Below are 144,179 nucleotides of genomic sequence, written 5' to 3' on the forward strand. Positions count from 1 at the left end.
GTGGAGGGTGCCCCTGGATGCAGGGGGGTGGAGGTGCTGGGAGACATGAGTGGGGGCCTGGTGGAGGGTGCCCCTGAATGTTGGGGGGTGGGGGTGCAGGGAGACATGAGTGGGGGCCTGGTGGAGGGTGCCCCTGACTGTTGGGGGTGGGGATGCTGGGAGACATGAGTGGGGGCCTGGTGGAGGGTGCCCCTGGATGCTGGGGGGTGGGGGTGCAAGGAGACATGAGTTGGACATGAATGGGGGCCTGGTGGAGGGTGCCCCTGGATGCTGGTGGGTGGGGGTGCAAGGAGACATGAGTTGGACATGAGTGGGGGCCTGGTGGAGGGTGCCCCTGGATGCAGGGGGGTGGGGGTGCTGGGAGACATGAGTGGGGGCCTGGTGGAGGGTGCCCCTGACTGGTAGGGGGTGGGTGTGCTGGGAGACATGAGTGGGGGCCTGATGGAGGGTGCCCCTGACTGGTGGGGGTTGGGGGTGCTGGGGGACATGAGTGGGGGCCTGGTGGAGGGTGCCCCTGGATGCAGGGGGGTGGGGGTGCAGGGAGACATTAGTGGGGGCCTGGTGGAGGGTGCCCCTGGATGCTGGTGGGTGGGGGTGCAAGGAGACATGAGTTGGACATGAGTGGGGCCTGGTGGAGTGCGCCCCTGGATGCAGGGGGGTGGGGGTGCAGGGAGAAATGAGTGGGGGCCTGGTGGAGGGTGCCCCTGGATGCTGGGGCGTGGGGGTGCAAGGAGACATGAGTTGGACATGAGTGGGGGCCTGGTGGAGGGTGCCCCTGACTGGTAGGTGGTGGGGGTGCAGGGAGACATGAGTGAGGACCTGGTGGAGGGTGCCCCTGACTGGTGGAGGGTGGGGGTGCTGGGAGACATGAGTGGGGGCCTGGTGGAGGGTGCCCCTGGATGCAGGGGAGTGGGGGTGCAGGGAGACATGAATGGGGGCCTGGTGGAGGGTGCGCCTGGATGCTGGGGGGTGGGGGTGCAAGGAGACATGAGTTGGACATGAATGGGGGCCTGGTGGAGGGTGCCCCTGACAGGTGGGGAGTGGGGGTGCAGGGACACATGAGTGGGGGTATGGTGGAGGGTGCCCCTGACTGGTGGGGGGTGGGGGGTGCTGGGAGACATGAGTGGGGGCCTGGTGGAGGGTGCCCCTGACTGGTACGGGGTGGGGGTGCTGGGAGACATGAGTGGGGGCCTGGTGGAGGGTGCCCCTGACTGGTGGGGGGTGGGTGTGCTGGGAGAAATGAGTGGGGGCCAGGTGCAGGGTGCCCCTGACTGGTGGGGGTTGGGGGTGCTGGGAGACATGAGTGGGGGCCTGTTGGAGGGTGCCCCTGGATGCAGGGGGGTGGGGGTGCTGGGAGACATGAGTGGGGGCCTGGTGGAGGGTGCCCCTGACTTTTGGGGTGTGGGGGTGCAGGGAGACATGAGTGGGGGCCTGGTGGAGGGTGCCCCTGGATTCAGGGGGGTGGGGGTGTTGGGAGACATGAGGGGGGCCTGGTGGAGGGTGCCCCTGACTGGTGGGGGGTGAGGGTGCAGGTAGGCATGAGTGGGGGCCTGGTGGAGGGTGCCCCTGGATGCTGGGGTGTGGGGGTGCTGGGAGACATGAGTGGGGGCCTGGTGGAGGGTGCCCCACAGTGCTGGGGGGTGGGGGTGCAGGGAGACATGAGTGGGGACCTCGTGGAGGGTGCCCCTGACTGGTGGGGGTGTGGGTGCTGGGAGACATGAGTTGGGGCCTGGTGGAGTGTGCCCCTGGATGCAGGGGGGTGGAGGTGCTGGGAGACATGAGTGGGGGCCTGGTGGAGGGTGCCCCTGGATGCAGGGGGGTGGAGGTGCTGGGAGACATGAGTGGGGGCCTGGTGGAGGGTGCCCCTGAATGTTGGGGGGTGGGGGTGCAGGGAGACATGAGTGGGGGCCTGGTGGAGGGTGCCCCTGACTGTTGGGGGTGGGGATGCTGGGAGACATGAGTGGGGGCCTGGTGGAGGGTGCCCCTGGATGCTGGGGGGTGGGGGTGCAAGGAGACATGAGTTGGACATGAATGGGGGCCTGGTGGAGGGTGCCCCTGACTGGTGGGGGGTGGGGGTGCAGGGAGACATGAGTGGGGGCCTGGTGGAGGGTGCCCCTGACTGGTGGGGGGTGGGGATGCTGGGAGACATGAGTGGGGGCCTGGTGGAGGGTGCCCCTGACTGGTAGGGGGTGGGGTGCTGGGAGACATGAGTGGGGGCCTGGTGGAGGGTGCCCCTGACTGGTGGGGGGTGGGAGTGCAGGGAGACATGAGTGGGGGCCTGGTGGAGTGTGCCCCTGGATGCTGGGGGTGGGGGTGCTGGGAGACATGAGTGGGGGCCTGGTGGAGGGTGCCCCACAGTGCTGGGGGGTGGGGGTGCAGGGAGACATGAGTGGGGGCCTGGTGGAGGGTGCCCCTGACTGGTGGGGGTGTGGGTGCTGGGAGACATGAGTGGGGGCCTGGTGGAGGGTGCCCCTTGATGCAGGGGGGTGGGGGTGCTGGGAGACATGAGCGGGGGCCTGGTGGAGGGTGCCCCTGACTTGTGGGGGGTGGGGGTGCTGGGAGACATGAGTGGGGGCCTGGTGGAGGGTGCCCCTGGATGCTGGTGGTTGGGGGTGCAAGGAGACATGAGTTGGACATGAGTGGGGGCCTGGTGGAGGGTGCCCCTGGATGCAGGGGGTGGGGGTGCTGGGAGACATGAGTGGGGGCCTGGTGGAGGGTGCCCCTGACTGGTAGGGGGTGGGGGTGCTGGGAGACATGAGTGGGGGCCTGGTGGAGGGTGCCCCTGACTGGTGGGGGTTGGGGGTGCTGGGGGACATGAGTGGGGGCCTGGTGGAGGGTGCCCCTGGATGCAGGGGGGTGGGGGTGCAGGGAGACATGAGTGGGGGCCTGGTGGAGGGTGCCCCTGGATGCTGGTGGGTGGGGGTGCAAGGAGACATGAGTTGGACATGAGTGGGGCCTGGTGGAGTGTGCCCCTGGATGCAGGGGGGTGGGGGTGCAGGGAGAAATGAGTGGGGGCCTGGTGGAGGGTGCCCCTGGATGCTGGGGCGTGGGGGTGCAAGGAGACATGAGTTGGACATGAGTGGGGGCCTGGTGGAGGGTGCCCCTGACTGGTAGGGGGTGGGGGTGCAGGGAGACATGAGTGGGGGCCTGGTGGAGGGTGCCCCTGACTGGTGGAGGGTGGGGTTGCTGGGAGACATGAGTGGGGGCCTGGTGGAGGGTGCCCCTGGATGCAGGGGAGTGGGGGTGCAGGGAGACATGAATGGGGGCCTGGTGGAGGGTGCACCTGGATGCTGGGGGGTGGGGGTGCAAGGAGACATGAGTTGGACATGAATGGGGGCCTGGTGGAGGGTGCCCTTGACTGGTGGGGGGTGGGGGTGCAGGGAGACATGAGTGGGGGTATGGTGGAGGGTGCCCGTGACTGGTAGGGGGTGGGGGTGCTGGGAGACAAGAGTGGGGGCCTGGTGGAGGGTGCCCCTGACTGGTGGGGGGTGGGTGTGCTGCGAGACATGAGTGGGGGCCTGGTGCAGGGTGCCCCTGACTGGTGGGGGTTGGGGGTGCTGGGAGACATGAGTGGGGGCCTGTTGGAGGGTGCCCCTGGATGCAGGGGGGTGGGGGTGCTGGGAGACATGAGTGGGGGCCTGGTGGAGGGTGCCCCTGACTTTTGGGGTGTGGGGGTGCAGGGAGACATGAGTGGGGGCCTGGTGGAGGGTGCCCCTGGATTCAGGGGGGTGGGGGTGTTAGGAGACATGAGGGGGGCCTGGTGGAGGGTGCCCCTGACTGGTGGGGGGTGAGGGTGCAGGTAGGCATGAGTGGGGGCCTGGTGGAGGGTGCCCCTGAATGTTGGGGGGTGGGGGTGCAGGGAGACATGAGTGGGGGCCTGGTGGAGGGTGCCCCTGACTGTTGGGGGGTGTGGGTGCTGGGAGACATGAGTGGGGGCCTGGTGGAGGATGCCCCTGACTGGTGGGGGGTGGGGGTGCAGGGAGACATGAGTGGGGGCCTGGTGGAGGGTGCCCCTGGATGCAGGGGGGTGGGGGTGCTGGGAGACATGAGTGGGGGCCTGGTGGAGGGTGCCCCTGACTGGTAGGGAGTGGGGGTGCTGGGAGACATGAGTGGGGGCCTGTGGAGGGTGCCCCTGACTGGTGAGGTTGGGGGTGCTGGGGGACATGAGTGGGGGCCTGGTGGAGGGTGCCCCTGGATGCAGGGGGGTGGGGGTGCAGGGAGACATGAGTGGGGGCCTGGTGGAGGGTGCCCCTGGATGCTGGTGGGTGGGGGTGCAAGGAGACATGAGTCGGACATGAATGTGGGCCTGGTGGAGGGTGCCCCTGGATTCAGGGGGTGGGGGTGTTGGGAGACATGAGGGGGGCCTGGTGGTGGGTGCCCCTGACTGGTGGGGGGTGAGGGTGCAGGGAGGCATGAGTGGGGGCCTGGTGGAGGTTGCCCCTGGATGCTGGGGGGTGGGGGTGCTGGGAGACATGAGTGGTGCCTGGTGGAGGGTGCCCCACAGTGCTGGGGGGTGGGTGTGCAGGGAGACATGAGTGGGGGCCTCGTGGAGGGTGCCCCTGACTGGTGGGGGTAGTGGGTGCTGGGAGACATGAGTGGGGGCCTGGTGGAGGGTGCCCCTGGATGCAGGGGGGTGGGGGTGCTGGGAGACATGAGTGGGGGCCTGGTGGAGGGTGCCCCTGAATGTTGGGGGGTGGGGGTGCAGGTAGACATGAGTGGGGGCCTGGTGGAGGGTGCCCCTAACTGTTGGGGGGTGGGGGTGCTGGGAGACATGAGTGGGGGCCTGGTGGAGGGTGCCCCTGACTGGTGGGGGGTGGGGGTGCAGGGAGACATGAGTGGGGGCCTGGTGGAAGGTGCCCCTGGATGCAGGGGGGTGGGGGTGCTGGGAGACATGAGTGGGGGCCTGGTGGAGGGTGCCCCTGACTGGTGGGGGGTGGGGGTGCAGGGAGACATGAGTGTGGGGCCTGGTGGAGGGTGCCCCTGACTGGTGGAGGGTGGGGGTGCTGGGAGACATGAGTGGGGGCCTGGTGGAGGGTGCCCCTGGAAGCAGGGGAGTGGGGGTGCAGGGAGACATGAGTGGGGGCCTGGTGGAGGGTGCCCCTGGATGCTGGGGGGAGGGGTGCAAGGAGACATGAGTTGGACATGAATGGGGGCCTGGTGTAGGGTGCCCCTGACTGGTAGGGGGTGGGGTGCTGGGAGACATGAGTGGGGGCCTGGTGGAGGGTGCCCCTGACTGGTGGGGGGTGGGAGTGCAGGGAGACATGAGTGGGGGCCTGTTGGAGTGTGCCCCGGATGCTGGGGGTGGGGGTGCTGGGAGACATGAGTGGGGGCCTGGTGGAGGGTGCCCCACAGTGCTGGGGGGTGGGGGTGCAGGGAGACATGAGTGGGGGCCTGGTGGAGGGTGCCCCTGACTGGTGGGGGGTGTGGGTGCTGGGAGACATGAGTGGGGGCCTGGTGGAGGGTGCCCCTTGATGCAGGGGGGTGGGGGTGCTGGGAGACATGAGCGGGGGCCTGGTGGAGGGTGCCCCTGACTTGTGAGGGGTGGGGGTGCTGCGAGACATGAGTGGGGGCCTGGTGGAGGGTGCCCCTGGATGCTGGTGGGTGGGGGTGCAAGGAGACATGAGTTGGACATGAGTGGGGGCCTGGTGGAGGGTGCCCCTGGATGCAGGGGGTGGGGGTGCTGGGAGACATGAGTGGGGGCCTGGTGGAGGGTGCCCCTGGCTGGTAGGGGGTGGGGGTGCTGGGAGACATGAGTGGGGGCCTGGTGGAGGGTGCCCCTGACTGGTGGGGGTTGGGGGTGCTGGGGGACATGAGTGGGGGCCTGGTGGAGGGTGCCCCTGGATGCAGGGGGGTGGGGGTGCAGGGAGACATGAGTGGGGGCCTTGTGGAGGGTGCCCCTGGATGCTGGTGGGTGGGGGTGCAAGGAGACATGAGTTGGACATGAGTGGGGCCTGGTGGAGTGTGCCCCTGGATGCAGGGGGGTGGGGGTGCAGGGAGAAATGAGTGGGGGCCTGGTGGAGGGTGCCCCTGGATGCTGGGGCGTGGGGGTGCAAGGAGACATGAGTTGCACATGAGTGGGGGCCTGGTGGAGGGTGCCCCTGACTGGTAGGGGGTGGGGGTGCAGGGAGACATGAGTGGGGGCCTGGTGGAGGGTGCCCCTGACTGGTGGAGGGTGGGGGTGCTGGAAGACATGAGTGGGGGCCTGGTGGAGGGTGCCCCTGGATGCAGAGGAGTGGGGGTGCAGGGAGACATGAATGGGGGCCTGGTGGAGGGTGCACCTGGATGCTGGGGGGTGGGGGTGCAAGGAGACATGAGTTGGACATGAATGGGGGCCTGGTGGAGGGTGCCCTTGACTGGTGGGGGGTGCGGGGTGGGGGTGCAGGGAGACATGAGTGGGGGTATGGTGGAGGGTGCCCGTGACTGGTGGGGGGTGGGGGTGCTGGGAGACATGAGTGGGGGCCTGGTGGAGGGTGCCCCTGACTGGTAGGGGGTGGGGGTGCTGGGAGACATGAGTGGGGGCCTTGTGGAGGGTGCCCCTGACTGGTGGGGGGTGGGTGTGCTGGGAGACATGAGTGGGGGCCTGGTGCAGGGTGCCCCTGACTGGTGGGGGTTGGGGGTGCTGGGAGACATGAGTGGGGGCCTGTTGGAGTGTGCCCCTGGATGCAGGGGGGTGGGGGTGCTGGGAGACATGAGTGGGGGCCTGGTGGAGGGTGCCCCTGACTTTTGGGGCGTGGGGGTGCAGGGAGACATTAGTGGGGGCCTGGTGGAGTGGAGGGTGCCCCTGGATTCAGGGGGGTGGGGGTGTTGGGAGACATGAGGGGGGCCTGGTGGAGGGTGCCCCTGACTGGTGGGGGGTGAGGGTGCAGGTAGGCATGAGTGGGGGCCTGGTGGAGGGTGCCCCTGAATGTTGGGGGGTGGGGGTGCAGGGAGACATGAGTGGGGGCCTGGTGGAGGGTGCCCCTGACTGTTGGGGGGGTGTGGGTGCTGGGAGACATGAGTGGGGGCCTGGTGGAGGGTGCCCCTGACTGGTGGGAGGTGGGGGTGCAGGGAGACATGAGTGGGGGCCTGGTGGAGGGTGCCCCTGGATGCAGGGGGGTGGGGGTGCTGGGAGACATGAGTGGGGGCCTGGTGGAGGGTGCCCCTGACTGGTAGGGAGTGGGGGTGCTGGGAGACATGAGTGGGGGCCTGTGGAGGGTGCCCCTGACTGGTGAGGTTGGGGGTGCTGGGGGACATGAGTGGGGGCCTGGTGGAGGGTGCCCCTGGATGCAGGGGGGTGGGGGTGCAGGGAGACATGAGTGGGGGCCTGGTGGAGGGTGCCCCTGGATGCTGGTGGGTGGGGGTGCAAGGAGACATGAGTCGGACATGAATGTGGGCCTGGTGGAGGGTGCCCCTGGATTCAGGGGGTGGGGGTGTTGGGAGACATGAGGGGGGCCTGGTGGTGGGTGCCCCTGACTGGTGGGGGGTGAGGGTGCAGGGAGGCATGAGTGGGGGCCTGGTGGAGGTTTCCCCTGGATGCTGGGGGGTGGGGGTGCTGGGAGACATGAGTGGGGGCCTGGTGGAGGGTGCCCCACAGTGCTGGGGGGTGGGTGTGCAGGGAGACATGAGTGGGGGCCTCGTGGAGGGTGCCCCTGACTGGTGGGGGTAGTGGGTGCTGGGAGACATGAGTGGGGGCCTGGTGGAGGGTGCCCCTGGATGCAGGGGGGGTGGGGGTGCTGGGAGACATGAGTGGGGGCCTGGTGGAGGGTGCCCCTGAATGTTGGGGGGTGGGGGTGCAGGTAGACATGAATGGGGGCCTGGTGGAGGGTGCCCCTAACTGTTGGGGGGTGGGGGTGCTGGGAGACATGAGTGGGGGCCTGGTGGAGGGTGCCCCTGACTGGTTGGGGGGTGGGGGTGCAGGGAGACATGAGTGGGGGCCTGGTGGAAGGTGCCCCTGGATGCATGGGATGGGGGTGCTGGGAGACATGAGTGGGGGCCTGGTGGAGGGTGCCCCTGACTGGTGGGGGTTGGGGGTACTGGGGGACATGAGTGGGGGGCTGGTGGAGGGTGCCCCTGGATGCAGAGGGGTGGGGGTGCAGGGAGACATGAGTGGGGGCCTGCTGGAGGGTGACCCTGGATGCTGGTGGGTGGGGGTGCAAGGAGACATGAGTTGGACATGAGTGGGGGCCTGGTGGAGGGTGCCCCTGGATGCAGGGAGGTGGGGGTGCAGGGAGACATGAGTGGGGGCCTGGTGGAGGGTGCCCCTGACTGGTGGGGGGTGGGGGTGCAGGGAGACATGAGTGGGGGCCTGGTGGAAGGTGCCCCTGGATGCAGGGGGGTGGGGGTGCTGGGAGACATGAGTGGGGGCCTGGTGGAGGGTGCCCCTGACTGGTGGGGGGTGGGGGTGCAGGGTGACATGAGTGTGGGGCCTGGTGGAGGGTGCCCCTGACTGGTGGAGGGTGGGGGTGCTGGGAGACATGAGTGGGGGCCTGGTGGAGGGTGCCCCTGGAAGCAGGGGAGTGGGGGTGCAGGGAGACATGAGTGGGGGCCTGGTGGAGGGTGCCCCTGGATGCTGGGGTGTGGGGGTGCAAGGAGACATGAGTTGGACATGAATGGGGGCCTGGTGGAGGGTGCCCCTGACTGGTGGGGGGTGGGGGTGCAGGGAGACATGAGTGGGGGCCTGGTGGAGGGTGCCCCTGACTGGTGGGGGGTGGGGGTGCTGGGAGACATGAGTGGGAGCCTGGTGCAGGGTGCCCCTGACTGGTGGGGGTTGGGGGTGCTGGGAGACATGAGTGGGGGCCTGGTGGAGGGTGGCCCTGGATGCAGGTGGGTGGGGGTGCAAGGAGACATGAGTTGGACATGAGTGGGGCCTGGTGGAGTGTGCCCCTGGATGCAGGGGGGTGGGGGTGCAGGGAGAAATGAGTGGGGGCCTGGTGGAGGGTGCCCCTGGATGCTGGGGCGTGGGGGTGCAAGGAGACATGAGTTGGACATGAGTGGGGGCCTGGTGGAGGGTGCCCCTGACTGGTAGGGGGTGGGGGTGCAGGGAGACATGAGTGGGGGCCTGGTGGAGGGTGCCCCTGACTGGTGGAGGGTGGGGGTGCTGGGAGACATGAGTGGGGGCCTGGTGGAGGGTGCCCCTGGATGCAGGGGAGTGGGGGTGCAGGGAGACATGAATGGGGGCCTGGTGGAGGGTGCACCTGGATGCTGGGGGGTGGGGGTGCAAGGAGACATGAGTTGGACATGAATGGGGGCCTGGTGGAGGGTGCCCTTGACTGGTGGGGGGTGGGGGTGCAGGGAGACATGAGTGGGGGTATGGTGGAGGGTGCCCGTGACTGGTGGGGGGTGGGGGTGCTGGGAGACATGAGTGGGGGCCTGGTGGAGGGTGCCCCTGACTGGTAGGGGGTGGGGGTGCTGGGAGACATGAGTGGGGGCCTGGTGGAGGGTGCCCCTGACTGGTGGGGGGTGGGTGTGCTGCGAGACATGAGTGGGGGCCTGGTGCAGGGTGCCCCTGACTGGTGGGGGTTGGGGGTGCTGGGAGACATGAGTGGGGGCCTGTTGGAGGGTGCCCCTGGATGCAGGGGGGTGGGGGTGCTGGGAGACATGAGTGGGGGCCTGGTGGAGGGTCCCCCTGACTTTTGGGGTGTGGGGGTGCAGGGAGACATGAGTGGGGGCCTGGTGGAGGGTGCCCCTGGATTCAGGGGGGTGGGGGTGTTAGGAGACATGAGGGGGGCCTGGTGGAGGGTGCCCCTGACTGGTGGGGGGTGAGGGTGCAGGTAGGCATGAGTGGGGGCCTGGTGGAGGGTGCCCCTGAATGTTGGGGGGTGGGGGTGCAGGGAGACATGAGTGGGGGCCTGGTGGAGGGTGCCCCTGACCGTTGGGGGGTGTGGGTGCTGGGAGACATGAGTGGGGGCCTGGTGGAGGGTGCCCCTGACTGGTGGGGGGTGGGGGTGCAGGGAGACATGAGTGGGGGCCTGGTGGAGGGTGCCCCTGGATGCAGGGGGGTGGGGGTGCTGGGAGACATGAGTGGGGGCCTGGTGGAGGGTGCCCCTGACTGGTAGGGAGTGGGGGTGCTGGGAGACATGAGTGGGGGCCTGTGGAGGGTGCCCCTGACTGGTGAGGTTGGGGGTGCTGGGGGACATGATTGGGGGCCTGGTGGAGGGTGCCCCTGGATGCAGGGGGGTGGGGGTGCAGGGAGACATGAGTGGGGGCCTGGTGGAGGGTGCCCCTGGATGCTGGTGGGTGGGGGTGCAAGGAGACATGAGTCGGACATGAATGTGGGCCTGGTGGAGGGTGCCCCTGGATTCAGGGGGTGGGGGTGTTGGGAGACATGAGGGGGGCCTGGTGGTGGGTGCCCCTGACTGGTGGGGGGTGAGGGTGCAGGGAGGCATGAGTGGGGGCCTGGTGGAGGTTGCCCCTGGATGCTGGGGGGTGGGGGTGCTGGGAGACATGAGTGGTGCCTGGTGGAGGGTGCCCCACAGTGCTGGGGGGTGGGTGTGCAGGGAGACATGAGTGGGGGCCTCGTGGAGGGTGCCCCTGACTGGTGGGGGTAGTGGGTGCTGGGAGACATGAGTGGGGGCCTGGTGGAGGGTGCCCCTGGATGCAGGGGGGGTGGGGGTGCTGGGAGACATGAGTGGGGGCCTGGTGGAGGGTGCCCCTGAATGTTGGGGGGTGGGGGTGCAGGTAGACATGAGTGGGGGCCTGGTGGAGGGTGCCCCTAACTGTTGGGGGGTGGGGGTGCTGGGAGACATGAGTGGGGGCCTGGTGGAGGGTGCCCCTGACTGGTTGGGGGGTGGGGGTGCAGGGAGACATGAGTGGGGGCCTGGTGGAAGGTGCCCCTGGATGCAGGGGGGTGGGGGTGCTGGGAGACATGAGTGGGGGCCTGGTGGAGGGTGCCCCTGACTGGTAGGGGGTGGGGGTGCTGGGAGACATGAGTGGGGGCCTGGTGGAGGGTGCCCCTGACTGGTGGGGGTTGGGGGTACTGGGGGACATGAGTGGGGGGCTGGTGGAGGGTGCCCCTGGATGCAGGGGGGTGGGGGTGCAGGGAGACATGAGTGGGGGCCTGCTGGAGGGTGACCCTGGATGCTGGTGGGTGGGGGTGCAAGGAGACATGAGTTGGACATGAGTGGGGGCCTGGTGGAGGGTGCCCCTGGATGCAGGGAGGTGGGGGTGCAGGGAGACATGAGTGGGGGCCTGGTGGAGGGTGCCCCTGACTGGTGGGGGGTGGGGGTGCAGGGAGACATGAGTGGGGGCCTGGTGGAAGGTGCCCCTGGATGCAGGGGGGTGGGGGTGCTGGGAGACATGAGTGGGGGCCTGGTGGAGGGTGCCCCTGACTGGTGGGGGGTGGGGGTGCAGGGAGACATGAGTGTGGGGCCTGGTGGAGGGTGCCCCTGACTGGTGGAGGGTGGGGGTGCTGGGAGACATGAGTGGGGGCCTGGTGGAGGGTGCCCCTGGAAGCAGGGGAGTGGGGGTGCAGGGAGACATGAGTGGGGGCCTGGTGGAGGGTGCCCCTGGATGCTGCGGGGAGGGGTGCAAGGAGACATGAGTTGGACATGAATGGGGGCCTGGTGTAGGGTGCCCCTGACTGGTAGGGGGTGGGGTGCTGGGAGACATGAGTGGGGGCCTGGTGGAGGGTGCCCCTGACTGGTGGGGGGTGGGAGTGCAGGGAGACATGAGTGGGGGCCTGTTGGAGTGTGCCCCTGGATGCTGGGGGTGGGGGTGCTGGGAGACATGAGTGGGGGCCTGGTGGAGGGTGCCCCACAGTGCTGGGGGGTGGGGGTGCAGGGAGACATGAGTGGGGGCCTGGTGGAGGGTGCCCCTGACTGGTGGGGGGTGTGGGTGCTGGGAGACATGAGTGGGGGCCTGGTGGAGGGTGCCCCTTGATGCAGGGGGGTGGGGGTGCTGGGAGACATGAGCGGGGGCCTGGTGGAGGGTGCCCCTGACTTGTGGGGGGTGGGGGTGCTGCGAGACATGAGTGGGGGCCTGGTGGAGGGTGCCCCTGGATGCTGGTGGGTGGGGGTGCAAGGAGACATGAGTTGGACATGAGTGGGGGCCTGGTGGAGGGTGCCCCTGGATGCAGGGGGTGGGGGTGCTGGGAGACATGAGTGGGGGCCTGGTGGAGGGTGCCCCTGACTGGTAGGGGGTGGGGGTGCTGGGAGACATGAGTGGGGGCCTGGTGGAGGGTGCCCCTGACTGGTGGGGGTTGGGGGTGCTGGGGGACATGAGTGGGGGCCTGGTGGAGGGTGCCCCTGGATGCAGGGGGGTGGGGGTGCAGGGAGACATGAGTGGGGGCCTTGTGGAGGGTGCCCCTGGATGCTGGTGGGTGGGGGTGCAAGGAGACATGAGTTGGACATGAGTGGGGCCTGGTGGAGTGTGCCCCTGGATGCAGGGGGGTGGGGGTGCAGGGAGAAATGAGTGGGGGCCTGGTGGAGGGTGCCCCTGGATGCTGGGGCGTGGGGGTGCAAGGAGACATGAGTTGCACATGAGTGGGGGCCTGGTGGAGGGTGCCCCTGACTGGTAGGGGGTGGGGGTGCAGGGAGACATGAGTGGGGGCCTGGTGGAGGGTGCCCCTGACTGGTGGAGGGTGGGGGTGCTGGAAGACATGAGTGGGGGCCTGGTGGAGGGTGCCCCTGGATGCAGAGGAGTGGGGGTGCAGGGAGACATGAATGGGGGCCTGGTGGAGGGTGCACCTGGATGCTGGGGGGTGGGGGTGCAAGGAGACATGAGTTGGACATGAATGGGGGCCTGGTGGAGGGTGCCCTTGACTGGTGGGGGGTGCGGGGTGGGGGTGCAGGGAGACATGAGTGGGGGTATGGTGGAGGGTGCCCGTGACTGGTGGGGGGTGGGGGTGCTGGGAGACATGAGTGGGGGCCTGGTGGAGGGTGCCCCTGACTGGTAGGGGGTGGGGGTGCTGGGAGACATGAGTGGGGGCCTTGTGGAGGGTGCCCCTGACTGGTGGGGGGTGGGTGTGCTGGGAGACATGAGTGGGGGCCTGGTGCAGGGTGCCCCTGACTGGTGGGGGTTGGGGGTGCTGGGAGACATGAGTGGGGGCCTGTTGGAGTGTGCCCCTGGATGCAGGGGGGTGGGGGTGCTGGGAGATATGAGTGGGGGCCTGGTGGAGGGTGCCCCTGACTTTTGGGGCGTGGGGGTGCAGGGAGACATTAGTGGGGGCCTGGTGGAGTGGAGGGTGCCCCTGGATTCAGGGGGGTGTGGGTGTTGGGAGACATGAGGGGGGCCTGGTGGAGGGTGCCCCTGACTGGTGGGGGGTGAGGGTGCAGGTAGGCATGAGTGGGGGCCTGGTGGAGGGTGCCCCTGAATGTTGGGGGGTGGGGGTGCAGGGAGACATGAGTGGGGGCCTGGTGGAGGGTGCCCCTGACTGTTGGGGGGGTGTGGGTGCTGGGAAACATGAGTGGGGGCCTGGTGGAGGGTGCCCCTGACTGGTGGGGGGTGGGGGTGCAGGGAGACATGAGTGGGGGCCTGGTGGAGGGTGCCCCTGGATGCAGGGGGGTGGGGGTGCTGGGAGACATGAGTGGGGGCCTGGTGGAGGGTGCCCCTGACTGGTAGGGAGTGGGGGTGCTGGGAGACATGAGTGGGGGCCTGTGGAGGGTGCCCCTGACTGGTGAGGTTGGGGGTGCTGGGGGACATGAGTGGGGGCCTGGTGGAGGGTGCCCCTGGATGCAGGGGGGTGGGGGTGCAGGGAGACATGAGTGGGGGCCTGGTGGAGGGTGCCCCTGGATGCTGGTGGGTGGGGGTGCAAGGAGACATGAGTCGGACATGAATGTGGGCCTGGTGGAGGGTGCCCCTGGATTCAGGGGGTGGGGGTGTTGGGAGACATGAGGGGGGCCTGGTGGTGGGTGCCCCTGACTGGTGGGGGGTGAGGGTGCAGGGAGGCATGAGTGGGGGCCTGGTGGAGATTGCCCCTGGATGCTGGGGGGTGGGGGTGCTGGGAGACATGAGTGGGGGCCTGGTGGAGGGTGCCCCACAGTGCTGGGGGGTGGGTGTGCAGGGAGACATGAGTGGGGGCCTCGTGGAGGGTGCCCCTGACTGGTGGGGGTAGTGGGTGCTGGGAGACATGAGTGGGGGCCTGGTGGAGGGTGCCCCTGGATGCAGGGGGGGTGGGGGTGCTGGGAGACATGAGTGGGGGCCTGGTGGAGGGTGCCCCTGAATGTTGGGGGGTGGGGGTGCAGGTAGACATGAGTGGGGGCCTGGTGGAGGGTGCCCCTAACTGTTGGGGGGTGGGGGTGCTGGGAGACATGAGTGGGGGCCTGGTGGAGGGTGCCCCTGACTGGTTGGGGGGTGGGGGTGCAGGGAGACATGAGTGGGGGCCTGGTGGAAGGTGCCCCTGGATGCATGGGATGGGGGTGCTGGGAGACATGAGTGGGGGCCTGGTGGAGGGTGCCCCTGACTGGTGGGGGTTGGGGGTACTGGGGGACATGAGTGGGGGGCTGGTGGAGGGTGCCCCTGGATGCAGAGGGGTGGGGGTGCAGGGAGACATGAGTGGGGGCCTGCTGGAGGGTGACCCTGGATGCTGGTGGGTGGGGGTGCAAGGAGACATGAGTTGGACATGAGTGGGGGCCTGGTGGAGGGTGCCCCTGGATGCAGGGAGGTGGGGGTGCAGGGAGACATGAGTGGGGGCCTGGTGGAGGGTGCCCCTGACTGGTGGGGGGTGGGGGTGCAGGGAGACATGAGTGGGGGCCTGGTGGAAGGTGCCCCTGGATGCAGGGGGGTGGGGGTGCTGGGAGACATGAGTGGGGGCCTGGTGGAGGGTGCCCCTGACTGGTGGGGGGTGGGGGTGCAGGGTGACATGAGTGTGGGGCCTGGTGGAGGGTGCCCCTGACTGGTGGAGGGTGGGGGTGCTGGGAGACATGAGTGGGGGCCTGGTGGAGGGTGCCCCTGGAAGCAGGGGAGTGGGGGTGCAGGGAGACATGAGTGGGGGCCTGGTGGAGGGTGCCCCTGGATGCTGGGGGGTGGGGGTGCAAGGAGACATGAGTTGGACATGAATGGGGGCCTGGTGGAGGGTGCCCCTGACTGGTGGGGGGTGGGGGTGGGGGTGCAGGGAGACATGAGTGGGGGCCTGGTGGAGGGTGCCCCTGACTGGTGGGGGGTGGGGGTGCTGGGAGACATGAGTGGGAGCCTGGTGCAGGGTGCCCCTGACTGGTGGGGGTTGGGGGTGCTGGGAGACATGAGTGGGGGCCTGGTGGAGGGTGGCCCTGGATGCAGGGGGGTGGGGGTGCAGGGAGACATGAGTGCGGACCTGGTGGAGGGTGCCCCTGACTGGTGGGGGGTGGGGGTGCTGGGAGACATGAGTCGGGGCCTGGTGGAGGGTGCCCCTCGATGCAGGGGGGTGGGGGTGCAGGGAGACATGAGTGGGGGCCTTGTGGAGGGTGCCCCTGGATGCTGGGGGGTGGGGGTGCATGGAGACATGAGTTGGACATGAGTGGGGGCCTCGTGGAGGGTGCCCCTGACTGGTGGGGGGTGGGGGTGCAGGGAGACATGAGTGGGGGCCTGGTGGAGGGTGCCCCTGGATGCTGGGGGGTGGGGGTGCAGGGAGACATGAGTGGGGGCCTGGTGGAGGGTGCCCCTGGATGCAGGGGGGTGGGGGTGCTGGGACACACGAGTGGGGGCCTGGTGGAGGGTGCCCCTGGATGCAGGGGGGTGGGGGTGCTGGGAGACATGAGTGGGGGCCTGGTGGAGGGTGCCCCTGACTGGTGGGGGGTGAGGGTGCAGGGAGGCATGAGTGGGGGCCTGGTGGAGGGTGCCCCTGGATGCTGGGGGGTGGGGGTGCTGGGAGATATGAGTGGGGGCCTGGTTGAAGGTGCCCCACAGTGCTGGGGGGTGGGGGTGCAGGGAGACATGAATGTGGGCCCGATGGAGGGTGGCCCTGACTGGTGGGGGTGGGGGTGCTGGGAGACATGAGTGGGGGCCTGGTGGAGGGTGCCCCTGGATGCAGTGGGGTGGGGGTGCTGGGAGCCATGAGTGGGGGCCTGGTGGAAGGTGCCCCTGACTGTTGGGGGGTGGGGGTGCAGGGAGACATGAGTGGGGGCCTGGTGGAGGGTGCCCCTGACTGGTGGGGGGTGGGGGTGCACGTAGACATGAGTGGGGGCCTGGTGGAGGGTGCCCCTGGATGCAAGGGGGGGGGTGCAGGGAGACATGAGTGGGGAACCGGTGGAGGGTGCCCCTGGATGCTGGGGGGTGGGGGTGCAAGGAGACATGAGTTGGACATGAATGGGGGCCTGGTGGAGGGTGCCCCTGACTGGTGGGGAGTGGGGGTGCAGGGAGACATGAGTGGGGGCCCTGTGGAGGGTGCCCCTGACTGTTGGGGGGTGGGGTGCTGGGAGACATGAGTGGGGGCCTGGTGGAGGGTGCCCCTGACTGGTAGGGGGTGGGGGTGCTGGGAGACATGAGCAGGGGCATGGTGGAGGGTGCCTCTGACTGGTGGGGGGTGGGGGTGCTGGGAGACATGAGTGGGGGCCTGGTGCAGGGTGCCCCTGACTGGTGGGGGTTGGGGGTGCTGGGAGACATGAGTGGGGGCCTGTTGGAGGGTGCCCCTGGATGCAGGGGGTTGGGGGTGCTGGGAGACATGAGTGGGGGCCTGGTGGAGGGTGCCCCTGACTGTTGGGGGGTGGGGGTGCAGGGAGACATGAGTGGGGGCCTGGTGGAGGGTGCCCCTGGATGCAGGGGGGTGGGGGTGCTGGGAGACATGAGGGGGGCCTGGTGGAGGGTGCCCCTGACTGGTGGGGTGTGAGCGTGCAGGGAGGCATAAGTGGGGGCCTGGTGGAGGGTGCCCCTGGATGCTGGGGGGTGGGGGTGCTGGGAGAAATGAGTGGGGGCCTGGTGGAGGGTGCCCCACAGTGCTGGGGGGTGGGGGTGCAGGGAGACATGAGTGGGGGCCTGGTGGAGGGTGCCCCTGACTGGTGGGGGGTGTGGGTGCTGGGAGACATGAGTGGGGGCCTGGTGGAGGGTGCCCCTGACTGGTGGGGGGTGGGGGTGCAGGGAGACATAAGTGGGGGCCTGGTGGAGGGTGCCCCTGACTGGTGGTGAGTGTGGGTGCTGGGAGACATGAGTGGGGGCCTGGTGGAGGGTGCCCCTGGATGCAGGGGGTTGGGGGTGCTGGGAGACATGAGTGAGGGCCTGGTGGAGGGTGCCCCTGACTGTTGGGGGGTGGGGGTGCAGGGAGACATGAGTGGGGGCCTGGTGGAGGGTGCCCCTGGATGCAGGGGGATGGGGGTGCTGTGAGACATGAGGGGGGCCTGGTGGAGGGTGCCCCTGACTGGTGGGGTGTGAGCGTGCAGGGAGGCATAAGTGGGGGCCTGGTGGAGGGTGCCCCTGGATGCTGGGGGGTGGGGGTGCTGGGAGAAATGAGTGGGGGCCTGGTGGAGGGTGCCCCACAGTGCTGGGGGGTGGGGGTGCAGGGAGACATGAGTGGGGGCCTGGTGGAGGGTGCCCCTGACTGGTGGGGGTTGGGGGTGCTGGGGGACATGAGTGGGGGCCTGGTGGAGGGTGCCCCTGGATGCAGGGGGGTGGGGGTGCAGGGAGACATGAGTGGGGGCCTGGTGGAGTGTGCCCCTGGATGCTGGTGGGTGGGGGTGCAAGGAGACATGAGTTGGACATGAGTGGGGGCCTGGTGGAGGGTGCCCCTGGATGCAGGGGGGTAGGGGTGCAGGGAGTCATGAGTGGGGGCCTGGTGGAGGGTGCCCCTGGATGCTGGGGCGTGGGGGTGCAAGGAGACATGAGTTGGACATGAGTGGGGACCTGGTGGAGGGTGCCCCTGACTGGTGGGGGGTGGGGGTGCAGGGAGACATGAGTGGGGGCCTGGTGGAGGGTGCCCCTGACTGGTGGAGGGTGGGGGTGCTGGGAGACATGAGTGGGGCCTGGTGGAGGGTGCCCCTGGATGCATGGGAGTGGGGGTGCAGGGAGACATGAGTGGGGGCCTGGTGGAGGGTGCCCCTGGATGCTGGGGGGTGGTGGTGCAAGGAGACATGAGTTGGACATGAATGGGGGCCTGGTGGAGGGTGCCCCTGACTGGTGGGGGGTGGGGGTGCAGGGAGACATGAGTGGGGGCCTGGTGGAGGGTGCCCCTGACTGGTGGGGGGTGGGGGTGCTGGGAGACATGAGTGGGGGCCTGGTGGAGGGTGCCCCTGGCTGGTAGGGGGTGGGGGTGCTGGGAGACATGAGTGGGGGCCTGGTGGAGGGTGCCCCTGACTGGTGGGGGGTGGGGGTGCAGGGAGACATGAGTGGGGGCCTGGTGGAGTGTGCCCCTGGATGCAGGGGGGTGGGGGTGCAGGGAGACATGAGTGGGGGCCTGGTGGAGGGTGCCCCTGGATGCTGGGGGTGGGGGTGCAGGGAGACATGAGTGGGGGCCTGGTGGAGGGTGCCCCTGGATGCTGGGGGTGGGGGTGCAAGGAGACATGAGTTGGACATGAGTGGGGGCCTGGTGGAGGGTGCCCCTGACTGGTGGGTGGGTGGGAGGTGCAGGGAGACATGAGTGGGGGCCTGGTGGAGGGTGCCCCTGGATGCTGGGGGGTGGGGGTGCAAGGAGACATGAGTTGGACATGAGTGGGGGCCTGGTGGAGGGTGCCCCTGACTGGTGGGGGGTGGGGGTGCACGGAGACATGAGTGGGGGCCTGGTGGAGGGTGCCCCTGGATGCAGGGGTGTGGGGGTGCTGGGACACATGAGTGGGGGCCTGGTGGAGGGTGCCCCTGGATGCAGGGGGGTGGGGGTGCTGGGAGACATGAGTGGGGGCCTGGTGGAGGGTGCCCCTGACTGGTGGGGGGTGGGGGTGCAGGGAGGCATGAGTGGGGGCCTGGTGGAGGGTGCCTCTGGATGCTGGGGGTGGGGGTGCTGGGAGATATGAGTGGGGGCCTGGTGGAGGGTGCCCCACAGTGCTGGGGGGTGGGGGTGCAGGGAGACATGAGTGTGGGCCCGGTGGAGGGTGGCCCTGACTGGTGGGGGGTGGGGGTCCTGGGAGACATGAGTGGGGGCCTGGTGGAGGATGCCCCTGGATGCAGGGGGGTGGGGGTGCTGGGAGCCAAGAGTGGGGGCCTGGTGGAGGGTGCCCCTGACTGTTGGGGGGTGGGGGTGCAGGGAGACATGAGTGGGGGCCTGGTGGAGGGTGCCCCTGGATGCAGGGGGGTGGGGGTGCTGGGAGACATGAGGGGGGGCCTGGTGGAGGGTGCCCCTGGATGCTGGGGGGTGGGGGTGCTGGGAGACATGAGTGGGGGCCTGGTGGAGGGTGCCCCACAGTGCTGGGGGGTGGGGGTGCAGGGAGACATGAGTGGGGGCCTGGTGGAGGGTGCCCCTGACTGGTGGGAGGTGTGGGTGCTGGGAGACATGAGTCTGGGCCTGGTGGAGGGTACCCCTGGATGCAGGGGGTGGGGGTGCTGGGTGACATGAGTGGGGGCCTGGTGGAGGGTGCCCCTGGATGCAGGGGGGTGGGGGTGCAGGGAGACATGAGTGGGGCCTGGTGGAGGGTGCCCCTGGATGCTGGGGGGTGGGGGTGCAAGGAGACATGAGTTGGACATGAGTGGGAGCCTGGTGGAGGGTGCCCCTGACTGGTGGAGGGTGGGGGTGCAGGGAGACAGGAGTGGGGGCCTGGTGGAGGGTGCCCCTGGATGCAGGGGGGTGGGGGTGCTGGGAGACATGAGTGGGGGCCTGGTGGAGGGTGTCCCTGACTGGTAGGAGGTGGGGGTGCTGGGAGACATGAGTTGGACATGAGTGGGAGCCTGGTGGAGGGTGCCCCTGACTGGTGGAGGGTGGGGGTGCAGGGAGACAGGAGTGGGGGCCTGGTGGAGGGTGCCCCTGGATGCAGGGGGGTGGGGGTGCTGGGAGACATGAGTGGGGGCCTGGTGGAGGGTGTCCCTGACTGGTGGGGGTTGGGGGTGCTGGGAGACATGAGTGGGGGCCTGGTGGAGGGTGCCCCTGGATGCAGGGGGGTGGGGGTGCAGGGAGACATGAGTGGGGGCCTGGTGGAGGGTGCCCCTGGATGCTGGTGGGTGGGGGTGCAAGGAGACATGAGTTGGACATGAGTGGGGGCCTGGTGGATGGTGCCCCTGGATGCAGGGGGGTGGGGTGCAGGGAGACATGAGTGGGGGCCTGGTGGAGGGTGCCCCTGGATGCTGGGGCGTGGGGGTGCAAGGAGACACAAGTTGGACATGAGTGGGGGCCTGGTGGAGGGTGCCCCTGACTGGTGGGGGGTGGGGGTGGGGGTGCAGGGAGACATGAGTGGGGGCCTGGTGGAGTGTGCCCCTGGATGCAGGGGGTTGGGGGTGCTGGGAGACATGAGTGGGGGCCTGGTGAAGGGTGCCCCTGGATGCAGGGGGGTGGGGTGCTGGAGACATGAGTGGGGCCCTGGTGGAGGGTGCCCCTGACTGGTGGGGAGTGGGGGTGCACGGAGGCATGAGTGGGGGCCTGGTGGAGGGTGCCCCTGGATGCTGGGGGGTGGGGGTGCAGGGAGGCATGAGTGGGGGCCTGCTGGAAGGTGCCCCTGGATGCTGGGGGGTCGGGGTGCTGGGAGACATGAGTGGAGGCCTGGTGGAGGGTGCCCCACAGTGCTGGGGGTTGGGGGTGCAGGGAGACATGTGTGGGGGCCTGGTGGAGGGTGCCACTGACTGGTGGGGAGTGGGGGTGCTGGGAGACATGAGTGGGGGCCTGGTGGAGGGTGCCCCTGGATGCAGGGGGTGGGGGTGCTGGGAGACATGAGTGGGGTCCTGGTGGAGGGTGCCCCTGATTGGTGGGGTGTGGGGGTGCTGGGAGACATGAGTGGGGGCCTGGTGGAGGGTGACCCTGGATGCAGGGGGGTGGGGGTGCAGGGAGTCATGAGTGGGGGCATGTTGGAGGGTGCCCCTGGATGCTGGGGGGTGGGGGTGCAAGAAGACATGAGTTGGACATGAGTGGGGGCCTGGTGGAGGGTGCCCCTGACTGGTGGGGGGTGGGGGTGCAGGGAGACATGAGTGGGGGCCTGGTGGAGGGTGCCCCTGGATGCCGGGGGGTGGGGGTGCTGGGAGACATGAGTAGGGTCCTGGGTGAGGGTGCCCCACAGTGCTGTGGGGGGGGTGCAGGGAGACATGAGTGGGGGCCTGGTGGAGGGTGCCCCTGACTGGTGGGGGGTGGGGGTGCTGGAAGACATGAGTGGGGGCCTGGTGGAGGGTGCCCCTGGATGCAGGGGGGTGGGGTGCTGGGAGACACGAGTGGGGGCCTGGTGAAGGGTGCCCCTGACAGGTGGGGGTGGGGGTGCTGGGAGACATGAGTGGGGGCCTGGTGGAGGGTGCCCCTGACTGGTGGGGGTTGGGGGTGCTGGGAGACATGAGTGGGGGCCTGGTGGAGGGTGCCCCTGGATGCAGGGGTATGGGGGTGCAGGGAGACATGAGTGGGGGCCTTGTGGAGGGTGCCCCTGGATGCTGGGGGGTGGGGGTGCTGGGAGACATGCGTTGGTGGGCAGTAGTGCAAGGTGACGTGGGTTGGCTGGGGGCATGGCCATGGTGGATGAGCTGCCTGCGGGACATGTGCAGGGGTGCAGGGTAGTCCCCTGTGGTGTGGGCCGCCTGCAGGGGCCGTGGAGGGTGTAGAGGGAACAGCTGGGAGGACCCACACGGCCAATTCACGTGTGGGACTCCCTGGCACCCCAGAAATACAAGTAGGCTGCTGGATTCGCGTGTGGAATTTGCCGCGCACCCGGAGTACACATACCCTGCTGAAATTGCACGTGGAACTTCACGCACACACTGAAATACATGTACCCTGCTAATTCGCGTGTGAAACTTCCCCCGCACACCGAAATACACATACCCTGCTAATTTGCATGTGAAACTTCCCGCGCACCCCGAAATACACGTACCCAGAGCAATCGCGTGTGGAACTTCCCGCGAACCCCGTAATACACGTACCCTGCAAATTTGCGTGTGAAACTTCCCGCACACCCCGGAATACACGTGCCCAGGCCAATCGCGTGTGGAACTTCCCGCGAACCCCGTAATACACGCACACACTAATTTTCACAAAGCGGGTGTCCGTGTTTGTCGGTACCCCTTTGCACCGCATTTGTCCTAGAGGGCCACTGTATGGACCATTCATCATGGCTGTATATGGGTGCTTTTTGTTAGCGCACATTTTGGCGCACATTTATTTCAGGCGCAGGGACGCTACCGCCTGCTTTCTTGTGGCGTACTTGTTTGGCCCTGTGCGCATCTTTCACCGTGCGCTGGTTTGCGCTATTCGATTCCATGAATATGGGTTGTAGGTGAGTGTGTGGGCGTTCCGCGCACTTGCCTCCTGTACTTTCCCCGTGACGCCCATATTTTCACGCGTTGTTCCCCATTCCGAGTGTTACGCCCCGTGTTACCCCTACTTTTGTGATGTGCGCCACGCTATGTGCGATTTCGCAGTGGCCGTGGCGCACGCAGTTGGATGACCTGTGCGCCAACGTGCGCCGCGCACTTTTTCAGCGCACATCCAATGTTTTTCTCGCACACGGACTTCCATGAATCGATGTGCGCTGGTTTCCCTGCGATTTTCGCAGTTGCACTGCGATTTTCGCACTTTTACTGCGAATCGCACGTTTTGGCACCTCTGCGTGGGAATTTTCGGCGCACATTAATTCCATGAATCGACCAGTTTGTCACTTACGCACATATCTCTCAACAACGCCACACCTATCTACTTGGTCGACAGATTCCATAGACAGACCTCCCTGAGACCCTCCAGAACAGCCTACAAAGATTACTTCTCTATCACCAATTTCAATCACTCCAGAATAGGTGGGAACAGCTTCCCGGTGAAAGCAGCCAAATTATGGAACTCCCTACCTCCCACACTGAGAATTGACCTTCCCTACCAAAACTTCAGGACCAACACCATCCTGTGGCTGAAAGCAAATGCCCACCAAATGCAATAAGCAGCTAGGTCTCGCTGTGAGGAGCACCACCCCTCCACCCTATTGCACTTCCAGACACACTCACCCACTATCACCTAAACATGTTTATACTGCCATATTAGCAAGCTGCCTGCTTCATTTAAATTCTTGCTCTTGTTCTATTTGACTGTAATAGGAATTAACCTGTATATTTTTTTTGTATTTAATACCTGCATGTAAATAGCTACACTGTTGTAACCAAGCTTCGCATATATATGTAACTGCTGTGCCCTATTACCCTAGGGTATGTTTGTGCATTATAAATAATAAAACAAACAAACAACAAACACATAGGTTTACAATAGATAGGCAGATGGGGCAGCAATCACCCAAAGGGTGACAATACATTTCAGAAATATAAGTCAAGCAATTGAATTCACTTATAAGGAGGCAAAATAGAAAACACAGACAAAAAGAACAGTTGGTTTTGCACACAGATAGTGTTTAGGTTAATGTTCCCCCTGCAAAGTTTTGTTTAAAGACAAATGAGCAATCCTACACCAATGTGAGTAATCAGCAGGTTTTCAGGAATGAAATACGATGTTTAGAGTTATAGGCAATCCTCCCTCCCACACAAGAGAGAAAACCTTATTTTGGCAAATGACACTTTGAAATGACAGGTGAAAATGGCTTGGTGAAATACTGCAAAATGCTAAAATGGAGACAACTTCTAAAGAAAGCAACACTAATCAGGTCCTAACATACATGGGCTATCATATGAACCACAATATATACTCCAGATCAGGATGGGATGGAAAAAGCACTTGGAAATGGGCAAAAGACACGTGTACTTGTGGAAACAGAAAAATTGATATGAGGCCGGGAAGCCCAAAGGAAACACACCAACACAGGTTACAAAGGACATACAAAGCGCTTTATTCAAAGTTACAACAATTACCAAAAGTCAATTGACATACGGATAGCTATTCGGCCCTCAGAGTAACAGAACGAACCATCAACGGTAGTTCGCCGTGTTAGTGTGAGAGACCGAACATCGGGATACTTGGGTTTTTATACTTTTTATCCAGCCTTGGCCAACCCCCTCGCAAGTTAACCATTCTCAGAACCAAACCTAGGGTTTGTAGCCAGGTCAATCCTATAATGTATGCATTTTGAGCAGTTCCGCTGATACAGTTGTTCATTTACACATAGGTCAGGGAGAGGACAAGGTCTCAGTTCGCGACCCTAACAAGTGGCCTGCGGACATATTACTTATTCATGTGTGCGGAGGTCACAACGGCTGGAATCCCACTCGAAATGTCATTCGGCCTCCATTTTGTTGTTCAGGGTGACTTCCACACTGCAAGAGTACCTAAAATGGCAGCTTAATCCAAGATGGCGATTTGCACAATACATTAAGGTCAAGACCTTGCCGCGGAATCTATGTACACAATGTTTTTAGACAACTTGGTGTAGGCCAACATACATTAAAACAATGCGATAGGAGGTACAATATTATTTCGATTTCCACAGACCCTCCTTTTGGCCTATGCCAAGTGCTAAACATCATCTCTAATACTTTCGAAAATGACTCCAGGTATTATCATCCATAGGTTCTGCATCATTGTCTGTAATGTCTATAGCCATAAGGTCGTTCATAAGAACCTCTTGCAACATGAATTCTTTAGATGCTGTATCTGGGGTATATATTTTATGCCCTATTGCGCTCACTGCTTGAGCACAACACCCCCCTATCATTCCACATATACTTGGGAGGCATTGAAAACAACAACAAAGGAATAACAGGATCCCTAAAATAACCAGAATGACGGAAAGCACCTTCCAACCCCAAGATCGCAAAGAATCCCAAAACCAAGTACTAAGGTTCCAGTCTCCTACAAGGATATGGACTTCAGAACTGAGAGTATGCAAGTTCTGAATTGCTTTAAAAATTGTTGGTGAGGAGTCTGGTACGAAAACACAACAAGCGGACCCCACTAATTTGCATACTCCACCTCGTTCTGCCAAGATGACATCTAATGCCATCCGATTTTGAAGTGCTACCAATCTTATCGCCTTTTGCTCTAAGGTCATATTGTAGAGTATGTCCGTGGTCCGGTTGATCGTTCTCTCCAATACCCTTGCCAATCCCCTAATGTTCTCTGAGTTTGCTATTTGTCCCCAAAAGGGCACAACTGATTTGGCTATGTCCCCAAATACTTGCCCAGGGGTATCTCCATTGTTGTCTCGCCGTGGGCGAGCCTTAGAAACCTCCAAGGTACTAGCTACAAATACCCCGGGTAACAATATTCCTAAATAACAGGTCCCCTGCCAATCCTTGGGCAACCAGGGAAATGCTAAACTACCACAAACAAAATAAACAGGCCCTCCTACATACAGAGGCCTGTTTTCCCCAGTCAAATTTACAATATTTTTACAAGTTTCAAAATCTCCCATTGGCCTAGTGCCATTTCTCTGTACACAGAAGGGAACCGAGTCAGGACTATAATTTACAGAATAAGAAGGAGGCACGGCGTCTTTATTGCCTATCGGAGCCATTTTAAAGGAAATCAGAGTTTGAAAAGGAAGAGATAGTTTGTCAGACGGCCTAATAGAAGCGACGTTAGGTTTACTTCTATTTGCGAAAAGCGAGCATCCCAGGGGAGTCAATTCACGTATCTCAAAATCATTTAAATTAGTTCCATCAAAGTTCCCTGAGATGCTATCATTCCATCGGCCAAAGAATAGTGCTCTAAGAGAGGCATAGCAAGAAGTCGTTAAAGGTAAAGGATGTATATACCATCCCAGTCCCTTGTTCCCATGTTGCGGTAAGTGAGTACAAATCCAACAATTGCTCTTATTAAAAATGGCATGAGTAGCATTCATCACTATCATCAGAGTGTTATTATAATACTTTTGTCTATGTTGGGAGTCTCTAGGGGACAGAGTGTGAAGGTGTACAGAGGGAGTCAAAACAGTTGGTACGATTTCAGTTGGTAAGAAAGGTTTCAACGGATAGATTTCTTCGAAATACCAAAGTCCTACAGCAGCAGTTGCAAAAATAACAATAATCAAAATCAAAACACAACAGTACGTTTTTGGGGCCCAGGCACATTGTTCATTGTTCGATTTGGTCACCCCCATATCTAAAAGTCCAGTGCGGGGAGCAGCGGTGAAGGTGGCAGGCATCGTAGTTCCTTGATCGACGGCCCCAATGTTCGTTGTTGGCGACACTACGGTCGCGTGATTTCTTAGTCCTTCCCAACCCTAGCCAGCAGAATCCCTTTTTGTTCAACAAAACAAAACAATTTTCCGATCACTTCCCTTTTCCAGATGCACGACACTCGTGCCGTAGTTCTATTTCCGTGGTCGAAGGTTGTACCTAATGGTACCCAAATTTGTCTGGTCCAGAAGCAAAGTATCGTCACTTCCTGAGGGAAGCGACGTGTCGGTGGCGACGGAAGTCGCGGAGCTCGAAACAGTGTTTTCTGGAAGTGATTTATCAAGAGAGTGCGGAGACGAAATGGACTGTTCCCCAAGCTTCACGGGCTCAGAGAAATTCTCCGACGCACTCACAGCGCTGTTTGCTACTCCAAGATCAGAGACTGTAGCATCAGCGAGGGGTTCTGCTTCTTCTGTAGCGTGTGGCGTCGGGTGAGGAAGTTTCTTGACGTGCGACGCGTGAATCCAGTTCTTCTTTCCAGCCACCCGCACTGCTGTCCTGGTGACCAACAAAACTTGGTGGGGTCCCCGCCAGCGAGGCGCGAGACAGGAAGACCTCTCGTAGGCCTTCACGAGGACCCAACTTCCAGGCTGTATATCGTGTCCTGGGCCCGTGAACCGTACAGGTAAAGCAGCATTCACCTGGTGGTAGATGAAATACAGATTTTTAGTTAACTGGTTACAGTAGTCTACAAGCAATACATTCTCCACCTCCCTAAGGGCTTTAGGTTTTGGGAGACCCCAAATATTAGCAGGTCTCCCCATTACTACTTCAAATGGAGAAAGCCCAGTTCTAGTCTGAGGTGTGGTACGCATAGCTAATAACACAATAGGCAAAGCATCTGGCCATTTTAGTTTGGTATCAGCACATGTTTTTGCAAGTTTATTCTTTAAAATACCGTTGTGTCTTTCTACCAACCCATCACTTTGAGGATGTCTAGCTGAATGAAATCGTTTCTCAATACCTAGGGCTGTACAAATTTGCAAAATTACTGCTGCGATAAAGTGAGGACCATTGTCCGACCAGATTATCCTCGGGAGCCCAAATCGAGGAAAGAATTCTTTTACCATAATCTTTGCAGTGGTCATGGCGGTAGCATCTTTGACGGGGAAAGCCTCGACCCATTTACTAAAGGCACAAATAATGACAAGAACATATTTTAGATTATTGCACTGTTCCATTTCAATAAAATCAAAGTGAATGACCTCAAAAGGGACAGAGCGGGGCCCGAAACTTCCCCTTGGAGTCACTGTCCCTTTACCCACATTGTGCTGTAGGCAGATCATGCAGTTCTGGATGTGCCTCTGCAGTTTCCAGAATTTTGTCATTTACCCAAACCTGTTCTAACATTTTCGTGATCTGCTGGGCACACACATGCGTAGGACCGTCATCGTAACCATCGCCAATACATAAGAATCAGGAAGCAACCATTTCCCTTCGGATGTATCCACCCAACACCCTTCGTCATCCAGCTTCCCCATTCCTTCAGCCCACTTTCTAGATTCTTCCATCGTGGCATCAGTCTGAATATCTCGCACAGACCCAATACCTTCATCCATTATGCAAACATCTCTCATTTCCCTCGAGGTATACATGTCCGTGCTAAGGTCTGTGGCCGTTTGTCTGGCTATCGAATCCGCAAAAGCGTTCCCTCTGCCCACATCATCTATGACCTTACGATGTGCTGCACATTTCATGATCGCTAACCGTTTAGGGAGTGAGAGAGCCGAAAGTAATTGCACTATCAAAGGGCCATGCTGAATCTTGGTCCCATGTGAGGTCAGGAACCCTCTTTCCGACCAAAGTTTTCCGAAGTTGTGAGCCACCCCAAATGCATACTGGCTATCGGTATATATATTTACTCTTCGCCCTTGGGAAAGTTCACAAGCTCGGGTCAACGCTATAATCTCTGCGGCCTGCGTGGAGTTATGCGAAATTCTCTTAGTTTCAACAATTTTGCTCAATGTAGTAACTGCATAAGCAGCCGTAGATGTACCATTCGAAAGTTTGAAGCAGGAGCCATCACAAAACAGCTCCCCTTCTGCATTATCCAAAGGAGTATCTATGAGATCTATCCTGCCCTTCATTTCTTGCTTGGTGGTACACAGGCAGTCATGTGATTCTTCGTCACCGCAAACAGTGTTTTGCGGGAAAGGTAAGAGTACAGCCGGATTGAGAACACAACACCTCTTAATTTGAATATGAGGGGCAAACAGAATTAGTTCATACCTTGTTAACCGTGCAGAGGTGAGGTGTTGCGTTTGGGTTTTGTTCAATAGGATATCAACAGAGTGAGGTACCATCAAAATCAAATCATGGCCTAGGACCATTCCCTCACTCTGTCTTATAGACGCGGCAGCAGCAGCAACAGCGCGCAAACATCTTGGCATAGCGCATGCGACAGAATCAAGGGCGGAGGAGTAGTAGCCGCACGGCCTATTCTTCCCTCTGTGTTCCTGTGTTAACACAGTCAAAGCACATCCATCACATTCATGCACAAACAACACAAAGGCCTTGTCATAATTTGGAGTACCCAGAACCGGTGCCGAACATAGCGCGGTTTTGAGAAGCTCAAATGATCGTTGATGTTTCGATTCCCATGGCAGTGGCAGAGAAATGCCCTTCTTCGTCAAAGCCAAAATCGGTTTTACCACTTGTGCGAAATTCCGGATCCACAACCTACAGTAGGACGCCATCCCTATCAGGGCTCTGACTTCCTTCTGTGTATTTGGAACAGACATGCCAGAAATGTGTTTTATTCTTTCAGGTGTCAATCTTCTCCCTTCCTTTGACAGGAGGTAGCCTAGATAGGCAACCTCCTGACAACAATATTGACATTTTTTAAGCAAAGCTTTGTGACCATTTTTAGCTAGATGAAAAAGCAACAGTATAGTGCCTTCTTTGCAGGCCTTCTCAGAATCTGCAGCCAAAAGTAAATTGTCAACATATTGAAGCAGCGTGCAAGTAGGTGGCAATTCAAGGGTGTCGAGCTGCTCCTTTAAAGCTCTACTATAAATACTAGGACTTTCAGTGTACCCTTGAGGTGCCCTTGTAAATGTAAATGAGCGTCCCCCCAAGGTGAAGGCAAACAGATATCTGCTTTCTTTATGTATAGGGATACTAAAGAAGACGTTTTTCAGATCCACAACGCTGAAGTGCGTAGCCGTAGCAGGGATCATTGTCAATATCGTCGTCACATCAGGCACAATTGGAAATTGTGGGGGGACCACTCGGTTAATAGCACGAAGATCGATTATAAACCAGTATGGAATTGCATTGTCGCCTTTATTATATACGGGTAAGATCGGACTGTTACACAAACTACCTATAATTTCTTCGATCACCCCACGGTGTACAAAATCGGAGACAATGCATTTCAGAGCACGTTCGCCTTCAGCTGATATTTTATACTGCGGAATGCGTGGCAGTTTCACCCCATGTTTCAGGACTATTTTAACAGGCTCAATATGTAGTACTCCAACATCATTGTCGTCCACCGCCCATAAACATTCCCGAACAATGCTAAACTCGGGAGGTAAAGGTCGAATCAAGAACTGAGAATTAGGAAGTTGCTGTGGTGAAACCGTTAGCCGCATTCCATCCGAAGAACAATGAATTACTGCGTTCAATTTCTTTAACAAATTCAACCCCGGCAAATTCTCTCCACAGTTTGAAGTGAGAAGAAAAGGGCAATGGTCCGTGAAAGGACCCAAAGAAACGGATACTGGCACAGAAAACGGACAGACAGTTGGTATACAAGAAAACCCTACGGAAACATTTGTTTGCCCTGACAGTGGGATGTTTGGAACCCTGGAATGATCAATGGAGCACTTCTGTGCTCCAGTGTCAATCAAAAACTGGTGTTTCCTATTCCCCACTAATAATTCAACGTAGGGGCCTTTTTGATTAACGGGAATAGGCAAAGGTTCCAAACCCTGCTTCGGGCAATCCTAATAAAATAGAGCCTCATCAGAAGGAAGCTCTTCAGAAAGGTAGGCAGCAGAAGGGTGACCAAATATGTTTCTCGAGTCCATGCTCGAGGTCTGATTTTCCCATGAAAAAGGTTGCTGAGAATCCTGTAAAAGCTGACCTCTGTCAGGGCCCCCTGCTCCAGGGCGGCCCCCTAGGTCGTCTACCCATATCCCCAAACGCACTGCTTGACCTCTGGCGAAGGACATGGCACTGTGCTCGCCAATGACCTTCCTGGCGACAATAAGCACATTGATTAATATTCACAGTACTCAGAGGAGCATTTCCTTTCGGAACATACTGACCTCTAGTCTGTGTCGTGCCTCCTCTGGGGTTTCTAACAATTTGCTGCAATAATACTTTGGTTTTCAAATCACCCTTTCGCTTTTCGATTTTCTCCTTTTCATTATTAACACGGTTCTCATAATACTGAGCCATGTGCAAAACCTAAAATTGAGATTTTGCCTGCCAAGCGCTCTCAGAGGACATAATTTGTGACTGGATATCAGGTAACAATCCACGTACAAATTTGTCCACGAACAACCTCTTCCCTGACTCTGTACCTAAATCCTGCCCATTGAAGTCAGAAAATACCTGCTCGAATCTATTGAAAAATTTGGTGGCGCCTTCAGTTTTCCCTTGGACACAGGCCGTAAGCTTGTCCCAAATAATCCTTTTTTCTGGAATTATAGTTTTTAGTTTAGCGACAATCCTATCAGGTAAAGTAAGTATTACCTGTGGCGATTTCTCACCAGCTGGTCTTTCTCCATCAATTCTAATCAGATTTGCCTACGTATCTCCCAGCCCTGGCACATCGTCTATTGTCCGAACCTGTTTCCATACATCTACGGGTAGGAGCACAGGAAATAACAAGTCAATGTCACTCAAGGTGAACATAGAGGACTGTAAAACGGACTCTATTTCTTTGTAAAACCCCGTCGGGTTTTTCCTAATATCGGGAACTGATTGTCTAATTGTGTTCACTTCCTGTCGTGAAAACGGGACGTGAACGAATTGCGATACATAATGTGCAGGGATATCCACCGCGGGGGCACCAGTCGCCGCGTTGGCGGGGATCTCAACTTTTGGGACAAAGGTCGGAGGAACCTCTCTCATAGGCAACTGAGATATAGGTACCTCCGGCCGCTTACTAAGCAATAGAGCCAGATCGAGCGCTAAGGCAGCTGTAGAAGTGTCGGGCGAAAAAGCCCTTTTACAAATCCCCAATAATTCTTTGGGGCAACTAACCATCTTCCTTACACATTCCTCTTGTAGGTCTTGTAGGTGCTGTACCATCACCTGAATTACTTTTCTTTGCATCTCTACTGTATACTGACTATACTTGTCATACACTTCGTCTGGCGGTATCGATGAATCTGAGATCCATCGAACCGCATCTTTGGTACAAATTCGTACTTCCTCAGGTGCCGCTCTACGGCATGGAAGGAACCGTTTCTGTACATATATTCTATCGTCTTCATCATCCTCATCTCGTGATTTTTCAAAGTCTTTCCTAAACTCAAACAATCTTTCAACATGTCCATATACTTTCTGCTCTGTGTCCCTCGAAAGTGCCAAAGCATTCAGATCTCTCACTCCTTGTGGAAGATCAGAATTTTGTAATCTACCCCACATCACACACAAATGAGTCCCCAAACCTTCGATAAAAACATTTTTCTCGGGAAAACTATTCAAATTAGATAATGTAGAAAAAACATTAGCTTGATCACCTTTCTCCATGCAATGCTTAGCCCATGCAAACAATTCCTGTTTCCTATCTGCAGAAACAGTACTACGAGTCACAATCTTTGACCCTGCACCTGGATCGACTCCAATCAATACGGGGCCACTCGGGAGCGGAGGTATAGGTAAACTTAACAAAGGTGCAGGTGCAGGGGGAAGGGCCGGTGCGATAGGCGGAGGAACGACAACCGAAGGACTAGAAACAATAGGCTGTACAGGGGGAACAGGAATAACAACAGGAACAACAGCAGGAATGGGCAGAGTGCCCAAGACAGGAGCATACGGAGGTGGCGCTGAGGCATCGGGCCTGCGTTCATTTAATAACTTAATAAATTCCTCAGAAACATGGAAATATTTAGAGGGGTAGATTTTCTGGACCCCGAGTGAAAAGGCTCTATCCATATTTTTAACTAATTCTGACCGCTTTTCTTTATCATATAATAATGCTTTTTCAGCGTTTGTTTTATGACAACGTGCATGTTTATCCCTACTTTTAAGCTGCTGCAATGCTTCTTTCTTCCAATTTTGTAACACATCAAAGGCTGCTGGTCTAGCCTTTTTCTTTAACAAGATCGATTCTAAATATTCAATACAGGGGATCTCAAAACCACCATTGATTGGCCACTGAAATTCGGAGGCATGTCTGGTCTGTCTGTGCCAAATGTCATTAAATACGATACTACCAATGCCATACTTACAGTACATAGTACACATGCCGGTGACCCCTCCTGTGGTGCCAGACGGCTAAATTCGAAAGATTGTCGATCGCTGCGGAACAGAGCCCTAAAACAGCTAGACAATTTCCCAGGCATTCCTCAAAAAATTGGTGTTACCTGGTCCAATAATTGTGTCTGCAGATACAATACGCCAAATTCAAATTGTCAGGGTTAAATTAAGAGCCGGGTCACGACTGCACCTGACCAAACCTAAGGAGGACCGTACGGTTTACAAAGGACTTACCTAACAAATTTTACCTTGCGTTTGGTGGTTTCGGCAAATCTGCCCGCCTCAAAATTGGACCCTCGTCAAGATGCCGTGTCAGACCACACGACTATCGTCCAAGGATCGGATCGTGCAGCGCTGCCGAGGTATCGCGTCTCGATCGGTCGGCCCGCAGAATCACACCGTCCGATCCCGGTTCGATAGTCTGCGTCAACCTTCAATGATCCGGCATCAATCTTGAGGGTCCCTATTCGGGCGCCAACTGTGTAAACAGAAAAATTGATATGAGGCCGGGAAGCCCAAAGGAAACACACCAACACAGGTTACAAAGGACATACAAAGCGCTTTATTCAAAGTTACAACAATTACCAAAAGTCAATTGACATACGGATAGCTATTCGGCCCTCAGAGTAACAGAACGAACCATCAACGGTAGTTCGCCGTGTTAGTGTGAGAGACCGAACATCGGGATACTTGGGTTTTTATACTTTTTATCCAGCCTTGGCGGCTTAATCCAAGATGGCGATTTGCACAATACATTAAGGTCAAGACCTTGCCACGGAATCTATGTACACAATGTTTTTAGACAACTTGGCGTAGGCCAACATACATTAAAACAATGCGATAGGAGGTACAATATTATTTCGATTTCCACATACTTTGGCTGAAATTGCAAATTCGCAGCAAACCTTTACTATGCGATATTGAAGAAAGACGTGTCAAATACACTGTTCCGATGTGGATTGTGGGGATAGCTAAGGACGTTAGGTGTCAGTGGGAGTTGAAATTTTGTTTCTATCTTTAAAATTGAGGGAGTTATATAGGTTTTAGTGAGAGGTGTTTTTCGAATACAAAGATGAGAATTTGGACAAGAACTTCAAGAAAGCAACACTAATCAGGTCCTAACATACATGGGCTATCATATGGACCAGATCAGGATGGAATGGAAAAAGCACTTGGAAATGGACAATTGCAAATTTGCAGCAAACTTTTACTATGCAATATTGACGGTTCAAATACACTGTTCCGATGTGGCAAGCATTTATGGCAGCAAGCCAGATAGTTTCAGGATGCTTCCCCCACCACAGTGCTTCACTGGGTTGTGAGGATTAGTGGAGGATTGAGGCCTAGCTTAAAATGGTTCAGCTACTGCTTGGCCTGGTGGTTGGCTTCTGGATCTAGAAGGATGTTGAAGGCTGGATGTTGAATGCTGGATCAAAGTGCTTCGCTGGAATCAGAAGAGAGAGTCTCCTATGTGTTGTCAGATGTCCCTATTTATCCTGTCAAATGACATCACCAAATGGTTATATGGGCTGGCTTATCTAAACTTGCCCCTGTGCACTGGGATTGGATCAGAGCCTCATCTCCGCCTTGCATCCGGGTGATTGGATCAAAGACAGATGATGTCAGGTTTATGGTTTGATTTTCACAATACTTAGAAACCTCCCCTAGCCACTAGTATCAAAATCAAATTTTGTCCTAAATACATAATCATACATTTGTAACCTCTATGAAAATCACATACAAGAATTACATATTTGGTAGAGTATCTGTTCATCAAAATCCCAGAGCTGTGAGATCTTGTTTTGCCTTTCTGCAGCATTTTGTCCATTTCGCCATAAAAACATTTTCCCAAATGTATCCAAATTTCTACAAATATGCGCGTTTACCATAGGAATGTGTGTGCAAAGTTTAACAATTCTAGCATAAACACAGTTCCCATAAAACCACATATATTGTCGTTCCTGTTCAGAATATGCTACACAGTTCCACCAAGTTTTCAAATGTAGGGCCAAAAATTAGATTAACAAATCTACCCGTTTTATATTTTTCACCACTTCTGATAGCGAGTCATAAATCTCTGAAAATGTTAATTACATATTCTTTAGCAGCAAATGGTCAGCCTTTTGGCTGTCTCTGGAAGCAAGGAGCAGACCCCACCTTTGGGATTTCCTTCTGCAAGCCTAGTTTATGACCTCTTCACAAATCCATGCCTGGCCTGTAAAATCTGCTAATGTTCAGTCCCTGGCAGCAGACACAAGTCTGGCATACCCCACAATTATCATGTGTCCGTGAGCATCTGCTGAGAGCAATGCCCTCCCCTTGGGTGGAAACCTGTTTATCAACCCATTGCAGGCCCAGCCAGCCTAGGTTAATTCTTAATTTCTTTACTTGAAATCCAGCATATACAAACTTGTTGCATCAGATAACCTATATAATTTACATTCTTGCTTTAAACCTGTGGGATCAAAACAACTGAGATCTGTGTTCCTTTCAGCAACAGTCATTTTAAATTTGCTAATCCGGCAGACCTTTAGTTTAGACAACCTTAAAGTTTAATCAGGAGAGCCCATTTTTCAGGGGCTGTCACTCACAGGTAGCCCACTGTGGCTGCACAAGGATTTTGTCATTGTCATTCACAGGCAATCCAGTTTTGCTGAGAAGGTGTTTTGCTCTTAACATTTCAGGACCTTGTAAATTCACAGTGCTTCATTAGATTAAATGAATTTTAGTGCCAAGCAAGATTTTGCATGTTGGAGATTGTTATGTGCAGGCATTTTGAAGTTTCAGCAGCAAAGTAAATGTCATTTACAGGCAAATTTCGGACTTTCACTTGCAAAGTGCTGCTTCTCCCTCTTCACCCTATGTTTACTTGTCATGGAGCACACTGGTACTTTTTCTGCAGTGTGTTCTCTGTTCCAAAAAACCTGCACCATGGGTGGCAGGTTGTGCAGCCATCTTTTTGTGTGTTTAAAAACGTGGTTTTGGAGGTTTTGGCACGCACAAGGGTTTTGCTGCTATTTTACTGTTTCTCGCACCATAGATAGCAGAGTGAGGCCGCATAGTATAGCAGAGTGGATCAATATATCCCACAAATTCCCCCTCCCGACTTCGTTTTGACTTCCAGTCGAGTGGGAGTCGGGCGAGTGGGATGTTCTTTTCTGTCCAGGTGGAGAAATTCAGTAGCTTCTCCCGTCAACGATTGAGGCGACACGCTCTCCTCGCCGGTTCGGGTTGAGATGGGATGATACTCCGGATTCCTTGGGTTTTTCCTCCCGGTCCCCGAGTGGTCGTGCTTGGTGATTCTTGGGATTTAGTGCCAATACTAGAAAACAGAACATAACACGGTTCTGAACATTTTCCCACTACTGTACCCACACATATTCAGGGGATCTCAGCAGTGGGAATGACAATTGCATTCCCTAACAATTGACAATATTCCCTGCCTACATTCAGTGACAATTTACCCATTTTCTCAGGTGTAATCAATGAATATTTAATAATTTTTCTAGATGTCCGGACTTTCCCCCTCTGGGTTTCCGGTAAGCTCTTCTATCTGCCGCAGAGTATGCCTGGGGTGGCAACTCTTTAGCTGGTTTATGTGAACCCACTTGTCTTCCCCCTCTGCCAAATTGCCCTTGGGGATGCGGATTATGTAGGCGACCAGTGAGATTCTGTCCACAATTTCAAAAGGATCCCGCCAACTTGGGAGGAATTTGTGCTCTTTGGCTTGGTTCCTTTGTAAATTGTACAAGTAGACCCGGTCTTCTACTTGATATTCCTTTTCAGTTGTCTTAAGGTCATAGTGGGTCTTCATACTTTCTGAAGATCTTTCTAGATTCCGCTGAGCATCCGCGAAAGCATATTGAAGGTGTTTTTCAGATTCTCAACATACTCATGAGTTGTGGAGGCATTTAACAAGGTCTGCTCTTGGGTTCTGATGCTGGGGTAGCACCATCCTTCGTCCAGCCATCAGCTCAAATGGAGACATTTTTGTTGCAGAAGAAGGGGTAGATCTGATGGCCATCAGGACAAGGGGTAATCAAATGTCCCAACCTGGCCCAGAATCTGCCACAAACATTTTTAATATGCTCACAATAGTTTTATTGTACCTCTCAACTCCACCACTAGAGGACTACCAGTAGGACATGTATAGTTTCCTTTTTACTTCAAGTATCTCCCACATCTTTTTCATCACTTCGCTAGTGAAGTGGCTACCTTGGTCTGACTCAATCCTTTGGGGTAGTCCAAGCGCAAGAAGATTGATCTTCAGGGTAGCTGCTATTTCTGCCTTGTAATTTGGGGCCGGGAGACATTCCACCCATTTAGTAAACAAGCATTTACGGTAAACATGTACTTGTTCCCCCTAGAGGAGCAAATCATGGGCCCGATAAAGTTGACTTGCAAATCTGACCAAGGCAGTGTCACCCCCCTCTTTTGGAGAGGAGCACGGTGTGTGAGTGAAGTTGGCTTAAATTGTGCACACACAAGACACCCCTTCAAGTATTGGCCGAGGTCCTGCCCCATGTCTGGCCAGTATGCAATCTCTCGCAAGATTTCTAATGTCGTGTGAAACCCCCAATGACCGGCTGTGGCCGCATCATGGGCGTGACTTAGCATCAGGCTTTGGAATGAGGTAGGGACAACCCACTGGTCATGGCCATATATGGATCTTCCCACCAACAAACTGTCTTGAATTCGGAAAATGTTTGGACATTTCATCAACACTCTGAGGTGCTCTTTCCCAATGCAATCGGTATCCGTCAGGGGGAAGTTCTCAGGGTCCTCAATGTGTTGATAAAACTTACCAATTATTGGATCCCATTTTTGAGCCGTAATCAAATCCCTATCTGGGGTCTCCTACTGCATTGGGCACTTGAGAGTTCATTGTGAGCATTTGTCTGGGACCTAGTGATAGCAGTGACCTGGATTTCCCCCAACAGGGACTCGATCTCAAGTAAATCCCCTTGGATGGCTTCGGTTTTGGCCAGCAAATCAGATAAGTAATTTCCAGTTTTGTTTGGTCCCTCTACTTTAGAATGACCCTTAATCTTTTTCCAGTAGATGGTCATCCCATTCGAGGTGACCAGCTCATCAATATTTTTTTTTTTTTAACAATTTGTTTTATTGACAACATACATATAGGGCTGAACAAAACGGTCCGTTCCACCAGTAAGACACAAAAAATTAAAGAAACAGGTTGACAGTTTTTCCAATTTAACTCCCTTCCCACCACCCTCCTCCCTCCCACCCTAACCCAATGTCAACATACCAAGTTTTGAGAGTTCACGAACAATAATAGCTTTGGGGAGAACGATTGCTTGCCAAGTACCAATTAGACAAGTCACTTGACACAGTGGGTTCAGCTTGTGAATTAAACGGAGGGAAACAATCACAGTCTCAAGGAAGAATGGAGATAGGCATCTCGTGGATGCAACCTAAGATACAGTCTACAAGCGCATAGAAATACAATCCTCGTGGAGAAGAACTGCAGTCCATTCTTGCACAAAGTCCGTCATGGTGTCGTTCGTTATTGCGGTAAGCTTTTCATATATGAAAATCGACCTGAGTTTGCAGAGCCATTCCTCTTTGGACGGGGCCAATACACTTTTCCACTTTTGGGCGAGCGCTAGCCTTCCCGCTCTCAACATGGCCCCAATGACCTTAGGGAACGCATTCAGTTCTGTCTCCAGTTCGGGGGTGCCCAGGAGGATTTCCAATGGCAGTAAGGTCAGGCAGAACCCCTCAATTTCCTTAATCCAGCTAAGTAGTTCCGATCAATAAACCTGAATGACTGGGCATTCCCACCACAAATGAAACCATGTGCCCCGTTGGTGACACCCTCTGGGGCAAAAGGGGGACACGTCCCTAAACATTTTGGACAGGGTGGCCGGGGGGCGGTGCCATGAATGGAGAATTTTGAAGTTATGTTCCATAGCAGCCGTATACAGAGAACCCGTGAAAATGCATTTAAAAATCACTCTCCACGTATGATCATCCAGAGGCATGCCCAGCCTAGTTTCCCAGATCTTTTTGAAAGGTTGTCTACCCTCCAGGTCCGCTGTAATCAAGACGCTATAGAACATAGATAAGGAGCCCCTCCGCGTTGTGCTTTTGGCCAGGATAGTCTCGAAAGGGGTGAGGGGGCGTTTGAGACGATCGGACCAGCGAGGGTGGGTCAAGATCCCCTTCAAGCGTGGGTATTCGAAGACTGAGGGAGGGTTGTTCGCCAATGCTTCGGTCAGTTTGTCATATTCTATAAAACCCTCCTCATGATACAATTGAGAGATTCTCTCCAGGCCCATGTCTGACCAAGATTGGGTATCTCGGAATCCCTTGGAGCCCAGATCAATAGGGGGGCTCCAGAGCGAAGTCAGGGGGGATGGCCAAGAGGATAATTGTTTGTTAGCAGCGTTAGGCTTCCAAACCGCCCAGAGGGCCGCCAAGGTGGGATGAGTTCTGAGATGTGGGGGGAGAACCCTAGGGGGGGGCCCACAAAAGGTCTCTAACTTTTCTCGGGTGGGCATGAATGTCCTCAATATATGTCCAATATGTTCCCATGTCATCCCTCATATGTTCCAACATTACTCGGAGCTGGGCTGCTTTATAGTAAAGCCTGAAGTCCGGGAGACCGAATCCAACTTCTGACTTTGGTAGGGTCAAAGTAGAAGTCTTGACTCTCGTCCTTTTGCCATTCCAGATAAATTGGAGGACCCGGGATTGGAGTACCTCAAAAAAGGCCTTGGGTATCACCACAGGGAGCGCCGCGAAGAGATAAAGGAGGCGGGGCAAAATATTCATCTTCACTGTAACCATGCGCCCCAGCCAAGAGAGTGTAAGGGGAGCCCATCGTTTAAGGTCGCTACTAACCTGAGCCAAGATCCCCGGGAAATTGTATTGCTATAGTTGGGAGAGGTCTCTGGGGATGATGGTGCCCAGGTATCTGGTGGATTCCCGCTCTATTCTTACCCCCAGTATTTCGGTGCTGCCCTCAATCTCATGTTCCCCTGGACCCATGGGCATTACGCTAGACTTGGACGTATTTACCTTCAGCCCCGAGAAGGAGCCAAAGTAGTGTATGAGATCAAATAATCATGGTAGGGAGACCCGGAGGTTGGTTAGGTAGCCCAGGATATCATCTGCGAACAAGAATAGTTTAAAGTCGCAGTCGCCACACCTTATCCCCGTGATCTCTTGGTCTGTCCTGACTGCTATAGCAATGGGTTCCATCGCCAAAGCATATAAAAGAGGAGAGAGGGGATATCCCTGTAGGGTGCCCCTGGAAAGGGAGAACGGCTCTGAGGTGCCTCCGTTGACCAATACTCTCGCTGAGGGGCCGTTGTAAAGTGCTGCGATCCACCCACAGAAGTTGTCTCCCAACCCCATCTTGCGGAGAACTCTGCCCATGTAAGGCCACTCGACACGGTCGAAGGCCTTTTCTGAGTCTAACGAAAGAAGGTAGCCTTCCACCTCCTGTTTTGAAGCTTCATGTATGAGATCGAGGGTTTTCCTAATGTTGTCTGATCCCTGGCGCCCCGAAACAAAACCCACCTGATCGCCATGTACTAGGGAAGGAAGGAGTTTCGCTAATCTATTTGCTAGGAGTTTAGCCAGGATTTTAACATCAGTGTTGAGAAGGGAAATGGGGCGATATGATTGGCAATGGGCGGGATCTTTTCCCTCCTTAGGGAGCACTACAATCAACGCCGACATCATTGTGGGTGGGAGGGAGCCCTGATTCAGTGAGGCGTTGAACATCTTGGCCATGAATGGGGCAAGCGTGTACTGATATGTTTTATAAAACTTGACTGTGTAGCCATCGTCCTCTGGGGCTGTTCCGCTTTTCAGCGAGGATATGGTATCTATTATCTCTTGTGGGGTTATGGGCAGCTCCAATAACTCAGCTTTGTCGGGGTGGAGGCCCGGTATAGGGAGGGAGTCGAGAAAGCTGTCAACCTCGTTCACATCACCCACGTATTCCGAGCTGTACAGCCTTTCATAATATCGCCTAAATTGTTCCTCGATTTTACTATCCCGCACTGTCGAGTCCCCCTCCGGGGTGTGGATGGAATTAAGCCTTCTGCTGTTTCTGAACTCACGGAGCCTCCAAGCCAGTATCCTATCCGCCTTTTCCCCCTTTTCCATATATTTTTGTTTTAAGAAAGGGAGTTTCTTCTCCGTCTGTTCCACAAGGAGGTCTGCTAATTTGGTTCGTAACCTCTGCAATTCGTCCCATTTCCCAGGGAACATCTGTGTTTTTAATTTCCCCCCTGGTTGTATTGCCTCTATCTTCTCCCTTAGTGATTTCTCCTCCCGGGCTCTTTCCCTCTTTTTCCCCGACCCTATCCCAATGAGGGTGCCCCTAATAGTAGCCTTGAATGCCTCCCATACTCCCATGAACCCAACCTCACCGTTATCATTGAGGGAAAAGTAGTCCTCAATGGCCACCAGAAGGGATTGGTGGACCTCTTTGTCCTGCAGAAGAAGGTCATTACACCTCCACCGGGAACCTACTGCTGGGGCAGGGGGGAGACCCAATCTAATTTTTACCATGTCGTGGTCAGTCCAAGGGACAATCTCGACTCCCGAGTCAGTGACCTCCCTCTGAAGCGAAGTCTCAACCAAAATGTAGTCAATACGAGAGAAAGCTGCGTGAGGCCTTGAGTAAAAAGTATAGTCGGGATTCCGACCCTGCTTGCAGGTGCATTTGTCACTCAGGCCCACTTCCCTGTTCACTTCGCGAAAGGCCACAGCAAGTCTCTCGTGAAGGCGCATGTTCGGGCAGGGTTTAGCAGATTTCCTATCCCTCTCGGGGCATAAAACCATATTAAAACCTCCCCCAACCAATAGGGTACCCTCCGAGAATGATATTATTATTTCTTTCATTCCAACCCAGTAGGCATCTTGTGCTTCATTCGGGGCATAAATACCCACCAGTGTAAACAGCCGACCCCTCACCTCCCCCTTAACCATGAGATATCGTCCATCTGGATCTGATTTCAAAGCTTTAAGCACAAAATGGGCCCCGGGGATACCACCAAGGCTACTCCTTGCTTCTTTGCCTGAGAAGATGCCGTGAATACCTGATCAATAGTTTTAGCCCTGAGCTTTGGTTCCTTGCCCCAAACCCAGTGAGTTTCCTGTACAAATAAGAAGTGAAGCTGGAGCCTTGCAAATTCCCGCACCAACAACGACCTCTTTGTAGGCGAGTTGAGCCCCCGCACATTTAGCGATCCCACTGTCAAGTGTTGGAGCAAATCATCCATTAATACACTGATAAAAGCTTGTAGCTCCCCTCGACAAACAGCAACAGTTCCTGCTCCCACAGTGCTTGCTTACCCTATTAGAGGCTCGTGAAAGCCCCGGGGGTGCGTAGTAGACCCCAAAACTTGGCATTCCATAACTGTAACCCCAACATCCCAACCCCCTTACTTTCCCCCTTCCTCCCCCCTCCCCCTTGATCGCCTGGCAGGTCGTTGGTGTCATCCTATCGCCAACCAGGCCACCATTGTCTCCCCCTCCGGGCTCAATAACTCTTGATTAACAACAACTCGAGCCCCCCCCCACCCCCAAGGTTGTCCTTGGGTATAAACAATTGTTTCCCACATCCACTCACGAAGTCGATTGCAGGCTTTTTCATTAATCACCACGGTCCCTTTCATGTGTCCGGGAGCCCCGGGATGCCGGGGCCAGTCTCCTGAATTTCCTTTGGCCTCGAACCCTGCGTCTTTCCCTTGGGGCCCTGGTCCCTTTTGGGCCTGTCGGAGCTCGCTCACCCTCCTGGTCACCCAGCTCCATATTCGGACCGGCCAATAGTTCGCTTGACACTCTCTGGATGTCGTCCTCCGTCACCAGGGCATACTTGTAGCCTTCAAGCTCGAAAGAGAGTGAGAAGGGGTATCCCCACCTGTACCAGACCCCCTTGGACTGGAGCATTTTTGTCAGCGGAGAACATAGTCGGCGCCTTGCCAGTGTAAAAGCTGACAGATCCTGATAGATTGAGATCTGGGCCCCTTCCCACTCCACTGGGCCTATCTTGCGAGCCAATTCGAGAATCTTGCTTTTCTCGGCAAAATAGTGAAAGCGAACAAGAATGGACCTGGGGCCTCTGGAGGATGCGCCCGCTCTGTGGGCCCTGTCGATGGTGGGCACATTCGTGTTGGCCCCTCCGAACAGCAGACCGACCACTGCGCTGACAGCTTTATTGATGTCCGCTTGCGTTTCACCTTCGTGCTCCGGGAAACTTAGAAAGCGCAAGTTACACCGACGTTCCCTGTTCTCTAAGTCATCCAACTTCAAGGAGCATTTCTCTTCCCTCCTTTCGAGCTCCGCCAGGTGCATATCGAATTGGGTCTCGAAGATATCGTTGGAGGCAGTGTTATTCTCGAGCGCAAGAACTCTATCGTCTATTTTGTCAACTTTCTTGTCCAGGGTGTCCAGTCGCAGCGCTATATCTGCCCTGAAGCCTCTGATTTCCTCCAGGAGGGCCGCGATGCCCCTGGTGACAGTGCTGGTGTCCGCCGCATCCTGGTGTGTCTGTGCCGCCATTTCAGGACGTACTTGGGGGCCCGGGGACGGACGGAGAAATCTCTGTAGTGCCTCCTTCCAGCTCATAGGCCCCCCCCGGACATCTCTGACTCGAGGGGTCTGCCTCCAAAAAGCATGTGTTCAAGGGGGCCTCACCGCCGGCTTTCTCCAGGCACAGGGGGACCCAGCTGCGCCGCTCCGGGCCCTCCCCGGACGTTGCAGGGGGCTTGCGTCTGCCCCAGGGAGAGCGGGTCCAGCTACATCCAGGGTGCGCCCTGCCACCACTACTTCCCTCCGGGGAGAAGGGGGAAGGCACCAGCCAGCGTCGCTCGGCCTAGTCACAGGCCGCTCTCTAGCCCGGGCTCCGCGTAGTTTCTTGTGGAGCCGCGGCGCCGAATGGGGGAGGGGTCACTCTCCCTCCAAACTTCAACGGGTCGCGGTTTCGCAGCGGCTCCACTGCGGAAGTTCAAATTTCAGGGTGATGTGCCCACCAACGTTGGCAAGGTGGGGGTATGGGTTGCTCCTCACTCCGCGGGTGCTGGGGGGGCTCAAGACCCTCAAACGGTACCCATCGGAGGAGACGAGCTGAGATGCTTCAGCACATCTCTGCGCCCCCTGGTGGATCCTCATCAATATTTTGTATTAGTTTTCCATCTTTTAGTGGTTAGCACATAGCATGCCTCTGGTTTTCCAATTAACCAGGTGATCCACGAAACCGTTCCGTACATAAGCTGAATCAGGGATTATGACCAGTTTGTGGAGTTGGTGTTGGACAGCAGTGAGGATGGCTTGATGCACAGCCATCAGCTCTGCCACTTGACTACTACGGGGACCAATATTGTACCCAACGGAGGGCTCTGGGGCATCATTCACCCATGCATTCCCAACGCCGGCCACAAGTTCCTTTTCCCCGTTGTTGTCAACATGGTAGGAGCTCCCATCCACATGGACAATGGGCATTCCCTCACACTAGTCTTCTTCATAGTCCTTGTGTGGGGAATTAAGGTATGCCTCCATGTTGGCCTTGATTTTAAGACTTTCGTCCTCGTGACAGTTTCCTCTGGCACAATCATGCAAGTCAGCCAGACCTTTGCGCGAGGGGACTCTTCTTGCTTTGGCCATATCTGACCTCCACAGGAAAGCCTTGCAATGACAGTATCCAGGAAGTAATTCGGGAATTACTCACATTTCCGGCCCGGATTCTGTCACTTTGAAGATATTGCAGAGGCTGGTGTGGAGTCTCCACTATGATGTGTTCCTCCTGGATAAACAGGCGGTCATATTTCAATGCCCACACCATTGCCAGGAGTGCCTTCTCACAGTCGTTGAATTTTTCCTCCACAGAGGATAAAGTCTTACTTGCATAGGAGATGACTTTATTGACCTTGTCATGCTTTTGGTATAATACTGCAGTCAAGCATGTATTTGAGAACCCTGTCTCCAAGACAAACTCCTTGTTTTTGACAGAGTAAGCTAGGCAAGGCGCTTGTGAGAGGCTTCTTTTGAGTTGTCTTACTGCCTCAGCTTGTTCTGGACCCCACTCCCACTTGACCCCCCTTCAACAGATGGATCAGGGGTCTTGTGATCTCTGCGTAATCCTCAATTAACTTTCTACTGTAATTAGTCAGTCCAAGCAGGATCCTTAGCTCCCGCCGATTTGTAGGGTCTTTTAGTTTCTGGAGTGCTTCTACTTTCTTTTCCTGGGGACAGAGACCCTCAGGAGTTATCTCATGCCCCAAGAAATTGAAACAGGTCCTGCACCACTGTGCCTTTTGGAAAGAGAGATTTGCTCCGGCAGCCCTCAACTGTGTCAGAACATAACGGATCTCCGCTATGTGTTCCTTTACAGTTGAGCTTTTGATTAGAAAATCATCTACATAGGCCAGGTTACCCCTTTCACCCAAGTCGGGCTTGGCCTTATGCAACAAGATATTAAATTCATTGCCAGAGTTGATGTATCCGAAGGGAGTCTGGGTCCAAGTGTACTGCTGCCCCCTGAAGGTAAAGGCCAGCTTATATTGGTCCTCCCTACTGACAGGTACAGTCCAGTACCCATTGGTCAGGTCAATGGCAGTGTATACCTTTGACCCCTGGATCTGGGCCAGCCCTTGGTCAATGTAGGGAAGAGGCCAACGGGAAGTGTGGACCCGTTTGTTCAGCTCCCTCAGGTCAGCACAGAGTCTCCACTGGCTGTTTGGTTTCAAAATCCCCATAACCGGATTATTGAAGGTGCTGTGGACTGGACAAATTATCCCACGGGACTCAAGGTTCTTAATTATTTCTGTAAGGGACTCCATTGATGTGAAAGGCAAGCGCTATTGCTTCACAAACACTGGAGTCATGCCAGGGTCCGTAGGAATTTTTGTTGTGTGGATTTTGGTGCGACCACAGTCATATGAGTCCACCGCAAATAGATCTTGAAAATCTAAGAAAACTTGTTTCAACTTTTGCTTTTGCTCCAGAGCCTCACAGGCATCAGCTAGGTTGACTCTCTCTTCAACTATCTGGCACAAGCCCGGGAAGACTTTTGGTTTGGCTATCTCAGCGGCATCCTCCAGCTGGGTGGAGAGGCCCCTGGTTAAAGTACTGACTTGGACTGATGGCTTCAGATGGGGAAGGCAGTCCTGGTGGACTTAAAAGATCACATCATCCCTCCTGAAGTCACAGGTCACCTCTTCCTTACCATAAGGGCAGGAAGAATACACCAGGAAATTCCCCCCATGCCGGGTGAAGATCCTGTCTGGGGTTGTGTGATTGTCGCTATCACTGTCAAAACAGACATTGGGGATTGGTCCTACCAGTTCATTACCTAAATCTATGGAAAGATGTTGGTCATCAACCGCCATTCCAATAATGGTGCCTGCGCCCAGAGTGATATTCCTAAAGTCGCTGTTATCCACCACTATTGGAATGGTGTCGTGTTCTGTATTGAATAGTGGTGTTGGGTTTAAACCCAACCCTTGCTGTTGGAAATGGGCATTGATGTGAACATATGCGTCAGGATTTTTCTGTTTCTGTCCTCTTTTAATTTTTACTTTAAGTGTGAATTGTCGGGTCCATTCTGGGATGGTGACTTCCTCTCCAATCTGAATTTCAACTACATATTGCAGCAATTGAGCTGACCGAAATGCTTTCTCTGGGTCATTAAAGTCCATGGGATTACCCGCTAATCGGGACCAGGCTTAGAAGTTTATTAGGTCCAAACTAATGGCAAAGCGATTGAGAATGTCACTGCCTAAATAAAATGCAGCAGGGACATCTTGTACGACCCAACAATTATGGACTATGCTCTTGTTGCCTATGGAAATTTTGAGCATACACCTGCTAGGCAGGAGATGTTTGGAATTGGGTGTTTCCAGGTCCATTTCCCATTTGTCTATCAATTTACATGTGGGAATGGCTGCATCTTTTGGGAGTTTTCGGAACATGGCCTCACTGATGAAGCTCTTACCGTTGTTCACGCACACTCGGGCGAGAACAGAGTCCTTCCCCCATTTAACTTAACGGGGATGAACGACTGTTCTCCAATTTTCTGAAGGTCAGCCAAGCTATGAGCTGGTTTCTCATCATTTTGGACTATAGAAGTGGGATTTTCTGATTGTGAATTGGTATAGAATTTCAGAGTATTCCCTTCCAGTGTGGAATGCCACTTGAGATTGGAAGGAAGGTTGATTTTCAGAAATAGAGAGGACTTCCCATCACCAGTTTGTTGTCCTATTGCAATTACTGTCACGTCAGGGATTTGGTTGTTTTGAAAATGGAATTCAATTTGGTCAGGTTTTTGTTCAACCATGTGGCATGTGCCATTTGAACTAACATGTTTGACGCTATGTTTTAATTTTATTGGTCGGTTAGTCTGGGTCCAGAGGACCTTGTTTAGACAATCTATGCAGGATATCATTCCCTAGAAAACATGGTGTGCCCTCTGGAGTCACAACTATGACCGGGTGTTTCACCTTGTGTCGCACAATTTTAATGTCTAAATCCGCAGTCCCCTCGACTGGAATTTCATTACCATCGAAGTTCTGAAGTTGTCCAGGAAGGGCGGTATCTCTCCCCCCTTCCTGAATTCAGCTGATCAAAGGCCCTTTTTGACAGAAGGGTGGCTTGGGATCCAGTGTCCACCAGTGCCAAAAATTTACATTGCCCCTGTATTTGGACCGGGGCATAAAATCTTCCCTCCTTCTCCTCAAGGGGGCAAAGATAATGCACATTTTTGGCCAATTGGTGGGTTAATTGCTTTACTCTCGATTCTGACAGAGAGGTAATTTGGGCAGGATTTGGTTTGGGAGCTTGGGAACCTGTGAGAAAAAGAAGAAAGTTGGATATTGGGGGAGTTTTGGGCTCCCCTGGTTCTGATTCTGGGCTGCCCCCCTTTTTGGAGGCAGTCACTAGAACTGGTTTGGGCAAGGTGATTTTCTGGCTGGTCATTCTGGAGTTCAATGATGGGTGGTTTTAACTCAGTCCCCACCTCTACCCAGTCTTGATTAGGATCTCTTGGGACCCACTTTTCTTTGGGAGGAGTTCCCCCATCCTTGAAGAAGAAGATCCTTTTCCCAGAATCCTCTGAGGACCCCTCTCCTTCAAATTGGAAGATTCTAACCTCCTCCACAAAATGGGTCTTTTTAGGCCCTTTATTTCTCCTACCCGCCCTCTGTTCCTTAGGTTGCAGACTTTCGGGGGCAGGAGGTTTTGGTTCCGGTTCGTGGGTTTCCAGGGACTTTTCACAAGTGGGGAAAGAAGCTTCCTCTAAGGCTTTACACCCCCCTACCCCCTGTGCCTCCTCCCTAGGAACCGGTGGGTTGTCAGGGTTCTCTCCCCGTCATTTCTCTGGAGTACCAGACCCTTGATTTGAGGGGTTCTGAGTCACCAAAGTTCATCTGAGGGTTTTGCTGAGCCCTCAACATGCGACCAAGATCCTGAGACAAGTTCTGGTCCTAGCGCTCCAGTTGGGACACCCACTTTGGCTGCTACAGGGCTCTCTGGTCCATCCTAGGTTGATCACAGAAGGGTAACTGTTCCTTCGCCCATAATACCCTTGGTTGGGATAGTTCTGGTACCCCTCCACCCTTGGCCTCCCCTCTTCCGGATTGGGCTGTCTGGGCTCAGGAAAGTGAGGAAAGAAAGAAGGGTTGTTTTGGGGGTTAATGTTTGGCGGGTACCGGGGAAAGAAGCTCAACCCGGCATTTGGGGGATTACTGCCCTCCTGGGGAAAGTTAGGAGGGAAGTTTCCTGGGTTGGCAACTACCTGGTTGGATCCCCCCTCTTGGGCTGGGGCAGTCCACACATAGCACAGGATGGGTCTGTTGCCCTTGTAACGGGGGCTGATATAATCAGGGGAGTTAGGGGTCCCATTTGTGGGGTTACCTCCCTGACTACCTGTTTGGGATTGGCCCAAGGGCCTTCTGGGTCTTTGGTTAGGAGATTTTGCGCAGGAATATTTTTAGGCCCCCCATCTCCAGATCTAAAATGGGGGCAACCTTCACCTCCACCACCTTAGCAGCATCAGGGGTGTTGGTTGGTTTGGGAGTTTTATTTGTACTTCTATTCTCTAACGGTTTCTGCACTTCATAAATGCGAGTTGCCTGTTCAATGACCTAGTCTAGTGATCTCTTCTCATGAAAGTCCCTCGCCAGCTGGGTCATGATGTATTTAGGGAGTGCATGAAAGAAGGTATTAATGAACTCCCTACTGTCTGTGCGCACCCTCCTGGTGGTCTGCGCAAAGGCACGTTTTAACTCTTGTAGAAATTGTTGTGGGGCCTGGTCTTTCCCACATTGCAGGTTGTAGGCCACCTTGCGGGCCTTTTGAGAGGTTCCTATGTATGGAGAAATGCTTTAAGATGGCCGCCCTATAGGTGGACCATCTTGAATGGTTCTGATCCTCCAGCCCCCCAAAGAAGCTGGAGTATTCAAAGGAAAATGTCCACTTGGCATATTTAATGAAACTCTGGCTATCTTTCAGGTGGAAAGTATCCATCATTTGCTCATACAACTCGTGGTGCTCCCAAACTGAATATTTGGCATTTTATGATAGGGAGTTATGACGCTCCTAATGGCCTTGATTTGTTTCAGGGGATCTTTCAGTAGGGCCCTCTTATTTGTGTAGACATTTTTATTCTTGATCACCCTTGTCCACTCGTCCTCTGACTCAGAGACACTGCTACAGGAGGTGGCTATCTGATCCTCTAGGCTCTCCCTGATTCTGCGAGCTTGGGAATGGCTTAGTCTCTTGTGACCTGTGGTGCTCAGAAGATTCTTCTGATTCTCCCTTGCTCCCAGGATTGGCTGATTAGCACCCCCCCAATACCCTAGCTGGGAAAAGGTCCTTAAGATGCTTTTTGTGGGTCTAGTTTCATGGAGTTCCCCACCAAATTTGACAGACTGATCCTTTGGTAGGTGGTATTTTTGAAGATCCATTTCTCTGATTCTCCCCTCACTGGAGTCTTCCTGATCAGAGAGGCTAGCCCTAACATTTGGGAATCTGTACAGAGATGCCCGCCCATCACTTTCTGGGAGGCGCTGATCTGTCAGTCCCATATTTCCCATTCTTCTGAAGTCTACCATCCCCGTGGCCCTTGGTTCATATGAGCCAGTGGACATGAGGGTGGCAGAGTCCATGGAACTGAAGGGATTAAAGTCGCTTTAGATGACGGGGGTCCTGAGGTTATGCTCAGGGGTTTCTCTGTCCCTTCTTACCTCATCTCTTTCAGCCCCTGTTCCCTGGTTACATGCCAAAATCTGACCCTTTTGCTCCTCTATTAAGGCCTTGCTGGTCTCAATGATTTGCGTCTCCATAGCTATCTGTTTGTGGAGCCTATCATTCTTTTCACAGAGAGCCTCATTGTCTCTCTGTGCTTCCTGCCTGGATTGGAAATACTGGACCAATTTTTGCTGCAGGATACTCACCTCCTGAGTTTGGTCATTATTGGTCTGAGTGTTCTTTGCCAGAGCAACCTCCACCTGCCTGGTGTGCTCTAGTAGCTTTTCATATTCTGTTTTAATTTTACTAAACTCCTGAAGGGCCAGCTTTCTTTCCTCTAACTTAGTTTTTAATTGGCTGACTTCCTGGCCTAAGGCGTCCCTCTCCTGAGTTAGAGTGCCCCTCTGTCCAGCCAGGTCATCCCTCAGTTTTTTAAATGCACTAGATTTCTGGCGCTCCTCATCAAATTCCTTCCTTGAGAGTGGATGTCTTTAATAATTAATTTATTATTTTCCCCTTTCAAGGATTCTATATGGTTCTCTAAAGTGACTATCTGTTCTGTGCATGCTCTGTTAAAAGTTAATTGTTGCACCAGTTTCTGTTGACTCTGTTGTAAAGAGTCAAGCCTTTCCTGACATACTTTTTGCAGTGTCTGTACCTGAGTATTTTGTTCTGCATTCTCTTGCTGTAAGAGAGCCAAATCTTCTTTTAGTTTGGTGATATACTGCCTAGCCTTGGTTTCTAATTCTTGGCTCTTCTGGAGCTTTTGCTCTGCAGAGCCCAGATTATTCTGGATTTTCTGCAGTGTTTCCCTTTAGTTCTGTGCCAGAACTATATTGTCTGCATGCTTTTCCTCTATGATTTCTATGTGGAGATACAGTTAGGCCGCTATTTTGGCAATTTTATACTGCTCCTCTTTTATTTTTGGGGCCATATACAGTTTGCTAAGCGCTTGATGTAATGGACCCTTGTCCTGCCAGATATCAAGGTCGGCTGCATGACTTGTTGTTTTATTTCCTTCAGCCATGCTTTTTCATCCTGTTCTGGCCACTCAACCCTGACAAACATTTTGTGCAGGTGGTGTTCCCTAGCAATATTAATTTCCACTGGGGTCGCCATCTCAGAAATATAAATTTCCTTATGGCTTATTTCAGGGTTAATTTACTTTTGCAAACAGGCCCAATTCTTTTTGAGTATTTCTTTTGAGGGGTGCTTGTACAGTGTAGCACAGCATGCACAAACCAGCAAGGTGTCTGTACCCTGCAGGCTAGTATTCTGTTCTAGACTGTCACGGGTGGTACTTCACTTCAGAATCGCGGCACAAGCCCCCAAGCTGTAAGGGATTTCAATCAGGCACACACCCAAGTCTCGCCTAGCATGTAGTGCGCAAATGAAACCCTTATTTATTTTTGTCTATAAGTTCAATATTCTGAATGATATATCACTCATATCACACCCTTCTCAAAATACCCTCCAGGTTACACTGAACCAGGAATCAGGCTAGTTGGCAAAGGTAAAGATTTATTTATTTATTTAATATTCCTATCACACATAGGTTTACTATAGATAGGTATATGGGGCAACAATCACCCAAAGGGTGACAATACAATTCAGAAATATAAGTCAAGCAATTGAATTCACTTATAAGGAGGCAAAATAGAAAAAACTGAGAAAAAGAACAGTTGGCTTTGCACACAGATAGCATTTAGGTTAATTTTCCCCCTGCAGAGTTTTGTTTAAATACAAATGCGAAATCCTACACCAATGTGAGTAATCAGCAGGTTTTCAGGAATTAAATACGATGTCTAGAGTTATAGGCAATCCTCCCTCCCACACAAGAGAGAAAACATTATTTTGGCAAATGACACTTTGAAATGGCAGGTGAAAATGGCTTGGTGAAATACTGCAAAATGGTCAAAATGCAAAAATGGAGACAACTTCTAAAGAAAGCAACACTAATCAGGTCCTAACATACATGGGCTATCATATGAACCACAATATATACTCCAGATCAGGATGGGATGGAAAAAGCACTTGGAAATGGGCAAAAGACAGGTGTACTTTGGCTGAAATTGCAAATTCGCAGCAAACCTTTAATATGCGATATTGAAGAAAGACGTGTCAAATACACTGTTCCGATGTGGTTTGTGGAGATAGCTAAGGACGTTAGGTGTCAGTGGGAGTTGAAATTTTGTTTCTATCTTTAAAATTGAGGGAGTTATAGAGGTTTTAGTGAGAGGTGTTTTTCGAATATAAAGACGAGAATTTGGACAAGAACTTCAATTTAAAACCAGAAAATAGGGATTATGGTTTTACTCAACACTAGAGCATTCAGACTAGACAACCAGGTTGGGACGAAGTAAGCTCTAAGACTGATTCATGACTTCAGTAACAGATCACCAGCGCCTTCCGCAGCGGAACCAGTCCAAACACTCAAAGTGGGATTTATAGATAAGAGTTACACAAATAAAAATGACTATGCAAATGACGCTTTAGCAAATAGACAGGATAGGATAACACTAAAGATTTTGACACATTTACTGGTTATGAAAGTAAGGATAGTTCAGAGATTAGGGTGGAACAATATAAGGCAAGGTATACAATAGTTCTCTAGCGTCCTGTTAATAATCACAATCCAATGTGATTAAGATTTGTGGACCGTCAAAGTTTTCGTCAATGGATCGGGTATATCAGGGAAGAACAGCACATCAGCTAGACCGGTCGCTGGAACCGCACGGGATCTGCCCTTCTTGTTTCTGGATATTTCAGATCAGCGGGATGGCGAGTTCATCAGGCAAGCATTTATGGCAGCAAGTCAGATAGTTTTAGGATGCTTCCCTCCACCACAGCGCTTCACTGGGTTGTGAGGATTAGTTGAGGATTGAGGCCTGGTTCAGCTACTGCTTGGCCTGGTGGTTGGCATCTGGATCTAGAAGGATGTTGAAGGCTGATGTTGAATGCTGGATCAAAGTGCTTCACTGGAATCAGAGAGTCTCCTATGTGTTGTCAGATGTCCCTATTTATCCTGTTAAATGACATCACCAAATGGGTGTATGGGCAGGCTTAACTAAACTTGCCCCTGTGCACTGGGATTGGATCAGAGCCTCATCTCCGCCTTGCATCTAGGTGATTGGATCAAAGGCAGATGATGTCAGGTTTATGGTTTGATTTTTACAAAACCTAGAAACCTCCCCTAGGCACTAGTATCAAAATCGAATTTTGTCCTAAATACATATTCATACATTTGTAACCTCTATGAAAATCACATACAAGGATTACATATTTTATGGAGTATCTGTTCATCAACATCCCACAGCTGTGAGATCTTGTTTTGCCTTTCTGCAGCATTTTGTCCATTTCGCCATGAAAACATTTTCCAAAATTTCACCAAATTTCCACAAATATGCGTGTTTACCATAGGAATGTGTGTGCAAAGTTTAACAATTCTAGCATGAATACAGTTCCCATAAAACCACATATATTGCAGTTCCTGTTCAGAATATGCTACACAGTTCCACCAAGTTTTCAAATGTAGGGCCAAAAATTAGATTAACAAATCTGCCCATTTTATATTTTTCACCACTTCTGATAGCGAGTTATTAATCTCTGAAATTGTTCATTACATATTCTTTAGCAGCAAATGGTCAGCCTTTTGTCTGTCTCTGGAGGCAAGGAATAGCTCCCACCTTTGGGATTTCCTTCTGCAACCCTAGTTTATGACCTCTTCACACGTCCTTTTCCTGGCCTGGAGAATCTGTCATTGTTCAGTCCCTGACAGCAGACACAAGTCTGGTATACCCCACAATTATCATGTGTCAGTGTGCATCTGCTGAGAACAATGCCCTCCCCTTGGGTGGAAATTGTTTATCAACCCCTTGCAGGCCCAGCCAGCCTAGGTTCATTCTTTATTTCTTGACTTGAAATCCAGCATAAACAAACTTGTTGCATCAGATAACCTATATAATTTACATTCTTGCTTTAAACCTGTGGTATCAAAACAATTGAGATCTGTGTTCCTTTCAGCAACAGTCCTTTTATATTTGTTAATCCGGCAGACCTTTAGTTTAGACAACCTTAAAGTTTAATCAGGAGAGCCCATTTGACAGGGGCTGTCACTCACAGGTAGCCAGTGTGGCTGCACAAGGATTTTTGACAGGAGTTGTCATTCACAGGCAATCCAGTTTTGCTGAGAAGGTGTTTTGCTCTTAACATTTCAGGACCTTGTAAATTCGCAGTGCTTCATTAGAGTAAATGAATTTTAGCACCAAGCAAGATTTTGCGTGTTGGAAAGTGTTATGTCAGGTATTTTGAAGTTTCAGCAGCAAAGTAAATGTCATTTACAGGCAAATTTTGGAGTTTCACTTGCAAAGCGCTGCTTCTCCCTCTGCACTCTATGTTTACTTGTCATGGAGCCAACTGGTACTTTTTCTGCAGCGTGTTTTCTATTCCACCACACATGAACCATGGGTGGCACGTTGTGCAGCCATCTTTTTGTGTGTTCGAAAAACGCGGTTTTGGAGGTTTTGGTGCGCACAAGGGCTTTGCCGCCATTTTACTGTTTCTTGAACCATAGATAGCAGTGTGAGGCCGCATAGTATAGCAGAGTGGGTCAATACATCCCACACCCCTCAAGGCAATGTCTGTAAGTCTATAAGTACTACATTTTCTGACACTGAGCTGGGAGTCCTGGTGGCGTGTTTTGGAAATAAGCTATAATGTGTCCTGCATCCAGAGGGAACAGAATGCCATTCAACCATTAAAACAGGGTCTGGATGCCCATCATGCAGAACGGTAACGTGGTGGCAGCAACACCTCACAGGGCGGGCCAGATCCAGAAGGACTAGATATGTCTGGAAGCTGCTCTCATGATATCACCGGGAGTGCCTGACCACCAGGGGGGGGCTCATCACGGTCACTTCCTGAACTGTTGTCATGGGAACAGCAGGAGCAGACTGCCCACAATGTCAGCTCCTAGAGGGAGTTTGAAGGAGTGGAGACTGAAGTGGGACGCTCAACATTCCCTTGTACTCAGAAAACCTTATATCGTGTTGCTGTGGCTGAGCACATTTAACCTGACAGTCCCCATTCTCTACACCACTATGTGTGTTACATTTGTGACCCATGTATGTGTGAGGGTGCAGATGAGAGTTGTGAATGAAGGCAGAATCAACATGCACATATTTGACACTATAGGACATGGGTGCTTAGTTGATAGCTTTTATTCCGTATGAACGTCTCTGAGGGTAGGTGCAGCGTTAGACACATACCTGTCATCAGCAGTGTGGTTGTGCTACACCAGGGCTAGCGGCATGTGATTTGGCCAGTGGTTTGGGACTTCAGTGGTAATTAGTGATGTGGCCATTGCTTTGAGGCATCAGTGGTAATTTCATGAGTTTGTCAGAATTGTTAGTATGGCAGTGGATTTTGTGATACAATTCTACCACTGTATTTTTCAATCTACAAAACCCAATCAAATCCCCCCTGTCATGTGTGTGTTAACATATTTGACAGATGTGTTTCCATAGTGGCACATTGCTAAAGAATGAAATTCAGCATTTATGGACTCTCAGGAGTTGTTCCCCCCATGGAAAACAATAATTACAAGTTAGTGGACCATGAAGCCTAAGGCAGTCATGTAGTTTAACACAGCTGTGCTTACATTTCTGAGTTATAGGCTCCTGTATCACTGCTGAACAGGGTCTGGAACCAACGGAGTGTGAGTGATGATCACTCTAGGAATTATGACGATTGCTCGCCAAGTTTACTTTTTGGTCAACACAGGTGGCCACTGGATTAGGTGTTTCCATACTGCTCATTGGGTCATGATTTATTCCCAGCAACATAAATGTTAGAGCACTGGTCACCTAACGTCGGAAGTCTCAGTGTTACCTATCCCATTTGGACCTCTGTCATGCCAGCCATGTGTGTCACATCATATATCCATGCTGATGCCGAGATATATGCACTGTGTAAGGATTTATGGTTTTATGCACCATTGGAGGTATGCAATGCTATCCATAAGATAGGGAGCTCTCATGCATATACCCAGCAGCCACGCCCAATGTTGGGGTAATCCCTTCATGATGTGTGGCTGCTTCATTGAGTTATTTGTGGAGGTGAGAATTCTTGCACGCACATGTAAGAGGAGTAGTTCTGCATTACAGACCATCTGCACATTGATGGAGTGGTTGTAGAAAGGGAAACCCAAACCCTGATGTGATAACACTCAAAAAGAGAATGAATAAACGTTGGCAGAAAAGCAAATTGATTACATGCAAATAGCCAGAAGGGGAAGGAGGGTGTTAGTCTGCTTCGTAAAACTGAAAACTAACGACTACGCCCCATGTACAACAAAGTTACAGCTTTTATACACAAAATCAAATAATTTACATAATTACCCATACCAGTTACAACATCATCCTACAAATCCCCTATATTCTCTAACGCCATTGGATACATTGAGTAAGCACAATCCCCTTTTCACGTAGTCTCATTATGAAGCCAGGCATGACCTCCTGAAATATAATTGGTCTGTTATCTCAAACAATTTTGCTCCATTTGCCAGAGAAATGTGAACCCAGTTCATGATGTGCATAACCTCGAAAAGATCCCATCCAAGAGAAGGGGAGTGAAGGCAGTGGCCATTCCTTTGATGGCACAATAGCCTCCTCATTAGCCTAGAACCCCTGGTGCACAAAACTGCTTCTTCAGCATTCCTTTGCAACACCTCATGCAACTTCCATCTTAAATCATATGACCTCCCTAGCATGTATCCTGCTTATCTTCCTGAGAAGCCAAACGGAATCATAAAACACCAGTCAAGCTCTGCCCTCAAGCACCCATTGCATGTATTTATTGACTAACCACAATCCGACCCTTGCAACCTAACTGGACCCATTGGCCATTCAATAACAAGGCTTTGTGTTCCCAGGAAGTTTGTCCCTCGCATCTAGATATCCATATTACCATAAAACAGACCTAATGGACTCCAGCAACCATTTGGCCTGTTATCGCCATCTGCTCGATGTGCTCTGCTTCCTCCCCCTCTCCTGACCTTGGTCATCCAAAACACTTGCAGAGTAAAGGAAATGCAGTCACTGCAAAACAGAAACTCTGCAGCCTAAGGCTCTAACTATGAAAAGACTGCAATCTTCAAAAAAGGCTTTATGTCAAGACAGCAGAACTCTGGATACCGTGGTACACTAACTACAAATCTATCCTAAGTCACTTTAAGTCCCCATGTATCCACCTCAAAAGCTTACCACGTCCCCCTACAGTCGCTTTCTCTACCAAATAACCTTTCCCTCCTGGACCCGGAGCTCCTTGCAGCTCAATTCTATGTGCTATAAAATTGTACCCCACACAATGACATTGCGATTACATTGTTGTTCAAAATGTTGCTCCATGATGCAAACTAAAATGTATTCAAAAGTAGATACAGCATAACACATACACTAAATCTCATTCCCCTATTGGGCTGCAGTAAGTGCGTCCCAATATGGTGCATGTGCCTGTTAATGAGGACCTGCTCTCTTGCCTTGGGAAGTACAAAAGCCGCATGCCTTCATTCAAGGGCCACAACCATGGTTAGGAAGCCTGCTATGGCATAGAATTGTGCCTAGATGTGGTTGATGGCCAAAAGATTGGTACGAAAGAATGTCTGGTGGGCCATATCTTGTCATGGATGGCAATTCCTGGGAGAGGATGTGGAAGAAGCAGGGCTCTGTGATCGTTTGTAATTCCCCTTTCAGTAATGGTCCCAGGTAACACATTTTCGGATTTTTAGCCCATTCAAATTGTTTTGCTAGCTGGTAAAAATTAAAAAAGAAATTATCCAGATCTTCTCCATCTTTATACGGTTGCAACACCCCCTGAGGAAACACTGGTTTGGTTTGTAAAGCCACAAATTGTTTGAAGCTTGATTGGATACTGTTTTCGGCTTGTATCTGATGGGTGGCCAGTTCTGCTAACAATCTTCTATTGAGGCCATATTCTTGGGGACGGGGGGAGAATTCCCTCTGTTGTACCTTCAAATTTTGAAACATATATGGTCTCACCTTCTTCTGAGGAAGTTTCAGAACGTTTTAGACTTTCAGACTTGATTAAGGTTGAGAGGGAGACCTCGGTGCATCAGAATTTATACATGACAAACCTGATCCAGAGGGTATTCAGCTTTTAAGAAAAAAGGTTCTGGAAAAGAGGGGCTCAATGCACTAGGTCTAATAAAAACCCAGGATAGTCTGTCTTTTAGTACTATTCAACCCCACTGCAGTATGCGATAGTGAGAAAGAGAAAGGGTATCTAATAAAACTTGGTCTTGAAAAAAAGGGATGAACGGGATATGACTTTGGGAATACATATCCTCTTTAATGCTGTAAATACAGTCAAAACTCTGATTTTAAATAATTATTTTCTCCCCTTATGGTGGTATCACGATAATCAGCATGGGTTTTCAACTTTATCAATTGATTAGTATCCCAGCCCTGACACAATACGTAAGGGTGGCATGGTATCACAAGTATGACACTGACACAAGAGGTACAGGTTTCAAAGCCTTTGTTACATTCTTGGGGTTTTGAAAAACTCCTACTTTGCCCTATAGTTATGATGGGAGTTGTATCTACCATTAAATAATAAAGAAAACACAGTCCTAGGTAGTTCCACAAGACAATCAGAAAAGTTCAAAGAAATCTTTCTCTTACATTCAATCACCTTTTAACTTCCCCTTTCATCTGGGTTCATCTTCGCTACCACATCTTTCAAAGTTCATTCACTTAGTTGCTTTATAACAAACATCAAACATTTTGCGGATACTTTAGAGTGGGCTGTTTCCTTTGGGGGGCCACTTTGCTACTCTGTATCACTGGCTTCACAGTTACCCCTGGCTTTAAAGTTCACTACAGGTTTGCTTTCCTGCACGTCTCATCAGCACATGCGCAACCTTCAATTAGGAGATACACTGTTGCGGCTTCAATCTTTCCTTGACACAAATCAGCCTTTCATGTCTCTTGCTAACTCACCAGTTATGTGCATTCTTTTCTGTTCTCTGTGGCTTTGGTTCACGAGTCACAGTTAACACCACAGGCTTGGTCTCACCTCCCCAACTCTGCCTTTCGACAGGGAGGGTTGCTGGCATCCTTGAAACACAATGCAGGCTTCTTCTTGTCTGGGTTTTGGCATTCTTTGCGTATCTCTCACAATTTCCCGGGGGCATTGACCTCCTACAGGGATGTTCAGGGTGTCCCCGCCCCTCACTGCGTTTCCTCAATCGATCGCACTGCTCCAGTGAGTTTGCCTTTGCCTCAGAAGATCTGCTTCTATGCGTGTTCCACCTTGCTCAGACTGTGTCTCCATGTTCTGCCTTTTATCCGTGTGGGGGAGCTAATGGGTATTAGATTTATGTGATTAAGGTCAAGTGGCTAACTTTGCCTGATCTTATTAACGGGACATGTCCAATGGGATATGTAAGGGTAAGACTCTTTACTCTCAGTCCTCCTCTTCCTCGGCCCAGTGTTTCTGTAGAAAAGGGGGGAGTTGGAATGTCGGAGAATCCTATAGAATAGGATGGGGTATGGGCACAGGAAAGGGGGGAAAACCACCTTTTACCATTGGTTGTCTCATCCCCACTCCCTAAGATCCCCCACCCATGTGATCCTCCCATACTGTTCCACCCCCATGGTCTGGATCCAAAGGTGATGGCCGTGCCCTGGACACCTAAGAGAGAGATCCCTGGGGACTAGCAAGTGATACGCTCTTTGGTTTCTCACAAAAACTAAACACTAGAAACTGTTCTTTGATTCCAGCCTGTACATGTGTCATTGGGGAAAGCAAAGTGTTTGCATAATTTGCAAATGTAATTTCATGGGTGATTTGGAAATGTCTTAACGTGAAGTCAACAAGCTTGATATACTGACCACCAAGTGACAGTGGATGTACAACTAGAATTTCTAGTGTTATTCAGAACTTATGGAATACTTGCTGTGAGGAATAGTGAGGTTCAAGCAGGCAGGTTGATTTTGTTTTATAGACAAGCTGCCTGCTATAGTGTAACGTTGTGGTGACTTCTGCTGCATAAAGTTGGACACCACGTTTGGCTTAAATGCACCTTTAATTTCTTTATTTAAATTCATTTGAGTTTTGATAAACCTGACTGTTTCTTGCCCAGAATTGTGGGGTTGAACTTTATAATTGGGGAGTGTCTGATTGGGGTTGTCCACCTAATATAATATACATCCATTGACCAAAATATATATTACATCCCTATGCACTAGTATTAGATAAAATTGGCTTAGACCATGCCTGAAAGATATTGGCATTACAATGACAGAAAATAAATGTCTTATTACGAATGTAATTGTATGGTTTAAGCTGTAGTGCGTTGTACGACTGAAAGCTGGACTAAGGGAGTCAAATATTTGGATGTGATCAAACAATGTCACTGGCTAATAACTGTTATTGAGGGATAAATCAACAAGCCCTCGATATTGGTGTCTTTGCCTCTGACATATAGACAGCTAGCTATATAATGTAATGTATGAGGGAGAAATAATGATATACACTTTAATATAGTAAGAACCTGGCTTCTATCAGGGCCCATATTTTGCTGTTTTCTAGATAAGCTTGTGAGCTGATTATTTGATACGTGTTATTTCTTTCGTTGATAGTTACATGTTTTATTAGATATTCATGCAGTTGCATTTTATTGTTTTGTTTAGCTGTCTTTGGAATATTCATTGATTATGATTGTTTTGTGGGTCTCTGACGTTAAAACAAACATTGTTACTATGACAGCATGGTGCATTATGTTACTTGTAGTCATCTGTGCACTGCATTGTATTGGAGAGAAACGTGGGGCATGTCATTATTTGGCGCCATGTGTACTAAGTGAGTCACAGTGTATTCTGAAATATGTATACAATAGGGGCTTCTGCATTGTTGGGGCAGACTTAAACCAGGGAAATGCAATAGTTGTGTGCCTGTGTACCGACTAAAGGAGTGATCAGCCTGCCTTAGGCTCGGGAAGAACACATTTGATAGGAATATCCAGGCATGAGTGGCTGTTCTTGGTAGTTCTTACAATTGATGGCAATACCTGATCTAGTCAGGCTGCAAATGGCAAGTGCTCACTGGAGAACAGCATACATTTCTGTACTTATAAATTAATGGTGGTACCCGGTCATTGAGTTTTCCGCTTCAGGCAAAGTCATATGTTGGCACCTCCTTGCAGTGGAGTTATATTTACTGTTCAGGGTGCCAGCCTGGCTATAATTATTGCTCCCCGTCGGTGGTTCTCTAGGAAGCCACCTAGAATTGCCATGCCTTATAAGGAGTACACCAAGTGACATTACATATAAACAAAAAATAAAAAGCATGTCCTTTTGGTGATGTCTGTCCCACTCTTAAAGAAAACATAAATCATAATATCAAGAAAAACATATATCATTGTATTGTAAAATTCATCTCAATCCTAAAAAGACAATGTAAAGTTTTAAAAATGGAATCCACTAAACATAGAAAAATCTACATACATTGACATCCAAATACATATTTCATGATTAGTAGCAGAACACATAAGCCATAACAAAAAGATTCAAAAGATTGGCCCAGTTGTGTTCTAATGCAGACATCCCGACATGTTTCAGTCCCTGGACTTGCTTAATGGGACCTTCTTCATGGGCTCACCAACCCAAAAATTATATATTGACCGATGCATACTGTGTTCTCAACATATATAAGGTTGTTTCTGACATATGATGGCACTACTGAGCATGTGAAGTAGTCCTTTATATTTGTAGACGACAGTTATGATAGGTTATTTATAACGTGCTTAATAGCCACAGGTTTCTAAGCGCGGACCGAGTATTGTGTATTGCTCCATGTCATCTTGCTTCCAAGGCGAGCACGTTGCCCCTGAGCTATCCTACCGAGATAGATCATGATTTATAAAAATCATGCACATTTACACAAATAGACTATTTAACAGGAAAGACCAAGCATCATGTTAATAATAGATTTTCCACCATAGAGTTTGCCACATCAACTATGCGGATGCGATTGCAAGTGCCATTCAAAAAAGCAGATGTGTCAGCTTTGCCAATGCTTGCTCCTTTGGCAGGGCATCAGCACAGTTCCTTCAGCCGCTCACAGCTTTCTGATGAACTTTCACCAGGCATCCATGCTTCACACTGGTGCGTGCGTAAATGCTAATCGATACTGATGCCGTCACCCGAAACACGGAAACATGGCAAATAATATCCCTAATTTAATAGCAGTCCTGCGGCGGGCTACTTCCTGCTATGAATTGCTGGTGTGCACTATTCGCCATGAGAAATAATACTCCCTTTCATCTGGCAAATCCCCTTTCAGATTCCTTTGTTGCCACTAATCTGACTGCTTAGGGTTCCAAGCTTTGCTAGCAGCAGCTCTAAACACACAGCAATATCCAATGTCTTCATTGGGTTTTAAAGTCTCTTTAAATGTATTTCAACCGCAGCTCGGAACCACACTCGAGTCTCGGGCGTGCTGTGTATTCTGGTGGTCTTGTGGTTCCATTGAGGACTCAACACAAATGATTATAATTACTGAAATAGACGGAATCCAAGGAGACAATCCCTGACAGAAGCTTTGCTGTTTTTGGAGCTAATAGAAGCAAAAGGCAGATTACTCGACACCCTATTAGCAGCCATTGCATTACAGACAGATTACTTTTTTATTCGCAGCTAGATTGATTTTACGCGCAGTCCTAGGTACCCTAAGCACCTTTGATTGTGATTGTTTCAGCCGGACAATTGAACCAAACACACACAGCTCGGAAGTGAGAATTCCGCTGCTCATTTTGGCTAGTTGTAGCCGGGTCTTGAACACACCCCGTGATGAGTGCGGGGAGCGGATGAGTGCAGGGAACGGGTGAATGCAGGGAACGGGTGAATGCGGGGAACTGGTAACTGCGTAAGGTGGGTGAATGTGAAATACAGGGGCAGACAGGAGTGCATGCGTGGGGCAGACTGGAGCGTGCGGGGTGGACGTGAGCACGCGAGGCGGACTGGAGTGCATGAGTGCATCGAGCAGACCGGAGTGTGTAGCAGACGGGGACGCATGGAATAAATAAAAGTCCATTGAATGGACTGGAGCGCATAAAACTGTGCAACGTAAATAGTATGGTCTGGAATGCAGGGAACGTTTGAAAGAGCATGTAACTCATCATATCACACCCCACGCTTACTCTCTTCTTTGCACCACCACTCAACTAGAACACAGAGATACTATGACACCATTCGGTATAACTGTTCTCATACCAACATCTCCCGCTCACTCCCCATCATTCTAAGTAAAAACTACTGGTTACACACCCCCCAGCCAGGCGTTCTCCTCAGGCACTAACTCAGCCACAGTCAGTCTGGATTAATCCTGCCAGAACGAACACATACCCCTGATCTCAACCACCACACCTACCGCTAAGAAGCAGCGATTATACGAATACCACACCAGCTGCACATATAACCGGTGCGCACACGCGCCGTTGAATCTCCCTACTCTCTCTACTGACCTGAACTTCGGTTCCCAAGGGCGTTCAACCGACCAGCGCCTTCAGACCATACCAATGGTAAATAAGCGCTATATAAGTGCAAAATAACATAACATAACACGTGTCCTTTCATTTTTCCTGCACAGTGGTCACGACCATGATTTCAACGTTCAATTGAAATCAAAAGATCCAATTCCTATCCTGTCACTTCGAGAAAATAAAAACACATGCACTTTCGTAATGTCAGGGACGTCATTTCACCAAAATCCCATGGGCAGCGAAAGTGACATCACACGAACCTTGACCTCTGAAGACCCCACCGCGAAGTGGCATCACAGGAATTGATAACACGACCACCCCTTGACAAAACAGGAAGTGGCATCACATAGCATTGTTTCTAAGTACACTACACAAAATATGGTTACAATATCACTGTAAAGTGATAAACATTTCATACAAGAATGGATCACCATATGTTTCATTAATATCAGTGTGTATAGGCCCATATTACCAAATTACTGTGAATGCAAGCAGACGTCCAAGGCCAAACGATAATGATGTGTTATCATATAGCACTTATGCTTAAGCGCTTCGTATTGGACAAATGTACATACAACATCCCCCAACCTGTGTTGATACTATCAACCTCAGCAGAATGAAAGGCTGAGCTGACCTTTCCGACAGTCGAACCTGCAACCTGCAGATCACACACACATTGCAGCAGCGAATGTTCAACCCACTGAGCTATCTCACTGGCTATAGCTATCAGAAAACCAGCCATTCCATAAACAAAGAGGGACATGATGCTGGACACAGCCCAGGAGCCTAATTTAAACAAAAATATATATATTTTCTTTTTTAGGGGTAGCAAGGGAGACCACAGGGGTAGCAAGGGAGACCTGAGGGGTCGCACGTGTGACCCCTGGCAACCCCAAATGACATCCCTGAGGTTCATGTACTGGAATGTGCAAAATAATGTTAAGCCTGGAAAAGCTCTTTTTGGTGAAACGTGTGTCGGCTTTATTAAGCCACACAGCTGTGGCTTCAGAATTTGTGCAGATGTTTTTTTAATTTATTTTATTTGACTGTTTAAAGCGCGGACCTAGCACGAGATCAGCAGAGTGATGTACAGAGTGTGGGTAGCCTGCATTTGGGCTGGCATCTTTTAACAGTAGCATAGTTCTGTGACCTAAGGAACTGTGTGTCGGTATGTGCGTCCATTGGAATTAGTCCTTGGTCAGATGTTGTTGAATCACAGTGATCCAACAACAACTGACCACCTGTTTATCACTCTATTACCCAGTTTGATAAGCGCGTGAAATATATAAGGAATTCATGATTGCACCTACCGGAGAGATAAGGAGTAGTCAGGCAAGATTTAGAGGGGAGAGGTCATCCCAAGGGTGTATTCTTTGTAGCTTTCAGCAGGTGCAAACTTTGAGACGCATTGTAATAGAATGTAGGGCGATCCATACCCTGCGTGTAAAACATTTTTCTCGCTTTGTGCTGTCTGAGGAGACATTCACATCCCTCCCATTTTGGGAGGGAATGGCTTTGGGGCACGAATGAATTGTCGTATTGAAGGTACTCCCATTTTTAATTATTTTAGGTTTTATCAAATTGCAAATTCAGATCTACCTATTTGTGATGAATTTAGCTATTCTCATTTTATGGTTTTGAATATTGTGTTGTCTTAATGCTTATGCTGTTTAACTCTTTTTATGTAGTGTCTATTTTTGACTATAACACACAAAAAATGAATTCATGATTGCACTCAAATAATAGTTCAATGAGATAGTAAACATACTGCCATTCAACGACTATCATGTGTAATAACTGTGTGGAATAGATTTGGAAAGTAAACAATTTGTGTGGGATAATCAACAGCACATAGCTCTTATCATTTTTGTTAGGGAAGGCAAGGTTATGTCCTTTCAGTCTGATGGAGTTTGCTGCCAGATAATATATATACAACAACCAATAGCTCTCTTGTCACACAACTGTTCACTAATAGTTCAAGAGTGTTGGTGCGAAAAGAAGGGCCCCGGGTTTCTTGCCACTGCCTTCACAGGCGGTACTGTTAAAGATTCCTTTTTAATTCAGATCTGCACTGTTTGTGTGCACCCCTAGATTGGATCCTATGCATAGCTGAACGGATTGCTGCAGCCAGATACATTTCTCTATGCACACCCAAACAAATTGCATGTTCAGCTAGATGTATTACTTCATCCCCTACTTGATTTTTGCAGTCAGATTATTCCTTATGCATATCTGAATCTGCATGTTGCAGCCCGATTAAGTTGTTTGCACAGATAGATATATTCTATGCACTGATAGAGTGATTCTATGAGCAACTAAATTCGTTGTGTTAGCCAGCTTCCTTTCCAGGCACAGTCAGCTTGATTGCATACACAGGGAACTTGAGTCTAGCAGCCAGACCAATTTGTCAGGGCCAAATCTACTGTTGAAACCCAATTTATTCATTGTCCAGCTGTATATACATTCCGTCACGTGAACTGTTTCAGGCAACACATCTTTGGGTACCTGACAGGTTGCCAATCTCCTCTCCCATAGATGCTAGACAAGACTGTAATCTCTTAAACCAAGGACAGACTTCACAACAACTAGTCAAGGAAGCCATTGGGCACTCTCACCCACCACGCCATCGTCCTACTTCAAACACCCTTCATTAACTCCTCACTACTAAAATCTTGCAACCTTACATGTTCCCCATCAGATGACCCAGAAGCTCTAGAGCATTAAACAGACTCCTACCCTGTCCATTTGCTATCAGCAACACCCGACAGAACCCACCACATGCATCACTGTCTGTGCAATCAGATTGCCATCCTTAAGGCTTGTGGCTTTTTGGGAATCACCCTAGATTGTTTAATGCAACTAGATTGAGTTGCTCTGCTCAACTACATTAACGTGTCACACAGTTGATTGATTGGTGCACATCTTGATCAATTGTTTCATAGCTTGATCATTTGTGGGACAGGAAGAATGATTGGTTGCACATCTGCTGCACAGGCAGATACATGTTATTGCACAGGTACACTAACTGTTGTGCAGACTGGTAAGCACAGTGATGTATTTTTTCAGCCAGATCTTTCTGCACAGCAAGAATAATAGAAGACCTACCCCATTCAAAGCTCTCTCAGAATCTTCAAGTACTTTATCCCAGTTCATTTGGCTACCTAACACATCAACTGGAAGACCCCTCCTCATAATTGTTGGGCCAATTTTAGAATCCAACCACAAACATCTGCCAGTGATTCACAAGAGACCCAGGACTCAAACAAATCACTACAAACTCCCCTGCAAATCCTTTCCGTCCACTCACCACTGGTAATCTCAAGGAAGGACAGTTGGACAAGAAGGAAGTTAGAAAACAGCTGTGGCTTCTATCTATATAAGAAACAACATCTGATGAACCATTGACTCCCTAATCTACACAACACCTACAAATGTCATCCCTACTACACAAGGGAAAAAGAGACCACAGCCGAGACATTCAACTCTCTACATCTCCCACTACCTCTCAAATAACTGGCATGTCCAACCCACAGCACAAAGGAGGCTAGGGGCAATGAGTCAGGACAACAAGGATACAAGGAGAAGCAACCACGGACTAATACGGGCACACACAAATGTGTAGTGTGAGTGATTTTCAAGCAAGCATTAATCCAAGTCCGCTAGGCTTTTCAAGAGTAGACTCGATGTTCTCCCTGTAACAATATATTGAGAGACCACCCTTAACATGGGGAGTTCCTTCCCCCAATTAAGTTGCCATACAAGAAATAATGTATCTTGTTCGAGCAAGCCCTATCTATGATTCATATAGATCCACGTAGATCCCTCGCCCTGTGCCAACAATGAGCCAAGAACTAGATTGGGGTACCGAAATAATATATATTTATTTAAATTATAGGTTCAATGACTATTTACACCAAATGATTACACACGCGACCTTCTCTGTGGCACAAAACAAAGGTTCAGTATAAAAATTACTGTTAGGTATTTTACTTTTAAACTTGACTTTTGTCCATGGAACGCAGACTAGATAACCAGTCCAGCCTCTTATCCCACAAATGCCCTTTATGTCAAAATTAAACAATATCTTGGAACATTACTAGATCATGAGCATTAGCGTTCCTTGATAAGGTTTAGTTTTAAATCAAATGCACATTTTCGGTTTTCCAAAAATTACATATGCAGCACTTTGTATATTTAGTTTCCCTGCACACTTGAAAATGCTGGCAGTTTTGAAATCCCACAGACTTTTGAGAATATGTTGGCTAGAACCCTCCTTCCAACTTCGCCCTAAAGCAATACAAAATCTTTCTGCGATGAGGGTCACCTTCTCACTCTCAGGAAATAGTGCATTTTTGTAGAGAACGAAAGCAAGCATTGCTCTCCCCTCTCCTGTGCTGCCTTCTTTCCATTTCTTCATACCAGTCACCAGTCTCGTCTACTGCCTTCTGTCGAGCTCTCATCATACTAGTCACGCCTCTCCTATGCAGCTCTCATTGCACCTATTTATACCAGTCGCCCCTTCACCCTTGCCCTCTTTCCCTCTCTTTATACGAGTACGCCTCTTCCACCATTATTTGCCAGTTCCCCACCCTTCTCTTACATTGATCTGTATTTCTTTCTTTATTTTTCTCTGTTCATCTTCTCTTATCTTACAGTGAGTGTCCCTGCTCTCTCTTTGCTCATGTTTCCATCTGTCTCTGTGTGTTTCTCTATGAAAAGATGGAAACAGGGCAACGTAAGAGAGGGGTGACTGGTATCAAGTGAGGAGGAAGACGGGAGCAGAGGGGTGGTTTGTCTCGTATGAAGAAATGGAAAAAGAGCAGTCGCTGAGAGGGTTATTATTTGAGAGTGGATGAAGAGCCCAGCAGAGGAGCAGGGTGGCTGTCATGAAGAGAGGAAGGACAGAGCAGAGGAGGTGATGGGTGACTGGCATGAAGAGATGGAAATAGGGAAACAGACGAGAGGGTGAGTGGTATGAAGTGATGGAAATAGGGCAACAGAGGAGAGGTGTGAGTGGCACGAAGAGATGGAAATAGGGCAGCAGAGGAGAGGTGTGAGTGGTATGAAAGGATGGAAATGGGCAACAGAGTAGAAAAATGACTAGCATGAAGAGAGGAAGAAGATGGCAGAAGAAGAGTGGGGTGGCTGGTATGAAGAAATGGAAAGAGGGCAACCGAGTATAGGGGAAGTATGAAGTGATGGAAAGAGGGCACCGGAGGAGAAGGGTGAGTGGTATCAAGAGAGGAGGAAGAGGGGAGCAGAGGGGTGGTGTGGCTAGTATGAAGAAATGGAAAGAGAGCAGTCGCAGGGAGGGTTACTATTTAAGAGTGGATGAAGGGCCTGGCAGAGCAGCAGGGTGGCTGTCATGAAGAGAGGAAGAAGAGGGCATCAGAGGTGATGGGTGACTAACATGAAGAGAGGAAGAAGAGGGCATCAGAGGTGATGGGTGACTGACATGAAGAGAGGAAGAAGAGGGCAGCAGAGGTGATGGGTGACTGACATGAAGAGATGGAAATAGGGCAACAGAGGGGAGGTGTGAGTGGTATGAAGTGATGGAAATAGGGCAACAGAGGAGAGGGTGAGTGGTATGAAGTGATGGAAATAGGGCAACAGAGGGGAGGTGTGAGTGGTATGAAGTGATGGAAATAGGGCAACAGAGGAGAGGGTGAGTGGTATGAAGTGATGGAAATAGGGCAAAAGAGGGGAGGTGTGAGTGGTATGAAGTGATGGAAATAGGGCAACAGAGGAGAGGGTGAGTGGTATGAAGTGATGGAAATAGGGCAACAGAGGGGATGTGTGAGTGGTATGAAGTGATGGAAATAGGGCAACAGAGGAGAGGGTGAGTGGTATGAAGTGATGGAAATAGGGCAACAGAGGGGATGTGTGAGTGGTATGAAGTGATGGAAATAGGGCAACAGAGGAGAGGGTGAGTGGTATGAAGTGATGGAAATAGGGCAACAGAGGGGAGGTGTGAGTGGTATGAAGTGATGGAAATAGGGCAACAGAGGAGAGGGTGAGTGGTATGAAGTGATGGAAATAGGGCAACAGAGGGGAGGGTGAGTGGTATGAAGTGATGGAAATAGGGCAACAGAGGAGAGGGGTGAGCGGTATGAAGTGATGGAAATAGGGCAACAGAGGAGAGGGGTGAGCGGTATGAAGTGATGGAAATAGGGCAATAGAGTACACAAATGACTGGCATGAAGAGAGAAAGAAGATGGCAGAAGAAAAGAGGGATGACTGTTATGAAGAGATGGAAAGAGGGCACCAGAATAAACGGGAAGTATGAAGGGATGGAAAGAGGGCAACAGAGGAGAGGGGTGAGTGGTGTGAAAAGACAGAACGAGGGAAGCAGAGGAGACGGGTGACTGGCATGAAGAGATGGACCCAGGGCAGACGATTGGAGGGGGGCCTGGATAAAGGGAGGAAGAAGAGGACAGCAGAAGAGAGTGGAGACTGATTTGAAGAGAGGAAAGGAGGCTGACATGGATAGGACGGAGAGGAAACAGAAGTGAACGAGAAGAGAAAGAGAAGAGGATATAGACTGAGAAATAAGAAGATACTTTGGATTGGAAGCTGAAACTGAGGTGCACAAAAGAGATTTATGTGCAGGTATTCTGCACATGAAGATTAGAAGTCAACCGCCCACTGGCATGGTTACTGATGGTAAATTATGATGCGCACAATACATGATTGCCATGCCTTATGTGCCATAGTGACGGATTGATATGGAATGTGTGTCATGTGCTGATTGGCAGATATACCGTGGCACAAAAAGAGATGGGGGAATGAGGACGTGCAATGTCTTGGTTTGGCAGCCATCTTGTGGAACAGGAGCACATGGGAAGACATTGTGGGCCTCATTATGACTCCGGCGGTAGCTGTGCTGGTAAATACCGGCACGGCTGCCGCCGGAGTCATTTTTTTCCAGAACCCGGCAATGGGGACTTACCGGGGCATTACAGCTCTGGCGGTCCTGGTAATTCCTCATTGCGGGCACCGGAAAATATTACTCCCCACTCCCATTGAGTCAGGATGGATGCACCGGCAGCATTCATGAATGGTGCCGGTGCATCCGTCAAGGTCTGCGAGCGCGTGCCTTTCTGCCCGCCCGGTCAGACTTGGTGGGCGCAAAGGCACCTGCTCGAAGACTCGTAGTTTGCCGGTCCGGATACAACGGTACCAGCAAGCTTACCGGTACCGTTGTTTCCAGACCGGCAAACTTGTAATGACCCCCTCTGTGACTGTGGACAGGTACACAGTAACCGACTGAGGTGTATGTTTGCCACCGTAATAAATAGGCCGGAATTCAGCGGAAGATTGGCATATGCGATTGTTTATTTATGTAGAGATTCCTTTATGCGATAGTTTCTCTCATAGCACTACCGGCGAATGTCATTTCTCGCCCCACAACACGTACTTGAGTTCTTATGGTCAGCGTGTGTGCTGCGCCATCATGTGTTGGCATCAACATAACAGAGTATCTCTTGTAGCATAAAAGAATGTTTGCATGTATTTCTGGGCGGTACGTGCTATTTTAGAAATTAATATTGCAAACTAAGTCTGCTAATTTACATTGTGAAACATATTTTCTGTTAGGGTCACCCATTTTCATCCGCTGAGTCTTCCCCGTTTTAAAATATCTTATTAGTTTACGAGTAATCACGCAGAGCAGTCTCTGAAGTCTATAACAGCCAGTATAGCTGAAACAATGTAAAATAACATGCATGGTGGGACCCAGTTTCCTGGTGAATTATATGTTAATGTTATGTTAATGTTAAAGGACATTTGTACCGCGCACTATCACCACCGAAGTGGTCCCCTGGCGCTCTGGCGGCTCTGAAAATGGGGAGGAGAGGGGGTGGGTTAGTGGGAATACGCTGGAAAAGTGCAAGAGAGCAGTAATGTGCTGTTGGCAGCCTCAGCCCGGTGGGTCCGTTGGCTGGGCTTGGGGTGTTTTATGGTCCGTAGTCGTTGTGTGCTAGTCCATGTGTGGTTTGTTTTGTTGTTGCATTGTTGTGAAGTTTGTGCGGATTTCTGCGTTTTAGGCTTGTAGTTGTGTTTGGTTATAGTGTGAGAGGTGTATGCAGAGGGATGGAATTGTTAGTTGGTTGGTTAGTTTGCATTGCTGTCCTTGCAATTGTGGGATTCCATCTAGCTGCGGTACATGCTAACAGTCACATTTCTATCTAGATGCCGCGCAAGCTAATTATATCCCTCTGTAGGCTCACTAGCAGGGCTCACCTCTCAGAGGGAATCATGCACGTAAACATGGCACAGATCTTCACGCAGGAACGTAATTACAGGAAACAGTGACTTGGACGCCGATTTTGTCGCCAATCACATTGCTCGGATTTTTCGAGGAATGCGGCAGCGTTCACCCAGCATGCAGTGCAGTTTATCTCAGTTGGCAAAGTGACTTTAAATAAACTTAACAAAAATGTAATAGATAAATAAATAAATAAATGCGCCATGTTGATTCATATTCTTCTAACCATAGATCATATATAAAGGTGTAACATATGGCAGGGGCAAACGATTCAAGCCATAAAAACCCAAACCATTTAGGCCTTCTAGGCCACGTGACAGTGCCTGAAAAAAATGCTGGACCAGGTGGGCCTACGCACTTTCTTTTCTTTTACACTTCAAGCACTGGTTGTGCCGTCTTTGCAGGGTAGAAGGTATTACATGCAAATCCCTTGGAATATCTCTCCTGGAGCCTGCGGCTGCTCTTAAGAACAGAGGCGCACTGCACCCCTTATTTGAAGCAGGATTATAAATCGGTACGCATGCGTTTCCTTCGCCTCACCGGCAAAGGCTGCGTATTCCTAGTCATTGAGACACTTGCTTGAAACTATAATTATGGAGGAAAAAAACAATAATGCTCTGACATTAAAAAGTTCTGAGTCAGCCATGCGATTCCTGCAGCTGCATCACTGCGGTGGGGGTAATACATCGGGAGTAAGTGGTAATCACAGAAGAGAAATGTGTGGCTGTCGGGGAACATTTTATCATTCTAGAAAACTAATAACAGTCATTTCCCCGAGTAAATGGTATTGATATTAAATGTTTCAAGGGCCTGCCTTTCAATCAAAGCCACGCAGTCAGACAAGGCATGGCATTTCAGGCAAACTTTCCTGGAACTCATCTTTCATTCACTTTCAGTTTTTCCCTTGCTAATGATTGTTAGTTTCTTGCCAAAGGATTGCCATGAGTGGCAAGAAGTGTGGGCCAATAACAGTGATGTGGCCTGCTGTTTCTACACCATGTCCTCTCACCAGGCTCGGACTGGCCCATAGAGCAATAGGGCAAGGCCCGAACCAAAAAGGCGAAATGCTAGCAGGGGCCACTTTTTTGGGTCACTTGTTTGGTCAGTGTGGGCCAGTTTGATGAGTTACTTAACTATGCGGCTAGTAGTTTTGACCATTGCTGCTAAATACATATTTTCACATCGCACAATTTGTATCACATTTTATCAAAAAACTCTCCCTTGGGTACTCCTCAAACAGTCTGTCACAAAAGGAATGTGTTGCATTTGCAACTGTGGGCCACATTTTCATTGGTTCCCGAGACAAGTTTATGCCACAATCAAACCCTGCTGCTCACATGCAATAGCTGATCATAGGTGGAAAACCTGGACTTTGCTAAGTTATTTGTAATGCGTGGCGAGTTAGCATTGGAGAAGAAGCACTAAAGCAAATAGTTTTGGTTCTTAAAATGCATCTACAAAGATAAAGACTGGTTTAACTTGCAAAACAGTACTGCCATAACTTCTTATTTATTGGCCACCTTGTGTGTCATCATATACCGATGGCTTGTAGAAGGCTGGTCACCCTGTGATCCACCAGAAAAGAGCAGCATTTGTATCACTGGTTTTTAATTCTGCATTGGTTTCCATAACAGCATTTGTAGGAAGATGTTTCCACACACTTGATGCAGATGAAGCACCACGCGTTATGGCCTCATGGATATTGGATTAGCGGACGTTGTGCTAAATTCAATAACATCACTGCATTCAGACAGGCGAGAAACTACCAACATAGCCCTCTTCGTGTTACCTCCCCAGAACATCACATGTGGTGTACCCCAAGGATCAATCCTACCACTGTTTATCTTTAATATATACATAACCACCCTCCTAGAAGTTAGAAGCAACTTGGCCTCACAAACTTCATCTTGGTAGGCAGTGAAACCTACCTCCAGCGACCCCTAGTTGACCTACCTAGTCATATGGGAAAATCAGAGTCAAGGGGGTAAGTAAACACATAGCATGTGTAACCCCACTGTTCGCCCTAGAATAAACCTTAGAATAAACTTTGGTTCTTCCATCACTTTTTGATCACAGCGTCTAAAAGCAGCTTTACCTGAATGATAGAAACATAATTTTACTAACCAATAACTTTGCTGCTCATCATCTCTGGAACATTCACCAACACAAGAACCGTACCTACTTAAGACACTTTCTGGGGAGAAGCTTTGTGACGTTTGTGCACAAGGCCCCACTCTTCATAGGGATTAGACTTCAGAAGTTGGAGTACATTTCTTTTGACTTGGTTATATTCTACTGCATCACTACTTACCTTCTTTTGTTGAATAGGTTATTGAATACATTCATAACCTAAAGGTGACTGTATAAATGTTTATAATTGAGTAGTGTGTAATATATCCTTTGCTTGTTTAATTTCCTACTGTGTGTTTTGGGCCTAGAATAAATACAGTATTTTTGTACTTACCTGAACACGAAGGCCATACTCCATCCCTCCTCTCCCCACTCCCACTGACCGCCCAGACTGGTCTGGATTGACCAGTGTATTGCACACGTGACCGGAACCTCTCCACAGTAGAGAATCACCCCGGACAGCCTTGCCCCAACAGCCGGTCGAGGGCCGAGGTTAAGGGCAGAGGTAAAGGGCACCTCCTGGGTCCTCCATCACCAGTTCACCCTGGGCACCCCATCCAGACTTCTAAAGTTGCATGCAGCAATCTCCAGGTAAGAGACGACTATCTGGTTGCATAGCCAGTGGTGTATTAGTGATCTTGTGACACTTTCTTGTATCAAGCTGAACTAAAGTGCTAACACGTTTATAACTCTTGCTACACATTGCAGTTTGCCACTGTTATATTTAGCTGCATTTTTTAGTATCACCATTTAGTTAAATTCAGCTGCATTTTGGAGTATAGCAACTGTTCTATTTAGCTGCATATGTTAGTATAGCCACTGAACTAAATTGAGCTGCCTTTTTGAGTATAGAACTGTTACATTTAGCTGCATGTTTCTAGTTTAGCCACTGTTATATTTAGCTGCATTTTTAGTACAGTCAATGGTCATATTTAGCTGCATGTTTTAATATAACCACTGTGTTATATTGAGCGGCATTTCTGAGCATAGCCACTGTGTTATATTGACCTGCTTTTTAAGTATAGCCAATGTGTTATATTTAGCTGTCTATTTTAGTATAGCCATTGTGTGATAATGAGCTGCTTTTTTTGTGTTTAATTGAATTTACAATTTTTACAAAATGGTTTCCTTGGTTAAAACGTGTGTGCCGTTCTGATTCTTGGTATGAGAATTGGTGATTTACTCTGTCAAGTTTGTTTCTTCCTGTTGAGTTGGCAAATTTGACTTTCCTTCTAGATCGAAACTCTCTAGGAACTTGGCTTTTTGCCAAAGTCAGAGTCATAGAATCTCCACTCATTATCTTATTCCACCAATCTTCTTCACTTGACGTCAGATGTTTAAGTCTATGTGGTCGTAGATAAATTGTTCTTAATTTGTCTGTTCCTGGACAGTGAAGGAGAAGGTGTCGCACTGTTTCGATGTCTGAACTTATACAGTAGCGACATTTGTTATCCCTTTATTGCTTCCTGAGACATAGAATTTCCTTTGTCTTCAAGACATTCAGACGCGCTCTTAGAAAGATTATTTGTAGTCCTTTATCTGGAAATTTCTTTACGTAGTTCCTGACCTCATCAATCATTTGTGTGTTAATTGTATGATGGTTCAGGGATGTAAACTCTTCTGCTTTTTCCAGTGTCTCAATCCAGTCTTGAATTTTTAATTTTTCCTTTAATTTCTCAGGAAGGCGTTCAATGTCCCATTCTGAGCAGTCAATTTTTTCTGCCTGTTCTAATAAGGTGTTATAACATGTCATCAGCATTAGATTTCTCTTGCTCGTCATTTCTTTGAAAATGATCTCAAGAATTTTGGGACGTGGGCTCCTTACAATTTTCCCTAGGAATAACAGGCTGTTTCTTTCTACCACTGACTTCAATGATTGGAGGCTCAGCTCATGTCTAATTATTGCTATGGGAATAGAGTTGGGAAGTCTTAGCACCTTGCGCCAAAATAGGCCCTCTAGTTTTGCCCATAGTGTAGATGGAAGATGTGGCATTGCCTCTGCACCGTAAGTTATTGCTGGTGTGACTTTAGCTTTGAAGAAGCTTATTATTGGAAGAATTGTGAATTTGCCACATTTTCTATCTAAGGATAGGGCTTGTGCTGCGAGTATCTTTGTCTTGGTAATGAGGTGCTCTTGCATAGTAATTTCTATTTGGCTATGAGAAATTTTCACCCCCAAGTATGTAAAACCTTTTTTTTTTTTTTTTTATTATTATTATTGACATTTAGTTTGCAAAAAAGGACAAACTTTTTAGTCATTTTTATCCACTTCAGCTACAAACTCAACTTTCACAACGTTTCACGCTATTGCGAGCTCAACTTTCACAACGTTTCATGCTATTTCTTCTCAATTTATAATATCAATCGAGATTGTGTGGTAGGATCATGACCATGAAGTTCACAACTGCGCAAGTCAGTTGGCTGTTGGTTCCTGAGATTAGGTAACTCCACCAATCTCCCATGTTTCCATTTTTTGGTGCATAGCTCCCAAGGTGAAGTGAACGCTGCGCTACTATTTTAGGACATCTTATTATCAGATGTTTGCTTGTTTCAATGTTTGTTGCACAAAAGCGACACTTGTCACTTTGCGTGTTTCCGTGTTTTCTTCTCCATAGAACCTCATTGGTGGTATAGAGGTTTAGATGTAGTAAAACTTTTCACTGTCTCTAGTTTTTCCGAGTTAGCAAACCAATGTGTTCTTTTGGTTGGTTTCGTAGATTTTTCCATAATCATTATTTTGGTTTTGGTTGTATTGAGATCCAGGTCATTTTTCTTCAGGTATGTTTAAAGGCTATCTATTTGCCACTGCAGATCTATGGCCGTTTGGTCCAGCAGAAGGATGTCATTAGTGTAGAGCAGTCGCGTGACCTTCAAGTCTCCTATTGTGGGTGGGAAAGAACGAGTATCGTTTTCTACGTCCACAATATCAGCCATGTACGCCTTGTATAGAGCTGGGGCCAAGGGAAAACCTTGTTTAACCCCCCCTTGTCGTCTTTATGGTTTTTGACAACAGTCCCTCTTCATTCAATCACACTCGGATTGAAGTATCACTATACAAGGCTTTAACTGATTCTAGAAGTGATGGTGGACATTTTAGTTTTTCTAGTTTTCTCCACAATTTCTCCCTATTTACGCGATCGAAAGCTTGAACCAAGTCTATTGATGCTATAAATATGGTCGGCTGGCCCTCGGAGACTCTCGCTTTCAAAATGCTGATCATCATAATATTGACCGAGGTGCCTAGGTTCTTTTCAAAGCCAGATTGGAATGGATCTGTTGTTTTTGCTTCTTTCTGCCATTCCCTGAACTCATATAATATCATAGATCCGAAAAGCTTTCCCAGCACATCCAAAAGCGCTATAAGTCAGTAGTTTTTCAGGTCGTCCCTAGGGTCTTTCTTATAAATTGGGACGATGTTAGCAGTTTTCCAGGTGGCAGGAATGGATCTTGTAACTTGACATCTTCTGAAGATTTCCGTTATGTGTGGTGCCCATGTTGTCGTGTCCTGTTTAAGGTGGATATTTGAAATTCCGTCAAGACCCGTGGCGCAGGAATTATTCAACTTCTGGATCTTCTCCAAAACGGTCTGTTCATTACATGTGATCCATTTAGTTATGCCGCACTTAGTTGTTATCCTTGCGTTCGGCATTGGATGTTTGAATAAGTTTGCAAAGTGTTCGAAGCATTTGTCTTCGCTAACACTATTCATGATAGTCATCTCTGTAGATGTCGATTTGTTCTTCATTATTGACCAAAAATCTTTAGAGTTTCTGTCGCAAACCGCTCGCAACATGGTCTCTGCATCTTCGTGATACAGTTTCCACTGAAATGATTTTAACCATGATTTGTAGTTTTTTTTCTGTGTGTTTGCAACATCTATGTTTTCTTATGATGGATTAATTTTTCTTGTGGCTTTTCGTAGATTAGATTTCTTTAGCCTTAATTCCTCGTTGTATTTATGGAGATGATGCTTTTCCTGACTTGTCTTGTGTCTCGGCCACAAATACGGAACAATCAACGGGCGGTGATCCAATTTTTCTGACATTTGGTTAATGATATTTTCCCTATTTTTATAGGTCGTCGTGATGGAAATTATTGCTTGCGTTGTCAATTTTAGCCGGTTTCCTTGCAAGTTGGTTTCTACCTGTTGCGGCATTATCGTGGGCAAGCATTTAAATGCAGACCATGTCGCTGTTAGTAGATTATGGTCACTCCGGGTAGTTTTGACTACCTCGAATCTCTCCATCATTGAATGTAATCCCTTTGAGGCAAAGATGTAATCAATGGTACTTTTCTTACCTTCACCTTCCCAAGTTGGAATCCTGGGTAGGGCTGTGTCTAGCGAATTAAGGTTGTACAAATCGCAGGACTCCATCAATTCTGACCATGCTAGACCCCTCTTAATTGCATGTGAACTGTGTTTTTTTTTTAAAGATGTATTATTTTCTTCGTCTGAGGCTGGACAGATGGCATTCAGATCACCACACATCAGGATATGATCCACACTGTAGGTTGATGTGGCTTCAGTTAATAATTTTTCTACATCATTTAGAAACTCTTTTGTTGTAGTCACTGCAGGGTTCCAATAGATATTCAGTAGCAATATAACATCTAGACTTGAACTCCTCTGTTGATTTCCATATTCCTCCCATTCCAGCAGCATTGCTTGAATTGTCAAGGATGATACCAGGCTGTGAGCTATTCGCAAACACCCTCCAGTACGTACAGTTGTTAAAAGGCCTGATGTCGGACGACCCTTTTCCCCTTTTTGAGCTGGAGACAATAGGACCTCAAAGCCGTCCATGCTAGGCGGGAGTAACAGCTAAGTGTTTTATAGACTTATGAGATCAAAACGGCCTAATTTTATCTCACCCGTTTGCGTAAGGTGAGTATGGCCTCTGGTGTTCCATGATCCGATAGTAATATTTTGGTCAACGTTTTGATCGAAAGTTTTGATCCTCTTCGATTCCTTTCCCGTATCAGAGAAAATGAAAGATGGTTGCTATTTTCTAGTGTAGCGAGTCAGGACTGAGGGGATCCAAGCCCATCTTTTTGAGTCTTTGTCAGCCATATTTTGCTGTCCCTTACTCAAAGTATTTTCTCTCGAATTTCCTCTCACTTTCCCTCTGGCAGTCTGTAAATAATTCGGGTCCTACGATTTATGCGTTGGGGTTTTTTCTGGATCCTTATCATCGTTGTTTATCTTTCCTGTAATGGGAGAGTTTTCTCTCGAGGTGACTCTCTCTTTTCCTCTGATGGGCTGTGGATTATTCAGACTCTTTAATTTACGAGTTGAGATTCTTTCCACATCTTTTCTTTGGTCACTCTTCTCCGATGTCTGATGTGTTTTTGTTTCTTCTCTCAAAGAGTCTTTTTTATTTACTGTCTGCTTTATCCAATCTCACCTTTCTTTTTCCTTAGACTGATAGTTCTGGTCTCTTCATTTTGTTTATGCTTTCTGTCTAGTGGCCTCTTTCTTCTCGAGTTGTTTCTCGTAAGAGGTATCCCCTCTTTAACAGTTCTTCTGCCATCAGGAGCAGGAGTTTCTTGACTGCTTGGGACGTGATGTGTAGGAAAATGCTATCCATATGCCCCTTGTGAGCAAATTCCACTATATTTATATCCGAGCTTCTGATTTGGTCTCCTTTCGTGATTCTGTCAAGAAGCCTCAGCGTAGCTCTTCTGTTTAACACGATTTTCTCTCCAGTGATGGCTCGTTTTCCTAGTTTCAGTGTTCTTGTCGAATTACTCTTGTGAGTAAAAAGTGCTGATGTTCGAGTTTGGTTCGGCTGTGAAGACAAGGGATTTTTTTTCTGATCAAATCGTGCCTTTTTCGAAAAAAAATTCTCGTCGTCTGCTGCCCTCTTCAGAGTGGCCAGTACGTCTTTGATTATGTATGTTATCCAGTTTTCCGTTCTGTCTCCCAGTGAACGAGTTGTTTTTTCTGTATTTTCTTTCATTCTTAGACATTCTTTCTTCAAACTTTACACCTTCAGGTGTTCGTATTTGTCCTTTTTTTTAGCTCTTTAGATGATGTCCATCATAATCGCTGTCTCTCGATTCAACTTTATTTATCCTCGTACCAGACAGTTGAAACAACGTTCGCCTTTCTGGCGTAATCCGATATCTTTCATTTCTTTTTTCGTATGTGTTTTTTCGCAGTTTTCTTGGATATACTGTATGACCCTGATGTTGTTTCTGCATAGAATTTCGCGATGAACATTTATCATCAGCGAATGTCACCTTTCTTTTTTTTGCTATCGGACGTGGTATTTCTGACTCTGAGTTTTCTACAGAGTAAACACTGAGATTGGATAGGTCGAACGTGCTTTCTTCTAATACGTCATATGACTCTCGTTTATCGTTCTTCTGTTGGAGTCCATTCTCCTTATTTGAAGATTTTTTATCTACAACAGTTATCCACTTTGTCATGAGCTCATTTGTATTTATAGTGTTCTCTGGTTTCCTCTGTGTGTGTTGCGATTTTAGACTTTTATTTTCTTTCGCTAAAGTCTGTTTGTTTAATTGTGTCTGCCCTGATTCTTGCAGTTCCTTCACGTTGTTGTATACTACAAGGCTTGGATCTTTACTTTTGCTTCTAAGTTTCTGTTCCAAGTTTTGTTTATTATTCTCTGATCTTTTATCTATGTGAACCTTTTCCTCATCTCGATTTTGTGTTGAGCCCCAGGGCTTACTCTGACCTTGCTTTGAGGGCTTTGATTTCGGCAGCTCTTCCTTAGTTGACCCTTGTGTAATCGTTACCTCTTCAAGTGATTTATCCTTCAAAGTCTTGGTCGTTTTTGTGCTGCTTAATACTCTTACTTTCTCCTCTATTTTTCGCTTGTTATACGCAGCTATAGATCTTGTATTGAGTTCATCCGTTATCTTTAGTTGATCTCTGTCTTTCGTTTTTTCCAAAGCCTGGGCCTGGTGAGTTTGGGTGCCAATGTTCAGTGATTTTTGTTTAAACTGGAACACCTCTTGCCTGTGTTGTTCTAGAGGATTTTTTCTGTTTCAGTTTTGTCTGTCATTGTGCCTTGATCTCTTGTGTTCTCTTCCAGGCTTCTGTGGCCATTATATAGCCTTCTGGATGGATCAGCTTCGAGCTAAGAGAACCTAGTAATGACGTATGATCCTTTAATGTTTTGTCAATGGATTCATATAACTTTCCGAATGGTGCTAAGGCGATAGTCAATGATGACATAACAGCCAAGATATCAGACTTTTTCCCAGGTGAATTTTTTTTCCTTCATCTTGAGAATTTCCCATTCTGATTTCACTTTTTTTGGAGTAGAAGGGAGAGATCAAGATATGTCCACTGGAGCGTCATCTTTGCTCTGCTTTAAGGTCAATTTCAAGTGAGGGATCAACTCTCTTTGTTTAGTCAAGTTTTTTTGGTTTGAGATATCTTCTGCCAATTTGGTTTAGGTTTCGATGTGGTTTCTAGGTTTTGTGCCCCTTCGATGGTTTTTGCTTTATATGCAGCACCTTTTTTCTAAGATTGTCAGGTAGTGTTGCCTTTGTCTCTGAAATACCCCTCTCGCTGCTAGACTTAGATGTTTCAGTTTTAAGTTGAGGGGTCCTGATTTGTCCAAAGTGCCAACGTATTTGGGGCATTAAGCAACCACTTGTAGCTGTTTGTGCTACAGCCAATTGTTTGAGGGGTTTTCCTTTAGGTGACAGTGGAATCCCCTCAAGCATTAAAGCATCCGATAGTTCAAATCGATTTACTATAGGGGTTTTCCCTAGTTTTTCAAAGAACCTTCCAATCTGGTTGTTAGTTGTAGTTGCCAATTTGCCTAATTTTTTAGGCTGCTGCTTCATTGGCACTCTTAAATTTGGGGTTGAAGAATAAGTTGTAGTAAGTTTTGTTCGTCTTTGTCTTTGGAAGTTTTGGGTTACTTGGCTTTCGTCTCGACCTGGTTCAAAATGTTTTACTTCTTCTTTATGCCCAATGAGTTATTGCTTTGATTCATTTTGACTAAGTTCCTCATCATGATTTTCTGTTACTGAATAAGTCTGAGTCTTGGCCAAGTTATGCTCTTTCAGGATGTTTTGGTCGTCTGTTTCCTGTTCATCTGTGTCTTCCGTATTTGATATAGTTCCGTTAAATGAGATATTTTCTCTAAAGTCTGTTAAATTAAGTTGAGGGCTCGATAAGTCTGCCCTTGCTGTTACTGGATGCACCTCTGTTCCAGTTTGCTGGTTTAAGCTGAGTACGAAATTCTCTATCCTTTTTTCTTTGTTTTCAATGTTCAGTTCAAAAAGCTTTTTATGACCTTTTTCTATGTTCAGACATGGTGGGTTTATTTGCGGTTTAATCACTGTTTCATTCAGTTTGTTTTTGATGTTTTCTACTGATGTCGCCGTTTTCAGCCGCTGTGGCGGAGGATCCTCCTCTCTCTCTTCAGGATTCCCGGGCCAGCACGAGTGCTCCTCTACTGCTTCACAGAGGTGGCCACCAGGGGGCAGATCGCAGCCCGCAACTGCGGTCCTCACCCCTCCTCTGTCTCCGAGGAGCATCGGGCAATGCAATCCTCGCTTGTCGGCCGTCCTGCTCAATGGCGCCTCCTCTTCCACACTTTCCCCGGGCTCCGCGGCTCGAGACCTGCCCACATCCCCAGGCAGCTCACAGTCCTGGAACGGGCCGGCAGCTTCCCGTCCTGCCACTCCCCGTTCCTGCGTCCTCACCTCCTCTAACTGGCACCCCCTCCCTCTGCTCCCCATTCTCCGCCACTCCGAGGGCGGCCAGCCACGGGCCACCTCCCCAGCGGGGCTCACCTCCAGAGAGCCCTGAAGAAGAGCAACACGCCGGGGACGCCGCCTCCGACAGCACAGTTCCGTCCCATGGTAAGCCGTGCATGTGGGGGGATCTGAGAGGGGGAGTCGGGGAGAGAGAACGTTGTCCTTGGCGCATGTTGTGGGTCAGATGTTTCTCTCCGGTTGTTGTTTTCGGTACTTTTCTGTACTTGATTTTCTAAAGAGCTTTTTATAGTTAAGTGTCCACTCCTCAGAAGACGGCCCATTTCTTCCTGATCAGCTGCCAGAGGGGCTTCTGCCGGGGGGGCCTCCATGGTGGTAAGACTATCCAACTTGATCTTTTTTATGTCTACAGCAGTTTGCTCGTTATTTTGGGTCACAGTTTTTTTGGTATGAATATCAAAGCGGGGTGACGTCATCCTGTCAGCCAGACTGCCAGACGGCACCTCCTCGCAGCTCTCCGTGGCCAAAATGGGTTTTTAAACCCAATGCCTCAATGAAAGGCAAAAAAGACTTCACTGCAGAAAGTTTCAGAGCTCTCTGCCAGACTGCACCTCCTCGCAGCTCTCCGCCTGCTTTTTGGGTATAGCCACTGTGTTATATTTAGCTGCATTTGTTAGTATAACCACTGTGTTACATTGAGCAGCATTTTAAGCATAGCCACTGTCATATTTAGCTGCATTAGTTGTAGTATACGCAATGTTTTAGATTGAGCTGCATTTCTGAGTATAGCCTCTGTGTTATATTCATCTATACTTTGAATATAGCCACTGTGTTGTATTTTAACTGTGCTTTGAATTCACTGCATCTAATCTAACTGTATTGTGATCATAGCCACTGTTTTAAATGTAGCACCATTTTGAATATAGCCACTGTGTAGAATTTAGCCACGCTTTGAGTTTGCCCCTTCCAAATTCAACTGCATTTCCAGTATATCCACTGTGTTAAAATGTAGCTGCTTTTGAGTATAGCCACTGAGCTTAATTCACCTGCTTCTTTGAGTATGGCCACTGTGTTGTATTTAGCTGCATTTTTAGGATAGCCATTGTGTTACATTTAGCTGCATTTATTTGTATAGCCACTGTGTTACATTTAGCTGCATTTATTAGTATTGCCACTGTGTTGTATTTATCTGCATGTTTGAGTATAGCCACTGAGTTAAATTCAGCTGCATTTTTAGTGTAGCCACTGGGTTAGATTTAACGGCATTATTAGTATAGCCACTGGGTTACATTTAGCTTCATTTTTTTAGTACAGCCACTGTTAATAGTTAGCTGCATTTTTGAGTATAGCCCACTGCACTCGCGCCCTCCGTATAGCCATATCAGCATATTTTACCCTGTATGCTCTGTACTTCATGCTTGTCCTCATATCTGTTCATTAGAAAGAACTGTAGAGGTGTAATTTACTGTCTGCGAGCCACAATATTGCCCACCATGATTGTAGCTCGAGCAAAGCGCAATGCCTCTCTATTATAATCTGCATCTAGCCTAGCACTGCTTCCCTGTTTGAACCTGCTTCTAGCCTAGCACTGCTTCACTGCTATAATCTGCATCTAGTCTAGCACTGCCTCCCACCTAGCCTATCCGAGTAAGGTTTCTCATCATAATATTCACTGTAACCTAATTGCATATTATGCCTACCTTGTATACACATGATGAAACTGTATTTTGTTGAACATTTGGCAAACCGCATTTAGCTCTTCTGCTAGAACTGCCTCCCAGTATTCTGCTAGACAAACTGTATGACTTGCCTACTGTGCTGAAACTGCGGTATCCTGCAGTACATTAGGCAAAACCGCATCTAGCCCCCCTGCTAGAACTGTTTTTCTGCACTCACACAGCTGAACTATATGATATGCCTATGTTGCTCTGTCCTAGGCCACATCTGCCATTTTGAGTGTACCTATGGTCACTTATAGGCCACATTTGCCCTCTTGACTGTGCCTCTTGCTGTTCGTAGGCCACATTGACATTTCTCTGTACCGTAGCATGCTTTTTAGCCCACTCTGAACGAATCTGTTCCTGACGCCACTAGCCAGGGCCACCCAACCCAATTTGACTGTGCCCACCACTACCCACAGCCCTCCTAGTATACAATCATGCCCATAGCTTCCTACAAACTCACAGCTGCTACCACCACACTGCTCACTCTCCTTGCAACACTCGCTGCTCTCCAACTTTACACCTCACTCCGCCCCATCACACCCACTCCACAAAGCCCCTTCCCCAATCCCACTCAACCCACTGTCCTGGATACCTCACAAACACACTTACCTCTCACAGACGAACCCCCTGCACCATGCATCACAATAATGTATAGACTAGAAAGACTTAAAGCTCGCACACTGACTGCAGAAATCAGCACACAACCCCCTCCCATATAACACAGAAACTGTAGATTGAGCTCCCGCACCACTTCCAAACAAATCCTTTCCACTGAACTTCCACATACCTACAACCACCCACTAACCAAACCATACCCCACAATGTCACCACACATAACATATCAGACACATCCGACACCCACGCCTTCAATAACAAACTACACACACCTCACATCAAATGTGCCCTCCTCAATGTCCGCTCCCTCCCAGCTCATGCATCAGATATTCATGACCTCTTAACCAACAACAACATTGACCTATTAGCCATCACAGAAACATGGTTACATGAAGCATCAGGCCCCGCCATTGCACTTGCCCTACCACCAGGCTTCACCATACTCAGACAAGACAGACCTGAACGAATAGGAGGCAGAGTAGCATTCATCTACAAGGAGAACCTCCAGCTCCGACTTGTCAGTCACTCCTTCACCAGCAACTCTGACCTCTTATCGGTCAAACTCACACTGTCACCCAACAGTACCATCAATATTCACTTACTATACCGTCCCCCAGGCCTCAACCTAGACTCTCACGAAAACATCATCCACATTCTCAGTAATAATATCAAAAGTTCCACTAAAACCCTTCTACTAGGAGACCTCAATCTGTGATTCAATGATGCTAGAGACAAACCTGCATTGACCCTCACCAAGGAACTTAGTGACTTAGGCTTCACCCAGAAAGTAGAAAGTCCAACTCACTCCAAAGGCTGCATTCTAGATTGGATCGTGGACCATAATTGCCTTGCTACTATCACCTCTAACACCTCACTGCCCTGGACCAACTGTATCGAATTCTCTGTTCCCATCACTAAAAACCACAAAACTCTGACCCCTGCTATCGCTGCACAAGTCAGAAGCTCTAAAAAGCTTAAAGAGGATAACCTGCGCCTTTACCTCAACACCCCCGAACTAGCCCCCCCTTTCGCTAATGACCCCAATATCCTAGCAGACATCTACAAAGATGTCATCACTAAAGCTATTAATGAAATAGCACCACTCGAATGGAAAAAAGAAATGAAATCACTACACACCAACTCTTGGTTCACTGAAGAACTGCACTCAATGTGCTCCCACAAAAGAGAAGCACTAAAAAACTGGCAAGCCAACCCCTGCAGCAGTGCCAAAAACAAATTCAACTTAATCTCCCACCAATACAAAACAGCCATCACCGCTGCCAAAGCCAACACCTTCAACACACAAATCTCTAATGCCAAATCGCACTCTAAAGAAATCTTTGCCATTTTTAAAGAGCTCATCTCCCCCTCCCCCCAATACACCTGATGAAATAATCAAAGATGAAGCTTGGTGTGCTAGTATCCAAGCTGCCATGCTACACAAAATTGACCTTCTCCAAAAGAAAATCAAAGACCATTGCAAAGCATTACCTCAATAGACAGGAACCAAGCCTACCAACTCCACACCCGCCTCGTCTAAGCCCACCATACCTGACTTCTCCTTCAGGGACATCACTGAATCAGAAGTTATCAACTTACTAAAAAATCTCAACCCCCCCCTCAACCCCCCCCATGTAAAGGCGATATATGCCCGCCCAAGCTCATCAAAGACTGCGCAGACTGCTTTGTGCCGCTCTTTACGGCCTTCATCAATGCGTCCTTTAAATCAGGCATTATCCCAGCTCGCCTCAAAGAGGCCTGGGACCGCCCCCTCCTAAAAAATCTTACCCTCGACCCCCTTCAACCCAACAACTGCAGACCAATAACTACATTGTCATTCTTCTTGAAATTATTGGACAAAGCCGCACACTGCCAAATCCAACACTTTCTGGAAACCCACTCCATCCTAGGGACCAGGCAATCAGGCTTCCGGAAAGGACACGGCACCGAAACAGCCCTGGTGGATCTAAAGAGTCAGATCACCCAAATCATGGATAAGGGCAAGCCAGCCTTATTGCTCCTCCTAGATCTCTCAGCCGCATTCGATCTGGTTGATCACAAGACCCTCACCTCACACCTCACACACTCAGCCAATTTCTCTAAAGAATCAGCTCTCTGGATCACCTCTTTACTCGAGGGAAGAGCCATGAAAGTCTTCTCAGACACTGCTAACGCCACACCCACTACAATACATACAGTGCACCCACACTTTTCAACTTTTTCACTAAGCCTCTCTTTGACAAACTCGACTCACATGTTATCACGTACACGAACTACGTGGATGACACACAAGTACTTCTGCCTCTCTCAGGATCATACCACGAAGACGCCAAGGCACTCCATACGATCTACTCCATCATCCAGGCTTGAATGGCAGTTAATGGCCTCTGCCTTAAAGGAGACAAGACTGAGATCATGATACTAGGTCAACAGAACATCCTAGACAAACTGGACAAACTGTACGCCAACTTCTCCATTGACAACTCCATCATCCCCGTATCCACAGCTGTCAAGACACTGGGAGTATAACTAGACTCCTCACTATCAATGACCAGACAAGGCCGCGCAATCACTTTCTCATCTGCGCATACCACCAAACTTATAAACGCCATCAAGCCATATCTCTCAAAACCTAACTGCCTTTCAATAGCCAGAGCAACCATTGGAGACAAGCTGGACTATTGCAATGCCCTCCTAGCAGGCACATCGGCAAAAAACCTTAACAGACTACAAGTCAAACAGAACAATGCTCTCCGGGCCGCTCTTAGCATCCCAAAAAGAGAGCGTATCTCCCAGACCAGACACTCAGCCCAATGGCTCCCGGTCAAAGAGCGGTTCACACTCAAAATCCTCACCCTCACACACAAATGCCTCTCTTTCTGCCCCGTCCTACCTATCAGAGACCATCTCCAAACCCTCCTCCTCACGTCCCACCAGGACGCAATACACCAACTTAACCCATATCCGACGCATCAAAAAAGCCAAAGCCGGTGGCCTAAGCTTCCCCTACATTGCTGCCAAGTCCTGGAACGCTCTACCTGCAGACATTAGAGCGGAGAACTCACTCCCGATTTTTCATAGGAAACTTAAGACCTCCTTCCTTGCACAATAATATGTGACACTCGCTAACCTATGTAAATATACTGCACTGTAAATTTGTACAAATGTCATACCTGCTCCTGTAAATTATGTATTACTCGTGTATATGCAACTAAGATATGTCTGTAACAAGCGCCACAATGCCCCCGGGCTAACGTGCACTCTACAAATCTGAATTAAATAAATAAATAAATAAATAAATAAATAAATCTGACGATCAGGCCTGGGATGCTCAGTGTCATGCCCAGCATGAGGTACATGACCAAATGCAAAGACCACCGCCAGTGCCTGTCCCCACTCTTCATGCCAGCTGGGACCATCTGGACCGGATGGAACAGAGGCAGGCAGAAATGCACGCTATTGCACAGGAACACTTGGGGCGTGCTGAGGCCATGCATGACTGCATCCAGGGGGCATCGAGACAGTTATTGCGGTCAATCAACTGTCTTTGCAGTAACACAGTTACATGCAATGCAAGCCTGTGTCTTCCCAGCCAGAGGGTCCGCGAGCTGGCTGAACAAATGTCCTCATCACATGAGACCATGGCCAAAGCCATACATCTGAGCAATGGAACATCTATGGGGGAGCGTGCAGGGGAGCTCACAGTGCGCTACCCCTACTGAGGGGTCATTGCAGAGCACCCTGCCCAGGCTTGCCTCAAATGCTGCCAGGCGTGCAGACAAGGGGGATAAGCGCAAGCGCTAATGGGAGTAGTACTTGGTGTTGGGGATGGTGGTGGTAGTTGGTGTTGGGGATGGGGAGGGGGTTGGTAGAGTATGTTGGGCTTAAGGGTGAAGGGTGGTAGTTGGTATTGGGGATGGTGATACCTTGTTGCCAGTATTAAACATGATTGAATCTTCTTCATATTGATGGTATTCTTTTGATGCAATTTAGACAGTTACATTCATTGCATGTAAGGGTGTCATGTGTTCTAAAAGCTCCTGCAGGACTATCCAACCTTCCGTTGCTTCCCCACATATGGCCTTGGGTGCCCTGTTCCCTCCTCCAGCCTCTTCCTCATCAGAGCTAGGGGGGTCATTGTCCTCATCTGCATGCATTGCTACATACCTGCGTATGCACATGCTGTGCAGCATGGCGCAGAACACTATGATTTTCCCCACTTTTTCAGGGCTGTCCCTCAGTGCACTGCCTGTGTGATGTAGGCACCTGAACCTGGATTTCAAGAGGCCAAATGTCCTCTCAATGCATGAGCTTGTCCTCCTCCATGCCTCAATATAGGCCATGTCCTGTGGTGTAGCAGGGTTTTGCATGGGAGTTATTATCCATGGCAACTGTGGGTATCCAGAGTCACCTGCAAGGCATGAATGGACTGTGTGAGACATGGCAATATGTGGTCCGGGGAACAAGTGAATGGTCTTGACATACTTACCCCTATGTGCATGTCTCAGTGGATGGGCACAGGGCACCTTGTGTGCATCAGGGTTGTTGCGACATGGGCAACATGGCTACCTTGCAGTCATACGCAATGTGGGAGTTGGCTGTCATGTGTAGTCTGTCACTGATGTGACATTGGCAATGCAATGGTCAGCTATGGTGTGGCAGTGCGCCATGTAGGGTACCTGGATATGCTTACTTGGGTTGTACTTTGATCTGCTTGTGTGGTGCTGACTTGCATGGCTGGATGCCCTCTGTCATCACATGTGTCAGGTCTGTGTCCTGGGGTGGGTCTGTCGGAGTGCCTGGCCTACTCTGGGTATTATTGTTGTTGCATCATGGAAATTGTGGTTCATCCACCTTACCACTGCTTATGTGCCCCAGCAGCATCTCAGCGCTTTTGGCAGTCAGGTCATGAGCCAGGTGTCCTGTCCTCTGTGCCTCCCCATGCATGCAGACAGGGTGCTGTTGCTCAGAATCATTGCATCATGTGTGGCCCCAGCATATCAGGCACAGCAGTGACTGATGGTGAGATCAGAATCACAGGTCATCTGCACGTTCATCGAGTGATATTGTTTCCAGTTGCGGTATGCCTGTTCGGTTGTCTGGGGTGTTACCAACGCCACATGAGTGCAGTCCAATGCCACAATGGTGTTGGGGAAATGTGCTATGCTGTAAAACCCTGCCTTGTCAGCATGCACCTGTTCCTGGGTGATGGTCATGGAGATGTGCTGATGTGCAAGCATCATCAGGTCATCCAAGACTTGGTCCACCACCTTCGAAAATATGGGGTGAGACATGCCATGCAGTGCCCCTACTGGTGTTGGAAGGCACCTGTGCCACAGAAATGTAGGACATCCACAAGCTTCAGCAGAGGGGTGGTAACTGTTAAGATTGAAATGGCACTCTGCAGTTGTGCATGTGTCAGGGTGAGCAGGTCAGCGATGATTTGATGTCCAGTCTGTATAAGGTACTAATTGGTATCCAGTCATTGCATCGAATACAAAGCATTGAATGCCAAAAGCATAGAAAAAAAATGCATTGAAAAAAAGCATGAAATGCATTTTTTTCAAAGGTAAAGTTTTGATTTTAAGTATAATGGGTTTTAAGGGGTAAAAAAACGGGGGTTGGGAGGACCCCCCCATTAAAAATAATGTTTTTAAAACAAATGCATTCAATGCTTTCTTTCGTGCCTTTTTTTTAGATGCTTTGGCATTTGATGCTTTGGCATGCGATGCAATCACTATAAACCGACTTCCATGAGTGTCCATGGGGATGGTCGGACACATGGTATTGGTGCTCGCCACTGCATGCATCTCCTATGCCTTGGTTGTGCCTGTCTCCTTCCCTGCTGTGGTCCAGCATGCTTCTAAAGCTCAATATAGAGTAGCAGGCTGTGGATCCCATAATCTACCTCTGCTTGTGCCTAAATGTTGCTTGGATGTGTGTTGGGAGTGGGTGTGGACCTTTTATACTTCACCTGAGTGGACCAGGTGCACCTGGACCTTGATTTGTGACACATGTGGACATTTACTAAAGACTGGTAACAGAGCGCCTGCCTTCACATCTTTAAACATGTGGACATTTACCTCCACCTTTTTTGTGGAGGTAATTGTGCTGGGTTTCTGGATGAATTACCTCCGATTTCTGGAGCAATTCAGATGTTTTTGAACTTGTAATCTTGCGGCAATTGGTTGTTGATATTTGGCTGTAATTCTGTCAGAGGAATTAGCATAGGTGCTGTTTCCGCTGATTCTTGGTGGATTTAGCACCAGAGGTAATTCCACTGGAGGTAAATCTGCAGGAGGAATTTCCACCAATGTTTTACCACCGTAATTTGGCATAGTGGTAATGTTGGCAGCAACTTTACCACTTACCACCAAACTCATAACGTATTTCCAATTCTCATCTTGAATGTTGCACAATTTGTAGTCAATTTTACTATTAATTAATTGAGCCTCATCTGTATGGGCTAGATCATTATCCATACAAACCATGTGTTGTCTGAACATGGCTTTAACTTGTCAAAAGCTAAAATGAGTAGTACATTCTGGAGTACCCACGCCTAATGAACTAGATGCATATACTCTGTGAAACATAATGCTCTCACAGGATAAGGGTAAATGAACTTCTTTTTGCATATGCTTCATTAAAAATGCACTTAATGGTCGAACAGAGGCCCATTAATTGTGGGTTTGGTTGTCTTTCATATTAGCTGCAAAATTTGAGACCATGGATTTGACATGGATTTTCAATATCATGCTTGTTTTTTCTGTTATCTTTGGAGTTTGGGAAACAAGGCAGTTGTCTTAGGTTCACGCAGCGGCTCTTACTATCTGTCATGCATTTACATAAGTGGTATGTGAATGGGATCTAGAGATTTTTGTTTTTGAGACTTTAAATAACTGTTGTTTTGTGTGAACACGTGGTTTTGTGTGAATAAGCTTTCACAATTTAAAAGCCTACAAATGACAAATGCAGCATGTTAGCTGTATTCTGACCCATGTAATAGAATAATATGTGCATTAAACTATTTCTCCTTATAATAATATGACAATGTATGGGTCTATCAAGAGATGCTATAATTATGCTGTGATTGACATTGCATTTTCTATCATGTTAAATAGCTTTGCATTCTGTTGTTTCCCTTAACAGACACTAAAATCCAACTCACACATTTATCATATTGTCTTTCAAATTGCAACAAACATGCAGAAGCACATTCAAAGGTCATCTTCCTTTTAAAAAAGCTTACAGCATACAGCATACAGCAACTTCATGTTGAGGTCAGGAAGAAGTGTGACACTGAAGGTGAATAGGGTGGGGCTGGAACCCTAGTGTTTGCAGTACACTGCTGAAATGTTCAGGTGCCCTGATGTTGATTAGTGAGGTGGGTCTCAGACCAGTGATGCATTGATACACACAAGGAAAAAAACATGAATTCAACTCATTTTGCAGCATGTATTTGGCTCCAATTCAAATAAACCAGGTTTCTATTCCAAATTAAATTAATCATGAAATATTTATAAAACATATTTGAAAAAAGAATACATACAACATGTATCGAAAAATGCAATTACAAAACTTAACTTGTGAATAAAAGTCTACATCACAGTGATAATCGTGTTTCACATTTCCCCCATGGCAGACTCACATACCACATACATAAAACCTGACATTCCTCAAACACACCATACAATATGCAAATATTGCTATACACAAATATATGCAAATGATTGCCTAAGTGCAACTGTGTCCTTGTAAGGGTACCGAAGTACGCGTCTGACACCGTGGTGGCATAGTTGTTGGCAAAGGACCTCATTACACGGTATGCGGTAACCATGGTGCTATTAGCGCCATGGTTGCCGCCGGTATTTTACCGTGTCCGCCTTGGTGGATGGCGGAATTACCGGCCTACTCCAAGGTGAGCGGGCCGGTAATTCCCCATTCACCAAGGCACTTCCCCATTGCCATGTTTGCCCCCATAGGGCTCAATGGGAATGGGGAAGGAGGTAATTACGGTACCGCAAATTGCGGTACCGTAATTAGCACCAAGGTCCCTTTGCGGACCCGTTCCTTAACGGCTGGTAAAACCAGCAACCGGCAAAGGGACCTCGTAGTAAGGCGGTAAGGGTTTACCAGTACCGGTGCCCTTACCGGTACCAGTAAACCCTTATCGCATACCGTGTAATGAGGCCCAAAGACTTTTATTGAGGAATAAAAGTAAAGGAAGGAAAACTTATCTAACCCTATTTCTAAGACGGGTTGCCCTGCCTCAACAAAAATAATAAGGATTCTGTCAGGTTGTCCAATAATGTAAAAAGTCCCCCGTCCTGTGTCCAAACCTATTTCTGTCCCTTACACTTCGAGGTTTGGTGTGGTCTCGGTTTTCTGCACTTTCCAAAGTGTAGAGACACAAGGGACTTGGTGTTTGGGGTTTGGAAAGCAGTCTCCTGCTCTGGCCCCGCTCCACACCAGCCTCCTCCTGTCTCGCAATCCCAGACTCTCGACATCTCGCCTGACTCAGTCTCGTGGATCCTCTCATGCAGGTTAAACAAAGTGGGTAGTCCTTCTTTCCTTTTTATATTCACATAGTGTTTGCTTTAACTGGACTGCATTCCTTGGTTCTGCGGTAGGCTCTTTCCACCTCTGCAGTTCTTCTGCGTCCCAGTATTTCCATGTACTCCATCTGGGTAGTCCCCAGTCTCCCTCGTCTCAGTAAGTCCTATCTGGATAGGGTCTTCTTCTCTGCACAAATCTATCATAGTGTGGGGACCTACAGAGGAGTTAGTAGGGTAGGAGTATAAAGGGGACAGAAGTGGAGGGTGTACATTCTGTATTCTCCCATGATAGTCATCATTGGTACCATAGAGGGGTTCCCTCCCATGAGAGCCTCCTGCTGAGTACCACCCGCAGGGGGACTATCAGTTAGAGGCCTCACCTCTCTGGCCCCATGTGGAAGGGCTCCCCCTATAGGAGCAATGACAATACCCTGGGAATCATTGCAGCCTTTATAAAATTCATTGCAATACATGTCTTCATTTACACCCAGCAGAGCATGGAAAGAAAACGCTGCCACTATGGCGATATGGCACAATGATCTAAAAGTGTAACATTCCAAACAATTCATCATCTGCCAACTCGAGTTTCGGCTGTGTGGGTTTGATGATTTAACTAACCAGCCTTCCTCAGGGTGAATACTTGTCCAACACATGGGAGAACTGAAGATGAGTCGAAAAAAATTAAGATCAAATAAAAACCTTTTGTTTTAATTGTCTGATATCTAGTAATCTACTCAAAAGCCATGAGTATAATTATGCATGTATTCACAATGTTCAAAGAGTGCCACGCACCTAGTCATCTGTAATGGAAATCTTCATTTTGTGATGCATTGAGGTATTGAATCTCCTTTGAGTGCAGAGGGTGTTGAACAGTGCTCTGCGGTTGACTGTGTTGAATATGACAGAGTAGTCAAGTAGGGCAAGAAGGCAGGGATCACCCTGTTGATGATGGGTTTTTCACTGGTGACTTGAATGGTGGTGGTTTCAGTGCTGCATCTGTTCACACGTGGCACTGGTAGTATTTTATTCATTTAATTATGGGTACTTAATGAGCAATAACTTAGTTTTGAACAGCAATGTAGTGCTGTTCATTGGTAAGGATTATCATAGTGCTACTCTTGAAAGAGATTGCATCCGACCGTATGTTCATGTAGTTGGAAGGAGACTGTGTTTATGATAAACTTTGAAATAAAAGGCAAATTGGAAATGCAACAGTAGCTTGCTAGGCTATCTCTGTCATTTAAAAAATAAATAATTATTAGTGTTATTATGGTTAAATAAACATCTATGTCATGTAACATTATTCCATAACATTGGGGGGAGAATGGCTAGCTTTCAGCTTCTGGGAGGATGCCATGAGAAAATGAGCCACTGATAGTATGAATGAATGTGCTTCATGCAAGGTTATTCATGATGGAGCCTGGGTTGATAGTGTTCGTATAGTCTATGGCCTTTGTGATGGGAGGATGTTTGGCATCTCTCCTATTTTGTTTGTACTAAATTTCGGCGCTTCTTGGCACATGATATGGTGAGATTATGGGGATGGCTATGGTGGGAAGAGGTTGTCAAGGTGATATCAAATCTAGTCCATTTTGTCTTTGAATAGCTTATTCATTGTGGTATATCTGTCAATAAATTAGGTTACTATTGGATATGGCGGGGGTTTATGCAGTGCTTGATTGACTTGAAGGGGACTCTGCTCTTTGTGGAGGCTTCTGCTTTGGTTGATGTGTAATGGTGTACCAGGCGTCCTTACCCGGTCCCGCGAGGGGACCTCGTAATCAGGCGGAATGAGAATAACTGGTCCGCACCCATTAGCGGACCCCATTAACCCATTCTGCCTGACTCGTAATGAGGCCCACTGTCTCAATCATGGAAAACCATACAGTGAGGGCCAAACAGATCAAATTTGATTGAGCAAATTGAATGCAGATATTAATACAGTGTATAGAGAATCCCTTCTGATTTCCATTGTCTATTTCAGACCGACCTACAAAGTATTGCAAACATTTGTTTCTGTTTGTTCATAAATTGACAACATGCAAGGGGCAAAGCCAAATAGGCAAACTATATTCCTGGGTGATTTTAATGCTCAATGGGAACCATTGGCAGAAGTGGTCAATCTCTACTTGGATATAGATGAGATCTGGGGGATCCCTGAAACCGTAGTGCATTTCCCCAAGTGGCCCAATAAGTATGTTCAGAGGCTTCTGATCTCCATCCTGGCCCTGGCTGTCCAGGCATGCAATGGATGGTTTACCAATGATATTCCAACGAAACCAACTTTTTGATCTTGTTTCTTCTGAATGAGCCACGTCAATTATACTTTTATAGACATGACTCTGTCTCATTGGGTATCACTGTGGTCTTTGGATTTTAGGCCCAAGAGTGACCACAAGCTCGACCACAATCGCCTTATTCTCGGATGGCTGGCCGTGAAGCACCTCTAATTCAGCTGAACAAGATGAGTGTGCCATGTACTCAGATAGTCAATAGCAGGGCAGTTGTACCATTATAGGAGAGTTTACTACCATTGATGTACAATGTCTTTTTATACAAAAGAAAAATTCAATTGGATTCCTATTTGCAGTTGGTAAAGTTAGCATACCCACATATAGGTGTAGGTCACCAGGTAAGGCCATGCATAAGCCATCTAATGTATGGTAAGATAAGGAATGTTGTAAGGCAAAAAAAAGTTGTGACTTCAGGCAACCAAAGAACCATCTGCCTGCAATACACAATTAGTGTCTGCCATGAAGAAACAATACAAACACATAATATACCAAAAAAGGGTCCCTGCAAGACAAGGCAAGGCTTACCTTAGAGGTAGATTCAGCAAAAAAGGACCTGAAATTTGTTTGGTTCAAACTTCGTCTAGGTATATTAGGCAAAGAACCACTAGTCCATCACAATATTGATGAGGATAAGTGGTTCCAATCCATTTCAGAACCTATATAGGGCTGCTTACCACAGTGACTCTATATAGAAGGTGATTTTAAACCATGACTTGGATGCAAAAATGCTGGTGTTGACTGATAAGGGGGTCAGGTAAGCAATTTGTGCACAAAGCTGTGGTAAGGCGCCAAAACCGGTCAGATTACCTATAGATCTCTTGAAGGGGGAACTTTGTATCGGGGTACCTTTTCAAATGGCACTGTTCAATATTTTTAACAGCATAGTATTTACCACCAATCTTGGACTAGCACTGAGATTATGTTTATTTTCAAGAAAAGCAAACATGGTTGACCTAATATTTACTGGCCTGTTGATTGACAGCTCAGAGAAAATGTGCAAAATAGATTGATGGTGTGGTCAGTAGAGTTGAAAATGATATTTTACTACGCGGCTGGGTTTCAAACTGAAGTGGGGGTTGTTGGCTAAGCATTTTGCTTTTACATGATTATGCAAAAACATATATGCTTATTAAAACTGACATTGTATGTCTATTTAGTTGACCTAAATTCTGCGTTTCGTTTTCGTTCTGAATGGAAGCCTACAAGCTCTAATTAATAGGAATTAATGAGAACATACAAACAATCTCATACAGACACAAAGTGAAATGAAATGTATGCCAAGGTTATTGTTTCACGCAGCTTCTTCTGTATCCCCTTAATTACTAATCACCCAACAATACCTTCCTGAGCACCGTGGCTACCCCCAGCAGGCCCGGAGGAGATGCTTGTGCTCCCTCCATCTTGTAGTGAACGATAGACACCCCACCCACCCCCCAGAATACTGAAGCACAGAATATGAGATTTCGTTTCCTACAAAACTACATTTTTATTCAAACTTATTTTAATTTAAAGAACAGAACATACTATATCCAATCAATACAGGTAGCCTTGTTGATCTTAACAATATTTCAAGCACAACAACATATCCTCCAAGAACATACACATGTATACAATCCTCCTATTATCCACCCATTCCACAACCTCCTCCCCCCTCCTTTCCAACAGAACCCCTACAGGAGTCCCATTGTGAATGTCTCCCATCAATGGTTCATGTCCAAATTAAATTTTAAACACAAAATGTTATTTTCTTTTCTCCATTTTTGCAGCACATTTTAAGTGAGTTGATAGTGCAAGAGAGTGCTAGGGCTGTAAGGGCTGCATCAGGAGGCAGACAGTGTTGGTTGAGGGGTTTGCGGCCTCCTGGTATTGCTCCAGGTGGGCGTGGCCCTGTACATCATTGTCTGGTACATACTGTTTACATACCTATTATAATATTCAATTGTCCATGATGACTCTTAGTTTGATGTGTTTCTATTGAATGACACACAATAAATGGATATTTTCAAAGTTAGATGTGTGAGTTCTTATGCCTGGGCTGCCCATCTATTAAACCATAAGTGAGGCTTTTTGGGATAGCTTATAATGCAAACTGAATCACTTCTAGGGGCACCTAATTTCAACAGGCAAGGCATAATGAATTTAAAAAATATGCCAAGGATCACATACTTTGGTCAAGTGGTAAAGCCGTAATTTGAGCCTAGCCTGAAATTCAGATACTTGACCACACATCTTCCAAGCTCAAGTTGGTACACATATGTTGAAGTTTGGCTTTGAATACCTAAAATAATACTAAATGTTATACAGTTTACTTTAAAAATGCACAAGTCACATGATAAACCAACCTGACAATGTATTAATCATTGTAGAAACATGTTGATGACAAGATTAAGGGGGGCATTTTGTTTTGAATCCTAAATTGCACAAAATGGAATTCTTCTGTTTGCACTTTTTTGCAAAAGGGGCCATTCATTCATTTTAATTGTTTCCACCAAGTACTGGAAAAGTAAAGAGTAAAACACAGGCGAAAATTGCCTTTGCTCTTTACTTTACGACTATTCACTACCACAATTAACGATTGTGGGAGCCATCCACATTGCATTCCTTTGGACTCTGCCTGCTTTTACCAGGTGTAAAAGTCAGGCAGATCGCATAGGAATCCATTGGTTTTCCGCCAATGTAAAAATGCATGCTGATGGAATACCAATCGGATTTGGCAGGGGGACCTTGTTAAGTCTGATCTGCTCTCCAACTCCGCCTGCCAAATCATACAAAATCCTGCAGCCTATAAAATGTGGAGCTAAATGCATTTAGCGACACATCTTCCACTCGGCTTGACCTGAAAAATGATCCCCTATGACTGTAGCTTTATTTTCCCCATCCTGAATGGAAGCCTACAAGCTCCAATTAATAGCAATTAATGAGAATTTACAAACAATCTCATACAGACACAAAGGGCCTCATTAGGACCCTGGCGGATCGGGTTTCCGCCAGCGCTAATCGCGGCGGACCCGTCCGCCGTACTACGAGGTCCCGCAGCGCCATGGCGCAGTTTTCCGCCTGGTTTTACCAGGCGGAGAAAACCATGGCGCTACGGGACCTCGTTGTTAATTACGCCACCGTATTTTACGGTGGCGTAATTAACTCCTTCCCCACTCCCATTATACCCTATGGGGCAAGAATGGGAATGGGGAAGGGCAGAATGGGGATTGGGGATTTACCGCTCCGCCAAGGTCGGAATGGGGCGGTAAATCCGCCAACCCCCATGGCGCTATCGACGGCTTTCCGCCGTGCTTCGCGGTGCATTTAGCACCGCGAAATGCGCCTGGGTCGTAATGAGGCCCAAAGTGAAATGAAATGAATGCAAGGTTATTGTTTCACACAGCTTCTTCTGTATCCCCTTAATTACTAATCGCCCAACAATCACACATAAATATCTTTTTAAAACCCTATATTATTTTTTTTTAAAGTGCCACAGCAATGGCACCTGCCTTTTTACCTTTTCTCATCTCTAATCACTTCCATTAATAAATAATCTACCTCTGAGACACGTTAAAAAGATATGATCTCACTGGTAGGGCCTGTTCAGCCCTGGCTGTTTGTATTTGACGGGAGAGAGTAGAGCGGGGGGAGATTGGCATTTGTCCCTTGTCCAAATGTTAAATCTACCTCTGGTTGCACTCTTTAGAACATTTTTAAATACTGCCTTTTAGTTATAAAAGACGGACACCTTTTATTCTTTGAATATAAAATTGTAGAAAACGCTCTTTTTGGTTATTTTACGGGTGTTCGTGTTTCATTTCTGGCACTGCCTAAACACCTAGCACCCAGGATTTACAGCATACTTTCCAAACAAATCCCACAACACACATGAGATATTCTATTTGCATGCAAACGCTGTAAAGTTACTCAAACAGAATGAGGTTATCAAGTCAGTACTTATCAGTTTGAATCATGAAACGTTCTGACAGAGTAGACTAGGCTTCCAAACAAAGGTACATTCTATTTAGCTCAGAGCCCCACTGGTAAGTATGCATGAGAAGATCTGAAACTGGTCAATACTTGCCAGCCTAGCCTTATCATTTTCAGGTAGGTCCTTGTTGGACCCGCTCAGTGAGGTGCAGCTTGATTCCCTATGCATAGCAAGCAAGACACCCACATCTGGGCATATACATGTTCAATTAGGGAGACAAACTCAAGGCAGCCTACATTGGCCTAGCCAACCGCTTGGGCTTTTGATTAGGCATGGATAGGCATTTTCCATGCACTGCCATAAGGGTACCACCTGGTCATAAGATGGGAAAAGCTGGAACATAGTGTCAGTAACTGGGCATATAATGGTATGGCACATGTCTACTAATACCTATATGCATGCCAAAACCGCTGGCTTTGTGAGTGCTTGTTTAAGACATGATTTCACTGCAAGTCACAGAGGCATTGACAAAAATATTGCTTATATAATCAACTGGCTGAAGACACACATTAAGAGAATTTTACTACACCAGGAAGAGCTCATTTACAGAGGTAATTAAACACTCAAAGAATGCTTAGATATAACACTGGCAGGCCCTATACAGCAACACATTTGGTGTTACTTTGTGATAGAGCTTGCTCAAAGAGTTCTAGAAAGGTTATGTTTTGGTAATGAGGCATTAACATAGCCATGGCTAGCCTTTAGGTGGGTACAGGACCAAACACACCCTAGGATGTTTGTTTCTCCTCATATTTTATTGTCATCCTATCTGTGTTTCGCAGCATGCGTTCTGGTTGTTCCCAATAGGTAAAAAGTCTCTGAACCACCTTCATTGCTCTAGCCAGCCTTCTATACCATTGTTTGCATATCAGTCTTAGCCCTGTCACTAATGTCAGCAGCCCTTCCGAAACTGCTAGACCACAGGCAAAATAATTCATGTGGTTGCTTGTGTTCCAATGCAGAAGGAACACGGCCTAGTAATTGAGATTCAATTGTACCTTTTTGTAGCAGAACCAAAAGTAATTTGCTAATGGATTGTCCCTTTCTCTATTCGCACAGGCATACTACTTAATTATGACATAGAATGTTGCGCAGAGCAACGGTAGTGGTAATGTTTAATTCAAAGCATTGCATCTATCACTTTTTGATTTTACTACACTCTCCCATCCAGAATTAAATGTTTGTTACTACCAACCTTATCTTTTTACTTATACTCAACTAGTTAATGCAGCAAAATATATACTTTGAATGTAAAATGTAAGGGCCCCCTGTCAGTTGACGCACCTTCTGCAGAAATCTGTGTTCAAGCATTTTTACCTGTCATTTATTGTTTGATATAGTAATCCATTTTATTAAGCATGATGTGAAAAAACCACTATATTCCCGCATAAAAACAAGCATACTTCAGTCTGCTTGAATAAGTGTGCTACCTCACTTAGAGTGTGTGAATGGCCCTCCATCTCCCTGGTCATTGGTGCTTTCATGGCTGTGGGACATAAATCATTGTCTAGGTCAAGAAAACAAATCCTGGCCAGGCCTCCTGCAATTCAGCCACTCAGAATGATGTCTCTGAGGTTGCTGCTGAATGTTTAGAGTGGTTTATAGTGATAATACCGAACGCAAAAATCTCGAAAACAAAAATATCGAAAAAAAAGGCCGAAAACAAAAATATCGATTTTTTTTAATGACGGTTTTTTCGAAATGGGGGGGTTCCCCCCAACCCCCCTTTTTTCTATTTTTTTTTATTTTAACCCTTTTTTTTTACTTACCTGACCCCCAAAAACACATAAATAAATAATTAAATTATTCGATATTTTTTTTTTCGAGATTTTTGTCGTTCGGTATTATTGATTGACTGACCACCGTTTAGAGTGACACCCACCCCCTACTCCCTTGGTTACCAGTGGTGTATAACACCACTGACATGGCCTCCTTTCTAGGGGGGTCAGAGGCTTGCTCTGGGGGGGCTGGCCCCTCTGACCCCCCTGCTGGAGCCAGGCCTGCTAGTGCTAGCATTCACATTCAGATGTCGAATAATGTTGAGAACATACCCGTTAGGGCAAGATACAAAGCATGAGAGAATAACCTGCACTCACCAGCGATTCTAGAGAACACACTCCCACTAACTTTTACATTGGGGAGTTGTTGAAGGAGCCAAAGCCTGACCACTCTGAGAAGACAAGCCCGCCTCTACTGCAGCACGTAAGTGAATGCCCCATTCTGTGCAAGGAAAACACACCCAGGGCAGATCATTATTTTGGCCATTCAAACAGCTGTCAGTGCTAAGTACCAAGCACATGGTGAATGCCTCACTTTTCAAATGTAGCCTTTCCTAATATAACAAAAATGCTTGTAAACCCTTCTTAATTACAAATCAGGGGTTCTCCTTATGAGGGTGTAGAGGAGCAGCTGCAGCATGCCTCTGCAGGAAGTCCCGCTCCCCTACCTCCTGTATGTTGGAAGCCTGAGATTGTGCCGTGCTTGACACCAGAGTTGTGACCATACAATGGTGAATATTCAAAAGAAGATACCCACTGAGAAAACCCTACCAGATGTATTCCCTAAGAGACGACAATCTGAGGGAGGAACTCCCTGAAAGACTATGAAAAAGAGCGAAAGAGGAGTTGGTGACGTCACAAGAGATGAACGTGACGCATTGAGAAGACTGGTTGAAGAGAATGCATGGACCTTATTGAAACTGTTGACGAAGTAAATAATCGAGTAAACTTTCATATATGAGAAGAAGATGGCACATGTGTGATGCACTGTAGGAAATGTAAGCCGTTCAATAACTGTACAGATGCAGCAACGCAAGTAGACTAAGTAATCTTAGAAGCTGGCTATACATAGTGAATAGACTGCAGGCGAAGGTGCCATTGTATAGAAGCTGGACATCAGTGTCATGAATTTAGTAAGCACGGACCCATGGAGAGAAAGGCCGAGAACTGCGTCGCAGCAAGAATTAGCTGAGATCATGTATACGAACGGTGAGGCTGTTTGTCCTGGTGTCAAGGTGAAAGCAGCCAAGTCCGGTTATCTGTTCTCAAAGGCAGTGGACGTGAGAAGCTGAATCATCCCTTGTTAAGGTGCAAAGAAAGAACATCATCCATGCCAATTTTTATTCATTTAAGACATTTAAATGCTGAAGAATGGTCCAAATCGTGGTCTCCTGTCATGTGAGTCAAGGATGGAAATAGAGTTGAGCTTGGAGTTCTAGAACACCAATTGTGCGTGCTCGCACTCCCTTATATTCTCACAGACAAGAATACTTTGCAAGGCCAAGTTCAAAGACAATCTTCATGGCAGAAGGCATGGGTGATGAGAGACGTTGGGTTAATTGGGTGGGAGGTAAAGTCAAGTCCACCTCCTGGCACCTGGGTCTGAGCTCACATGCTGCTGAATGAAGCGAATGTTCCAGACATGGGACGAGCGTGCCAACCAGTTGCAAAGGGCCATATATAACGAAGGTCCATATAGTTTGGAGCCAATAATATATTGTGTACTTAATAGTGTTGAAGATTACATGTTTTAGAGGTAGGCATGAGTTGTCCAGCTGCTAGTGGACATCAAATCATAAGCCACCCCTTGTAGAAAGTATACTTATATGTTCCCCTTAAACCTATCACAACCCTTCATGGGTTTTTCTCATTTGCCACCTAGTGTGATGTCACATATGACTAATTCTTAGTATGTAAATGTGTTTTTATCTGAAATTTATGAGAGCTCAAGTGAACGTCTGTTGATGTCCGTTGAAACTCCCTGTTTTAGACAATTGATAATAAAACAGTAAAACTTTGCCATCTTCCTGAGTTGGTTTGATTATTTGGTGTCGGAGTTATTCTGCATCCCATCCATTGCATGCACGTTACCCAAAGAGCTCTAAGCTCATGTGGTAGTAGAGGATGGTTCAAGATCCAAACTAGTTTGTCCCCAGTTTTTCGGATCATCAAGTACCCTCTGCCATTAGCCAGAAGGTTGCAGGGTTTCCTGTGGAGAGCGGGCGAATAGAAATAAACTTGCAAGAACAACCAAGACAGTGTGGGGTACCCCTTTGACGAAATCCCTGCTCGGTTTCCACAGGCACTCTGCAGATGGAAGGTGAAGTGGTCGATTGGAGAAGGAGTCGATACCGAAGGCCTCAAGTTGATTAACGAACGAATGGTGAGTAGACTAAGGGGAATGGCAAAGTAAGGGGATGGGGTTGTGATCATTTTCTGAGTAATGGGAAATATTGTGTGAAGAGAAGATAAGCGCCTAGAGTCCTAACTCAAGGGAGTTCAGAAGGAGACGTCTCAAATCCCAACAGCGGTAGAATAGAAATATATAACGCGCAAACGGGCTTGTGTAAGTTGACGTTTCCAACTCTGTATAGGGTATTAAGTAAAGCGGAGAGAGAAAAAAGGTGATCTAGGGTTTTATTAATGTGTAAAGTCGACCAGTCTGCATGCTGTTTGTTGAATAAAAAGATCAAAGAGTGATAGCAATTGTGAAGGAATTGGGAAAAGTTGAGAAGCTATAGTAACTACCCTAGCAAAGTGGTTGGTTCCAATCCAAAGGTAGAGATAGCTAATTGAGAAATTAGAGGCTTGAGCAGCGATTGATGGTCCACGCTCATATTTGTTGTTTTAAAAGGCGTTGAAAAAGTTGTGATTTACGCAAAGGTATACATGCTGTTTTATAAATTTGGTAAGTATTGACAGTCAATTGAGACTTGTCATTATGGGAGATACTCCTTTGATGCATGTATGCAAGACACTTCCAAAGCACATGCCCAAGCTCAAACACTATAGTGCGGAATGGGTGAAAGGCATGGCAGATAAGATGTTCATGCCATGGCCACAAGGGGGATCGCTGACAAAAGCGGTATTGCGACACATGACCACATACTTGCATGCTGAGTACACGGAGAAGAAATTAGAGAATAGGTTAGCTATTCTAGAGCTCTGGAAAATGTACCAGGAAGAGAGAGAGGATCGACACCTGAGGAGTGGATGCTTAGTCAGCATAAGCAGGAAGGTGTGGAGCCTTCAGCACCCCATACCTCGCCCGAAGTAAAAGACACTAGTGCGGAAGAAATAGGGTTGTATCCTATGAAATGAAAGCAGCAAGGGGTATAGTAATCGATATAAAAACTGCCTGCATATAGCAGCAATGATAGTCCAGAGGATAATATGAGAAAAGAAGAGATCTGTAAGATCATGCAAGACAAAGAAGAAAAGAGTGAGCGGTTGAATATATATACAGAAATAGAAAGGGGAAATTAAGAGATGGAAAGGAGAGAAGGATAAAGCTGACGAGATAGCGCTTGTGCAGAATGAGTTGATGGGAGGACAGATATTACTTAAAATCAATGGGAAAAGTATTGAGGACGTTAGGCAAAGAGAAGATAAGGGTGAACAAGAAAGAAGAGATAAAGAACGAGAGAAGAGATTGAAAGAAGATGAGCAAAAGAGAAGAACAGGGAGCGACGAGAACAAATGTATCAAGAGGAGCAAGAGAGAAAAGAAGAATGGGCAGAATAACAAAGAAAATATGACAAGAGACAGAGAGCGACAGAAGATAGGGATAGAAGAGAAAGGAAGAGAGAAGAAGAGGAAGCACAAAAATCAAGGGACACAAGAATAGAGAGAAGGAAAGAAGGGAAGAATTAAGGAGAGAAGAACTAAGGCAAAAACAAGAAAGATTTAGAAGGGAGGCAAGAAAGCAAAGAGAATTGGATGAAGAAATAGATCGAGGGAGAAGACAGTGGGGTCTTGATACCAGTGTCGTTTGTAAGGAACCAGTAAGGCCAAGCCCAGCAATACAATGGGATAGAACAGAAGAGTTCCTTGCAATAAAGGAAGCAACGTCACGGGCATCTAGATTAATATTGGAAGAAGAAAACCTTGATGCAGGAAGTATCGGGGAAAGGACTGATACAGTCTATCAAGAATTAAAGGAAGGTAGTAACTATGGACGTCAAAGCAAGGGGGATCAATCTCTAGCATTTCAACAACGAAGAGAAGAAGAAGATATGTTCAGTCACGAACATAGAGCATTGTCCTTAAGCAGACTGAACCTAGACAACGGTGAATGGCGTGATAGTCACAGTAGTTGGGGAAAAGACATGTCAGATGAAGAAAGAGAGTCCATCCTCGAGGCAGGAGGAGGGAGCATGTTTGCTCCTTAAGGAAGCCTGCAAATGGGTAAAGAAGTAAGATGGTCGGATCTGGAACAACCGTATAGGACGCCAGATCCCATAACATATCCAGAATGTCCCCAAGGACGATTGTATAGTGAGAAGGGAGAATTACTGCCATATGTGAGCAAAATAAGATCATTACCGGCAAGGAGATGGACAGGGATGCTCGTCCCTGCCATGGATAGACTAACGATGTGAACCGACAGCGGGTTGGGGTTAACACAGTTTCTCTTATTGGAAAAAGGGGGAGCAAGACCACAGTATATTCCATGGCAGCAGATGGACAAGGATCATTTAACATGTCAGCTCCCGAGATTGAACTCGGGCACTGGGAAATGGATATATGAATTAGAAAAAACAACCGGAGGAAATACACTGGCCATAGTGGACATAAAAGGTCTCCTGCCAGCTATCCTTGGAGAAAGGGCTGATGACATATGGAGGAGAGCAGGATATTCAAGTGTGACAGCACAAAACACAGCGCATGATGGAGCACCGTTTAATAGAGCATATGTGTGGAGGGCTTTCAGAGTACAGAACCCCGATACATCATTATTGATAATGTGCATCATTTTGATGCACATTAGCAGTTAGTCTGCCTGTAAACCTCTAGGTAAGCAATGCCATTGTTGTCTCTTGCAGCACACAGGTGCTCAGTTGATTCTAGACTATTGTGATATCAGTAAGCCATGCCACTGTTGTCTCTTTCAGCACACAGGTGCTCAGTTGATTCTAGACTATTGTGATATCAGTAAGCTATGCCACTGTTGTCTCTTTCAGCACACAGGTGCTCAGTTGATTCTAGACTATTGTGATATCAGTAAGCCATGCCACTGTTGTCTCTTTCAGCACACAGGTGCTCAGTTGATTCTAGACTATTGTGATATCAGTAAGCCATGCCACTGTTGTCTCTTTCAGCACACAGGTGCTCAGTTGATTCTAGACTATTGTGATATCAGTAAGCTATGCCACTGTTGTCTCTTTCAGCACACAGGTGCTCAGTTGATTCTAGACTATTGTGATATTAGTAAGCAATGCCAATGTTGTCTCTTTCAGCACACAAGTGCTCAGTTGATTCTAGACTATTGTGCTGTTAGTAAGCACTGCCACTGCTATCACTATTCATCACAAAACTGCTTAGCACTTTAGCACAGTGGTATCCTGTTTAAGCAAACGCCCCCGTCATTGCCCAGATCTGCATCTTTAGCTTGCCCAATTAAGTAGCAGTAGCCTTCGGCAGTACTACTCGCCCAGACACGCTCCACAAGAGAGACCCTACAGGTACACTACAGCTAGCCGGTACCTATCCCCCGTCCTAACCAAATCATGCTAGGTTGGTTACCAATCATGATGTTTCCCTTCTGTGTCGTACCGCAGGACACACCCTGCACAGGTGCCCATTTCATTATCCATGATAATGGCCTCTCTAGAGCAGCCTGCCCCCGTCATCACCCCATCCCATGTCCTACGCCTTTCTTGCCCCGCACTAAACCGTTCCCATATCTACACCATCCGATCAATAGTCTAACAGACCACAAAGGCATCCAAAAGCCACAAAGAGCCAACTCACCCCTCTCAGTACCCATGACTGCTTCGGTCCTCAGTGCACTTAGATGCACCAGACTCAGATCACAGACCCTTACAACCTCCTGTCCTCCAAGTAGGGACCTCTTCAAAGTTAAGCAATCAAAAAAAATCCTACTACTAGGTCCCATAAGAACCCAAAGACTCAGATCCAGACTCACCAACCTTCCTAGAACAAATGCCTCCGCCAGTTCTGATAACTTAGGAAGTGTACCTCCGTTAATGACCCAATCTAAACACCCCAAAAAAAAACCCGCAACCAAACAACAATCCACCACCACAGAGACCACCAACACTCACCCATCTCCTCCAGCCCAAAAGCCTCCCTCACCCATACACCTCAAAGCAGCCCTCAATAATGCGCGGTCTATACCTGCCCACGCCACAGAAATACATGACTTAATTACTGAGCAACAACTCGATCTACTTATAGTGACGGAAACCTGGCTCCACCAAGCTTCCGGGCCCTCACTCTCTATTGCCGTTCCTCCAGACGATAGCATCCTAAGGACGGACAGAATGAAATCAGTAGGTGGGGGAGTAGCTATTATTGCTAAAACCCATCTCAAAGTAAGAACCTGCCCCATTGAGAACCCAGACGGCTACGAAGTCCTGCTAGCTAAACTAGCTATGAACCATAAAACTACTATAAACATAATAACCATCTATAGAGCACCTAACACCAAATCTCAACCAGAATAAGACATACCACTATTGCTAACGCCACTTATTAAACCAAACACACAATGTCTATTCCTAGGGCACCTGAATCTAGGGTTTAATGACCCCCAAGAGTACAAAGCAGAAGCACTATACAGTGCACTCAAAGACATGCCATTCACACAACTTGTGAACGCCCCTACCCATACAAAAGGGAGATCACTAGATTGGATACTACCACTCAACACTATAGTCTCTATAGACTCCATTAACTCAGTACCCTGCTCAGACCATCATAGCATAAACTTCACTATCCTGTGTAACAAACCAGACTTACCAAAAACGGTCATGGAAGAACCTTACGTAACGAGAAACATCCGTAAACTTACAGCAGAAAACCTCAACCCTCTATTAGCCAACGCCCTTAACAACAATATCATTACTGGTAAAGAACCCTGTGCCCTGGCGGACCATTACCATAATTGTCTCACCAGCACAATTGATACCCTGGCACCTTGCGTTAATAAAACCAATCGTAAGGTCAAAAAGTCCTCTTTTTGGTTCAATGAGGAATTATTCTCTCTTAGACGGAGTAAAAGATCACTTGAACAACGGCTAAAGAAAACCCACACCTTAGAAGCCCTGGAAGCATTCAACTCCGCAAACAAAATCTATAAATCAGCCATCATTGCCCATAAAGCAGATGCCTTTAATACCAGAATCAGCAATGCATCCTCCGGCAGCAAAGAGCTTTTTACCATACTCAAGGAGTTGGAGAATCCGATCTCTATAATCAACCCAGTCCAACCAAGCAAAGAATGGTGTACCACCATCCAAGATGCCTTGGCTTCAAAAATCAAGCTACTACAAAACAAAATCATCTCCAAAAGAAACCTCCTGTCGGATAAACACTCCACGGGCAACAAAATCACCATGAATACAGAAAACTCCACCCCCCTCTTCAATTTTACACCAGTCACCCATTATATAGTACTTAATACTATATCCAAACTTAAAGCTTCTAACTGCAAAGGAGATAATTTTCCAGCACACCTAATTAAACTCTGTGCCCCCACCCTCACACCTATAATCACTAACTTTGTGAATGCCTCTTTTTACACCAATCAGGTCCCAGTCAGCATTAAAGCGGCATGGGTCACCCCCCTACTAAAAAAGGCCACTCTAGATCCATTAGTGCCCACGAACTACCGGCCCATAACGACTGTCCCATTCTTACTTAAAATCATTGATAAAATAGCCTATAACCAAATACAAACCCACCTCGAACAAAACGACTTGCTAGGAGCCAGACAATCAGGTCTTAGACCCAACCATAGCACCGAGACAGCTCTCCTGGATCTGAAAATCCAACTGGACTCCATTAGAGATTCAGGCTGTAACGCTCACCTGGTTCCCCCGGAGGCGCAGGTCTTGATCTGGCGAGGATACTGTCTTCAGTGTTAGGCGCAGGGTTCGTTTTGCTCCCGGACTGGGCCCCCTTCCCACCGACAGTTTAAGCTGAAGAGTGAGATGTCTACAAGGGTAAACCAAGGTATTAGTGTTTGGAAGGTTCGGAAAGTTCCTAGCCCCTCTCGCCCTTTCTTTCCCCGTGGAACTGGGTTGATATTGCGCTTACCTTATATAGGTAAATGCCGGGCTCTCCATCCTGCGTCTTGTGCAGGGGCGCTGGATCCAGTTGCTTCACTGGATGCGAGCTCTGCCTCTTGATAGCAGAGGATTTGCTGAGAGCGAAGACGCCGTTAATGCACGAGCGTGCCTTGTAAGTATTAAAGTTCCTTTTGCATTGTTCTCTTCTCTTTCAAAAGTCTTAAGTCTGTAAAGTCTATGTCTTTCCCTTTTCAGATGCTGTGACGATGAAGATTATCCTTCTAATGGCACGTAAGTAGAAAGACTGCACTAGCGCTGGAGAATGCTCCGTAATGTCTCTTTTGTCTTTGCAGGTGCTGAGGTGCAGCGCGAACAGATTGAAAGCGACGGGTAAGCAGTCTTGTAACTAAGCGTTACTAACCGATGTATCTTGCCTTGCAGGTGCCGGAATGCAGCGCGAGCTGAGTTGGAACGGGCGTAACACAGGTAAGCAGAACTTGTAGTTGAATATTACTGACCGATGTTCTCTCTCTTTGCAGATGTCGGATGCCGGAAGAGAAAGGCAGAAAAAGGCGCCTTGGATGCTGCCGTTGGATTAGGTACGTAGATTCGCTGCCTTTACTTTAGCCTAACCTGTGCCTTTGTTTTGCAGGAGCTGCAGAAGACTGAAGAAGACTGAAGATTGGATTCCAGCAGGTTATTTCGTGTTCACAGGATCAGGAGCTGGAGGTTTCCTGGAGCTGACACGGTGAGCGTCCTGCTGCAGATGCAGAATAACGCGAAGCACGTGAAACCAATCGGGTGTGGTTTAAATAGCCTTCTGTAGTGCTTAGGCGTCTCCTTCCACGGCCCCACCCAGGTAAGAAAAGAGTTCCAGATTTCTAGAAGAGTTCCTGTGTTCTGCTTCCAGGGAGTGGCTCCTGCTCCACCCAGACAGAAAAAGTAGTTCCAGGCAGAGAAGGATCAGGAGACCAGTTAGCTGGTAAGTAAGCAGCATGGTCTGCTACAGGTAGGTCCACCAAGCACTCTTATCTAATATGAGCCCGGCGCTTCCTGTGCCGGGACCAGTCACCATCATGAGCCTGGCGCCACTGGCGCCAGGACAAGGTCCAGAGGGTCCCTATAGGGACTGGCTGGTTCCTGGGATCAGAGTCATGGGCCTGCTTCCAAGGTCGTGGGGCAAGTCCTGACCCCTTGGAAGCAGGGATCATGACACAGGCAAACTAGCCACCCTACTGCTACTGGACCTATCAGCAGCATTCGAGTTGGTAGACCATGATAAACTATATGACACGCTAAAAAAAGATTTCAATTTCTCCGACAACGCCACACATTGGATCAAATCCTATCTAACGGACCGTACATCCAGAGTTGCCATCGGGAATTTTGCAGCAGACCCTATAATAGTAACCATAGGAGTCCCCCAGGGATCCTGCCTCTCCCCGACCCTCTACAATGCATATACTAAACTCCTATTCTCAGCTTTAGACGATATGGGTGTCATCTACACCAACTTTCCAGATGACACCCAGATCCTTATCCCCATTACAGGCGATTACACCCAAGACACCCTCACCATCAATAAAGTATACTCTATAATCCAAAATGGGATGGCCCTCAATAGCCTCTGCCTTAACAATGAGAAAATGGAAGTCCTCATTGTGGGCTCCCAAAAAAGAATAAGCATCCTCCACCCGGACTACTCTCACATTAACATTGACAGCACACTGATCCCTGTACTCAAACAAGTCAAAACGCTTGGTGTCTACATAGACGCCAACCTCACTATGCACAAACAAATAGCAGTCCTCTCCTCATCCACAGCCTACACAGCAAAACATATTGTACTCAGCGCCAATTTCTTACCCCCTCAAATTGCATCACCCTGGCCAGAGCTTTGATTTTAACGAAACTGGATTATTGAAACATCCTCTTTCTAGGAACCTCTAAAACCAATTTAAACAAAATCCAATTATTACAGAACAAAGCCCTTAGAGCGGCACTAGGTATAAACAAATCCAAACACATATCCAGCATTAGAAGAAAAAACCACTGGCTGCCAATTGAAGCAAGGATCATCTTCAAAACCCTTAGTATCGTCTACAAATGTACCACCAAAAAAGCACCTAGCTACCTCAACAACTCCATTAAGAAAAGAAATCTCTTGTAGGACACTGAGATCCAACAAACTGGCCCTCTTAGAAGTTCCTCAATACAAATACAGTAGAGCTGGAGGAGGTAGCTTCAAAGTCTTAGCCCCATCGCACTGGTACGCACTACCCCTGAGCATCAAAAACGAGAACTCCTTACTAAGATTCAAAAAAGCACTGAAAACGTATTCAACAAATATTAACCGCTTGAGTCCTACTCTCCCATGGCCAACATATACAGCTAGGGGTCACCTTCAGAACTGTAAGTAGTGCTGAAACAAAGGGCGAGTGGCTACCTGAGCAATTGTAACTTGGTATAAGTAATTTGACTATATGATTTTTTGTAACCTAAGTATAAAAACGTTTTATATGACTGTATCTGTAACACTGTATAAAAATGAGACGAGTCACCTGTATTTTCGCCGTGGTACCCTTGGGTCTGGGCGAGTAACAAATGTAATAAATAAATAAAATAAAAAAATCATATATGGGTGCAATTATGACACGCAAGATGAAGGAAGATGAAGACCCTATTGCTTATATTCAGGACATTCAGGCAAAATGGCAGCTTGAAACTCGCGAGCTGTGGGAAAAAAACAGTGGCATTATTTTACCACATTTAATGTCAGGACTTGCCTGAGCCAGTACAGAGACAAATGAAGGTACAAGTGGGAATGGAGAAGAGAAGTTGTTAGAAGAGAAAAATAGGAAGAAAGATGAGACTAGGAAAATCGAGGAAGCCAAGTTAGTGCAGACATTTTCTTTCAACATTTGCCATAGAATGGGCGGTATTGACAAGCAGAGAAGGATTGGGATTGCAGGAAGCAATAGGTACATCGCAGGTGAATAATCAGCACCCCATGGACCAAGGTGGATATGGGTTCATGCCATGAGGCAGAGGAATGGGCTATAGAGGAAGAGGAGGCTTTCAAAATAATCAAGGTGGGTTTCAGAATAAACAGAATGAGAATCATAGCACTCAGAGAGGATTTAACCAAGGGGGACTTGTTAGACGAGCACCCTCAGCATGTTGGACTTGTGGGATGACGGGGCACATTGCACGCATATGTTGAAGCTAAGGGAATGTACAGAATGGCCAATTTTCAAGAGGGGGATAGCTTATCCTCCACCATGTAGCACACAAACTAGGGAAGGACTTGCCCAAGATCAGACAGTGTATCAGACAAATGCGCTGTGAAGTGCAGCAGGTACAGCAGCAAAAGCGAGTGCAAATGAATCCAACACAAGAGCAGCCGCAACAAGCCCCTATGCAGACACAGCAGTATGCAAACACAGGACAAGTGCTGACACCCAGAATAGGAGGTGTAACTGTGGTAGGAAGAAATGCTTTCACAGGGACGGAGATGAGCCTGTACCCACAATAGGACAGCTCACAGGGTGACTTGATGTGCTCAGCACCATGTGTGACACAAGAACCCCAAGAGGAACCAAGGGCTGATTTGACGATAGAAGGCAAATCTTTTTCTTTTTTAGTAGACACTAGGGCTACTCGTTCATTTATACGGGAGGGAAAATATCCAATGTCAGGAATTGCCATTAATGCTCAAGGGTTCTCTGGAGCTACGAGTCGAGTTCTTTTTACTAATGAATTACCAGTCTCTACAGGAGAGGGTGACATGTCTGTTCCTTTGTTATATTCATGACAGTCACCAGTTAACATTTTGTTATGTTATGTTATGTTACTTTGCATTTATATAGCGCCTTATATACCATTGGTATGGTCTGAAGGCGCTGGTTGGTTGAATGCCCTGGGGAACCGAAGTTCAGGTCAGTAGAGAGAGTAGAAGGAGTCAAAAGGTGCTTGTGAGCACTGGGTATGTGTGCAGCTCATGCGGTATTCATGTAATAGCTGCTTCATAGCGGTAGATGTGATGGAGAGAGATCAGGTGTATGTGTTCACTCTGGTAGGATTTATCCAGACCGGATGTGGCTGCGTTGGGCTTGAGGAGAACGCCTGGCTGGGGGGGGGGGTGTAACCAGCAGTGTTTACTTAGAATGATGTGGAGTGAGCGGCGGATGTTGGTATGAGAACAGTTATACCGAATGGTGTCATGGTATCCCTGTGTTCTATTTGAGTGGTGATGTAAAAGCAAGAGTAAGTGTGGTGGTGTGATATGATGAGTTGTATGCTCTTTCAAACGTTCTCTGCATTCCAAACCGTACTACATACGTCACGCAAGTCTATGCGCTCCAGTCCGTTCCATGCACTCCTATCCGCTCCATGCACCCAGTCTGCTCGATACACTCTGGTGTGCTCCGCGCACTCATGCGCTCCAGCCCAACCCGCGCGCTCCAGTCAGCCCCGCGCGCTCCAGTCCGCCCCGCACATGCACCCTTGTCTGCTCTACACATGTACTCTTGTCTGCTCCACGCATGTACTCTAGACTGCCCCACGTAAGTACTCATGTCAGCCCCACGCATGCCCTCCTGTTTGCCCCACGCATGCATTGTCTGTCCCATGCTCTACTCATCCATTCTACTCATCAGTATTGTACGCAATCAGTGCTCGTTCGTTCTACGTACTCGTCCTCTCTATGCAACATGTCCGCTCGCTCTGGGCACTCGTTCGCTCCGGCACTCATCCGCTTTATGCCTCACACGTACTATGCATTCACCTGTTTTAGGCACTCATCCCCCTCTAGACACTCATCCCCCTCTAGGCATTCATCCCCCTCTAGGCATTCATTTCATTCATATTTGTTGATATAAAACATTGCTCTGGTGCTGTCTGTTAGGATCTGTACCGACACTGGGGTTCGAATGCTTGGAAGGCTTTGAACACTGCTAGAAGTTTTAGGACGTTGATGTGGTTCTGACCCGTTGAGTGAGACCAGACCCTGAGCTGTGTGGTGAAGGTAGTGTGCCCCCACCACCCTGCTAGTGAGGCATCTGTTGTGTTGTGACCACTGCTTGTACCTGAGGATCATAGAAGGGTTTTCCGCTTGGTCAGATTCTCTCTCGTCCACCAGCGAAGATTTTGTACTAGTGTTGGCGAAACGACCACTAGATCGTCCCACTGACCGCTTGCCCGAGACCATTGTTTCGCCAACCATTCATGTAGTGCATTGCTTTGCGTACCCTTGTCTGGTGGCCAGCCTGATATTGTGTTATTTGCAGTAACAAGTTCTTTACTCTCTCCCCTTTGAGGGAAAGACTAACCCTTCCTCTGTGTTTAGAATAGCTCCTAAGAACTGTTTGGAGGTGCTGGGCACCAGGCTTGATTTTTTTCTCGTTGATCGAGAAGCCCAATTGAAAGAGGAGGTTGATTGATGTCTGAATGTTTTGTCTGCAAATCAGAGGTGATTCCCCTGTTATGAGCCAGTCGTCCAAGTAAGGGTACACTGGGATTGCCTCCCTGCGCAGGTGCGCTGCCACCACCGCCAGTACCTTGGTGAATACCCTTGGCGCTGAGGCTATTCCGAAGGGCTGCACCTTGAATTGGTAGTGCTGGTTCGCTATCTTGAAACGCAAGAACCTTCTGTGTGCTGGAAACATTGGAATATGAAAATAGGCATCTTTCATATCCAGTGTTGCTATGTAATCCCCTTTTTTAGAAGCGGGATTACTTCTTGTAGCGTGGTCATGCAGAACTTTTGTGGCTTGACATACTTGTTTGCAGGCCTCAAATCTAATACAGGGCACATTGTTGGATCTTTATTGGGCACAAGGAAGTAAGTTGAATATATACCTCTGTTTACCTAGTTGGCCGGGACCACTTCTATGGCGTCCTTTAAAAGAAGCGCTGTAATTTCCTCTAGAAGAATCTGTTGATGTTCTTCTGAGTATACCTTTTGTCTCGGGGAGACAACAGAACCCATTTGTCTGAGGTAGTACCCTCCCATGCGTGGGTGTAGTTGGAAATTCATCCTCCTACTGGAGATGCATGGGAGGGTACTTGGAGCGGAATGTCACTTGCTCCGAGGTGGCATGCCACCTCGGGCTTGGCCTCTGCCCCGAGTACCACAACCTCTTTGTTGTCCTCGTGGGTAGCCCTGAAAGGATTGTCCTTGGTTGGTGCCATAGGAACCCTGGCCCTGGTTGTATCCAGATCCACTCTGGGAATTCTGTCCCCGAAAGCGCCGAAAATTGCTGTTGCTTGCCCCTCTGCCCCATGGGTTTGTTCGTGAGCTGGCCTATAGACTTAAGGGTTTCGTATTCGTCTTTAGCAGTTTTTAGTGCGTCTTCTACCACATTGCCAAAGAGCACATCTTTTTCCACCGGCATATTAAGGTGGCCTGTGTTTCTGGCCGGAAGCCTGATTGCCAAAGCCATGCGTGTCTTTTAATGATAGTGCCCTCTGCGATGATTCTAACTGCATTTTCTGCTGCGTCAAAGTTTGACTTTAGGACAAAGGTAGACACCGCTCTCCCGTCTGCTGCCACCTGGGCTAATTGGGTCTTAAGTGGCTCAGGTGTGGAAGAAAGTAATGCGGACACCTCATCCCACTTGTGGCAGTTGAAACTTGACAGAAGTGTAGCATTATTTGCGATGAGACGATGAGAATCTGGTAGGCTGCAGAAGAGGCTACTTTCCTGCCCATTTCATAAATCTTGTTGCTCTCCTTGTCCAGAGGAGCCTCGGAGGAAGCAAGGGGATGCCTGCTCTCTTCTGTGTGGTGGTAACCACCAGGAAGTCCGGTTTTAACTGGCCTCTTAAGTAAAGGGGGGGGTCGGAAGATGCAGGTCTGAACATTTTTCGACACGCGGGTTAACGGCCTATGTGATGTTGGGTGCCTCCAAAGAAATTTGGATTCTGCGTTGTACAGACTTTAATATTGGAACAAATTGGCCTACGGTTTTTTTATAACCCCAACAATTGCTCAGCGAAGTCTGTCTTCTACCACCTCTTGGGTATCTATGCGGAAGTGTTCTGCTGCTTTTGTTAGAACTTCGTTGAGTAGGGGTTGGTTGTCTATAGGGGAGTCTACTACTGGAGGATCCTGATTAATGGATGAATCCAAGGAATAAGTGTTGGCCTCCTGGTCTGGGTCTTCATCGTCCCCATCATAGAATTTGCTAAGTCCTCATCCATAAATTGAGGATCAGATGTATCAATAAACAAAACATCCTCCTGTTCTTCTGGATGGACTTCAGGGTCATAGAGATCTAAAACTCTGCCCCGAGTTGGGACATCGGTACAAACCCTCTTAGAAGGGGGTTGAGACACAGGGGGTGGGGAGCTCGAAGGGGCTAAGGTGGGTGGGGTGGTCTGAGGGCTTAAAAGCTGTTCAGGGTGCTTTTCGAAGAGTTCCCAATGAAGGACATCCTACACATAACCCTGTCGATGTCCTCTGCGGACCAATCTTTCGAGCTTGGAATGATAATTTCGGGCTCGGAGTCAGGAAGGCCCATATCTTCATTAGTGTGTGGAATAGGCTTAGGGTCTTTAGGTCTTCCCTTGGATAGGTCATCTGTATGGGAGATTTTATGTGACTTATGGCATTTGTCCCCAGCCTGGGTCCCAGAGGAGAGTGAAACTGACTTTTTGGGGCCTGACGTCTTGCTAGCTGAAGAACGTCGAATTTCGTGTGCTGGGGTTGAGGTTTCGTCTACGGACGAATGACCCTCGGATGTTTTTAGCGAGGCCCCCTTGCCATCTTGACGTTTTACCGTCTTGATGTTTTACTGTCTTGCAACATCTTCGTCTTGTCATGCGGCGATCTGGCTCGAGATTTCCCAGAGGACGGGGATTCAGTCGACCGTTCACGGGGTGCCGAGCGTTGTCGTGTACTCGATACATCTGTCGAGTGCCGACTGGGAGTTGTGTGTTTTGTGGTGTGTGTACTTGGAGCGCTACCGCCGCCGGGTGCAGTCCCCACAACATGGCCGCCAGCCTGTCCTACGGGGTCGGGGCTTGCGCTTGTGTAGCTACTGCTACTCCGGTGCCCTCACCGTCCGAAAGTGCGGCGTCGCGGATGGCTCCCTCCACCTCGATGGCATCGAGTTGCCTGGCATGGTGGGCCTAGCGCTTAGTGGAAGGGTCTTTCAACGTCTTTAGCTTGAAGAGCCTACAGGCACGACAAGACGTCTTGACGTGATCTCTCGGGAGACACAAGTTGCAAACGAGATGTTAGTCTACCCAGGGGAACTTATGGTTGCACTTAGGGCAAAACGTAAATGGGGTGTTCTCCATAATACTGGGTAAAGGTGATGGCAGCTGCATTCTACAAATGGCCTCCTAACAATGGCCTCCCCCCTCTCTCCTTACTGTCCGGGCACCGAGGCCCGGGGCGACCTTCCAAGGCAGTTCGGTCCGTCACAATGATTTTCGCCGGTAGTCTTCTTTCTGATTCTTTGGCGTGGTACAACGAAGTCGAAGAAAGGGAAGAGATTCATTGACGAAACTTAACATGATGATTTCATTCACTGATCAAGGGATAGTGTGTTCCACTCCAGGAATACACTATCTAAATGTGGCAAATTTATACTGGCATTCACAGGGCAAGTGGCTCTGTGAGGCGTTCCAGTAGATCCAGAAATGTTTCTGTATGGAGTGAGCCTTCCATTAACATGGCTACCTGGCTTATTGGGAAAGATTGTGAGGATACCTGATAAATTTTTGTTTAGACCGTGAAAACCTATGAACGAAGAGGGACAGACTATCCCTATAGAATTAGAAGCAACCATAGTACGAAGGGAAATGGCAATGCTCGAAGGATTAGATGATGAGGGTAGACCATGGAGAACAGTAATAGCTCTCGAGGAAGGTTACAGATTGACTGATATCACTGATGATGGCATTTTTAGATGAAGCTGTGTTCTTTATGAGCATCACATACTGGATAAGAATAGAGAAGAGGGAAGTCCCAAAGTGAATGGCAATAATGCGGCAGCATTCAGCATATTTTCAGGAAGACTTGGAGAATGTGGCAAGCGTTCTCTGGACCACAGGCCCTTATGACGTAGGTTTATTAAAGGGAATATGGGAAGTTAAAATAAAGTTGAAGCCAGGGGTGATTTTACTTCAAGCAAGACAGTAATATTTCGAGAGGCTGATGAGGAAATATTTCAGACTATCTCTGCATTAATGAAACAATGAATTCTGGTGCCACTGCAGTGAATCTGATAAAAAAATCTAAAGGAGGGTCATGGAGATTTATGCAAGATATGATTGTAGATGCAATTTCCTTTAGTTCCTAATCCAGTGACGATACTGTGCAGTATCCCAGTGGAAGCTTGATATTTCACGGTGATCGATTTGAAAAATGCATTTTTCTCGATCCCGTTGCACAAGTATTCACAAGACTTGACTTCTGTTACATTTCGCCAAACTCGACTGAAACATACTTGTTTGCCCCAGGGGTACTGTGAGTCTCCATTGATTTTTAATAGAGTCCTACAGATGGATGTAGGCAATATTGATCTTAAGAGTCCAGTGATACAATACGTAGATGACATTCTAATTTGTAGCACCACGGAAGATGAGTGCAGCCAAGATTCTATTCAGTTGATGACTATTCTATCAGACAAGGAATGTAAGGTAGACAAGGAGAAGTTACAATACTGCCAAGAAGAGGTGTTATACATAGGGCAGTTGATTTTCCATGAAGGAAAGAAGGTGACACCGAAAGAGCTGAGGTGATTATGAAAACTGCAAAGCCAAATACAGTGAAACAGATGCAATAGTTTTTGGGGCTATGCAACTATGTTAGAGCCTGGGTGCTTGATTACAGTTCATACACGAGACCCCTTTTGCAAGCTTTAAACAAAGCAAAAGTGGATAAAGTAAAAATAGAGTGGAGTGAAGGAATGGAGGAAGGGTGTGAGGAGCTGAAAAAAGCAATTTGTACAGCCCCTGTTTTGGAAATTCCCAACTATGCTAAGGAATTTTATCTGTATTCGCACACACATGGGACAGATATGACAGCAGTGCTTACACAGAGGACTGCATTGGGGTACAAGCCTTTAGCATATTACAGTCAGATTTTAGACCCAGTTATGAGAGGACACTTCCCTTTCGAACAGTCATTGGCAGAAGCCGCGTTTGCAATTAAGAAATCTACAAGTATTGTGATGGGCTGCTCTATGACTCTCTTCGTGGAGCATACTCTGTTTGCTATTTTAGAGAAACCCAAAGGTACATTGACATCCCAAAGAGCTTCAGCTTATGAGGTAATGATCTCAAACCCAACGATTAAAATTGGAAGATGTAAAATAGTGAATCATGCCACGTTTAAAGCTGAGCCAATAGCAGAAGGCGATCATGTACATGAGTGTGCAAATTATGTTGGATATTATGATGATATACCCTGTGTGAAGGAAAATGCTTTAGCAGGAGGGGACATTCTCTGTCTTGACGGTTCTTTGAAAATTCATCAGACTAGTGGGGAAAGGCATTCAGGCGCAGCCGTAGTTAGGCACAAATTAAATGGAGAGTTTGAAGTTGTAGCAAGTGCAAGACTACCGTCTCACTTTTCAGCGCAAGCAGCAGAATTGATAGCGCTTATTTTCGCACTCAAGAAACACAAAGGGCAGGAAGTGACAGTGTACAGTGACTCTGCCTATGTAACATCAACTGTACATGCAGGACTAGTGTGTTGGAAAAGGAGGGGCTACCTCCATGCTGACGGCACTCCAGTGCAGCACGCACCCTTATTGGACAGGCTTATGTGGCCATAGTGGTCATTAAATGTGAAGCTCACACTAAGCAAACAGATTTTATCTCTTGCAGGAACGAAGCCGCAGACGAAGAAGCCAAAAGGGTTGCATATTCTCCAGATATTTTGAGTTTTGATGCTGTGAATGTTAAAGAGAAAGTAGTCACAACCATGTTAGTGCAATAAGGGTTTAATAAATTATTGATAGCCCAACTAATGGAGATTCAAGGGAGTGCACCGCAGGAAGAGCAGGAATTATGGAAACAAAGGGGCTGTTCTTTATATGCCACAGAAGCATTATGGTGACAAGACAGCTCTGGAAAGTCAGCGATGCCAGTAGCATTATTGAAGGTTGCGCTTGAACAGCTAGCTGCATTAACCCACGCATATAACTAGGGAGAGTCTTGCTGCAACAATTGCGGTTGACTTTTTCATTTCAAATTTGTTGGGGACAGGTTGCACTATTTATGACAACCTGCCTTGTGTGTCAACGTTTTACTGCTGGACATACACTGAGAACAATTAGAGGGGTAATACCTCAACCGAATAGTCTGTTTCAGCATTTACATATTAACTATGTCGATATGTTGCAAGTTTGTAATGGATATAGGTATCTATTAGTGGTGGTGTGTCCTTTCTGTAGGTGAATCAAGGCAGGTCCGTGTATGCACCCTGATTCCACTTGCGCAGAAAAGTTTTTAGTATGTGAGGTTTTCCCAGGATGGGGTGTGTGTGAAGTGCTGAGATCCGACTATGGGCCACATTTTGTTAATGAGGTATTTGAACAGGTAGGGCTTCTATTGAATATTAAACAAAAGTTTTATTTATCTTATCACCCGCAAGCTAACTGATTATGTGAGAAACGTAATGGTATCCTTAAAGAAAGGATTACCAAGATTAAAATGACTTTGAATAAGGGTTGGCTATACTACCTACCCATAGCTTTATATGCCCTATGGAATTAGTCTGGTTCAGACCATCACCCCACCCCTCACGAGTTCGAGACAGGGAGGCGAATGAGAATGTTTCTTACTCCTCTGTACAGAAGTAAAAGTGATGCCCAGAATGTAGCTAAAATGTTCGCTGATGAATTGCATGACTATTTGACATGTTTGACCTCTAGCATCTCTCTCATTCAGATAAACTGAAGCATCAGGGGGGTCGGTCTCAGAACACAGATGAAGACAATTCAACAACTGGTGCAACTGAACTTCTATTGGCACCCACGTTGTATGTTGGTGATCTTATACTGATTAAAAACTTTATCCGAAAGTGGCATGAACATTTAATGGCCCCTTTTGCGTTTAAAATATAACCCCTTCAGCTGTAAAGGTCCAAGGAAGATGATCTTAGCTTCACTTGAGTGACACCGTTGCCGATCCAGAAGCAAGTCAAGAAGAAGAATTTCAGCATGTGCAGACCCAATCGATGATAAAGAAGAAGGACGACAAAACAACAACTTGTGAATGTTGCAGATTTAGTTTGGACTAAAGCTCAGGTGATACTCCTTATAGATATTTTAGCAGGAGTACAAAGACTTGCAATGAATTTTTTTGGTAGGCCAAAAATGAACTCTAGAAACACATTGAAGCATCAAAGGTATGCCTAAATGTCAGTTCTTGATCAGAAATGGGAAACAAGATCAGTATCCAGATTCATTTGGTGATGCATACCTGTTTTAATAAGTTAACCCTATGGTACTCACTGACAGTAATGTGCATAGGCTTGAGCTTGCTGTGTTTGTATTTATATTTCAAGCTTATCCTGCTCTTGTCAGAAGAGACATTGATTTTCACACTTTTTTTACAGGATCCTAAAAATGGCCCTGTGATAAGAAGCCTGCCAATTGAGATCATTGAACAGATCTTACAATTGCAGGTGTAAAGAAAGTTGATAAATTGTATTAAAGATGAGAAATTTGGAAGCTGGGACAGTTCTAGAGAATTAACAACTAGTACCAGGATGGCACAAAAGGTGGTTGTCTATATTTTGGTGCATAATATATGCCTGCACAATTACACTCTTTGTCTTTCTGTTTCTCCTCTTTCACAGCCTCTATCACACTAGTACTCCCACTGAGGTAGAGGCCACTATCGTTCTTCCCACTATGAGGACTGCTTTTGATTTATTTACTTCCACCGACACAGAGCTCCCTAAGGTTCCCCCATTAGGAGAACTGCTTTTGATTTGCTTTGTGAGTATTACACAACCTTTGCATTTGGAAGACATAAAAGAAATGTAGAGGAAGATAATGAGGGGATAAATACCTATCTAGAGAATGCAGCACACTTGAGTAATAACATGTGGTATCAGCACATGAGAAATGTGGGAGAGAAAACATCAAGGGAGAGTTGCTAAGTCTGCGCTCTCATAGCCTATGCAATGAACACAGCGCAAACTTTCATCTCCAGAGAAGTTCCAGAACACCTTGCCAGGTGCCTCGTTCATCTTGCAGCATGTATGACCAGAGAACAATTTCAGGGAAGTTGGGTTACTTTGCGGTGGAGATCGAAATGGTCGTTTCCATTCCAGGATGATTATATCAAGACTTCACAGATGGAAAAAAAAACCTGGATGGGAGAGCAAGATGCTTGTGTATCCTGCAGAAGGACAGGAAGAGGTGGTCATGAAAGACATGAAGAGAATGAATTCCCTGATATAACAGAGATAGTTGGATTACCTGGATGTTGGGAACAATCTCAAGTCTTAGTCTATGGACAAGTGAAGTCCAAGAATCGATGGGAAGGAGGACTGATGTCATTTGCAGCTCATCTATTTAAGTCAGAATATGTGCAAGAGTTACAGAGAATGAACGATGGGTGTTTGAAGTCATGAGCAAAGCATGCCAAACTGTTGACATGGGTAGAAAATTAATCATGTCCAATGATTGTGATCCCATTGACGAATGCAACATTGTGCTTCTGAAGAGAAGGAAGAAATCATGGAGGGATAACATAGGCTGCGAAACTACAGCTGACGTTTCCAGAATGGGAACAGAGACAGCCGTCCTGATGGATCTATATTGGGCTTGTGGGGCTAAAACCTACATGAAGCTGCCCAAGGATTTGGGAGGAATGTGTTCCTTGGTGTCCATCCATGTTCCAGCATTAGTGATTCCTCGGAGTGACATGAACATCAGAGAATTTCCAAAAGTAGATGCCCATTTGAGAGAGAAGAGCGCTTGAATTTCTCAATCGAAACCCGAACAGAGAGATACTTTTCAGCCAAGTCAAAAGATGCCTTTGAATCCATTTTGTATTAACACAGGCTGTTCAGCAAGACTGCTTCAATATTCATAACTATCTTCATGCCTGCGATCCAGTTGATTGCCATTGCCAAATGGTTACAAATGACCAGATGGGAGCTCCTGCAGACACGCAACACCACTATAAAGGGATTCAATGCTATCAAGGAAGAGCTGAGGGCCATACGACTAATGACCCTGCAGAACAGATATGTCCTTGGCATGATCACAGCGATGGAAGGAGGAGTTAGTGCCAAAATCGGGCCATAATGTTGCACTTTCATACCTTCCCATGATGAAGAGAATGGGACCTTGACAGAGGCCATAACGCTGTTGACGAACCTGCATAACCAGATGGAAGATGAGACAGAGGACATTGCATTTGACAGTTGGTTTGCTTCCATATTCTCATGGATACCGCAGTGGATGGCAAATATCTTCAAGTTTCTTAGAGCAATACTGGTGATGGTGAAGTTTGAATTCTGTGTGATCAGGATAGTAATTGCCCAATGTAAGAAGACAGCAAAGAAGACAGTAGGAATGAAGATCATGATTGATGTTGAATCAGGGTTTGGACCCAAGGAATTGACTGATGAAGATGTCAGAAAATACATAGAGGCCAGCATCATAGAACCTGAAGGAACAAAGTTCCTGTATCTGAGGAATCTCAAGTAGTACATGGGACGATGGGTCTATTGTAATCTGAATGGACAGTGCAGCTATATGACCTGGAGTGTGGATGAACATGTCAAATCAGCCGGCACCCTGAGGGGGGTGATGAAGATCTGGTTTCCAAAGAAGCACTTCTACAAGAGAAAATATCAAGATGTCAAAACTGGTGAAGAGGTGGTTGATGACTAGACCAGGGGGGGAAAGTAGAAGAGCAGCTGCATGCCTCTGCAGGAAGTCCCGTCCCCCTACCGACTGTATGTTGGAAGCCTGAGATTGTGCCATGCTTTACACCAGCAGTTGTGACCATACCACAGTAAATATTTGAAAGAAGGTACCCACTGAGAAAGCCTTACCAGATATATCCCCGAAGAGACGACAATCTGAGGGAGGAGCTCCCCGAAGGAATATGAAAAAGAGGGAAAGAGGAGCTTGTGACATCACGAGGGACAAACGTGATGCACTGAGAAGACTGGTTGAAGAGAATGCATGAACCTTATAGAAACTGATGACGAAGTAGAGAATCAAGTAAACTTTCATTTGTGAGAAGAAGATTGCATGTGTGTGACGCACTGCATAAAATGCAAGCTGTTCAATAACTGTACAGATGCAGCAACGCAAGTAGACTAAGCAATGTTAGAAGCTGGCTACATGTATAGAATAGACTGCAGGCGAAGCCGCCATTGTATAGAAGCTGGACATCAGTGTCATAAATTCAGTAATCCCGGATCCATGGAGAGAAAGGCCGAGAACTGTGTCACAGCAAGAATTAGCTGAGATCGTGGATATGAATGGCGAGGCTGTTTGTCCTGGTGTCAAGGTGAAAGCAGCCAAGGCTGGTTATCTAAAATGCAGTGAGCGTGAGAAGCTGAATCATCCCTTGTTCAGGCGCAAAGAAAGAACACCATGCTAGCCACGTTTTATTAATTTAAGACATTTTAATGCTGAAGAATGGTCCAAATCGTGGTCTCCTCTCATATGAGCCAAGGATGGAAATAGAGTTGAGCTTGGAGTTCTAGAACAGCGATAGTGCGTGATCGCACTCCCTTATATTCTCACAGATAAGAATACTTTGCAATGCCAAGTTCAAAGACAATCTTCATGGCAGAAGGCATGGGTGATGAGAGACATTGGGCTAATTGGGTGGGGAGGTAAAGTCAAGTCCACCTCCTGGCACCTGGGTCTGAGCTCAAGTGTTGCTAAATGAACCGAATGTTCCAGACATGACATGAGCATGCCAACCAATTACAGAATCCCATATAAAATTTGAGAGCCAATGATATATTTTGTACTTAATAATGTTGAAGATTACATGTTTTGGAGGTAGGCATGAGTTGTCCACCTGACAGAAGACATCCAATCACAATCCCACCCCTTATACAAAGTATACTTAGATGTTCCTCTTGAGATTATCACAACCCTTCATAGGTTTTTCTCATTTGCCATGTTGTGTGACGTCACGTATGACAAATATTTTGTATATAAATCTGTTTTATGTGAAATTTACGAGAGCTCGAGCGAACGTCTGTTGATGCCCGTTGTAACTCCCTGTTTCAGACAATTGATAATAAAACAAGAAAACGTTGCCATCTTCTTGAGTTGGTTTGATTATTTGGTGTTAGAGTTATTCTGCATCCCATCCATTGCATGCACGTTACCCAAAGGGCTCCAGGCTCAGAGGCCCACTCGGTTTCAGTTGTATGACACCTGCTTGAAGAAGTGACATACTTTATTTTGTCTGGATGATTACAATAACAAAATATGTCTTATCCCAATAAAAATGTATTCATTTCAAGAGTGCTTGCTCCCTGATGGCTTTTATGAAAAACAAACATAATTAATTTCAAATTGGCACATAAGGAAATCATAACCATTTGATTATTAGATGAGTGGAGGCCTCACGAATGCTAACTTTTTTGGAGAGTTTGGACAACTGAATTAAAAATACATTTACATGTTTTCAACTATCATAATTCTGCAACAATCATCAAAAATGTTAAAACAATTTTAATATGTAATCTAGTTTATGATTCATTAAGCTGATCGGGCACACTTCTTAACGTCGTTACCAAACTTTGCTGAAACAGTTTTTCAGTTAGAAATGTGAATTATTGAAATTAGTTGCTGCCAAAAACTGTTCCAATGAAGAGAAAAAAGAATGTATGTATTTGTGAAGCACATTGAACACAGATATTGAATTCTTCACCAGAACAGTATTCCTTGGGCGAGTAGAAAAGATTGAGCGCGTTATTTGTTCTCAATGAAACTGTGAATCATAGTTTAATTTGCAATGTCCTACTATTGCATGAGCGATCACATTACTGGCAGTTTACATACACTGGCACTGTGTTTGCACTAGTGTTAAGGGAACTGCGAATGCACAAACAGCGCTTCCATGCTCGTAAACGCACCAAATACCACCCGAGATATCAATTTCCACTGCTTTTTTAACTTAACAAAAAGTGGCGCATGCAGTTCGGGGAAACCTGCATGTGCATTGTATTTGCACTCTTGGAAAGACTGAAGCTAATTCTTGAGCTGATTAGAGCAAATAGGTATTGCAAAAGTATTTATTATGGCATCAACACCCGATCCAGTAGGCCAGATCTGTGTTATTGGGCCAGGACACGAGTTAAAGGCCTGGGCGGAGCAAATGCATTTAAAGAGTGTCCCAGGGCCGATAACACCCGATCCAGCATGCTTGAAAGGGGACGTTAAGGCTATTAGCAGCCCGAGTTTCCTCTGGAAACCCAGGGTGTTAGGACAAATATCTTTTCAAGCATGGAGCGGAATGCTGGGCGCGTCCAGTTCCTTGAATGAAAATACTGCTACAAGATGGCTGCTGTTGATCTGGAAGGCGGGGCTCAATAAGGAGCCGCTCTTCCATTTCCATGGCGGCCAGCAAAGGGAGACAGGGTGAAGCTGCGGCTGGCATTGCCGCCACCACAATCAGGTAAGTGGGGCTAGAGAGGGGTTTGGGGCTTCTAAAAAAAATTAAGGGAATGGGAGGTTGGGAATAAGATGGTGCTACAGGAAGCTGCCATCGCGTTCTGTGGAACGCAGACTGAGATCAGCAGTTTCAGCCCGCGATCCAAGGAACCTGATTGGCTGCTGCCCTGGTGCTAATACATGAAGAACATTTGCATTAGGCAAATGTGAAGCACATTAATTTTGCACTATGTTCACTGGTAAAGGTAATAAACAATGGAACAATTTTGTCGTAAACACAGTTATCACCTCTCACATTTGAATAGAGAGGCAATGGTTATAACCGTTGCTCCTTAGTACGAGCACTGTGCAACATTCAAAAATGAGTTTCCATATTTTCCTTGACTTGGTGCAGTAATGTCTATAACGATTTTTATGTTTATTTATATAAAGTGTAACATCACCCCAGACTATCTATGTATTATGATGCCAGGTGAATTGATAGCACACCTTTTTGGTTGCAAGCATTGCCAAGCGGGACGGTGAAAGGAGCAAAGCCCTTTCCTGCCTGCTTTTCTTATTCATGAAATCTCAAGGTGCTCCCCGTTCCCTACTACTCATCCACTAAAGACAGCACCGTTTTCAGAACTGGTGCAAACCTTCTATGCTTTGTGGAACGTTTGTGTCCAATGGATACTTTGTTAAGGAATATGACGTGTGTTTCAATTATCAAGTTGCATAGGCTCTTTGTCAAGTCAAAATGTGCACTAATGGAGGGCTTTTGGCAGCTAAACCTTAACGGATCATTTAACAAATCTTCCCTGTTTGGATGCCGCGTGGGCAATTGCAAAGTAAGGGTAAAGAAGAAAGCAGTCATGATGCCCGTGGGGACTCTTTGACTCCTGCCAATTATCCTTCATCCCAGGATTTCAGGATTCATCAAAGGATTAGTGATCTGACATGCAGCACTTTGTCCAGCGGCTGCCACCCACGAGGAGAACAGCTAAGCCCGAGATGCTTTGCCTGCTCGTGTGTGTGTGTGTGTGTGTGGCAAAACGTCTCATAATGAGTCCTAATGCCATCTTTACCACACTAAACAGTCTGCTGGTTCATTAAAACCCTATAGAATATGCAACATATCGCCTCACCTATGTGAAGTTAGACATTGTTATTGTTATTGTTATTGTTATTTTGCACTTATATAGCGCCTTATATACCATTGGTATGGTCTGAAGGCGCTGGTAGGTTGAACGCCCTTGGGAACCGAAGTTCAGATCAGTAGAGAGAGTAGGGAGAGTCAAAAGGTGCGTGTGTGCACCGGATATGTGTGCAGCTCGTGCGGTACATGTGTAATAGCTGGTTCTTATTGGTAGGTGTGGTGGTTGAGAGATCAGGAGAATGTGTTCGTTCTGGCAGGATTTATCCGGAACGGATGTGGCTGCGTTAGGCCTGAGGAAGACGCCTGGCTGGGGTTGTGAGACCAGCAGTGATTACATAGAGTGATGTGGAGTAAGCGGTGGATGTTCGTATGAGAACAGATATACCGAATGGTGTCATAGTATCTCTGTGTTCTAGTTGAGTGGTGATGTAAAGGAGAGAGTAAGCGTGGGGTGTGGTAAGAATGGTTATGTGCTCTTTCAATGTGCAAACTTCTAAAATCAACTTTCCCAGAGAGGCTACCGGGCGAACTTCTAAGTACAATTTTCCATACAGAGGCTATTGGGAACATGTCTAAATTCAGTTTATCAGCGAGGCTACTTGGTACACTTCTAAGTGTAACTCTCGCGGAGGCTATTGGGTACACTTCTAAATGCAAATTATCACAGAGCGTCTACTGGGCACATTTCTAAATTCAATTTTCCAGAGAGGCTATTGGGCAAACTTCTAATTGCGACTTTCCAGGGTGTCTAATGGATACACTTCTATAATCAACTTTCACAGATGCTATTGGTAGCACTTCTAAATGCAGCTTTCACAGCGTGGCTAATGTTCTAGCTCATCATATATTATTTGAACATGATATACAGGACATTATATATGGGATAGAGTACATCCTACCATATGCTATAAAGATATTGTGAGTCACTGATGACATTCGTTACAACACAGGAGAATGATGCCAAAAGCCATGTTCCATAAAAGGTTACGGAAATATGAGATGACATTCACTATAATTTGAACGTACAGCTGAGTGCACTTTATTCCTTCTGATACAGGACATGGTCGCGCCATTATCCAATTCAATACTTGGCATTTCTTGTTCTGATGGAAAAGGTCTTTCATTTCGAGATATATAGCATAAGCCATCTTCTATTCGTTTGGTAGAAACACATCAGAATGTTGCTTGTCAGATACTGCAAAAAAAGATTAAATTCTGCTGTTTGGTGGCTCTTGCAACAGTCAGTATGACGTCATAACTGAATTGTAATAAGTTATTTCTAACATTTTCTTAGTACAGGCACGTAGTGGTGTCAAAACTACACTGCAATAAGAAAATTGCTCACAGTGTATTAGATCTGCAGGGGCAGGTGTCTGTGGTAATAGGTTTACCTCCCATGATGCCACTGCACTGTGTTCTGTTGTGCTGGTGCCTGTGCCTGAATTGATTATTGCTGTGCTTGAGGTTGCATTGCCTGTTGCAGCATTTGTGGAGCTGGTGTCTGATATTGTGTGTGATCCTAAGCATAATATTCTAGTGGTTCTGTGATATGCAGTGGGAGCTATGCTGGCCCCCCCACTTGTCTCCACTGGTTGCCCAATCTGTTGCATTTGTACCCTACTTCTACATTCATGTGAAATGTGCCCCATTTTCCCACATGTCCAGCACTGTTGTGGGTGTCCTCAAATCGTGGTTGCATACGCAGCTCCTCTGCTCCTCTGCTCCCAAGCCTCACCAGCCACCAACCATTACCTCAGCATACCCTTAGGCATGAGTGTCTCTCGCCATTTCCTGCTTGTCTCTAAATAGAGCTATCGGTTGGAGGTCTGCTTTTTCATTTTGCCCAACCAGTTTTGACATGACTGGATATGCACAGTAGTCTGAGATGGGCTATCTCTCAGATTCACCTCCTTGCCTCTGGATCCCAGAACCTGGATTATCCTGTGGCCCAGAGACTCTGTCAGCAAGAAGGGCCTTCAGTTAGGGATCTCTATGCTTCTTTCCAAGAGGGCCATCAGGTGTGTACCTGCAGATAAAAACTATTTCTGGTCCCAAAGCCTTCAAGAGAACTCTGTCCCATCATCAGTCTACAAGAGGTGAATCATTATCTCATTAGAAATTTGTTCGGGGGGACACTCTGCTCTACATCCTCCTGTTCATAGCCCCAGGGTAGTTTCTCTGTTCCATAGATTTGGAGGATGTGTATCTCCACATTCCTACCAGGGAAAGGTCGCAGAGATTCCTGAAGTTTGCCACTTCGGATGGACACTTCATCCTGCCTTTAAGACTATCTTCAGCACTGGCTCTATTCTCTTGTCCCCTCAGCAGTAGCCTCTTCCTCCTCATCTCTCCCCAAGAAGCCTAGACTTCACAGCCTGGGTGCAGATTTAGAGGGTTTCATGAATAAGGGCGTGTCTCGCAATCCAGCAGTCGATGTCCAGGGTTATCACAAGCCTTCCACCCAAAAATCCTATGAATGACTTTGGCAATCATTTACTTCCGGGTGTTCTCCCATAGATCTGCAACCTCGGGCCTTTCCCTCGCTACCCATTCTGGAATTTCACAGGGAAAGGATTTAGATAGGACTAGCATTCTCCATTCTCCCAATTGGCAGTCACAAAGGCTTTTTGTAAACCACGGGGAGGGATTGGGGAGGCTGGGAACTTTGTAACATGTCTACATAAGATGTCTACACTGTCTCCCTCTAGTTCCTTCCTGTCTATGCTCTGCACCCTTCCAGCCTTTAGGTGAGATCTCTCTTAAGTGTCACATGCTTAAGACAGTCTTTGTACTGGCAATTACCTCGGCTAGACATCCGGTCGAACTCGGTTCGCCCCTGTGTGTTACTTCTTACCTTTGCTTCCTTACAGATGGTCTAGTCCTTTGTCTTTCCCTGTAGTTTCACCTTAAGGTTGTCTCACTGTTCCACCTCAATGACACCTGGCCCTTCCTACCCTTCTGCCGGAGGGGAATGTAGGTACAGACGGCTCCCTGAGTTCATTGGATGTGTGTAGGCCAGTAAGGAATTGCTTAGAGAAGGTGGCTCCCATTAGGGTGTGTGACTCTATCTTGGTTACTTTTTGGGCTGGCCATGCCAGCAAATAGCCTTCAGTGATAGTCATTAGCTATTTGATTAAGCTGGCAATCTCTATGAACTAGAAGCTAGTCAGTGTTTCTCCTCCTGGGTACATTCAGGCATGATCACCCAGAAGGTTTGCCATCTCTTGGTCAGCGTTTCAGTGTGTTTCTATTTCAGACATTTGCCAGGTGGCCACTTGGGCTACCCGGTGACACTTGTTAGACACTACCATATTTATGTCTCTGAGGAGACAACAACCTTCTGATCAGCCTGCCACAGCCATTTCATCACATTTGGTGAAGGGCTATTTTACTGCTTTTGTATGGAATTTTTAGTAGTTTGAAGGGTAAGGGAGTATTTGTAATGGGAGTTTAAGGTCTGTTGGTGGGTGTAGAATGGAGAATTGGGAGGCTTGCAACCCCCCCATTAAAATGTCTAAAAGAAATAGGGCCAGATGTTATGTAATGGAATATAATGTGATTTTAATTGTGATTTTAATCATATGTTGTATATGTGGAGTATGTAATACATGTTGTTTGTCTGTATACAAAGACACTGTGCTGTAAGTATACTAATAAAAACTCTGAAACTCTGAAAAGAAATGTGGTGATGTGGTGAGAAGGCACTGATCCAGTTGGCGGCCCTGAGAGGGCACCACTGAGTTAGCAGTGCAGGTATCCATGTAATACATGCACTGGTGTGTAGAGACTGGGTTTTTATGTTGTCCCTGCTTGCTCTATCCTCTTTATTTAGGACTGGGATGAGGAAGAGGAACAGGGAGGTAATGCCAGGGTTACTCACTGGTAATCTTCATTACTCCGAGTCCTACTCTTCCTCATCACAGTCCTACTGCTCTATCCATCCTCCCTGAGGGTTGGGCTGTCATTTTGGTCATTACAGGTAGTATTTTCGGAGAAGTCACATGATGGGGGTGGGGGGGGGCTCCTCCCTTCAGGGATTTTAAAATAAAATGTTGTTTTGGTTCATTTGTGTGACCTGGGAGATGGGAGCACCTCTTTGATTAGGTTTGTGACGAGGAAAAATAGGACTCAAAGTAATGAAGATTATCGATAAGTAATCCGGGCATGTCCTGTGCAGGCATTTTGAGTGCAAGCTTTTCAACAATGGCACAATGAGAGGAAACCTCGTCTCGGCGCTGAACTGTTGTCTCTGACTGGGAGACATCCGAACATTTGCTTGGCAGGATTGTCTGTTGTTTCCTTACATCTAATTTATATAATCACCTTTATGATAGGTGAATTACAACCTGGAAATGCATGTCTGTTGCGAGCAACTGTGTTGTTAGATTGGTGTCAATGAGATTTCTAATGTGGTTTCATGCCTGCGTCACCCTGTTCAATTTTGCAAGCTCATAATTTACTTTGCAAATCCCATGATCAAAAGGTTTAACGTGTTTATTCTAGACATGACTGTAATTCTTGCTTTAGTTTGCACTTTATCAAAGCCAAATTGCAGCACAGATGCTATAATGCAATAAAGTACTTGTAGTTTATGTGAAGCCTACCAGAAACCTGTCTGCCATTTCTTGCCACAGAAAAAAATAAAATGCTTCTGACATGGAAAAAAATACATTACAGGCCAATACAAAGCTGACTTTTAATTCAGCAAGGATTAGTACACATTCATGTAGGAAAACAGTAACTAGGAAAGGTTTCTAGGATTTGAAATCTGCTTTACTTTCCTGGTGTTTGTGGTTTAACTCTGATAGATTCATTGGACTAAGTTGAATAGGATCATTTGCTATTGCTTCTTCTAATGTACTTTTTGTTGTTGTTGTTGAAACTTGTTTTATTGAAATTTTATAAAATGCAGAGGATAAAAACAGAATCATATTTTAATCGAAACTAATGTACTTTTTAAAGAAGGTTTAATTGTGTTCATTTTTAAACACAGAGGAGCAAATTCACAACGATTTGCCAATCAGGAGACTCCCTGAGCATCTCATATTTGCTCCTGCTGCCTGATTCCCAAGCTGAAACGTGGAGTAAATCTGGAGCTGGCAATAGCATCTCTGAGATACCCTACAGCGAATCCTTGTGAAATGAAGTTGCACCTGAGCATCTCAAAGATGTTCTAGACTGTTATAAAGGATACTTTGCTACGCTTCTGGTAGGTTACTGCATAAATTCCTTTGTTGCTGTTACATCAAGCTGCTTAACAGGAACCCACTGGCTCGCACCACCAAGGCTACATCTTCCAATTGCCTCGGTTGGAACACCAACCCACACCAGCATTATCTCACTCATCCATCAGCACTCTCACCTCACAATATTCTCTCTGACCTCACACATTCCAGACATCCAACAAAACACTTCACAACATATCTCCCTTCCTTACCAGACATACACACTCAAAGCACTTCACAACAAAGACCTGCTACAGTTTTAGGGCTTGTAAATAAGGTTAAAGGTAGGAGGGGCACATCTGAGATGCTCAGTACACGTCCTAATTTTCTCCAGTGCAGATCTTTGTGAATCATCCCCAGCTAGCTCAATGATGTTGACTGAAACCATATTTAGCAAAACCCTTCATGTTTGAAAAGACTGGCTCAATTCTTGAATGCTGTGCAGCTGTCTCCAGGAGGTATGGGTGGACTAGAAGGCGACACAGCTGGTGTGCAATGTGTCACCCTCATATACGTTGTGCACTCTGTCCCAGATGCCTTTGGGCCTGGCGCGCTATACAAATAAATAAAATACAAAATACAAATACAACGTGTGTGTCCTGTTCCTACAACAAATAACGCCACCTGTATCCAGGACGTCCTTGCCCAAGACATATGGATATACAGCACGTGGTGGCAGCTGATGTGCAATGTGGCTCCTCAGTAGCGGGATGGGCATCTTGAGACCTCTGGTCCTACAGTGTGTGCAGCCTCCTCCAGGCGAAGGGGCACACTGTGAGGACTTATCTTATAGCACGTGCAGCCGCACATAGGGTGAATAGAGATGGTTCTATTCAGCTGCCTCGGGGATACTTGGGCAGGCTGACGACTCAGGCCCTTGATCCTGTAGAGCCTACTTACTCCTGAGTAAAGCAGATAAGAACATGGCTCAGCGCCTGTACTCTTTTCAGCCGATTCCAGTGTCAAATTGTCAGACTGACAGCTCAGACACTTCATAACTTTAAAGTATGTGTTTATTTTTTGGGCAAATCACCATACATTCAAGTTAATTACAAAACAACAGAAACAAATTGCCTACATACAGCATCTACCAAAAAGGTTAAAAATGCAACATTGCCAGTATTTTTATTTATTTTATGACTGTCGAGAAGTCTGTGATGTCCATTGCATAGTTGCCAACATGATATATTGCAATCTGTATGTACATATCCAACCCTAGTTCTTTCTTTGCATTCTGGCACTTGTAGTTCTATTTCTTCCATTATAAAATACAGATTACAAGTCCCAGATTGCAAAGGAAAAAACAGGATAAGCACCTACACGTTGGAATGGATTATGTTGGTGACTATGCCATTGTTTGACAAACCTGGTAGATTCTGGGGAAGAGAGCTCACTAGGCAGCCTGGCACTAAATGTAATAAACTACCTCTCACTTTATTGTAATAAGACAAACTCAGAAAACATTGTCCAAACCTTAGGCTTCACTTAATGCACAGCAGCATTTATACCGCGTTTCTTCAGTTGCTAGCAAAAACCTAACATAGATTGTAAGGAATGTATGGGGTACGAAAACCAATATGTTTTTAGTTTTGGCTCTTAGAGTTAGGGTTTGCCATCCATTTGAGACAAAAAAACAATGGTCTATATTGTATATTTGGGCTTGAAAACCTCTCAGGCATTTGTGGGTTGATACATACGCTTAAGTGAGATAACCAGATGTGCGTTCTATGTGTTACTTTTATCCTTCCCGCATTGAGATGACTTAGAACAATCATGTCTGCCTGCGTAAGCAATTGTTGAAAGGTAGTGGGGTAATTGCAGCTATCAGGCAAGTGTGACTTTCACTACTTGTTTTATTGTAAGAGAGCCAAACGCAGAGCTAATGGATTCATGTGTTTACACTGTCGCATGCCACGGCTGGTAAATGCTCCTAAATCTGGCCCAACTAAATTCAGATTCGTTCACCTGGCTCTGAAATACACTTTACCACGTGACCAACTGCTTCTGCTGAATCATATGTATTTGCATGAAAACAATAACATGCACTGATAAAAGCAAGAGTTGTATCTGTGAAATGGGTTGTTACCTAGGTAGGGCAAATGGTAGGGGACGAAAATTGTAGTTTTTTGTTTTCCTTTGGCAAAGTGAAAGGTTATTAGTAACGTGTGAGTATTCTGTTTTGCAAATGATATGTAGAGTAGTAGCAACAGGTTGTTTATTTTAATGCAATGATTCATGGACCATTGTAACAGGAGTAGTAGTAAAAATATATTTTGGAAATACAAAACATACCCTTAAAAACAACAGATAAACAGCATAATTAAAATAAATATTTAATTCAAACAACATTAAGACCACAAAACATTGCAAAAATACAATAGGCTAACTTTTCAAACAGATTTCAATAATAAAGCCCATGCCACACAAACAGAATCCGCCCATAGTAGGTGATACAGAGCAGGCTCAGAACAGCAAAATCCCTGTTCCTGCAAACCAGGTTTCAGTGTGCGCTCTCTAATGGATGAAAAAGCTGGACAAAACAATAAAAAGGGTGGCAGGTCCTCTCTTGGTACATCACAAAAGATACATGATTGCTTCACATTCCCATTAGACTACCCCTTCACCACAGCTCTCAAATTAATACAATTAAACTGCAGCCTAGTAATAACAATATACTGCAAAGGATTCTGGATTCAACATAAATACATCTGGATACCTGGGCCTGCAGTAATCATGTGCTTCCTATTGGCGGGACTCATGGTCCCTTTTTTCCAGGATATGCTGAAGTATCCCCACTTTCACAGACTATAGATCCCTAAAAGGCATAATATCTGTCATAAAATATTGAGCCTCTTCAACTTCACCCAATGTAACTTTCACATGCCTAAACCAGATATCTGATTAGCTCATGAGTCAGAACAGCTTTACTGTCCCCCAAACTCTGAGCCAATGGCTTACTTGCTGGGCTGTAATGAGATCACTTAGAAACCTGCAGCCCAGTTCTCGGTGCACCGCAAAGTTTGGAGCCGGTTGGGGAGGCCCCAGGATTGTTTAAAAAAAAGTGTTCTCTGCCACCTATTGGAACATATAGCAGTTGTATTGCATGCACAAAGAGAAACATTTGCAAAGATGTGCAACAGTAAAATACAATTAAAAAATCGGGGGCTTAGGTACATAGATAAAAATACATTGAACAAATATGCATTACACTATTAAAATATTTGTTGTCTTTCACTTTTTTACCATTACTTTCCCCCATACAACATTTTAAAACAGACTGACCCATGAAAATCCCTTTCCTTTGCCCTATTGCTTTTCCCCTTTCTGTTTAAACATTTTATGAATGGACTCACTCAGGGGTGTTGCTAGGTCTGGAAAAGATCCGGGGCTACACTAATGTCGGGAGTGTCGGGACTCGGGGTTAGCTAGCCTTTTGGTTGTAGACCCTGAGATTCTATCCGGGCTACAACCAAAAGACCCGGGGATATAGCCCCCTAAGCCACCCCCTAGCAACGCCTCTGGACTCACTCACATATGGATGTGTGTTTATCCTTCTAGGCCTTGTGTGACTTTTACTGTTGGTCCGCCCCAGTTTGCATTTGCCAAAGCATTGAGAAAAAAGCTGTTCCCATTTCTATTCTCGCTTGTTTGTTTGTTTTTTTCAAGACTTTATATATACATTTAATACTTTACATAAACAATAAAACATCATTCAATAACACAATGTTCCGAGATATCCTTATACAAATACAACAAAGTAGCTTTATCTGTAAAAGAATAACAAAGAGAAGATGACAGAAGGTATGGTGAACAAAATAGAGAGAAAGCAATAGAGAGCGAAAGAAACAAACAAAATATAAAAAGATTAAAATTACAAAATCAAGAGAAAGTAATCTCCCTGGTTTGCAAATAAATGACTAGGCATAAAGATCATTAAAAGCACCCCAAATCCTTTCATATTTGTCAGGTTGGCCCTTTGCATTAAAGGATACCTTCTCTCTCCTAGACAGAAGGGACAAGCTCTGCAACCAAGCCTCAACATTGGGCGAAGTGTCACTTTTCCAAAATTTCAGAATTTGCTTCTTAGCTAGAAGAAGGGCTCTATATAACAAGAACATTTTGCTGCTAGACAGTCCGATACTTAACAGAATTAAACCCAACACACCAAGAAGTGGATGTCTAGTTATAGATAAATCCATAATTAGTTCCATTCTCTGAAAGACACCATCCCAAAGTAATTGTATCTTTCCACATAACCATAACATATGGAAGGTGGTGCCCACCTCTCTTTTACAGTTCCAACAAACGTCCACATTACACAGCTTACACAATTTCATCTTCCATGGAGACCAGAATATATAGTGGTTAATTCTTTGTTGTGTATAGCTCAAGTCTAAGTCCACTTTGTATTTAGCTGGACCTGTACATATGCGGTTCCATTCAATATCTGACAATGAGCTATTCAGATCAAAATCCCAATTCCCACTACCACATTGTGAAGTTAACTGGGATGCAGAAGGTGTAAGCAATTTATGCAAAGTAGATGCAGACAAAGGTACAATCTTGGAAAGAAGCAAAATTGCAGGTGCAGCATGCATTGTAGCATTCAATGGCAAAAATAGTACATCGTAAAGTTCCCGTAAAGCATTATAGCGACAAATCTCAGTTGCTTTCAGCTTATATTTAAAGCGCAAGAACTCAAAATCAACCATATTCTGGCCGACATGGACCTACCCAATTCTCCAAATACCCGCTCTTTGCCATGAAGTCCATGACAAAACCTTACCATTCTGCTCCACAGCCTAATTTATCCATAGACTAGAATCTGCACACAATAAACATGTATCATCCCGAATCTCATTACATTTACGTCATTCCCATCATGTTTTATAAAAGGTGGAGTTGTATCGAGCGGTAATCTTTTATCCATGAACAAAAGGGCATCTAGGGGGGTGGGTGAGACTGATTCTCTCTCAATTTTAATCCATCCTGCGCAATTAATGTGATCAGTAGTCAACCAATGATGCAATGTGTGTAGCGTAAAAGCAGTATGGTAACGTTTTATGTCAGGATAACCAAGCCCACACAGATGCATAGCTTTATAAAGGACATCTTTTGGGATTTGTACCGGTTTCCTTCACCCCACAAAAACGTGTTCATAGACTTATTAATGCTTGATAATAGGTTATTTGAAAGAGACAAGGGAATCATGCTAAATACATATACACATTTCAGAAGAAGAGACATCTTTACTACATTAACTTTACCCCATACAGTCAATATTAACTTCTCCAATTTACAGCAGAGCCTATCTATTTCTGTAATTTCCAGGCAAATATTATATGCAAGTAAAGACTCAATATCCCTATTTACATGAATACCCACATTTTAAGACCTGAATCAGCCCACATCTCCCGACCCACCTCAAACACGCCCTATGACATGAAGTGGAAATTGGATAAATCAGAGTCTTTGTTAACATTAACTTTATAATTATAGAATTTACCAAATTACCAAGTATTAATTTCCAACTCAGAAATATTTTCATCATCCTTGTACAAAGAGGTATAGTATTGCCTGAATTCCTCGCAAATTTCTACATTCTTTCTCTTCATCATTCCTCCCTTATCTACAATAAAAAGTACTTGTCTATTGTCCTCTTTCTGCTGTATACAGCTTGCTAACAAGGAACCTGACTTTTCACCCCTTTGCCAGAAAGCTTGTCTAGAATAAAATAGTTGTGTTTCTGTATTATGATGGCAGAAACACAACTGTTTCGCTTGTTCGAGAAACCTAGAAATTCTTCCAATTTGTGTGTAAACCAGAGCATTATTCCTGTGTTCTAGTCACCTTCCATTGTGTGTTTATGAATACCTTTTAATTGTCTTTGTGAGTCTCACATGAATACATTTGCTTGTCCCGGTCATTCACTTGTCTTTATTGTTTTTATCTAGTGTGTGACCTTTAAAAGGAATTTGAAATTATGTTGAAATTATGACATGGGACTGGACTTTGTATTTGTATTGCAGAGGTGGAGCAGGAGTAGGAGGTTCCCTTCTCTGCGGATGAGTGTTAATTGTCAGATCTTGGAGGAGAATGTTGTGCTTCCCATACTTGTAGGAGTAGGTGACAGATGCCAACAGCCACATCAGGTGTTGCCTGATGAGACAAAGGTGAGAAGCCTGGTGTGACAAAGGTGGGGTTCGAACTGCCCAGCAAAGAGCAGGAGGCACAGGAGGGGGTTGAGAATGCAGGACCTGTGGAGCAGGCCATGCCAGTGCAATGAGTCTTTGGACAGAGGAGGAGGGCTGTTAGGTGTCTCGGGAGTGGACAAAGTGTCCTTCATTTCTTTCATCACATGGGCCTGGAGATGCCACTCCAGGTCCTTGGGACAGGAAGTGTCCCCAGGCCAGGTCAACCAGCCCAGCAAGCAAAGCTCAAAATCCAGAGTTAACTCCCAATTCATAAAAAAAGAGGTATTCAAAAAGTCACTAACTTACAAATTAATTGTATTACTCTAAAAATGTAAACAATAATTCTAAGAATAAAGAGATCAAAACAAATCCCTAAAGCATACATAAAAACATATTTACATCTACTGCAAGCCCATTTACATATAACCTACCTAATCCCTAATCAAAGAATATATCAAAACAAATTAATCTGTTAAAAAAGTATAAATCCAAAGTGTTACAACAAACACAGTCACACAGTTAGCCAAACACAAATCAGGTTAAGAGCAAATCCTAATTAGTCTAATCTTGTGGTAAAACAATACCTTAATCATAATTGTATTGCAGATGTTGCCTCATCTTTCTGATGGCCCAAAATGAGCTATTGAACAGATACACTACAAATTAAGCTGTGCCGCCAACTCAAGTTTCAGCCTAAAAGGCCTTCCATTCTTTTGGCGAGGACTTCTTCAGGGTGAATGATCATTACTTAATATGCTCACTGTTCTAGTGGATCATCCATGTGGCACATGGAAAATATGGTGTCGCATATTCTTGTGTCCAGTGCTTCCCGTGTTACAGCTGCCAATGTGCTGAATCTGTGGATGAATGGTTGAAGAGAGAGTCACCAGTGGGTGTCTGTATTACCTTTGGGTTCAAAATGCATTACTCCAATTCACCTACACAGAGTGGCAAAATTCTGCATCTCTGTAACTACCTTGAAAAGAGGGATGGAAGCCTGGACCAGATCTGCAAATCACTTGCCGATCTGGGAAAAAGAGACCAGTGGAAAATGTACAGTATAGCCGCTATGGCAATCAAGGTCATTGGAGAACTCATCACTATCTCAGCCTAAACAGATATTGTCAATAGACTGGGACAAGAAGGACATTTTCTCCCTCAATCCCCTGTTCCTAGTGAATGCAAACCTGGACCAGAAGGATACATTTTCTGACTTTGCCACAGGAAGACATAGGTACCTCACAGGTGCACAATAAAACCCATGTAGAGGAACTTCATGTGGAAACCGCTCCCCTCTTCAGTCAAAACTCAGGGACACAGAGGAAAGTGCACAATCTCCCTGCAGTTCAATCAACTAGTTAAACTTCCCCACTGTGCTGCAGGCAGGGTGAGGGGGTCTAAAGCCTCCCCACATCACAAAGGGGAAGCACAAACCTTGTGTGCACAAGAGTTAACTACACTGGGATACTAAACGGGGGAAGCTTCCAGTAGTGACCTGGAGCTTGATCCTCAGCTGCCACCCATCCGGTGGAGAGAACATTCTGATCTGCAGTCCAAGTTGGTGGCTGCCATCTTTAAAGACTTCCTCCCACAGGGCAGATCTACACAGTTACCATGAAACTCTGCATCCTCAAACCCATCATTTGACTGCTCCAGCCAATCAGGCTGAAACCAAGCAAAATCCTATAGAAGAGCTAGCTCCCACCAGAGCAGTGGAAGGGATTTTTGGAGCTGTGGTGTTAGAGGCTTTAGCTGGAGAATGAGGATTGTGTGGGGGTTGCAGGTGGTGGGAGCAGAAGGAGCAGGTAGAAGGAGTCTTGAAAGGGATTGTCAAAGAGCAAGGGAGGAGTCGGAAGGTCAGTATGAAATGGAGAGAATAAAGAAGAAGCCAACAAATTTACCACTTTAAAGAGGAAGTGAGGTGATATTGCACAGTGACTGACTGAACAGCATATTTAGTTTGATCTGTCAATAGTCTAAATTTGACATCTCATCATTGATGGCCTTGCAGCTCTTTGTGTTTTCTGAAAGAACTGTTTAGGGTTTGCAATTTTGGAAATGCACAAGAAAGCAGTTAAGGCTGGAGAACATGAACATGGACCACTGAACAAACATTATTTCAGGTGAAACTCTCTGGGAAGTAGACAAGACAATATTGTCTGAGAATATAACACTGACTAATTTTGTGTGAACAAGTTTGAAAGACACTGCACCTAAAAATCACATGTGCTTCGGTTCTGGATGAATTTAATCAAGTGCTTGAATGTTTATGTTTCTGGTGGTCCTGCAGAAGGGACTGAAATACCAAAAAATGTTCACATTTGCCAGGCTCTTTAACAGGAGGAATTGAAAAAGCTATAGTAAGTCATAAACGCGACAAGGCCCCAGGCCCAGACAATATTCCAATCGATCTATTTAAAACTGAATATAGATCCTGGTTCTCATCCGTCTTTTTAATGCTGTAACTGAATTGTCAACCGTTCTACCATTGTGGACTACAGCTGAAATCAGGCCGCTGTAAAAAAAAGGTTGTAGAGAACATCCAGTGAATAAGCAATCAATTTCTCTCTTAGAATTAGTGGGCAAAATGTATGCAAAAACGGTGGTGTATCACTTGATATACTGGGTAATTGATGAGGGTATTCATCTGCAGGCAGGCTTCCAAGAAGGGCAGATCACCATAGACCAGAGTTTTCAGCCCCACCATTTATTGCTAAAATATGCTCTGCTAAGGAAAGGCAATCTTTACACAGTTTTCATAGATCAACAATCGGCCTTTGACGAGGTCCTAAGGGTCAAACTTTGGTAAATAAGAAAAGTCACTGATGTTCCTAACTGCTTACTAGAAGTACATTCAATACCTATATACCAACAATGTAGCTCTGTGCGTTGGAACCTAGTAGAGAATACAACTATCCCTATAAAGATTGAAAAGGTCATAAGGCAGGAATGCTTCTTGGCACAAACTTTGTTATGCATCTTTAGCAACAAAAGAATTAGTATATACTTCCTTTGTTATACAGATGCCCCTAATTTGGGGTCAGGCAGGATTCATCTACTAGTCTTTGCGGATGATGCAATTTGAGTTTCTTTGACCCCTGCAGGCCTTGTAAAGCAACTAGTGGCCTTCAACAATTGGGGTAAAAACAACAATGTTAGCATAAATCTTGACAAGACAAAAAGCATGGTTTTCAGTCCACCGCACAAAAAGCAACCAAGGTTACAAGTGGACATTAACGTGTCATAAATAGAAAAGGTATCAAGATATGATTACCTAGGCATAAGATTCATGTGTAATTGCAAATGGTATGAGCAACTAGAAAAATCCAGTGTAGGATTGGAGAGATCAAGCAACACAATCATTACATTTGCTTCAGAACATGGGAATGGAGCATTATCCCCTCTTCTTAATATATATAATATGCACGCAAAAAAGGCAGTCGCACTGTATGGATACGAATTATGGAGCTACATGAAATCTATACATCTATCACTTGTAGAAAATAAGTTTCTTAAGAGAGTCTCACATCAAACATTATGTCACATTTTGAATTAAACCAATGAGGTACACAGGATTAACAGAATTCTATACCGTGATACTATTGGATCCGTCTGTGGGCTTCACCTTATCTTGCTAGTTATAGGGCAGTTAAGGCAGACCTATTGTCCCAGGATGGCTTATCTAGCACTCCTTGGTGCAAGCATGTCAAATCAGCTCTGGTGTCATTAGGCTCCAGCACTTGTGGTCTAATACTGTAGACATCAATGAAGGTACTAACACAGTGGTTAAGGGAGCACTTGTTAATCTCATAAAAGTGAAATCATTATCTGCCTGTGAACAATCACCAATAGTCTGGTTATACTGGGCTGGTATGCAGGATTTCGACTACGAAAGCTACATAGATGTGATTAGAACCTCATTCCCAAGAGCTTTATATATGAATTCCGTGTTGGTATTCTACCACTAGCAACATCGCTCCACAGTGGAATGCAGTATACTCTAATGGATGTTCATGCTGCAAACACCTGAGCATTTTCTTTTTGAATGTCCAGAGTATGCATCTTTTAGGACAATTTACTAAAAGCCAATTCTACATAAGTATGTGAATTTAATGTACAACACACTGCTGCGACTTGGGCAATGTGAAAATAAACCAAAAAGAGGGGGATAACTATTAGAGTGAGTATATACATTCATAGGGCACGGATAAGGAATAAGGTAGTAGAGCCAATACTGCCAATATAATCTTAAGTGAGTCTTACATAGCTTTTGTTAAGAACAATTGAGGTATAGTGTTTTTGCAATAATAATTATATTTTAACCTTTTTTAAATGTTTTTATGAAGTAAGGAACTTTATTGTATCTAATCAATTAGTTGTTTTTAAAGATGTATATTCTTTAAATCGTATGTATGTATTTTGTGCATTCAAT

The sequence above is a fragment of the Ambystoma mexicanum genome, chromosome 7q, assembly GCF_040938575.1.
Source record: "Ambystoma mexicanum isolate Mex_15411 chromosome 7q, UKY_AmexF1_1, whole genome shotgun sequence".
In the NCBI taxonomy this organism is placed as follows: Eukaryota; Metazoa; Chordata; class Amphibia; order Caudata; family Ambystomatidae; genus Ambystoma; species Ambystoma mexicanum.